A 130,693-nucleotide genomic window follows, 5' to 3' on the forward strand; every position below is an offset into this window, starting at 1 on the left:
TGGGACGAGGGCAGGAGGCGAAGCGGGAGGCAGCGGCAGCCCCGCGGGGCGAGGCGAGGTGCGAGGCGGCGGGCAGCGGGGTGCCCTGGCGCGGGGCTGCTGCTGCCGACAGCCAGGCGAAGGCAGGGCGCCAGGGGAGGCCGGTGGGGACCCCCGAGCCCCCCACGCCCCAATGCAGCCGAGGGGCCGCTGGGGCAGGGCAGGGGGGCGCCAGGAGGGGGATGGATGCGCGGGGTCGGGCTGCGGGGACCCTTCCCTGCCCTGCCCGATGCGCCCCCCCGGGGATGCTCCGTTGCCGTGCCCCCTCGCACCACGAGCGGCCACCGGGGCTCGGTACCGGGGGCTGGGGGCGGGCTGAGCCCTCGGCGGCCCCAGCCCCGCCCCGCTCCGCCCCCCGGGCCGAGCCGAGCCGCGCCGAGCCGCGCCGAGCCGCGCACAGGCGGCGGGCAGCGGGCACCATGCGCCCACGGTGAGCGCCGGGGGCCGGGAGGGTGCCGTGGGGGGGGGGGGGGGGGGTCCTGCGGAGGGTCCGTGGGTAACGCCTGGGTCTCTGCTTCCCCCGCAGGTGTCCCTCGCGGCGGCTGCCGCTGCTCGGGCTCTTTGTCCTGCTGCTCCCCGCCGCTTCCCAGGAGCCCGGTAACGTGCGGGGAGCGCGCCGGGGGGGGGAGCTGGGGAGGGACCCGGAGCCCTCCCCGTGGGGCGCGCTCCGCGATCGCAGCCGCGCTCCCCGCGCCGAAACGCTCGCCCGTGCCCGGCGGCGCCCGGAGGGATGGGGAAAGGGGGAGCAGCCCCCCCACGGCCCCCTCACCCGGGGGGAGCCCGGGGGGGCCACGCGGGGCCGCGCATCCCGCGGGGCTGCGCGCCCGGAGCGCGGCGGGCCGGGGACGTGGGAAAGTCGGGACGGTGCCGGCCGTGGTCCCTGCCCCTTCCACGGGCGTCCTCCGCCGTGGCTGCGCGTCCTTGGAAGTGTTGCGAGCCGGAGGAAGCCGCCGAGATGCTGCACCTTCCCCCCGGGCACTGCGGGCTTTCCCCTGCCTGCGGGGCTCGGGGGCTCTCGGGCAGCTCACGCCGTCGGAGATGGAGAAGGGAATTCGGCGCTGAGTCAGCTCTCCAGCCCCGCTTTCCCCACGGGGCACCAGCCGGTTCCGGGCTGCCCCGAACAGCCCGTGGCCACGGTGAACTTTCCCTCCCCAGCGGGGAAGCTTCCCTTCTGGCTGCCCCCTCCTCCCGTTGCAGCCGGTCTCTGGACGCATGCCGAGCGTGCGGCGGGTGGAGAGAGCCACGGCTGACAAAGGGAGCCCCTGACCCTGCCTGTGGCCCGGGGACCTCCCCGATGCGGTGCAGGTGGCCTGGGTGGCCCCCCAGAACTCCCTGCTGCTGGGGACATGCGAGCATCCCGACCCAGGGCTGCTGTGCAGTTTTGCCTCCCCGCAGGGCTTTGTCCTGGGGGCAAAGCTGGCTCATCCAGGTGAAGGTAGAGAGCTGGTGTGTTTCCTGGTTTGTTGGTGCTCAGCTGGGCTCCTGGATCTGGTAAAATGCACCTGGGGGCGCTGGGCTTGCCCGCACGCTGTTTGCAGAAGCAGCTGAACGGCTGTGAGCAGTGATCCAAAACTGGGCAAAGGTGGCTCTTTGGGAAGGTTTGTGCCCCCTGTTGAGCGTTACCACCCCTCCAGCAGGCTAAGAAGCATTGCTGATGCCCCTCTCTTTCATCTCCCCGCCAGGCTGGGCAAGGCGCGTTGGTAAGAGGCTGCCCAGGTACAAGCGAGCTGGAAGTCAGACAGGCGCTGGGCTGTGAAATCGGTGGATTATTTGCTGGAGCACGGCCGTATGCCATCCAGGAACGGCCGCCTCTGCTTTCAGCTGCGGCGTGCTCTGCCCTGCTCAGGTCGTGCTGCAGGAGCGCCGAGAGAGCCGGGGAGCCTGGCCAGGGCAGTGGGGATGCCCGGCGCTCCCGGAGCCCGTCTGGGAGCACTCGGAGAAGTTCTCAAAGTGCCCTGGGCTGGATTTCTGGTGTCGCTTTCTGGGGCGTGGCGCCTGCCGTAGGCTCACTGGGGACCACGGGAACAAAAAGCTCCTCTTGGAGGTCTCCAGAGAGGCAAAATTATTCCGACGTGAAATCAACTATTTTAAGTCCCTGGAGAATGTCCAAGTGCGGCCGAGCTGAGCCGGAGGGCCGAGGACTGTTTTAACAGTGGTTATTCAGAGCAGAAATGGCTATTTGTGCCCTGCCCACCCCTCGCCGGCGCCCCGGCTCCTGGCGCGGGGCTGGCCGGGGCTGCGAGCGATCCAAGGCCACGTCCCTCTCCCCGGGTCCCCCCCGCTGCTGCTGCGGCTCGGCGGGTGCACGGTGGGGTTGGGCGCTCCCAGGCCTGGGTCATGGCGCTGGCCGGGAAGTGCCCGTTTCACCCAGATGACTTGGCCACCTCCCAAAGAGGCTGTGGATTGGGTTTTAAAGAATTTGAAAGCAGCTTGGTGGTTGTTTTTTTTAACTTTTTTTGTTCCCTTTGGTTCAATGTCCAAGGACTGCAGGGCCTGTTCTGCCAGCCCTCCTTTGTGATGGGCTCCTCGGGAATGTTTGCTCCGAAGGCCGTCCTGGCACGGAGATAACCTTTCTGTTTATCTGCCTTCCTTGCAAATTTCGGGGCTTAGCTGCCTGGAGCTTGTCTTGGCTTTTATCACCGGATCTACGGCATCCCCCAGTGTGGCACGTAGCCGTGCAGGGGGCTGGGGTGGGGATGCCGTGGGGATGCCACCACGGGTCCAGTCCTGAGAACGTGGCGGGGTTGGGGCAGCTGCAGGGGGCTGCACGTGGCGAGAGCTGGCACTGGGTCAGACGCTGGGACAGGTCGCCAGGGATTCACTCGCGTTGGGTTTCTCTGCCTCAGTTTCACAGCTGGGATGAGCCAGGACATCCAGGTCTCGGGGCCGGTGGCAGTGAGAAGCCCTCGCTGCGACAGGCGACCGCAGACAGCACCTGGGAGGCTGAGCTGCCTCCTCCGCTGTCAACGCAGCAGGTGTCGGAGCTGCGCTGCCAGCGCGGGGGCTCGGTCTTGGTTTTATTTCCATTCTTCAGTGCCTTGTTGGTCTCCACGGCTCGGATGCCTTGCAAGCACGAGCCTTCAAAGATAAAGCAGGTGCTGCGCAAAGAGATTTATGGCCTGTGACATAACTGCTTTGGCATCAGCTCGTGGGGATTTTTGACAGGTGGATCTGAGCTTTCGCAAACATTATTTTAAGAATTCCTTCCCCTGGGGGAGCGTGCCACGGGCAGCGCCCGCAGGCGCTGGTTTACCTTGGGGAGAACTTTTCTCCTTGAGCACCTGAGGCGAGGCGCTGCAGGAAGCGGGGCTGCCTCCCTTTTTGGAGCTGACGGGGAGGGCCGGGAGTCTTGGACCTGCCGGTGCTGCGTGTGTGCAGCACCTCTCAGCTTCGGCAGCACCAAGGCCACCGGGATGGGGTTGATCAGCGGGGGAGGATGCTGCTGTGCTCGGGGGATGCTGTGGGCTCTTCTCTCTGTATCAGCTGGCAGGGTTTTTGTTTGCGAAACCTTATCTCTCCGCCGTGGGAGCCGGCGGGGAGGGAGAGAGAGCCTCCGTGCTGCGGGCCCCGGGCAGCAGCCGAGCCTGGGGACGTCTCTCCTGCGGGCTGTGTGTCTGTCCGGCCGGTGGACAGAGCCTCCTGCCCGTCCAGAGAGAGGGAGCGGCGTGACGCCGAGGCTAAGAATAGCTGCCTCCTGCCTCCGTCTGGAGGTCAGGCGGAGTGGCGAGTTCCCGGCGGCAGGGTGGGGTGGCCGTGGGCACTGCCAGGAGCTGGGGACAAGGGACGGTGCCGGCGTCCTGGACGAGGTGATGGGACCACCATCGCGCCCGCTCGCTGCCTCTTTTGGGGTGATGTGAGCAAGCAGACGGGCGCTCGCGGTCAGTGATGCCTCGGTGTCCTGCTCGCCCAGCCGAGGGGTGGCTCCTGGTTAGCCCAAGGACAGCGACCTGGTGTCCCCGTGCTGTCACCACCCAATTTCTCGCCCCTCTCTGCCCAGGCTGCTGGCAGGGTTGCAGAGAGCGGCTGCCAGACTGGATGGCCCCAGTGTCGTGGTTCATTTTTTTGGGGGTGGAAACTCAGTTTAAAAAGAGATGAGCATTTCCAAAGAGTGGCTGCACTCCCAGGCAGTTTTCTTTGCTTCCGTTGATGCAACTGACCTTTTCAAGCCCTGATCCTAACTTTCTCTGTGGTTTTGCAGCTCCGTGTCTGGACTTGGTCCACCCGCAGCATCCTTTGCACAGTGCTCCAGCTGGGTTTCAGGTTTCTGCGGGGGGGGGGAAAGGAGCTGAGCCCTCGTGGCCCCGTCGGGCCATGGGTGCACATCCCTGGTGTGACGGAGAGCTGGGCTGACGTGCCCCACGGCTCCTGGAAGGCTCTGGAGAAGTGGTGTTTGTGCCCTGAATAGCAGCCTCTTTGGCATCGCTTATTATTTATTTTGGTCTCGGCTGCAGTAACCTCTTCTTGCGCTGTTTATTTCGATACAATTTGGGCGTTGTTTAAACAGTGAGTCCGAGCACTTAGAGAAGACAGGCGTGGAGGAGGAGTGACCCAAAGCTGCGTGATCCGTGAGCGCAGAGCCCTGGGAGGATGCTGAGGACTGCGAAGACGTCTGCCAACCAGCCTGATTCGGGACAGCCAGGGAGGCAAGGAGCCGTGCAGGGCTCTTCCTTGCTTGCACAGCATGGGGCTGGTGGCAAAGGCTCCCGTGGTGCAAGCTCCTCTCCTGCATTGGTCTGCGCTGCCGCGACTGTTCGGGAGGACGGTCTGAGCCCTGACATAGCAATCCTAGCGAGTGTGCTGCATCTCGTCCAAAAGCTCCATAGTTTACCAAGAAAAGAATTAATTCTGGCATTTCAGTGCAGAGTTCAAAGCGCTGAAGGAGACATCTGGGATTAAGTATCGGATGTGTATCAGCAGCCCAGAGGTATGGGATTAATAAAGCATTTTAATGATCTTCTACCGTATCTGATGACATTTGAGGAAGCACTGGGAACGAACCGCTTCCAAGAGCATCCCGTGCATCTCTTGGCTGCGCGCACAGCCTGGGGTCTGCCTGGAGGCAGCACCTTCTGCAGCGGGTGCCAGGCTGGGTTTCAGCCCAGTTTCACCCTGCAGATCTGTTCGGCCCGTGGGGTGCTCTCCCCACGTTTCCTCGGGCACCCCCGTGCACAGCGCGCCGGGAAGATGCACATGGTCTTGCCAAGAGCTGGTGCTCCAGGGAGGCGCTGCAGGCTGGAAGGTGGCGCAGAGAAAACCTGGCACAGTCCCTGGATGTCGGGGCACAGGAGAAAATCCCAGCTCCTGGCGTTGTGGATGGAGGAAGGTGTGTGGTAGCAGCGCGCGTGTGTTTTTGGCTTTCAATGTAGGGCTTGATTGACCCAGAGAGTCCGTTGCCAAAGATGTAATTGAAGCAAGGAGCTGAGTGGGATTAGAAACTGGTTTGGACGTCTGTGCAGTTACTGTGGGCTTCCAGAGCTTCCAGGGACGGGGGGCAGCAGGGACACGGGGGCCGTCCCCAGGGACTCGCGGTGCTCCCGGCCCTGAGCAGCGCGGCCGCTTGGCAGCAGCATCCCCAGCGCCGGGGCTGCCTCAGCGAGCAACATCTGGTCCGCAACATCCCGTGTCTGCCGGTCTTCAGCTAAAAAGGTTGCTCTTGTGGAATTTTTATTGCTTTTTTTGGCATTGCATCCCGGCCCTTTTTAGGCGGAAATTTGTCATTAGCGAGTTTTATTGTATTTCTGTTTTATTCCCAAGCTCGGCCGGCTGGTTTCTTCCTCCCAGGCCCAGGGGACTGAAGGATGTGGCTGTTCCCCTGACCCCGTCCCCAGGCTGTGGGAGGCTGCTCACACGCAGGAGCAGGCTGGAGTGGGAACAGCAGCCAGGGCACCTGGAAGCGCAGTCTTTGCACCATTGCTGCTGGCATAAATCCCCAATTATTGCTTGCTCTGTGAGCCCAAACGCCCTTGAAGCCATCTCCGATTTTATAATTCACAAGTAAGCCACATGCCTCCCCTCTGGTAAACACCGTAGTTAAACAGATTTTATTCCCACCTTCCTCGCGTTAGGCTGCAAGTTAATTGAGTCGGGGCTTGTTGACTTTGGGATAAACGGCACCTTTTTGATAACCCCAGATAAGCAGGCGAGGTACGGCTGACGGTGCCGTGTTCGGGGCTCTGTACCTGCTCTGCTTGGTGAGAGGCTGTAGCTGTTAAGCCGGGAGCCCTGGGAGCTCGGTGGCAAGGGAGGAAAGTCCTCAGCATCGCCAGCTGCTTCCAAGCTCGCTCCAGCCAAGTTGGCAGTGTCGTAGGTGTCCTTCCCACGGGGGGGGCGTGCCAGCCGAAGTGCTCCCAGTCTCTTGGAATAAGCACCGAGTGCCACGTTTCTGCCGTGCCTGGCACCACTAGCTGTGGGGCAGCCCCGTGCCCCTCAGTCAGCGAGCCGAGAAGCTGCCCCAAAGCTCTCTGGTTTTCCTCTCTGATGCCCAGCTGGTCTCACAGGAGGGTGGTGGGCCCGGTTCCTGCCGGCTTGCTATTGCTCGCTGGGTCTGGGCCAGCGCTGGGGCTTGGGGACAGTGTCACCGCTCGCTGCTCAAATGACCCAGCGGTGCCCAAGGGGACGGGTCTGTTGGTGGCATCCTCCGAGACGGTGATGCCACCTGGGGTCTGGCGCTGGATCTTCAGGCTTTGGTGGGGACTTCTTTTGGCATGGGCACACGGCTGATGTTCACAGCTCTGTCCCCTCTGAGGGCGCGGCCGAAAGAGTTAATGCAAACGTTTGAAGAGGGGCCCCCAAAGGCAGCGCTGGAGGTAATAATCTTCTTTCAGCTCTTTTTCCCTCTTCCCCTGCTAATTGTGGCGCGGACATGTCCCCTCTCATGAAAGGCTCTTTTGTCGGCGCGTTGCTGGGCAAACCCCGGGCTTGGCAGCAGCCTGCGGGGCCGCGTCTGACCCTGCCGCAGGTAGCTCCCGGCGCGCTGGGCACAGCACCATCCGTCCTGCCCTGCCCATCCGACCTGCCTCCAGAAGCACCGACCGCAAGCCTCCTTTCCCCAGGGCAGCGCCGGGGCCCCAGTCCTTGCCCCGGTGCTGCCTAGGGAGCGGAGGGGAAGGTCAGCCGCCGGTCTAGACGCTAATCCCTTCGGTGCGGTATTTCGCCGCCCGCGGGTGTCCTGGCAACAGGATTAGTGCAGCCGTGGAGGAAGGATGCCGGCTGGGTCCTGCTCCATCGCAGGGCGGTGGACGGGCTCTGGATGTGTCTCAGTGGCGTTGTCGTGCCGATGAGCCTCTGGCTGTGCCCTGCAGACCCCCACACACCCCGCGCCGTGCCCGGGGTTCAGCCCCTGCTGCTTGTCGGGGGGCACCGGGGACCGCAGGGCCCCTCGGCTGTCCCCTGCGGGGGTGCTCTGACATTGTCCCCTCGTAATCTGCTACGCCCTCCCTTTCCTTTCCTGCGGCCCCTTCCGGGCTTTCTCCTGCCGTCCCTCCCTTTTTATTTTTTTTTTCCTCCTTATTTTTCCCCCTGCTTTTCCTTTCCAGCTCTGGCAGCATCGTGCTCCCGCCGGGGGATGCTGATTCACCCGGCCCTGCCGTGCAAACCTTGGTGCCCATCATCTGCCACCCGACAGCAGCCCAGAGGGGAGGTTTGGGCTGTGCTGGCTCCGTGCAGGGCATGGCCCCAAGCCACCCCGAGCTGCAGCGCCAGGGTCTCACCCTGCCCACCGGCAGCAGCCACGTGGCTATGGCTATAAGGGATGCTGCCGTGCATGCCTGCTGGGGTTTCAGAGTGTTTTATCTATTCGCTCTGGCCATGGACACCTGTTTGTGTTTTTTTTTTAAGGCAAAAAGCAATAGAAAAAAACGTTGAAATGAGGAAAAAACAGTGAAATATCATGGTGACGCTGCAAGGGGGGAAAAAATGTCGCTGTGCTGATTTATGGCTTTTTTTTTTTCACAGGTCACTGCTAGCATTTGTGGAATTGGCCTTGCTGCAGGAAAAACTGGTTTTCAGCATTCCCGTTAGGAAGAAACTTGAGTGGTTGTATAATTAAAATGCAGGAGAAAAATCCCACAGCAGCTGCTCGTGGTGCTCAGGGCTTGTAGCCGCCTCTCATGTTTGTCCTCTGCTTGCTCCGTCCTTGGCTGTAGTGCCCGGAGTTCAGGGTAGGGAAAAGCGCCATGATCCCTCCTTTTGCCCTTTTCCTGCACTCTCTGGCTCGCGCCACTCCCTCCAAAACCAACCGAACCAAAAAAAAAATCCATTTTTCAACCGGGGCAATGTTAATGCCGGTTCCGAGGCATTTTCCAGTGGTTTTTATCACCTTACCTGAGCTGGGTGGGAAGGGGCAGGTCCCGTCCCGAGGGCTGGCCCCGTTGTGGCATGAGGCGCGAGGGGGCAGCTCCCCCAGACCCTAACTGGGGAGCGTGGTGCGGAGCAGGACCACGCTGCTCCCCGCGGCCACCGCGGCACCTCCGGCCCTCCTGGGGCACCCCTGGCCCAAAACGGGGGGTTTTGGGGGGCTGAGCAGGAGGCGGACCCCGAGAACCCGCGGTATGCAGAGCCCGCAGGGGGATAATTGCCAGTTGTCAGCCGGACAATGGTGGCATTGTGGGGCAGGAGCGGGGCGAAAGGGCCCCGTCTCCAGCGTAATGTTACTTTTCTATTTACGTTGCCATAGTCTGCGCTGAGAAATGGCCCTATTCTCTCTAATCCTCCTCTTCAGGCATGCCTGCTGGTTTGTGCTGTAGGGTTTTTTTTTTGTTTTTGTTTTAACCCTTGCTGTCCTGGGAAGGCTCGCCATGTCCGCCAGTAGGCTGCAGGAAGGCTCTGCCTCTGCCCCAGTCCCTCCTCCAAGGCCAAGCCAGAACAGCGAAGCGGCCACCAGCAAAACCAGGCTGCCTGGGGACCCCTTCTGTCCCTGTTCGGGGGTTCGGCTTTGGCTGGCATCAATTTGTCATCGGACAAATTAATTCCAAGGCGTCCAGCCCTGAGATGCACGTAGGCAGCAGGGTAGGTTCAAGGGCTGGGTGATGCTTTCCCTGTCCCCCTCAGGGGCTGCTGCGAAGGCTGCTCCCAGCACCTGACCCCTTGTAGCCACCCGAATCCTGGCTCGCCAGTGGGGCTGGTGCCGAGGCCGTGCCAAGGTCCGGCGTGAAGCGCGGTGACCTTGCTCGGCAGGCAGCCCTGGACGGGACGGGGACACGCCGCCAAGGCGGGACGTCAGAGCTCGGCCGGCTCACGCAGCGGAAACTTTTGAAAGATCAGGAGAAAGATGCCAAAGTCAGCAGCACAGACTGGGTATTGTCTGAGGAGCGCGGAGAGGTGGAAGGACCGCAGAGCAGACAGGGAGCCTTGTTCTTGTCCTGGGCTTCGTGAGGCTCCAAGACAAACAAAGCCCCGGCGCTGCAGGGGGTCAGCGCAGATACAAGAGGGCAGCCGGGCGATTGGAAGATGGTTGCTGAGGTGCAGAAAAGCCCTCCCCACTCCTTCTTTTTCCTCCCATTGCTTAGCAAAGCAGTGCTTCTCACCACCTGGCCCATCAGCGGAAAGGGGAGGCTTGCCGGCTGCCTGACGGGCTGGCCAGCTTGGGTTTCCTTCCTGCGGGACGAGCGGGGAAGCCAGCCCTGGGAAGTGTGGTTAGTTAGCTCTCGGGCAGGTTTTCCTCTCCGTGCGGCTGCATCTTCCCCCGGCTGCAGCAGTTATTTCTTGCAGCAGCGTGGTCCAGCTGGCACCCGGCATCCCGGCTTGTGTCGGAGGCAGGAGGATGCTGGCGTGGCCCCGCGCCGTACCGCTCGGTCGTCGCTCTGGGCACGGCGTCGTTTGGCAGCTCTCCTGGTTTTTGCGTGTCAAACCTGCTTGTGTGCAAAGCGGAGGGGTCTTGGCTGTGCCGCTATGCTCCTCTGCACCGAAGTCCTGAAAACAGCTGGGGACGGGGAGCGTGCGGCTTTCATCGGGCACCCTTCGGCACTGCTCCTGCTGCTGCTCTGCGTCATCGGAGACGGCATCCCGGCACGGTGCCCGGGGTGCCCTTGTGGGTGCACGGGAGGTGCGCTCCCGGGAGCCGCGTCCTGACATCTCAGGCTTCGTTTCCTTCACGTCTGTGCAATGCTGGAAGGCTTTGTCTGAGCTCTGCGCACACACGGGCGTGCAGCTCCCACCTGCGTGGCTCTTCCTCGGCATCTCAGCTTTGCTTTCTGCAAATGAGCACGCTGCAGCGGCATCGAGTCAGCTTGCAAGCCCCTGCCCTCCTCTCCCCTCTGCAGAGGTCTCCCTGCTCTGTATTTCCAGGTAAACAGGTGCCTGGGAGCAGTGCTGGGTGGGAAATGATACCCCCATCACCGAGACGCTTTTATAGGGGGGGATCGTGAGTGCTGCCGACCACTGGAGCCCCCCAGCTGCTGGTGCTGGGGCAGGAATGCCAGGAACGCGATCATGATTTGAGGCTTCCCGGGAGGTCGGGCGGAGGAGCTGTGACCTCCTGGCCGTGCCGTGGGGAGGGGGATGATGTGTGCCCTCCGCCGGGGCACGGCGGAGTTGATGCCGGCCGCTGGTGGTAAAGTGGGTGAAGGCAGTGCCGGGTTCGGGGCGGTTTGGGGCCCGGGTGGCTCTGCAGCTCCCCTCCTCCAGGGAGCAATTTGTCTGCAAGGTGATGTATTGCCACGGGGGAGCGGGGCACATTCCTTCCCTCGCCTCCCCTGCCTTATCTCCCTGCTGTCGGGCGGCCTGGAGTGATGGGAAGCAGAGCTGGTGCCCCTCCGTCCTGCGCCCCGCTGGCTGTCGGACAAACCGAGATGTGGGGGGGGGGGGAAGGGAGCTGCCCCCACATCGCTGCCCTCCCCTCGGACCGGGGCTCCTGGTCTTTGCTGGAGGGTAACAAGTTACGAGGCAAATGCGCGGTGGCTTTGGTGAGACCTGACCCGTCCCGTGCTCTCCCCGGGGGCTCGGGCCCGCTGGTATTTTATTTTTAGCCTCGCCGGGAGGACGGCGGATGGATTGTTTGCTTTGCGGCGGCCCCGCCGTCGGAGCTCGCAGTGCCCGCTGCCACAGCCCGCATATTTCCCACGAGGGCCGACAAATTAAAAATACTCCTTTGATGAGTGTCCCCGGTGCCCCCATGAGCTGGCTGGGGTCACAGCGGGAGGCGCAGGACGCCAGGGCCAGGCTCGGGGCACTTCGGGTCCGCCGCGCGTTGGAGGTGTGCGGGTGCCGTGCTCGGGGTGAGTCCCCGTGCCGCAGTGTGCCTGGGCTGCCGGCCTGCTGACACCGAGGAGTTTGTTATCCCCTGGATGATTTGATTGCTCCCTCAGGCAGTTGTGACATTTTAATGGTTTATCTTATCGAGGAATTCGCTGGGAGGAAGTTTCTGTCTCTCCATGAGTAAATGTTTAGGAACGCTGCGGTCCCGGGGGCTCGACGGTGCGGCGTGGCTGGGGGAGGCCGGTCCCAGCAGAAATGTCCTCCCGAAGCCACCACCTGCGTCACCGCCGCGGTGGCCTGGTGGCTGCTGTCACGCACGCTGGCTTGGGGGCTGCACTTGCAACCATGCAGCACCCCCTTCCGCCACAAAAATCACTGCTGCACCGAGTTTGTCAGGACTTGGGGGGGGGAGGGGGAAGGATTCTGCCTGTGCACATCTCGGGAGGACTTGGGCATCACGGGGAGCCGCGCGCTGATTTTGTGGGTTGCGGTTGGTCATTGAGTCGCTTTGTGCTTGGTTTCATCCCAAAGTCAGCCTCAGGTCCCCGGTGAGGGGCAGTGTGCTGCGCTGGGGGTGTGTGCGTCCCGGCCCCTGGCACAGCTGTGTCCTGCCGTCCTGCCGTCCGTCCGTCCGTCCCTCCGCATGGGAGGTCAGCGGGATGTGGCAATATCCTCGGGCCTCTTGCGCGTGTGTGCCGATGAGTGCCTTTTAACTGCTGTTTGTGTTTTCGGATGAGGAAGAGATTAAAATCCCAAACATCGATAGGTTTTAAAGATACCATCTGCCTCTGACAGTTGCCGAATTTTTTCTGCTTGGTGCGTAAGTGCTCCCGCCTCCAGCGTTCCTGCTGGGCCGGCGCTGAGGTTTCGTCCCTTCCCCAGCAGCCCTCACGTGGAGGAGGTGAGCGGACGGGGCAGCACCGCCGTGTGCCCTTATTTCCACGCCGGGGTGCCGGGTATCCAGGCCGGCAGCGCCGTGCGTGGCGCTTTGTCAGAGGTTAGCTGGCCCAACTGTTTGGCAGCCGCGGTTTTCCCAGCCAACTCCCCCGGCTCACGGCTCACTCCGCCGCGTTTTGTGCCCTTTGGAGCTGGGTGCTTTCTCATGCCTTGCGTTAGGAGCACGCAACGGTGCTGCTGTCGCCTCCCCGTGTTAACTGGGTGAGCTTTCTGCAGGCTAACAAAGGAGCCTGCTGTGAAGCGAGGGCAGGCTTTGGAAAGGTTTCAGGGCTGCGGCGTGCCGGCATGAGACAGCTTTGGCATCCCGGGTCTGAGCTGTGCATGGGGTTGGTGGAGGAGACGGGGCAGCCTCACGGCCCCATGGGTGCCCCAGCAGCAGGGTGCGCACCCTGAAACCATCAAAACATTTTGTCACTGCAGAAAGGGGCCTGGCGGGGGCTGTTATCCTAAGCCCCTCCACTTATGCATCCCTAGCGCAAGCTTGGTGCGTGTGGCAGGGAGGAAGGTAATTCCTCATTCTCCACGAGAAGCAACCCCAGGTGTCCTCCCTGCTGGTCCTGGTGGGGCACGGAGCCGTGCTGCTGCGGGGACAGCTGCCAGAGCATCCCACAGCACTTCTCTGAGGGGGCTGGGGGCATTTTTAGCAGGAGTCAAAAGCAAGAGAAAGGCCCGGGGAGGGGAGGAAGGAAGCTGCGGGTGAGGGGGGATCAGATTGCCCCACCAGCTCTGCCCGGGCTTGCTCTGCTAAAAATGCCGATGGCCTTCTGTCCTGGTGGGCGAGGTGCTCGCTGGGGCAGCGGCACCTGGAGGGGGCTCGTCCTGCCCCAGCTGCGGGGTCGGGTCTGCAGCTAGAGGGCTGGGGGGAGCCGGGACAGGCGCACCCCTCGGGGTCCCTCTCTGCGGTGTTGCCTCCGCGCTCTGCTCGGACCTGGGGCTCCCTCTGCTGTCTGTCCATCCGCCGGCCTGTCCGTCTGCCCGTCTGTCCATCTGTCTGTCCGTCCGTCTGCACCGCTCGCTGCGCTCAGCTTGTGGTGGGGAGCCCCCGGGGAGGAGCGGCCGGTGCGACACGACGGGGACCTGCTGGGTGTCCTCGTGTCCCCAGCAGCCACCCGGACCCGCAGGATGGGGGCTGCTGAGCTCCCAGTCCCATCCCATCCCGAAACCCTCCAGGGCGAGAGCTGGAAGCGCGGTGGCAGGAGGCACCAACAAGCCCCACGCGCTGCAGCACTGGCGCAGCAAAAGCAAATATTTTCCTGGCCGGGTCCCCTGCCACAGCCCCGGGCTCTCCCGGTGCCCCGGGGTTGCTGGAAACCCGCTGGCTCAGCCCCGTGCCCCAGCGCCCCGCTCCAAACGCGGTTATTGGTTAACCACGGGTGTGGAGCTGCAGGTTGGAAACCAGGGGGACGTGCTCTCCGGCTTTTCTTCCCCTGACGCCCTGTGCACGCTGCCTCCCTGCTCCCAGCCCGAGGATCCGCGCTGCAGCTGCGCGCTTGGTGCGCCCCGGCACGGTGCCGCCCCCCGCCAGCCCCGAAATGCCCCCCGGCGGAGGCGAGGCGGCTTGCCGGGGCTTGTGGTGCTCCTGCCTGGCGTTCTGCCTGCTGCGCATCTCCAGAGCGTTGCTTCTGCCCTCCGCTCCTGCCCCCTGCTTTGGGGGAGAGGCCGTGGGAAATGGAGCCCGCATCCCCCCTGCGCGGGGCGGCGTGCGCGGTGCATTCCTCGGCTGCGCCCGCGGCCCGTCAACAACCCCTTTGTGGCAAAACTGAATCCCTCCATTGTCGAGGAGCCTAAAAGGGCTGTTTCTCTGCATAGCCCAGCACGGATTCCGGGGCTTTTCCTCGCCGACCGCCTCTGCGTTGGGCCCCTGCGAGGCCGGGGCAGAAAGGCTGCTGAGCCTGGCATTTCCACACGTCCTTCCCGCAGGGGTGGGAGGAGGGCGGCAGCACCCGGCATCCCCCGGCCCTGACTCACCAGCGTGAGAAAGGGATTTGGGCTCCGTCCAGGGAACAGCTTTGCTGTCCGTCTGTCCAGCTGGGCGGCCAGGAATGAGCCCGTCACGGCTGTCCCCCACCGCAGTGCCCTCTCCTCCTGGATCCCCGGGTATGTTGGGCAACGCTGGAAAGGAAAAGGCTTTGTGTCCAGGACCTGGACCCAGGTCTGGCCTTCCCTGACCTGGACCAGCCTTGCTTGGCTGCGATGCAAAGCCCTGTTTGCTGCGGTACTTTTGCACAGGTTTCGTCCGAGTGCTTGTCATCGCTGGGCGGAGGGGGACCCCCTGGCCTAGCAGCACGCCTGCAAAATCCCCTCCACGCCGCTCCCGAAGCGATGCACTTGCTGCAGGGAGGCAGCGCCTGGGATTTGTCCCCCTGCAAAGCGTCCCCAGCAGACGGGCAAACGTGCTGCTCCCGCGGGGGGGCACGGGTGCACGGGTTCGTCCCGGGGTGGAGCGGCCTCGGGAGGCGCAGCGGGGCCCTGTCCTGTTGGGACACGACGAGGCAGGCGGTGCTGGCGGGAGCTGCAGGGAGCTGCCCCCTCGCAGGGGGGGGACGCGGAAACCTGGGCGTAAAGGCAAAAAATGCAGGCAAAAAATGCGTGACATTGGTTGCAGGCTGCTCCGCGGCGGGGGAGAGCTGTTCCACAAAGCGCTCGTGTAACAACATCAGTTTTGGGGCAAGCGTCTTAGCGCGGCATGGTTCCCGTGCCAGCTAGCACTTTAATGGGAAAACTCGCCCATATCGCCGCAAAACGTAGCGTGGGAAGCGTTGCGTGAAGCTAACAGACATCTGAGCTATAGTCTGCATGCTTTTCCAGCACCTCCTGGTCGTGGAGGGCTTGGGGACGCGCGGAGCGGCCGTGTCCCCAGCTGGCTCCGAGGCCGAGCTGCTCAGCAGATGCTTTCGCAACTGGCTTCGGCAAAACCCCAGCACTGGAGGCTACGATTGCTCACATGTCCTGGCTTCGAGACGGGGCTGGCGCATGATGCTTGGGGGGGGCCCGGCTGCTCTCCCCCAGAGCCCTGCTCGCTCGCTGTCCCGCCGTAGCACCTGGGGGGTCCTGGCAGCGAAACTGATCGGGAAAAGCATCTCGAAAGCACTTGCTGCTCCGGGGACTTGTTGCATTTCCATCCAGGGGAAATCTGGATTTTTTTCTCCTCCTCCTTTTGGGTGGGAAGGAGTTAATGGCGGGGAGCAGCAGCAGCTGGCTGATGCGGGGCAGGGAGCGCAAGGAGCTCGCATCCACCACTGGCTCGGCTCCCAGACGTGTCTGGGGGCTCAGGTGGGTCCCCGGCCCGGCCTCGTGCCCCCAGGGGGACGTGCCCACTGCGAGGGAGGCTGGCGCTCGGCAGAGGAGGGCTTGGCGTGGCCAGCAGCACGGCCACTCCTCCTTCTGCTCCGGTTTGAAGGCTCGGCGCTGGGGAGGAGAGACCGATGTGAGCACTGCGGGCGCCTCACCGGGGCTGAACTCCTGCCTCTGCCCTCCTCTCCTTCCCCCAGCCCCTCTGTTTCTCTTCACGAAGCAACTGGGCTCGATTTCCCTTCCCCATGGCTCCGCACCGCCTGGGGCTTTTGCTGCTGCTGGCTTCCTGCTGCTTCTCCTCCTCCGAGGCACAGCTCCTGGACTGGATTTGGGGCAGCTCGAAAACCACAGGAACCCCTGTGGCACCCAGCACTGGGGCCACCGCGTCCCAGCTGGCAGAGGCATCGCCCACCCCGAGCACGCCCCCAGGGACGGCAGCACAGCAGCGTGACCCTGCGGCGGGGGACCCGACCACCACGCAGCAGCACCAGGAGCAGGACCCCAGCACGGCAGTGCCCACGGGCCAGGAGAGAGCAGACGGCACCGAGCAGTGGGACAGGAGCTCTGCAGGCATCACGGCGCCGACGAGCGTCGCGTGGACGGCCGCTCCCCCCAGCAGCACGCCATCCGCCCACGTCCCCGCTGAGGCCCCGCATCCTGCAGGGACGGGGCACCCCGATGCGACGGAGCCGCCCCGGCGGCCGGAGGGGACACGGGTGTCCCTGCAGAAGCCGGCGGCTGCCCGCCCAGGTAGTGCTCCTTTCCCTTTCTCACCAGGTGACGGTGCCCGCGAGCAGGCGGCGCCAGCCCCGGACCCCACGAGAGACGGAGCATCGCCCACGCCACGTGCTGCAGACCGCGCCGGCACGCGGGGCGGGGGACCCTCGGTGGCCCCCGGGCCGTCCCCTGCCGCTCCAAGCGCCGCCCCGCTGGGTGGCAGGGACCCAGAGTACGGCAGCAGCCAAGGCACCGGTGGCGGGGGGCTGGCGCTGGCCGGTGCAGACGGGAGCCGGAGCCCTTCTGCGCCCCAACAGAGGGCAGCTGGCGGTGTGGATTCTCGTCCTGCTGACACCGCCGGTGCTCCCCACTTTGATTTACTAACCTCCACCCTGCGGCTCGCTGGCGGTGGCGGCGAGGGTCTCGCTTCCTCCTTTCCCGGACTGATGCCAGCGGCCGGGCGCTGCCTGCCCCTCCCGGCCAACCTGCCCTTCTGCACCGTGCTGGGCACCGACCATGTCAGATTGCCGAATTATCTCAGCCACGGCAGCGAGGCGGAAATTCGGGCTGCTTTGCATGAGTGGGAGGGGCTGCTTGAGTCTCGGTGCCACCGCTACTTGGAGTGGTTCCTCTGCTTGCTCCTGGTCCCTGGGTGTAGCGCCTCTGTCCCCGTAACCCCCCCGCCGTGCCAGGGCTTCTGCGAGGCCGTCAGAGACCTGTGCTGGATGCACTCTGCCGGCGGGCGCCTGCCTCTGCCTTGTGACTCTCTCCCCGAGGAGGACGGAGGGTATTCTTGTGTCTTTATTAATGTGTCTGCAGGTAATGTGGCTGGGCGGTCTCTGTCTGTGTGTCTGTCCTCCCCACGCCCCACCGGGCCAGCCAGGCCTGGCTTTCCTGTGCGCCAAGGGTTGCAACTGCCTCGTCTCTGCGGGAGGCTGCGGAGACCCCTGGCCAAAGCCTCCTTCCACCCAGCCTCAGCTTTTCCAGCTCTTGGGTGTTGGCTTCTCTTGCAAAGCTGAGCATCCCTGCCCTGTCCTCGGGCTGGTCCTCCATGCAGGGTGGCTGCGGAGCTCACCACGGGGGCTTCAAGGTGACCTGGGGAAGGGAACACCAGGGCATCGCTCCCGGCGGGGGCTGGGGCTGTGACCCCGCGTACACACCTTGGCATGCTTGCCCCGCTCTCCTGCAGCTGCCCCAGCACCTTCGCTTTGGGGTTAATGATTTACCCACGGCTAATGTTTGATCCCCCCTGCTCAGAAGGCACGAGAGGTGCTTTGTGTCCTATTTTCACTACAAAGTGGTTTCGAGCTGTGTGTAACTTGGCCAGAAGCTCAGGCCTCCTTCTGCAGGGGGAGAAGCCAAGGGTGGCAGCGTGGGGCTGCTCACGGGGGGAGGTCAGAAGCACCCCTCGGAGCGGGGAGCGGTTGGAGATGAAAGCCCCCCTACCACCCCTCACAGCTCTGCTGAATGGGGCTGTGTTCCCAGCCAGACCCCTGTGCCCCCGGGTGCCGTCCAGGGGCGGCCAAGGCAGAGGGGTCTGAGCACAAGGGACGCACACATGGCCTTGGTGGCTCCCCGGGCTGTCAAAGCGGCTCTGTCTGTGGGATGCCGCACGATGGGGGAGCGGGGATGGAGGCGGCGCAGGCGAAGAGCGGCTTGGAGCATCCCTGGGGCCCTTCCAAGGGCAACGGGAGCCAAAGCTCGGTCACTGTAGCCCGACGCATCCCTGTATGATCCCGTGCCAGCGCCACCAGCAACTGCAGTGGCGTCCGGCAGCCTTTGGCACCCAGCCGGGCCATGGGAGAGACGTGTGGCTGGCTCCGCAGCCCGCCGCGGGTGCTGGCAGTCCTCCACAGGACGGAGGGTGCAGTGTTCGGGCTCTCCAGGAATCGCTTTGGAAAAGGCACGCAGGTTTGGGGTTGATATGGAGCTGCGTCTGGGGGATTTCCCTGCCTCCCCGCTGTTGGGAATTTGGGGCAACCAGCGGGCACCCGACGGCACCAGCCCGCAGGCAGGGTCACGGTGCCGTGTCTGGCTTCTGGCTGCAGCGCTTCCCGTGGCCAGGGCGAGCACAATGTCTCATTGTAGGCGGCGGTGCTGGGGAGCCCCACGCTCAGGCTGGGGGGTGAGCGCTGTCCTGCTGGCCGAGGGACTGTCCCCGTGCCACGCGCGCAGTGGGACGGGACCTGGGCGCGTGCTCCCTGGCCGTGGGCTTGCTCGCATGTTGCACGTGGGCAAGGCGCGATCCTGTTTTCTTTGGGAAGCTTCCTCGTGTCGTCTCCCAGCCAGGGCACAAGTGGCACCTTTAGAGAGGAGGGGGGATCCCAGAGATGGCTGAAATACCAAGGGAAACATGCTTGAAAGTTGCCTTGCTAACAAAAGCCTCTTTCAGCCTTTCCCCCCCCCCCCCACCCCTCGAGCCCCAAGGCAGAGGATGGGCTGTCTGCATGGGGAAATTGCAGCAACGGCTCCTACACCCCTGCGAGCCCATGCGGACCCCCGGGAGGAAGCTCTGATTTCCTCTTAGCTTAAAGCTCTTCCGAATTTGGCTTCCTCCAACCCAAGATAAGCGCAGTCCCTGCATCCTGGCGGCGTCTCTCGGCGCCGGGGCTGCTCCGTGCGCACGCAGGGGTGGCCAGCGCCACGGGAGCGGCTTTCCTCGTGCTTGCGTGGAGCAACTCGAGGGTGGCTGCCATCCACAGGACTCATGTTTTTTGGGGTTGGCAGAGAGAAAACATCCCCCTGCCTCGAAAACAGGGCGTTTCTAATCTCCCTCCAGCAGGGCCAGTCAGCCCTGGCGTCCTGGCTTGGCAGCCACGGGAGGCTGGGGATGCTCCGCTTGCACAGGTGCCCGCAGGCTTTGGAAGAGAAACCCAGGTATTCATCTCCTCCCACCATCCCAAAGGACATGTTTCCCTTCCAGGCTGGGCAGGGCTGGGCTGATTTCTTTCCTTTCCTTTTTTTTTTTTTTTTTTTTTAACATCTTTTTATTTTTCAAAGAGCTCTGGAGGAAAATACTTGGCTCCAGAGCAGGGTGGAGGTTCCCGGCCTCCTGTGCACACCTCTGCCCTGATATCCCCTGCCTGTGCTCAACACAGGGAAGTAGGAACGCTGAATTGCCTCAGCTTCTTGCAGAGGCCCCTTGTGTCCCTGGCTCGAGAAGGGGACAAAATCCCCGTCCTGGCTGGCAGCTTGGAGCAGGTCCCATGCCGCAGCCCTCGGCCATTTTGGAGTGCGGGTGGCCGCCGTGGTAGTGGCAAGCCCGAAATGGGGACGTGCACCTGGGAGCAGCTGTCAGATTTTTCTCACTCCTGGGAAATCTGGAGTTAAACATCACCGGCGTGCAGCATGCTCGCTCGCATCAAGTTGGCACCGGCCCGAGAGGTTGACATAGGAAGGGAGGAATCCAGCGCCCGTTGTGTGGGCGATGAGGATGTGCGTGCTGCCAAAACAACAGGAGTTTGCATCCAGAGGGCTGGCTCGCGCAGCCAGATGTTCAGCTGCGCCTGGTAGGAGAGACCGTCCTGACCAGAACTCCCCAAAGTGCCTTGAGAAAACGAGCCGGGGCAGGAGGCGAGCTGGAAATTGAGATCAGCTGGGAAGCCGGCGGGGTGCACGTCGGCCCGGCCGCTTTCCCAGGCGGTGCAAGGGGAGGGCTGGGATTGTTCCCAGCCGCGGTGACCCTGCAGGGACAGGGCCATGTGGGGGTGGCCGTGACCCTGGAGCAGGCACGGGCATGCGTGGGCACGGGCGTGTGGCCGCACGTGCACGATCGCTTTGATTTTATCAGACCTGAGGGATACTGTGCAGCCGGAGAGCCAGCAGCAGGAACTGGGACATGTTTTGGGAGCTGCACCCTGATGGTGCTGGGGGAGCAGCTTGAGGAGCACTGCTGCTGCGTCCAGTTTGCAGCTCCGGGGTGCACGGGAAGATGCCGGCTCCCTCCCTGCTCCCCAGAACCCCCCCTGCTCCGTTATGATGCACATCCCGGTCCGTGGGTTGGTCCGTACGGATGTGCTGCCCATGCCCTGGCACCACCCCATCCAGGGACAAGGTTGTCCATCTGGACAGCAATTCCTCTCCCTCCCTCGGGAAGATCCCCGCTTGCTTTGGGAAGCTGAATCCGTCCAGGGAATGGGGCCAGGAGCAGGGTTAGCTGCTGGGGAAAGCATCAAAATGTTCCTCTGGAGACAATGAGTGTTGGGGTCATCTCTGCAAGACAAGAAAAGTGAAGTAGCCATTAATTGGAAAGGGCACGAAATATCCCGAAAGTTCACCAGCGAGTTTCCTTTTGGCTGGATGGGACTTTTAGGCTCAGCAGCTGGGATGCAAAGCAGAGCCTGCGTGTCCCTTTCCTCCCTCATTTCCAGCGGGCTGTGGAGCAGCAGCCCCGTGAGAGCGCGCTGCCTTCCCAGGGAGGAGCGGGTGGCCCCGTGCGGTGTCCCCAAAGGCGCTGGGGAGGGGGGGGGGACCTGCCAAGGGTGCGTGTCCTCGCTGTACTGGTTGTCACCGTCCCCTCTCCCTCCTCTTGCAGAGAACCTGAGCACCGAGGTCAGCCTCCTGGAGCTGATCGGAGACCCCCCGCCAGAGGAGATCCTCAAAATCTACGGCCCCGACAACAACCCCGGCTATGTCTTTGGACCCAATGCCAACACGGGCCAGGTGGCTCGGTACCACCTGCCCAGCCCCTTCTACCGGGACTTCTCTCTCCTCTTCCACATCCAGCCCACCACCCCCCGAGCCGGCGTGCTCTTTGCCATCACGGACTCCTTGCAGAGCATCATCTACGTGGGCGTCAAGCTCTCGGACCTGCACGCGGGCAAGCAGCAGATCATCTTCTACTACACGGAGCCGGGCTCGCAGAGCTCCTACGTGGCGGCCACCTTCACCGTGCCCACGCTGCTCAACCAGTGGACGCGCTTCGCCATCAGCGTGGAGGAGGACGAAGTTGTCCTCTACCTGGACTGCGAGGAGTACGAGCGGGTCCGCTTCGAGCGCTCCCCGGATGAGATGGAGCTGGAAGAAGGCTCCGGGCTCTTCGTTGCTCAGGCCGGGGGGGCCGACCCAGATAAATACCAGGTAAGGCCTTGGGTCACCCCATCCTGCAGCTCCCAAGGAGAAGGGCAGCTGGACGTGACACCAGCCTCTTTGCCCACACCGTGAACCAGTCGACGTGTGTCGTGAGGAAGCCTGGCAAGAAGTGCTGGCTTAAGAAGCCACCAGCTTTATGTCCCTGGGCCTCCCCAGGGCAAAGCTCCCAAGGCAGAAGGCGATGGGGCTGCACCGTGGCATCCACCATGGCCCATGGCTTTTCCAGCAGCGCGCAGAGTCTCTCTGAGCCTCCACTTTGCTAAAAATACCCATCTGCTTCGGTGCCTGCTAGCTGGGCTGGCGAAATGGTCTCTCTTAGCTGGAAAAAATGTCTGGGCTGGAGCATATCTTTGCTGGCCGGCTTTGGGCGGTATCTGCAGGAAGAGGTTTAAGAGCCGGGAGGGAAGGTGATAGCTCGGACTGCGATTTGAGCACAGCTTGCGTGTTAGATAAGATTTACGGAAAGTGTGGGGAAAATGCATCTGACATGGAAATCCCCCACAGCTCTTGGGGGGAGGAAAGCTGAGGACTGCACTCCTGAGCTTAACCATTGCCTTGGCTCACGACTGGCACCGCCGGGGCCTCGGAGCCATTAAACCGTGTCGGGCAGGGAGGCTGTGGAAAGGTCCCCGAGCAGGGGTTAATAATTGATGGGCTGGGGACCAGTGGCTCGAATCGGCCCCCGAGGGGTCTCTAGAGCAACCTCCTGCTCTTGAACCTGCTGGGAGGGCCAAGCTGTGGCCGTGGAGGAAATCACCTCCAAGCCGGAGGAGGTTTGGAGGATCTGGGAGGCGGGCGTGGAAGAAAAATCCAGAGCAGAGCGCACTCGTGCCTTCCTAGCAGGTGATGTTTCTGCCTCGGGGAGGAGGCAGCCTGCAGAGCGGCCCCCCTGCCAGCCACAAGGAAGGGGAGGCTGAGGCTGAGGCCTCGCCGGCCCCCGGGGTGTCTGCGGGGCATCTGACTGCCTCATGACGCCCAGCCCGCGCTCCTGCCACCGACAGGGCCGAATAAATCCTGCAGATGGAGGGCTTGGCCACAGCGGGATGCCAGAGAAGAGGCCAGCGCCTGGAAGGGCCAGCCTGGAGCGGTGCATTTAGCGTAGTGCAGGCTTGGCGCTGGTGCTTGGTGGGGAGGAAACTTGGGACAGAGCCGGGCAGCCCCAGGAGGAGCTCAGAGCCCAAACGGGGGCAGTTTGCTTGGGGGCTGGTTATAGTTCTCTGTATTTTTATTTATAGATGGATAGCAGGCAGCCTGGCTGCACCGCGACTGCCTACGGTTCTTGTTTTCTTAAACACCTCGTGCTTCCTGAGCGTGTCTCTTTCCCGGACACGGCACGCTGTGCTTGCCAGCAAGCCCCGGTGTTATTTTAGGTGTCTCGCCCAGAGACGAGGCACCGCTCCTCTCCGACCTCTCCTCCCAGCACGGCCCCTGGTGGGGTGGTTTTCTCCCTGCTGCCCTGCTGGGCTCAGAGCATCCCCACATCCCGTCCCAGCAGCAAGGACCTGGGCTTTGCCTCGTGGCCCTGCAGAGCTGCAGGGTCCGGCCAGTGCCCACGCGCCCTCCTGGGTCAGAGTGGGGATGGTGCCCCCCTGGCGGCACGCGTAGCTCAGCTCTGGGGGCTTTTCTGGAGGTGACGTCCTTAGGGAGGAGTTTGTGGAGGTTTGTTTTATAAATAAGGGGTCTGAATGCTCACGACAATTCCAAAACCCAAATAAATGGTAAGGAAGTGGGGATTAGCCTAAGAAATACAAAATCAGACGGCGGCGGCCCGGGGCTGGCTGTCATCCCTGGCTGGGGAGAGGCAAGGCAGCAAGGCCGGCTGGGGTGGGGAGTGCTCCGGCGATGTGGAAGCGAGGAGCACATCCAAAAAGCTCCCCGTAAAAGCCTTGCTGTCCAGCTGCCCGGGGCCCGGCTGTGACCTCCCAGTGATGGAGGGCTTTTTCCCATGGATCGGAGTCCGCAGCGGGGAGCTGAGCCCTGCCGGCAGCACGGGGCTGGGGTGCGAGGGGCTGGGGGCGAGGTTGTGCACAGAGGTGCTGGATCCCGCGGCATGGGGGGATGGCCAGCCGCAGCCGGCATGTCCCACCTCTGCTTTGGGGACATGATGGCTCTGTAGGGTGGTGGCAGGGCAGCAGGACCCCATGTTGGTCCACGACGGTGTCTTGCAGGGTGTGATTGCTGACCTGAAGCTCCGAGGGGACCCGCGGGCAGCCGAGCACCAGTGCGAGGAGGAGGAGGACGACGCCGAGGTGAGCGTTGGGTGGCCGCAGCCTCGGGGGGTCCTACCCCGTCCGGCAGGCTGACCCGCTCTGTCTCTCCCCGGGCAAACGCAGGCATCTGGAGATTTTGGCAGCGGGGCAGAGGACAGGCGCCAGCTCTCGGGGAAGGACAGGGTGAGTTGGCATTGCACTCGGCGGCGACGTGCCGGTTGGCAAGGCTCAAAGCTGGTGTCCCCTTGTCGCCGGCACAGGGTGTCCCGGGGCTGGTGGATGCTGTCCCCGTCACCTCCCCGCCCGTGGCAGCGGACAGCGGGTCGAGGAGTGGTGCAGGCTCCCCACAGCAGGCGGAGAGGACCAGAGCGGAGGAGAGGCTGCGGGTCCCTGCGGGAGGTAATGCTGGGGCACCGCAGCGGCAGTGGGGACACAGGAGGGTGGCCGTCCCCAGCGGTGTCAGCACCCAGAGCATCCAGGTCCCTCTCCTGTGTCCACAGGCGCTGGCCCCAAAGGAGAAAAAGGGGAGAAAGGCGAACGTGGCCTGAAAGGGGACTCGGGGACCGGTGGCGTCTTGGGGATGGGCAGCACCAAGGGCGAGAAGGTGGGTGACAGAGGTGCTGCTGGGGGCTGCCTCTCCCACTGGTTTGCAGCCACATGTCCACGTTTGACACCCGTCCGTCTCTGTTTCTGTCCCGCAGGGGCAAAAAGGTGAACTGGGCATCAAGGTGAGCATCGCTGGGGGAGCTGGGCAGTGCTGCAGGGTGAAGCTATGCCTGTGCCAGCTGTGAGCCCCAGGGGGCAGAGGGGCCATGCTGCTGGGCACGGGCGGACGCCTTTCCCTCTGCTCCCCAGGGCAGTGCTGGCTTTGGCTATCCCGGCTCCAAGGGTCAGAAAGGCGAGCCCGGTGAGCCCGGCCCCCCCTCGCGGCACACCGACGGCGCAGTGCTGGAGCCAGTCACCGGCCCCCCTGGCCCCACCGGCCCCCCGGGGCTGCCGGGGAAGGAAGGGGCCCCCGGCAGGGACGGCGAGCCCGTGAGTTGAGCCCCTAGCTCAGGCAGCCCCTCTCCTGGGCGCAGGGATGGGGCTGCTCCCCCTTTTCCCCAGCGCACCTCACTGATCTCTCCTCTTGGCCATCCCTAGGGTGATCCCGGCGAGGACGGTAAACCCGTAAGTAGGGGGGGCAGAGGGGTGCTGCACGGGATGGCCGCCCCTGCACCTCGCCACCTGCTGACGCCCAACCTCTGCCCCCCTTTGCAGGGTGTGATGGGGCCCCAGGGGTTCCCCGGGACACCAGGAGAGCCCGGGCTGAAGGGGGAGAAGGTGAGTGACCGTGCGGGTGCTGTGACTGTGCCTGTGCTGTAGCGGGTGGCCAGGCTGTGCCTGCAAACCACGCTCTCTCCTCCATCCCAGGGTGACCCCGGTGTGGGGCCAAGGGGCCCCCCAGGACTGCCAGGCCCCCCCGGACCACCGGGACCCTCCTCCAAGCAGGACAGGCTGGTAGGTGCCCCCGGGACATGGGGCGGCTGTGGGGCATGGCGTGGGGATGCCCTGGGGCAGCACCCCTGCTCCGCTGGGCACCCTGGTCCCAGTGTTTCCCTTGCACTTCTCCCCCAGACGTTCATCGACATGGAGGGCTCCGGGTTTGGCGGTGACCTGGAGACCGTGCGGGTGAGTGTGGGACCCCTCCTCCGGGCAGGGAGCAAGGGACGCCTCTGGCCATCATCCCCTTCTTCTCTTACAGGGCCCGCGAGGGCCACCCGGTCCTCCGGGGCCCCCTGGCGTGCCCGGCTTGCCAGGGGAGCCGGGACGGTTTGGAATGAACAGCACAGACCTGCCAGGACCACCGGGGCTGCCCGGCAGAGATGGGGTCCCCGGGTCCCCGGGGCCGGAGGTAGGAGTGGGGTGGCCAAGGGGGAGCCATCCCAGGGCCACCCTGCGGTGGCAATAGCTCCGTGCCTGCCAGCACCACAGCGTTCCCCCGCGCTGAAGCCACCTCCTGGGCATCTTGCAGGGTCCTCAAGGTCCTCCTGGAAAAGACGGGATGCCTGGGCCACCAGGGCCCAAAGGAGAGCGGGTGAGTGTCCCCCATCCTGTGCACCCAGGATGTCTCTGCTCCCTCCTGGGGCAGCCAGCACCCTGGGGACCTGTAGCAGCTGCTGCTCCGTCCCCTGGTGCATCTCCGGAGGCCCCGGCTCCCTCCAGACCCAGCAAGCCCCGGGCTGGGGATCACCAACTTGCTCCCCTTCACACCCTCTCCTCCTCCCCAGGGTGACGTGGGTGACCTCGGCCTCCCCGGAGCACCAGGACCCAAGGTACCATGCCCAGGGCTGGCTCCTCTCGGGGGGGGGGGTCGCTTTGCAGGGATGCTGTGCTGGGGGCAGCCCTTGCACAGACGTGGGGGCCGCGGGCACGTGTGCTCTTCTCAGAGCAGAACGGTGCCGGGGCTTGGGGGCGCAGGGTGCTGCTGCCCACGTGGTGCCGTGGGCCAGGGGGATGCCTGTGAGCCTGGCACACGGGGACAGGCAGAGTGCCCACACGGGCAGAATGCAACAGGGATGTTTTGCTGCCTTCAAACACGAGGGTGGCCCTGAAAGGAGCCAGTGGGTGCCTGCACCCTGTTCGGAAACACCCCGTCTTCTGCACATCTCTCTTCTCTCTGTACCCACTCCTCTTCTCACCTCTAACCAGAGCAAACCACCTCCTCTCCCCTCCTGCCTGCTCCAGCTTCTTTCTTTCCACTCCACATCCCCACCTCTGGGAGAGGCGAGGGTCGAGGTAGCAGCAGGCAGGTGGCACAGCGGGGACACACACGCTTGCCATCCCCTCCCTGCAGGGCCAGGCTGCCCCTTGTCCACCACAGCCCTGCAGCCAAACTGTTAATTACACGTGCTGTTAATTACACACGGATTAACGTGCCTCGGTGCTGCGAGCTCACTGGCGTTGAGAGCGTAGACGGGGTGGGAGATAGGGGCGAGGGCTGACCAGACTGCTTAGAGACCCGTAACACAATGCAGGGGTGCGTGCGAGTGTCCTAGCTCGGTGCTGAGCTCACCCTGCTGTTGGGGCAGCGTGGAGGGAAGAAAAAAAAAAAAAGTAAAAAAGCATTTATGAATTTAGACGAGCCTCTGGTGGCCACCGTGCACATTGCACAGGGACCTGGGGTGTTGGCTGGGCTGCCAGGCTGAGGGATGGCTGCGTGGGGATGGCTCCGCGGGCTCCCATCCACACCCTCCTCTTCTTTCCCCTTTGCAGGGCAGCAAGGGAGACACGGGGCCAGCAGGCGCCCCAGGAGAGATGGGGTTAGCTGGTCTTCCCGGGCCCATCGGACCCCGAGGGCAGCCGGGCCCCCCTGGCCCACCGGGGCCACCGGGGCCGGCGTACGAGGCTGGATTTGTAAGTGCCAGGAGCGTTCAGGGGAAAGGCGCAGGGTGGGAGGAGGGGGACAGGCACGGCTCAGCCCCTTCTCCTGCCCCAGGCCGACATGGAGGGCTCGGGGCTGCCGCTCGCCGCCGGCTCCCCTGGACCGCGCGGGCCCGACGGACCTCAGGTAACTTGGGGCCGTCGCGCCCCTTCCCTCCCCTCCGACCCCGCTGGGCGCTGCGCGCTCACGTCCCCTTGTCCGTGTGTCCTGCAGGGCGTGCCAGGACTGCCGGGGATCAAGGGGGAGGTCGGCAGCCCCGGGCAGCCTGGTTTGCCGGGACCGAAGGTAGGAGCGGGATGCTGGGGGGGACGTTTGGGGATGCCATGGGGGTGCTGTGCCTGCATCTCGCCCTGTCCCGATGCTTGTTCCAGGGGGACGCTGGCATGCCCGGCGTGGATGGCCGCCCTGGCCTGGAGGGCTTCCCCGGACCGCAGGTAGGAGCATGCCCCCGGCCCCATCTCCGTGTAGATCTCCGCTCCCAGCAGCCAAAACCCCCCCGTGCCTTCAGCTGCTGCTCTGCTCGGTGCCCACCACACGCGGGGGATGCTCGTGCTGCTCCCAGCCCCGTCCCCATCAGCTGGCGGGCATTGCCCCAGCGCACCCCGTCCCCCGAAGGCGCCGCCTCTCGGGAAGCTCACCCACGCTCCCTTCTCCTTGCAGGGACCCAAAGGCGACAGAGGCAGCCCCGGTGAGAAGGTAGGTGCGGGCTTGGTGCCGCGCTGCCGATGGGGCCGGTCGGTGGCAGCCGGCGCGCTGACCCTTGCGTCTTCCAGGGCGAGCGAGGCCAAGATGGAGTGGGGCTGCCCGGCCCCCCCGGCCTGCCTGGCCCCCCCGGACAGGTCGTCTACGTCTCGGGTGAAGACGTAAGTCATTCCCACGCCTGGGGGGAGCTAACGCTGGGGAGAAGGGGCTTACCCAGCACCCGCTGTGCAGAAATAAAACTAGGGGGACCTGTCCTGCAGCTCTGCCCGTGCTGCAGGCTGGGCTCCAGAGCAAAGGTCTCATTAAAAAAACATTTTGACTGTTTTTCCAGAGGTCTTTGGCGGCTCAGCCGGGCCCAGAGGTAGGTACCTCACCTCCCTGCTGCCCGCGGTGCTGGGAGGGCTCCGCGGCTGGAAAGCTGCCGCCTGTTCTCACCTGTGTCTGTTCCCCCCGCAGGGCAGACCGGGCCATGCCGGCTTCCCGGTGAGTTGGGGGGACACCACAGCCAGCAGTGGGGCAGCCCCCGGGGGCCAGCTGGGGCTGGGGGCAAGCGTCCAGAGGAGCGGTCGGGAAAGCATCCGCCCAACTCGCCCCTCGGGGAATAGGGCAGATGAATGAAAACAGGCCATGCCAGAGGGAAACTGTCAGCGAGCAGAGAAGCTGAGAGCCAAAATTCTTGCGAGCTTGAGGGCACTGTGGGGGACTGATGGCTGGCAGCCTGCTGGCACGAGCCTGGCCAGCCCTCCTTGCCAGGGAGAGACGCTCCAGGCGTTTGTTCCAAACCTCTGGTTACCAATCCTGTCACACTTTTTGGTGTGGCGGTCCCAGAGCAAAGCCGAGCCCCACCGTGCGCCCCGGGCTGAGCTCCAGCGTTAGGGGGGAGGCAGGTGTGCAGGTGGCAGGGCAGAAACAGCCATCGCTGTGTCAGGTCTGCTTCTGGTGGCTGATGCCCCGTCCTTCTCCGTGCAGGGCCCAGTGGGACCAAAAGGGGACCAGGGCTCGCCTGGCTTGCAGGGCTCCCCAGGGCTGAAGGTAATGGTTTGCATTCCCCCATCCCTCTTGAGCCCTGGCATTGGTGCCGGTCCACCCGTCTCCCCGTGTGCCTCCTGCTTTCTTGCAGGGAGAGAAGGGAGAGCCCGGCGTCATCATTAGCCCAGACGGGACCGTCGTTGCCGCTAATGTGAAAGGAGAGAAGGTGGGTGTGCTGCTGAGGGGCCAGGCGCATCCCTGTGCCGCAGCGCGGTGCCGGGTGCTCCTGGTGCAATAATTCCCCGTCTGCTGTCCACAGGGGGAGCCAGGGCTGCGGGGACCGATGGGCCCGTCTGTAAGTCAGCGCCACCGTCCTCCTCGTGTCCCGTGGGGGGGAAGGGGCTCCTCCCGCAGCTCTGAATGCTCCTGTCCTCTCTCCTCTCTCTCCAGGGCCCCCACGGACGAGCAGGGCTGAAGGGAGAAATTGGCTTTCCGGGCAGACCTGTAAGACCCCCTCCTGGTTTGTTTGTCCCTGCCTCTGGGCCACCACCTCCTCTACCTCAGTCACCCCCAAAACACCTCCAGCCCGCTCCCCGGCATGTCTGCAGGGGGTGGTGGGCTCGGAAGGAAGCACCTCGAGGGCAGGGGCACCAGTGACCCCAGGACAGGGACAAGGCTGATGTTTCGCTGCTCGTCCGCAGGGGCGTCCCGGCATGAACGGGCTGAAGGGCGAGAAGGGCGACCCGGCGGACATCGGCGGCATGCTGGGCCTGCGGGTGAGCGCGGCTGGCCTGGCACAGGGCGGTGTGGTGGGGGGAGAGGGGACCGAGAGGCTGGCTGGGGGCCTGTGTCCCTCCAGCAATGGGCGCACGCATGCCTGAGCCGCTGTCCCTGCCCCTGCTGGGCTGCTGGGTGCCCCAGGGCACAGCCGCAGCCCTGTGCGGGGACCTGTCGCACTGCCTGCTTTGCAGGACCCTGATGTGTCTTCTTCCCCCCCCCCAGGGTCCCCCTGGTCCCCCAGGTCCCCCTGGCCCTCCTGGGCCTCCTGGCAGCATAGTCTATGACAGCAACAATGTGAGTAGTGCCACCGTAACCTCACGGCGGGGACCGGCTCACCGTGCCGTGGGCTCGGTGCTCGCCACCTCCATCCCGTTGTCACACGGAGGGGACACGCTGGCAGGGAGGTGGCTGTCCCCGCAGCTGCTTTCTCTGCATCCCTGCAGGCTTTCAGCGATGCCAGCCGTCCTGCACTGCCGGCCTTCCCGGGTAAGGGGGTGTCTGCGCCCCAGCACCTCCCAGCGGCCCGGGGACCCCAGCAAAGGGTCCCTCTGTCAGGGCAGTGGCCTTGACGCTGCGCCTCTGAGACGGCATCGCCCTTGTGCTCTTGGCAGGTTTCCACCAGTTTCCAGGGCAAAAGGGAGAGAAAGGAGACGTGGGTGCCCCGGGGCCCCCAGGTGAGTGACACATCCCCCTGGGCAGAGGCGGGCGGCAGGCGGCTCGTGCCCACACCGCCGCTGCTCTCTGTCTCCCCAGGCCAGTTCCCCTACGACCTGAGCCGCTTCGGCGCCAGCCTGCGGGTAAGGCCTTCTCCCCGTGCCTGCTGCTGGGGTCCCCAGCCATTCGGGGCTCCCTGGCCACTCCTCCTAAGGACACTCTGTCCCACAGGGTGACAAGGGGGAGGCAGGTCCCAAGGGCGAGAAGGGCGAGCCGGGCAGCACCGCACTGTATGGCCCCAGTGCCATGGGGCCACCAGGGCCCCAGGGCTACCCGGGCCTGCCGGTGAGTACCCCACATCCTGCCGGTGAGTGCCCCATGGCACAGGGAGCAGCGAGGCTCTGGGTACTGCGCTGCGGGGGCGGCACCCCCGGCTGCTTTGCTTCAGGGATGCTCTCTCGCACCACCTAGGGTCCCAAGGGGGACAGCATCGTTGGGCCACCGGGGCCTCCCGGACCGCAGGGACCCCCCGGCATCGGATACGAGGGGCGGCAGGGCCCTCCTGGCCCTCCCGGCCCCCCCGGGCCACCCTCCTTCCCAGGCCCCCACAGACCAGGTGAGTGCCTTCCCCGCGCCCCTGCCCACGGCCCAGGCTGGGGCAGCCCATCCCCATCTCACCTCTCTTCCCCCCAGCTATCAGCATCCCTGGCCCCCCCGGACCGCCGGGGCCCCCCGGACCCCCGGGCACCAGCGGGACGTCCCTGGGGGTGAGTGGGGGCTCTGGTTGGGGCGGGTGGCACCACGCAGGGGCTGGCCATCCGAGCCATCTGAGCGCCCGGCGCGCTGTGCCCGCAGCTGCGTGCCCTGCCCACGTACCAGGCTATGCTGAGCGCCGCGCACGAGCTGCCCGAGGGGGGGCTCGTCTTCCTGGCCGACCGGCAGGAGCTCTACGTCCGCCTGCGCGGGGGCTTCCGCAGGGTCCTGGTGAGTCGGGGGACGGGTGGCACCGTGCTCGGGGGGATGCTTGGGCGCTTGCGTGGCGGCTGTGCGCTCATGTGCCGTGTCCTTGCAGCTGGAGGAGCACACCCTGGTCCCCAGCTCGGCACTGGTGAGTCCCCCATCCCTGTCCCCGCCACATCCCCCGTGCTGGGGTCTGGGGGCAGCACAGCCCCTGAATGCTCCCTCCCTCCCTCCCTCCTTCCATCCCACCCCAGGACAATGAGGTGTACGACAAGCCGCCCAGCGTCCACTATGGGGGGTCCCAACACCCCCTCCAGCCCCGCGGGCCCCTGCACCCGCTGCGCAACCACAGCCCCCCGCCCACCGCCCGGTCGTGGCGCGGGGACGAAGTGTTGGCCAACCAGCACCGCCTGCCCCAGCCGCCCCTGCTGCAGCAGCACGAGCTCCTCAACAGCTACTACGTCCAGCGCCAGCCGGATCCGGCCCCCGTGGCCGCCCACGTGCACCAGGATTTCCAGCCTGCTGTGAGTGCTGCCGGTCCCACGCCCCGGGCTGGGAGGTGATGGGACTGGACGTGGTGTCCCTCACGCCTGCTTGTCCCCTTTGCAGCTGCACCTGGTGGCCCTGAACGCGCCGCTGAGCGGCGGCATGCGCGGCATCCGGGGCGCCGACTTCCAGTGCTTCCAGCAAGCCCGGCAGGTCGGGCTGGCCGGCACCTTCCGCGCCTTCCTCTCCTCCCGCCTGCAGGACCTGTACAGCATCGTGCGCAGGGCCGACCGTGCCACCGTGCCCATCGTTAACCTCCGGGTACAGCCCCGACCCCTTCCCGAAGCCCCTCGCCACATCCCCTGTGGAGGGGCTTTGGAGGTCCCGGGATGGGCTGACCCCCATTTCTGCCCCCCAGGACGAGGTGCTCTTCAGTAACTGGGAGGCTCTCTTCACCGGCAGCGAGGCCCCGCTGCGGGCTGATGCCCGCATCCTCTCCTTCGATGGCCGGGACGTCCTGCGGGATTCGGCGTGGTGAGTGCAGGGATGGGGCTCCTGACAGGGCGCGGGATGTGGCCATGACCTGCTGCAGGCAGGCAGGCAGGGAGGCAGAGGGGACGGGTTCGGAGCAGGCACCGGGTACCGCATGCTGCATCCCACTGCGGCCATCTCCACGGGGACCGGCTGGGGTCCCGGCTCTGAGGCTCGGGACCAGCTCCTGCTGCGGCAGCCTCACCCCCCTCTGCCTTCCAGGCCGCAGAAGAGCGTCTGGCATGGCTCGGACGCCAAGGGCCGGCGCCTGCCCGAGAGCTACTGCGAGGCGTGGCGGACGGAGGAGCGCAGCACCAGCGGGCAGGCCTCCTCGCTGAGCTCGGGCAAGCTCCTGGAGCAGGCGGCCAGCAGCTGCCAGCACGCCTTCATCGTCCTCTGCATCGAGAACAGCTTCATGACCGCTGCCAAAAAATGACCCCGCTCGCCGAGCGCTGCACGCCTCCCCGGGGAGGGTCTGCTCCCCGCCACGCTCCTGCCTTCGCCCCACTGGGTTTCTTCTCCCCCCAGACCTAAAGCCAAAGAGTATCGCCATCGCCGCTGCCCCGGCCCGGCAGGCGCTCGCCTCCACCCCTGCTGATCAGGGCAGCCGTGGGCTGGCTGCCTTCCTCCTCTTCCTCCTCTCGTACACCACTTCTCTTCTAACCCCTTGTGTTTAACCACTGCAGCTGTATCCTTGTGTCAACCGCCCACTGCTCCTCCCTGCTCAGATGCTCTTTTCGGGGAGGCTGGGTGGGGAGGATACGCTGCAGGGAGGTTTCGGAGATGCCATGCTGTGTGCCTTGCTGGGAAGCCTGGGGCGGGGGGGCTGAGCCCCCCAGCCCCACACCGTCCTCACCAGGAGCTGCATTGCCGGAGCTGTGGCATCTCCTGCCAGCCCAAGGAGGACCCCAGACGTCCCCTCCCCAGGTGAGGGGCTGTCCCCTGGCAGTGGTGCGGCTCCCCAGCGGCTCTTCTTCTGCAGTCTCCGTCCTCCCCTGGTAAGGTCCTTCCCAGGCAGCCCTGCGCCTCATCATCCTCACCTCTATCGCCCATTCCTCACCGGGCACGAGGTGAACCCTGGGGGTCTGGTCCCCAGTATCTATCCCAAAGCTCCCCTCCGGGCCCCCTCCCTTACTGCCACCCCTGCACAGGGCCAGGGTCCCATCCCCTCCGTGCGCCCTTGGGACCCCTGGCTGTGCCCGTGCCCCTGCCCTGGGTGCCTCCGGCTTTCGGCACAGGTCAGCAGGGACCGGGGGGTGCACGGGGCAATGGGGCAGCCCCCCAGCTGGGGCAGGAGCGGGGCAGCCCGGCGTGCCCTTGGCATGTGTTTACATGCGTTTGCGTGTGTGTGCGTGTTGACCACATGTGGTACCGAGGCCAAACACCGCGATCACCCGCCAGGCCACCGGTGTTGCACCCGGGGTGGCTGAGGCGGAGCAAAGCCAGTTTGCATTGGTGTGGGCAAATCCAAGGTGCTAAAAAAAAAAAAAGAAAGAAAGGAAAAAAAAAGATAAATCTGTAACTAGCTTTTTATTATTGTATGGAAATTATTACCATAAAAGCTGTGCGAGTCACACGGCCTCTATTTCTTACAGTCTACTGTATTTTGTGTAATTAATGCAATTTAAAGCCTGTGGATCTTTATATTTTTGTCCGTTGTGTCCCATAAACCATTTTCTAAAGGCACTGAATAAAGAAACGTTATCCTCTTGTAGCCTGGCTCCACACAGCTCTGCAGGACGATGGGGAGCCGGTGGCCGGGACCCCCTGGACCCCCACCACTCCCCTCGCGTGGTACCTGGTGGTGCTGCCGTGGGCACCCTGCCTCTGCTCTGGTCGTGTTTGGGGCCGTGTCAGCCTCAAAAAGGGGTGGGAAGAGCAAGCCTCGGGGCTGGTTGCTGGCTCTGAGCCACACCAGCATCCTCCTCTGCACCCAGTTCAGGGCAGGAGCACAGCCCCCGGCCCCAAGGAGCAGCTGGGGCAGAAGGTGGGTCCCTGCATCCTCAGGACCACCAGCGCGGTGGGAGGCAAAGCACACGCTGGTGGTGGTGACACACATTTACTGAGCCACGACCCGCCGCCACGGCCAGGCGCCATGCCAAGGGAGCCCGTCCATCCGTCTGTCCATCCATCTCTCCGTCTGTCCTGCCCGGCTGGGTGCTGACACTCAGGCTTCCGTGGCGTCTGCCTCTGGGCTCTTCTCCTGCACCGGAGCTGTGGCGGGGACCGGCTCCGGTGGCTGCGCGCGGCGGCTGTGCTGGACGCCCACACCGATGGCCACTATCAGGTAGGCTGCTGCCAGCAGCGTGAAGTAGCCGAAGTACACGTAGAACTGCAAGAGAGCGGTGCCTGCAGCGAGCCCCGCGCCTCCTGCACCCCTCCTCCCGTGCCATGGGACCCCTGCCCTCCTCGGTGCCCTACCTGGGGATGCACGGAGAGGCCCAGGCCCCTCTTGTCGGCCACGATGATGGTGATGATGGTCTTCAGCACAGTGCCAAAGAAGGTGTTGACCCCAAAGACGAGCGCGCAGAGCTCTTTGGAAAGGGAGGTAGCAATCTGGAAACTGGGAGATGGGGAGGGCGGTGAGCACTGGCCCAGCCACCAGTGGGGGATGGCAGCAATAACCGGCCCCCCCACACACCCCAAAACCCTCCCAGGAGGGGTCAGGGTACCACGCACATGGCGATGGGCACCAGGAACTGGTAGGAGCCGCGGAAGAGGACGTAGGCAGCGTAGCACAGCCAGATGTTGCTGGTGGTGTTCATGAGCATCAGCAGCCCCGCCTGGACGGCCGTCACCAACCCGATCACCAGCGCCGACCACAGCGCCCAGCGGATCTTTATGTGGCCGGCCACAAAGGAGGCGATGGCCCCTGGGGGATGGGGGGGGGGGGAACACACGCACAGGGGACACCGTGAACTCCCACCCCCACAGGATGCTGCTCCTGCATCATGCCCTCAAGCCTACCGCTGCCACCTCCCCGATACTGCACTGCGTAACGCAGTGTTACGACCGCCCTCCCCAGGGCATGCAGCAGGATGGGGGTGCTCCCACCCCACGTCCCCCCCGGCCCCAAGAGGACAGCGTACCCAGCAGCGTGGAGGCGGCGTCCACCCCGCCGTTGTACACCCGGCGGTTGTCCCTGGCCGGGTAGATCTCGTTCCAGAGGATCTGCACGTAGTACAGCACCAGGTAGTAGCCGGCCGAGTTGAAGACCCACCAGCAGGACCAGAGCTGGAGCTGGGACTGCTTGGCCAGGGCGCACACCTCCCGCAGCATGCGGCACAGCACCATCTCCCGCCAGCCCCCCGCCGCCCCGCCAGCGTCCCCCCCGGCCATCTTGTCCAGCTCGGTGGGCGCAGCCCCGTCGCAGGCCGCCTCGGGCCGGTTGAAGAAGAGGCTGCGCTTGGGCCGCTCCAGGAAGAGGGTGAGGAGGAGGCCGAAGGTGACGAAGCCCAGGGAGACATAGTTGAGGGTGAGGAAGGGGACGCCGCCCAGCGTGACGCAGAGCTGCCCCAGCACCGAGCTGGTGAAGACGCCCAGGAGGACGGCGGAGCGGGAGTAGCTGGCCATGCGCTGGTAGCGGGACGGGGCGACGAGGGAGAAGATGTAGGAGGAGTAGGCAATGCGGGCGGCCATGGTGACGCCGTAGAAGAACTCCATCAGCTGCATGGCCAGGACGGAGGTGCCCAGCACCAGCAGCAGCCAGATGGAGATGTGGCTCAGGCTCTGCAGCACCAGCACTGGCTTGTAGCGCAGGTAGTCCGTCAGCAGGAAGATGGGCACCAGCACCGCCATGTAGGAGTAGCTCAGCACCGGCGTGATCACGTTGGTCACCTGCGGCGCGCGGAGGGAGGATGAGTGCGGGGCGCAGCGCCACCGGGCAGGAGACGTGGCCCCGGTGGGTGCCGCCAGCCCCGAGGAGGAGTGCGGGGCTGGGACCCCTCCTCGGGAGGAATTTGGCCCCTGTGCACTCGGCCAGGGGCCGGGCTGAGCCCCGGCCCCCTGCTGCGCCAGGAACACGGCGTTCCCACGGCGGCTGGGAGTGGGGCCAGCACCGCTTGGCAGGGGGGATCCTCGCCTAACCCCCTCGCTGCCAGAGGCCCCGACGCTGCCCCCTCCCTGGCCATGCATCTTGGGGTCCCCCCCACCCCCAGCTGGCACGGTGGGGGGACAACCAGCCCAGCAGTGCCCTGGCTCCTGCCCTGCCAAGCTCCTTGCACCCCAAAAGCACCTTCCAGGCGTGCAGGGGGGAGAGCAGCTACCCAACCCTGTACCACTGGGCATTCAGCCACCCTGCTCTCCACCAGCACGGCTCGATCACGGGGCTGAGGGCTGCCGTGGGATGTCCTCGGCACCCCACTCAGGTGGGGGGATGCTCTGGCTGGCCCCTGGGTGCCCATGGCCAAAACGGGGTGCGCTGGGGGGAGAAGCACAACTCACCTCCTCCTGTGTGAAGTTCTTGTTGGGCCCCAGCAGGTAGGGGGTGATGAAGCTCTCCCCGGGCCGGATCTGCGTCATGAACCCGTAGAAGCACAGGTAGAAGACCTGCAGCTTCCAGCGCTGGTCCGGCGCCGTCTCCGAGGGCAGCTTCTTGCCGTCATCCTGCTTGGGCATGGCGGCGGTGGCCTGGGCAGCGCTGCGGTGGGACGGCAGCTCTCGCCCCGGCACTGTCATCTACGCGGGCGCTGCCGCGCCAGGCTGCTCCTCTCCGGCCGCAGGCACTCCTCGGCACATCGAAGGACACGCTGCTGCAGCTTCTGGGGAGAGAGCAGCGTTTGGCACAGGATCAAACTCCTCCGTAATAGTAACGCAAATAAATACCACTACCTTCTCGCCCCGGGAGATGTTCTTGCAACATCGGGAGCCCGCAGAGATCAAAAAAACCCTTTATTTTTGCAGAAGGAGGCCCTCCAGTTCGGGCGGTGTTTTCAAAGCACACATAAAGATCTGACGGATGCACGCGTCGCGCTGCTCTGCAGTGGGGCTGCCCATCCTCCCCCACCCACGCCACCTCCCTTCTCTCCTGTTTTAAAGCCAGGGGAGTTTTGCGCCCTCCCCAGAGCAAAGCTCCCCTTCGGGCCGAGCTGCTCAGCACGTTTTCCCAGGGGCTGGGGAGGGCAAGACGGCCGAGCACCAGGCTCAGAGGCACAGAATGGGCAGTGCCAGCCCCAGCCGAGCACAAAATAACTGAGTTAACATGTGCCCAGCACGCGGCTGCCCGTGCTGTATGTTAGCTGGGGCTTTAGAGGCACCGGAGGCAGGCGGCTTCCCCTGCCGCACGCGGTGCCTGCAGGCATGCCAGGGGCGATGCTCGCCATGCTCAGGCCATCCATCGGCAGCGGCCAGGGAGAAGCGAGAAATGCCCTGGGGCTGTCACGAGGTTCACAGTCTGATGGAGGATTAAATGCTCAAATCCCTGAATCTGGCAGTGGGAAAGCAGGAGGCCCGATTAGCAGTCACGGGATGGGGCTGGGGGAGGCAGGGCCCTGGATGAGCGTCCGAGCTTTTGGAAAGCACGTCCAGGAGCTGCTTTCCCAGCCATGCTGTCCCCAAAGAGCCCACTCGTTCCATCCCATGCGGCCCCACAGCTCCCCAACTCCCCTCCTGTAACATCCCTGACCCCAAAATGCCCTTTCCCTGCCTGCTTTTGTCTTCCTAGAGGCGGGATTTTGCTACTTATTCATCTTCACCACGAACACCCGTGGTTCCCCTTCCTTCCGGCCTTTCAAACCCAAACAAGGGAGGGGATGTGCAAAACCGAAAAAGAAGAGGGGCCTGCAGCTACCCGGGCTGGGGGTGAGGTTCCTTTCCCCTCCTCGCCCCCGCAGCAGACGCCGTGCTCGGCCGGAGCCAGCCCCACGCCCCGGTGCCCTCGCAGCACCTCTCCCTCTCTCCCACGCCTCACCGGCAGCACTCGTCGAGCGATAAAAACCCACATGCCACCGGACCAAGGTCTACGAACCCGATGACCCATGAATTGTGGAACGACCGATCGCAGTTGCTCAAACACCCTGGCCCCAAATACCCGCGGGTCCGCAGCCCGTCCCAGCCCGTGCCGCCCTGCACGGCGAGGCCGGGGCTTGCCCCGCTGGAGAGGTCCCGACGTCGGCACCAGGACTCGCCCGTCGGCCGCGTTCCTGTGGGTTTTCGGCGCTGGTGACTCAGCACCGTGCCCAGACCCCACAGCTGTGCAAACAGCCCCTACCTACCTCTTACACAGGCACACGCGCAGCCCGGGGTACGCCGTTAATCTCAAGCAGACGCAGAATTAGGAAAACTAAGCCGGCGGCACGGCAAGCCCTCGCTTGCTCCGGCACGCCTGACGTTCCTCGAGGGATCAGCGTGTTTCCTGAGGCCCACCCGGTACCCGGAGCCCAGGGAGCGGGGCTGGGGCTCGCAGCGCGGCGCTCCAACACCCACAGCCCGCCAGCGCCCGCGCCACGCCGCGCACGGCGGGACGGAGACGCGGAGGGCAAGGGGCGAGTGGCAAAACCCCCCGCAGCGCCCGCCCCGCGTCCCCAGCGCCCGGGCAGCCTGGACTCTGCCCCGGCTCGCGCTCGTCACGGCGCTGGGCTGCCGATGTGGCCGGCCACCGCCTCCAGCACCCGCTGCCCACCCCAGGGGGCCGCTTCCCGCAGGGAGCAGGTGCTGGCCGTGCGCCTTGCAGGGGCTGAGCTCCGTCCGGGAGGATGCTGGTCCCCTTGCGCTGACTGCCCGCACCCGTGCCACCGTCCCCGCGGGGACGGCAGGGCGCACGGACACCGCTCCGCGCAGCCCCCAGCCCCGGCTCCATCCCCCCAGCGCCACGCACCAGGGGGCCCCGCGGGATGCTCCCGGCTCGGGGGACCCCCAGCAGCCCCCCCCCCCCCCCGAGCCAAGCGGCTCTGCCCGCAGGTGCAGGGCCGGCAGGAGCCATCGCCCGGTGACCTTGGCCGGGGGACACGGGGGGTACGGGGGGCACGGTCCGGGGGAACCTGCGCAAGGGGAGAGGGGAAAGCTCCCCCCAAAGCCCCCGCCGAGGGAACCCCTCTGGGGCGCTCCGTCGGGGCAGGGGGGGCTCCTTCGGGTGACGGGGGGGATTTGGGGTGCGCGAGGGAGAAGAGGACGATGGGGGTGCCCGGCCGTACCTGCGGGGCGGCGGGCATGGGGGCGGCGGGGCCGGCCCGCTGCCGCCGGAGCGCGACAGGAGAGAGGAGGAGGAGGAGGAGGAGGAGGAGGAGGAGGAGGATTTGGGGGTCCCTCGGGAAATGTAGTCGCGCCCCATGTGCGCGGCGGCGAGCGGACTACAAGCCCCAGAGTGCAGAAGGCAGGAGGAAGGGGAGGAGGAGACGAGAGGAAGAGGAGGAGGAAGCGGGAGGGCAGGGCTGCCCTGTCCCCTCCCCACCGACCGCTGCCCCCGGGCCGTGCCGCCCACCCGCCGCGGCCTCCGGGCTGCGCGTGGCACACCGGTAACCCTATAAACGGGGCTATGTGCGAAGCCCCATCCCTGGCAGCGTCACCCGGAGGAAGCCAGAAACGGGCATTTCCCAAGCGTTGCCCCCCGCGTTGCCAGCCTGCGGGACAGCCCTGCCCGCGCTGCTGCCCCCAGCAGCCCCCAGGGGCATCAGGGGGGTGAGACCCGGGTGTCAGCACAGCAGGAACCGAACCATGGCCCTGCACCGGGCCCGGAGGAAAGAGCACGCTTAGAGGCGAACGAGGAGGAGGTGGAGACCCCCCCCAGGAGCAGGACCCGGGGCTGGTGCCCCCCTGTGCCCCCTCTCCCGGGACGTGACGCAGGAGCGAGCCGGAGAGCATCCTCCCGCCCCCTTCCCTCGCAGTTACTCTGCCAGAAGCAAATGCGACCTGACAGGCCTCGGCTACTCCGCTGAAATATTTATACCCCTGCACCCGCCTGGCAGCACGGAACTGGGGGCCCAGGCTGGGCATTGCTGCAGCCCCCCTGCCCTGCAGCACCCAGCCTGGGGGGGCAGACCCCCTTGCACCCAGGGGCCTCCCGTGGGGATGTCCCAGTAACCCCTGCTAAATTTAGTTGCCTAGCTTTTTTCCCCTCCTTTTCTCAGCCAAGCAGACAGAGCCGGGATGTGTTGTTTGGGTGTGGGACGTGCCGGGTGGGTGCATCCCCTGCCGGGCAGCCCCCGTCCCCTGCCCTTCCTGCAGCCAGGGCTCTGGCTTTGCCACGGTGCTGCGTGATGGCTTGAACAGCAGCCCGGGAGAAACTGAGGTTTGCACAGAGGCTTCCCCGGGGAGTTCTTGTTTTACCTCATCCCTTTGAAAGAGATGAGAGAGGCCTGTTGGGGCTGTTGGTTATCTGTAAGGGCCAGGTCCCTCCCTTGGGTGGCACCCCTGCCCGTGGCAGGGGGTTGGAGTTAGATGACCTTTAAGGCCCCTTCCGACCCGAGCCGTTCCATGATTCTTCCGTGCTGCAGGACCTGGGATCAGGAGCCCCCGGGTGCGTGCCCCCTGCACCAGCCGGGGACACAGCAGCACCCTGGGGACGCTGGTGGGACCCCCTGCAGCACCGCCCGTGCCCCCCACCCACTCAGCCCAGCGGCCGGCTCTCAGCAGCATCGCCCCACCACCGCCAGCTCCCAGGGGAGCGGGGGCACCCCCGGCTCCATCAGCACGGGTCAGCACCCCCTGGGAGCGAAGGGCCGGCGTCCCCCGCCGCCCTGCCGGGCTGCCGGTGGCGGTCCCCGGGAGGCAGGGAGGGGAGGGCCGGGCATGCAGCGGGCAGGCAGAGCGGCAGGACGGGGGGGCTCAGCTCGCCGGGGTGGGCAGGGCCTGCGGGGCCGGGCAGGGCGCACCCAGCTCCCGCTGCCGCCGCGCTCGGAGCCAGCCCCGCCGCGCCCGGCCGCCCCCCCCCCGGCCCCTTCCCCAGCCTCCCCCCCCCCGCTCCCCTGCCCCTCTCCTCCCTTCCCGGCCCCTCCTGCAGCCCCCAGCCCTCCCCGCCTCTCCAGAGCCCGCCCGGCCGTCGCTCCGTCCGTCCGTCCGTCCGTCCGTGCGTCCGTCCGGGGGGCAGGTAGGAATTCCCCCCTTCCCCGGGACTTTGCTCCCCCGGGGGTGCCGGGTCTGGGGGTGGCGGGTCCCCCGTGGGCAAGGTGCGGGGGCAGCCCCCTGCTTTCCGCCGGGACGAGGATGCCCTCCCCGGGCAGCACCGCTCCGGGAAGGTGTCCCCGACCCCCGGCCCCGCCGTGTCCCCGCCGGGGCCGTGCCACCTCCCGCTCGCTCGGAGTTTGCTGGCCCCGGATCCCATCCCGGCACGCTGCTTGGCTCGGCGAGGGCAGCTCCAAACAAGCCCCAAAGCGCTGTCCCCACGCCGCTGCAGGGGGAAGCACGCGTGGGCCCTGCGACGGGTGGTGGCAGGGATGCTGTGCTGCTGCTTTTCGGGTGGGCAACGAAGGCACGTCGAGCCCCCCGCTCTGCATCTCCAAGTGCCCGCCGAGCAAACTCCTCGCCGCACCCACAGCTGGGGCCAATGCTGCCCAGGCCTTGGCGCAGGGGGGAGGAAGAGGGCCTGGACCCCTGTTTTTTGGAGCACACATCTCCGAGCACCCTAGGTGGTCGGGCATCCCGCCTCCTCCGCCAGCCGCAGCGCTGCAGAGCGTCCCCACCCCGGTGCGGATGCTGCATGGCCCCCCGGGAATGGCGCAGAGCCCCGCGTCCCGGGGTCGCAGCCCTGGGGATGGAGAGCCCCGTGGGAGGTGAGGAAGGCACCCCAAATCCCTGTGAGCTAACCCGCGCGTTCTAGGAGGATTTATTTCCATCTGGGAGGATGTGATGGGGAAAGCCCTGCCCGAACTTGTGTTTAAACTGTGGAGGTGCAGCTCTGCCACGCAGTTCCAGGCAGGTGCCAAAACCAGTGCCAGCGCCCTCGGGGTGGGTCAGAAGATGCTCAGCCCTTACGCTCCGGGTGCAGCCAGGACCCCGTCTTGTTTCCCTGGGCTGTGCGGAGGCCCCAGGAGAGCATGGGCTCATTTCGGGGCTGAAGCCCACTCCCGCCCACCCGTGGGTGTGCCAGCCCCCGTGTGCTGCAGCGGGGCACTGCAGGCGCTGCTGCCTGCGTGGGGTCCCCAAGCTGGCCCTGCAGAGAGCCTCGGGAGGGGAACACGTAGCGCTTCCCCCTCCCTTCCCAGTCCCTCACAGGCAGGCTCTCACCCCGCCATGGCCCCTCTTTTCTAACTCCTTCTTACCACAGAAACTCCGAGTGTCCCCAAAGGAGCTGGGTTTTCCCTCCAGGAGTGACCGCATTGCTGTGGGACAGCATTTCCAGGAGGAGGCAGGTCCCCCCGCTTTGGGGAAAGCCCGTCGAGGCTGTGCCCTCTGATGGGGAGCCGTGGCCAGGGGGAGATACTTGGAAGTGACAGAATCAAATGTTTCCCTTAGAAAACAGCAAAACGAAGCACTGTGAAGTGTCTGCCTTATTTCTGGGGTTGCTTCTGCCTGTTTGTCCAGCACGTCCTCGCCCCTACCCTGAAGCCCCCAGCCAGCCAGACCAGGCTGGGGTTCCCCGCACTGCTCTGCTGGGGTTGGGATGCTCAACGCCTCTCTGTGGCTCTGCCCTCTAATTTACCCATCTCTGGCAGTTTCTGGGGGTTTGTCCCTGTTCTGCCAGGGCTCCCTGCCGCCCATCACTGGGGCCCTGCGTGCGTCCCCTCCGCAGGAGGGCGGCCTTGTCCCTGGGGTGCGGACAGCCCTCGTGGCGGTGACGGAGGGCCCCGGAGCCGGCGTCTCACCAGAAGGGGTTAACCCCGGAGCTTGTCTCGGGTGTCCTGCTGCTGGCTGCTTTGCATCAGGGTGCGGTAAAAGCTTTTACGCCTTGGCTGGCTTTCAAGGGCAGAGGCAGGAGGATGACTCACGCTCCCCTGCCGCCGCCGCCGCCGCCGCCGAGGAGCAGCAAACCTGTTGTGCTGACTTCCCCAAGCCAGCGGCGGGCAGGCGCAAGGTGACGGCTTCCTGAAAATGCAGACGCCTGGAGGGCCCCCCGGGGTGCAAGCAGGGGGCTGTCCCCGGGGGGTCGGGGTGCAGCACCCACCCGTCCTGCAGAGAGGCAGCGCTGGGTGCTGCCCAGCATCCCTCCCTTCGGGCTGGCGGGGTTTTCACACCCGCTACCTGCATCACTTCTGCCCGCTCGGGCCGCAGCCCCCGGACTGGAGGCCGGTGAAGGGGGGATGCTTCCTCCAAGCCTGAACTCCCCTCCCTGTCGTCCGCAGGGCACGAGGCGCCGCAGACCTAACGCCGCCAGATGTGTCTCCGCGCCGCGCCGTGCTGGGGACCGTCCCCGGGGGTAAGCGGGGAGCAGAGGCACGGGGGAGGCTGGAGGGGAGGCCAGGGCCTGGCCGCTCCGTGCCACGAGGCCGGCAGGCGTGCCCCTGCCCCGGTGGGGTGATTTATGGTGAGGTCCCTGCTGCAGCACGGCTGGGTTTCGAGCCCAGGCAGAGCCAGCTCAGCCCATCGTGCTCCCAAAACCATCGAGGCGAGGGCTTTGGGAAGTGGCCGTGCACGGGCTGAGATCCTAGGCAGGAGGGAAGGACCGAGCTGTTGCCGTCTCCCTGAATACTGGAAAAGGGATGAATAAGCTTCGGCCTAGGCGCAGCAGGGCTGCTCGACGGTGCTGGGTTGCCATCTAGTGCTGCCGCTGAGCCCTTCCTGGCTGCGGGACGGAGCAGGGCTGATGTCTGCCTTGGGGATGGTGTCAGACGAAAGGCGGCAGGTCCACGTCGGGGCTGCGCCCTCCGCGTCTCTCTGGCTTGGAAGGGACGTGTCCCAAACCGAAACTCACCTCCTTTTTATGCGTTCTGGGAGAACTGCTCTTGCTCAGCTTTGTGCCAGCATCTGTGCTCAGGAATTCACACAAATTTTTGAGCTTTCAGGGTAAAATAATTCCAGCTGGACACAGCTTCAATCAGCTTGATGTTATCCTGCTCAGGGCGTGAGCTGGACCAGAGGCCTCCGGAGATACTCACAGCCCAAATCACCCCATGACTCTGTCCTTTGTTCAAACACCAAAATAATTCACTGTTTAAAGGCTTTTACGTGACAGACAACATAAAGGCAATATTTTGGGGAGCTGTAGAAAGCAGACCCTGGGGTATCCCTGAAAAAAGACCCTTCCCTGGAAAGGTGCCGCTGGCTGCTCCGTGGGGCCGTGGTGGCCTTGGCTGCTGCATGCAATGCACCTGGAGGCAGGCAGGCAGCTTGGGCAACTGCAGTGCCAAAAAACAGCAGGCACAACCCTGACATTTATGACATCTGTCAGCTTTGGGGAAGATACTCCTGATGCAGCTGCTCGGCATGCTCTGTGACTCCGGGGGCTGGCTGCCCCTCCAGGGCAGGGCAGCGGGAGGAGGAGGACGCCTCGGGGACGCCCAGCATTAGGAGAGAGATCTTGCAGGACGTGCGGGGCTGTGTTGGGAAGGATGGTGAGTGCATGGCGAGGTGCAGAGAAACAGCCCCAGAATCCCTATTAGCTCTGAGGAGACCACGCACCTGCACCACTGCCTTTCCTTGGGAGAAAAGAGCCAAATCTCCATGCTGGAGATGCCACCTTCTCTCATAGTACCCCTCCCCTGGCACTGCCACCCTCTCCTCCCCTTCCCTGGCTCTATCCCCCTGTGCTCTCCACTCCTACACCTGCAGACAGCTCCGTGACTCAGTTTCCCCATCTGTAAACGTGTTACCCCTCCGGGGGGGGCAGATTTTGGTGGGGGACAGGCGAGTGAGGGACATGAAGCTTCCCATCTGTGCTGCACGGCTTCGATGGCCGTGGTGCCTGTGGGGTGACCCGTAGCTCAGCCTCAGTCCCCATCTCTCCCAGGACATTTTATTGCAGGTGGGCTCTGCGCTGGGGGTCCCCAAATAGCCCTGTGGATGACCCCAAATAGCCCTGTTTAATGGACCTAACCCCCACCCTCCCACAAAAGAAAGGAAGGAGTCTGGATTCCTCTGCACAGTGCAAGGCTTGTCCCAAGGCTGTTTCTGGGCTGGTGCTGGGATAAAGCGAGAGAAACGGCAAGGAAATAGCGGCACAAATCCCACCTGGAGGAGGGAGGCAGAGCTGAGGGTCCTCTCCCAGCTACCTGCAGAGACACCTTTTGCTCTGCTGCTTCCTTACCCTGCCAGGTAAAACAAGACTGATAATGGTGGCTGATGTCTGCGGGTGTCAGGGACGCAGCACGTCCCCGGGCAAGGTGCTGACAGCGACCGCAAGGCTTTGGGGACTGCACGGGGCAAATGTCCCAGCTGGGCATTGCCGGCACTGTTCTGGTTCGCCTTGCTCTGAAAACACCGCTGGCTTTGGCCTGAGGAGGGAGGGAAAGGCAAAAAGCTGAGCCTCCCCCTCGCCAACCCATTTGTCCTCTAAAAGATTAGTCCCCTGCCCTGGCTTATGGGGATTTGCAGCCGCTCCATCTGCTCAGCCCGGCGGGGCCGCGGGTGCCGGGGAGGAGCCCGGTGGCTGTCCCCACACTGGGGTTTGCTCCTGGGGTTTTGCGGCGCCGCTGCCAACGCACGGGCTGCAAGCAGCTGCCCTACAAGTGGGGCGGGATGTGGGGCAAATGTCCAGGCGCCAGGTCACGCCAGGGACAGCACGGCTGCTGGGACGTGGCTGCCGGCCTGACCTCCGCACAGCCCTCTGCGATGGGTTCCTGCAGTTTGCGGGTGCCCCGCGGCTTTTTTTGCTGGTTAGCAGAGAGCGATGGGAGGCAAAGCCTGGGAGTGAGCCCCCGGAGCTGTTCTGGTGTGGCTTGGCCAGTGAAAACTGGAGCGGCAGCAGGGATGGCTCTGTATTCTAAGCTTTTGTGAGCATGTAGAAGGCCACGGGGGTGCTCAAGGGGTGGGGGGCAGTTTCAGGGAGGTGGGTGCCCGTTAAAACCCCCTTGGCCAAGGGGGAAGCAGGTAGGTGGGGGGCAGGCTGCGGGGGGGAAAGCATCGTCTGCAGAGGGAGAGAAATGGGCTTTGCAGGCAGACCTGCGGTGCCTGACGGGGCTTTGGGGATAAACTGGGGGGGTTCTGGCTCACGAGTATTTTAGAGACGTGTTTTCTGGAGGTGAAGAGCGAGAGGAGCGACGAGGGGCTCTCCTCTCTCCCGCTCCATCACTCCCATCTCGTCACCAGGCACCGTGGAAGGTGGCGGGTAGCAAAGAGGCTGGAGGTAAGCTAGAGGAGAGCTCGTGACAAGTGGGCTCGCTGGATTTATAGGGACTGACTGAACTGGGTTTGTGGAAGCGCCGGGGGGCTGGCAGGTGATGCTGGGGCTTCGCCGAGCGCTGTCCCGCACCCGTGCTGCTGCAGCACCGATGCAGTGTGGAGAGCACGGGGGGTGCAGGACACTGGAGCCTTTGCCCATGCCCAGACCCTGGCTGGGAGCAGGGTGTCACAGCACCGCCCTGGGCACCTCTTCTCCCCACGCCAGTGCATTTTCAGCAGGTGTGGGGCCGCATCCACCCCCCATGAAGATGCTCCCGGTTGGGCCATGCTCAGAAAGTGCTCGTTTCTCTTTCCACTCAGTAACGAGGCAGAAAATTGCAAAGAGGGGAGCTCCGGGCAGGGGACACGGTGATGAGACGCTGAGACAGCAGTGCCGTCCCCATCCCACTTGCCGGGTGCTGGCCCCCACCTCCGCTCCCCTTCCAGGGCCCTCTCACCAGCAGCACCGATGGAGACTGCGAGGTGTCAGCCGGGAAGTCTTTTACCTTCACCTCGCCTCCCCAAATGGACAATGTCTCCGCTCATTAGGCACCCACCCAGGGGGCAGATGTCAGCTCAGCTCATGTAGCTCACGGCTTTTCTCAGCTCATCGCTGCCGCAGCTCTGACGGCTTCAGAGCGCTCAGCTCCCATCACGTCAGGTGGCGGCTGCATCCTGCATCCCCTGCCCGCCCCGCCTGCCCCCGGCGGCTCCTCCGCAGGAGGTGCTCACCTTCCTTCCCTCCCGACGAACGTGGCTTCCGAGGATGCTTCATTAAAAGGCTGGGAAATAATGGGCACCGGTGGCACGCATGCGTGCGCGGCGCTCGCTTCGTTTTTCCTTGCCGGGCAGTGCCTGGGAGGAGAAGCCATCACTGCAGCCTGCCTGCTGAGGCTGATGCGTCCCGACAGCTTGTTCACTGGGACATTAAAATCATTGCCTCTGTCTGTGTAAAACACACAGCGAGCCGGGTGATGGGAACACAGGTCAGGGGAGGATTGTTCTCTCCCCTTCGCGCTCAGCAGTGCCACTGGGAGCCCAAGCAGCAGGACCAAGCAGGTCCTTGCTGCGTCCCACCCGGACAGGAGCATGGCACCGGTCCCCTCCAACACAAAGTGGGATGTACCCTTTCTGGGGTGTGTTACAGCTCAGGTGCTGGGGAGAGCACCCCAACCCCACCAGTGCATCCCCCCAGTCTTTTACCCAGGGGCTTTGGTTTCCCTGGGGGGCTTCAGCACAGCAAGGGGAAGCCTGCGAGCCCCTCTCTGAACCCGTGCTCCCAAAGGCAAGCCAAGCAAGTGGCACTACAGGCGCAGAGTGCTCACAGGTGAGGACATCAGGCTTGGCTGGCTGATTTTATTCGAGGCATCTGTGCAGACAGCTTGCACTAGTCATTAAATAGTGGTGCACCCCCCTGCTCTTGGGGGCTTGCAGTCTGCAGAAGAGGCAGGCTGGGTGCTGGAGCAGGCATCATGGTCAGAGTCATGGTCAGCACAAAAATGTGCCCTGGGCTGGGCAAGGCAGGCGTCAGCACACACCAGTGCTTCCTCTCTGCCTCCTTTCCATGCCACAAGGTCAAACCATCTTCGGAGAACATTTGGCCACGTTTCTGTGATTTCACCGTTCAGGCCTAAGTCTTGCAGAATTCTTGAGCACAGGAATGCGATGGCCAAGGCCTTCAGCACACACAGGTGGCATCAAGCAAGGAAACAGTGCTGCCAAGCTGGTATTGATGGTATCCTGTATCCTGAGGTACTTTTTTTTTTTTTTTCTGGGAGCAATAGGTGTGATTTTGCTGGGATCTGGACAGCTCTGCTGCTCACAAATATGCTTCAGCATCCTGGGTGACCCCCCTTGAGCACTGCTGATCTCTAGCTGGGCAGCAGAGGCCAAATTTGCTAATGGTACCTGGTCCGTGAGAGCTGGTGGATAAGAAAACATTTGGCATTGTAGGCTTGCTGGTGTCTTTCTCGTGGCACCAATGAGTGTTTCAGTGGAGAGGAATGATCAGGAAAAAAATTGACTCCTTTGCTTGTATTGCCAGACTTGGTACAAGGTGCAGGGGCTTTAGCCATCCTGGAGAGAGGCTTTGGGAGATGATGGTGAGGATGGTAGTCAGCAGGCAGCACAAAATGTCACTTGTCTGTAAGCTTGTGATGCTGCCTTTTAATACAACCACTGACTTGCATTGGTCACATCCTGCCATGGTTAGGGGCTTGCCTTGCCTGGCAGTTTGTGAGTGTTTGGGCAGAAGGGCTGTGATGCACGTAACAAGAAGCAGAGCTGCTGGAAGATGGACTGATATTTGATTAAGAAAACTGCTGACAAGCTCCTTAATGAAGCGTTTCCTGGATGCTCAGACTTATCTTGGGCTAAACTGGAAACCGGGGCCTGGAAGACGAATAAACCATTCTTTCCTCATGAATTCTTAATAGACTTTCTCCCCAAAATACCTAAAAGAGATTTCAAGCTTAGGCCATAAGTTCTCACTGGGGAAACACCCAACTAAGACCCAAGCAGCAATGTTTTTGGAAACAGCCCCCTCTCCATACACCTGAGCACATGGTGCTACGGCTGTGGTGTGGGGCTGATAAAAGGGAACGGACTTGTAACCTAGAGCGAGCGTATGAGAGCTGGGGATTTGACCTACATGGCAATTCAACCTACAGCAGCAGCTGAGCTTCATTTTTTTTTCTTCCTTTTCTCAACAGAGGAGCTGGTGACCAGCAAAAAAAAAAATAAAAATTGCTGAGGATTCCCCTTCTCGGGGCTGTTTTCCTTCCCCGTGTCGGTGGGGTGCCCTCAGGGGTGCGCGGGGTCCTGAGGTGTCACGCTCTCTTCCAGGTGCTCCCCTGCTGCCCGCGCTGCTGACCCCCAGCCCTCTGCCCCACAGCCCCCCTGCCGGCTGCTGCTGCTCCTCCAACGGTGAGTCGCACCCCGACACTGCTGCTGGGAGGGCTTTGCTGGTGGCTTCCATCCGCCGGGAACGCTCAGGCACTGGAGCAGTTTCCATCCGCAAAGCTGTCGGTGCCCTGGTGCGTTCAGAGCAGCCCCAAGCTCCAGAAACAAATGGGGGCTGCAGCTCGCCTGTCCCGCTGCTCAAAGAGCATTTTGGGCAGTGGAGAGGTTTTTCTGCCCTCTGGCACTCAGCTTATTAACTGCTCAGGCCGCTCGATTGATTGTATTGACGGGTAGTGCATGCCCCAGTTAACTTATTGGGAGCAGCAGCGAAAATGAAGCAATAAAAATAACCCTGTGCCCACGTCGCCGAAACGTGTGGGACAGCTTCCCTTGCCTTTGTGGTTTGATTTCTGGAGGAAGCAGAGCCCTGACCCCCGTGGGGGCACCTGCTGGGGTCCTGCTCCTCCACCCAGCTCTTCTGATGCCTTCAGGTTGGTGGCTGCTGGGGCAGGACCTGCCCAAGCGGGCTCTGAGTACATGTAGGCCGGGCTTTGCTGCCTGCCCCACAAACCACCTGAAGGTGGTGCTCCCAGTCTGGGTGGCGAGAGAAGCCCCCAGCTCACCCCGTGGGGCCGGGTGCTGTGTTTTAGCCCGATCCCCATCCCCCTGCTCGTTGGGCTGGGGCTGCGCGCCCCCCTCGCACCATGCCTGACCTCTCCCATGCCTGGCCCCACAGGCTCCCGCCGCGGCCCCTGGCTCCTGCTCCGTGCTCAGCATGCCCCTGTCTGGCGGACCCGGACCCGCTGAGGAATCGCTCTGGAGCTCGAGGCTAGCCTGCAGGGTAAGGTAAGGCACGCTCGGCCCCTTTCCAAGTCTTCGCATCTGTACCGTCAGCGCATGGAGCCCCTGACCGGCCCTGTGGCCACAGAGGTCTCCCGTCCTGCTGCCTCTACCCCTGTTGCACTTGGCTGCTCGCTTTCTGACATGTTGGTCATACAGCTAAAGGGCTAAGCTGGGAAGAGCAGAGATGGAGTCATGTTCATCAACCACTCTGCTTTTGTTACTAAAATAGATCTGCTTTGGCCTGAGGCCGTCATGTTGTCCCAGGCATTGACTATTGCAAATGGATGGCAGGGCAACATTTTCCATTAGTAAAGAGGAGGTCGTGCATCTCTTGGTGAGAAGACAGCCCCATAAAGCAGAAATGCTGTAGCATCTGACAAACCCACCTCTCTCCTCTCCTTTTCCTGATAAAAAGTGCCCAGGTCACTAACGGGGATTAGCGCACACGCTGTTTTCTGCACACAAAACCCCAGGAGACATCTGCCAGAGCAGTGCTTCGTATCTGCAAAAAGATGTCAGGTTTGGAATAAGTGGACAAAATGTTAGGAGGATTTCTCAGGGGAGCTGTAGGCGACCCACTAAGACGCAGCTGGGGCAGAATTTGCCCGAAAAGGGCTCTGTCTCTTCCCCACTTGGGGGCATCCCCCGAGCACAGGGAAGGGCTCCCCACAGCCAACGCCAAGGAAAACCAGGGCACATCCTCGCTGGACTGCGTGTCCAGCCTGGGACCAAGCCCCCAGACTGTTCTCCCACAAGCTTTCATGGCCCCAGTCTGTCTGGCATGTGCAGTTTATCCTCTGGCCTTAGTGAAGACATTTTTCTGCAATAAGTGGCTGTTAAGGCATCATTTGGATGAACATCATGGCATCCCGCAGCTCCCACCTCCTCCAGGAAGGTCTCCAGCCTTGCTTTTCTGCCTTCCCACCCTCCCTGCCAGAAATCCCATCCCCTCTGCCAGGACTGTGCCACAGCCCCAGTGTGGCATCCCCGAGCAGGAGAGGAGCCTGGTGCAAGACAAACCGTGGCTTTTGTTTTTTTTAAAGAATGTAGCTGCTGAAAAGCAGGAAAAGGTGGAACACTTTCATCCTTTAAATTTGGAGGTGCTACCTCTTTTTTGGCAACACTGTAGGTACTGGGGAAACCTGAAAGAGGGCTCCTTCCTGGGGGGACCAGTTGGCACTGAGAATTGGCTGCTGTTCTACCTTGCATTTGGGCAGTGTTGGTACTGGGGCAGAGCTGCCCAGGGGCTGGCAAGGTGCTCCCATAGAGGTGTCCGTGCTGGCAAAGGGAAGAGCTGGCCACGGCGTGGCATGAGGCTGGCTGACGGCAAACGATTTCCCAGTTTGACCCTTCTGCTTAATCTAAAGTTGAAGGTGAACCGGCAGAGCTGACGGCATTGATCCGGGCCGCAGGCGACCAGCGCCGTGCCCCGCGGAGGGCTCGGCCGCCGTCGCGTGGTCCCTCTCGCACTGCTTTTTCCCTGCCCTCCCCTTCACGCCTTTCCAAAGCCATCCATCAGAGCTCGGCACCACGCCGCTGACCTTGCTGGGAGCCAGGGGCACGGTGTCCGCCAGCCGCTCCAGCCGTGGCAGGAAAGGCTTCAGTGGGGGCCATGCCCACGTCCTGCCTAGCTGCCACGGATGCAGGAGCCGAGTGGCCACTCCGGGTGCCAGGGAGCAGGTTTCTTGTAGGTGGGGGAATTTTCTGTTGGGCTGGTGGCCATGTGACACCTGAGGGTCTGGGTGTCGTAACAGGCAAGCAAGGAATTCGTGGTGTTTGGTTTGGTTGCGGAGCATAACGTGGCTGGAAGCATCTTCACGCTGCTCTTGGAGGAGCCTTCAGGTAAAATGCCATATGAAACAGAAAAGTGCGTGCCTTTGACACACTGGGAAATAAAACATGAGCATAGCTTGGAAACCTAGAGCTTGCCTTAGCTAATACATAGAAAGTGCTTTTCTGGGGGAAAGAAAGATGATGCATCTTCCCTCAGCATCTTCCTTGCTTTAGCCGTGGATTTCCTGCAGCTGAAAACAACAAACCATTTTAATCTAAGTATTGCTTGTTCTGATCTTTTAATCCAGCTTGCTTTCTATCAGCAGAGCAGCCTAAAATCATTTCTCTGCCTGCCTGCCTATTATATAATTATTCAGCAGATTACCCGGGGCCAGATGTGGCTGGGCACTGCCGAGGAGGGTGAGGGGGCCGTGAAGGAGCACTGTGGGGCTAGTGGGAGGCGAGCTGGCTGCTTTGGGCCGAGTAGTCTGCATCTGAGTACACAATAGCAAGGAAGGTTATCCCTCAGCTCATGTTGGGGTAAGAGGTCCTGTTGTCTGGCTGGGAAGTGTGACCCTCCGAGCCAGGCAGGATTTCAGTCAAAACCCTACTGAACTGATGCCTCTGTCCTCGTGCACAGCATCATTCTGGGGAACAGCCACGGCCAAGAACCAGCGGCTGGGTGGGACGTGGTGGTGACACCAGGATGGGTTGGAGGTGGTCAGAGCTGTGCTTCCTCACCAGAGTCTGATTTCAGATGGCTCCTCGAGGAGCCTTAGGTCTCACCTGCAGACAATAAGGTCTCAAGCCCTTGAGCAGGAGGGTGGTTGGGGTCAGCTACTTTGCAGAAGCAACATCGCTAAAATTCAAGTGTTGATGCCAGAGGTGGGTTCACTCGGGGCCTTCCATTTGCAGTGGTGGTGGACAGTTGTATCATTGGCATAAGACAGCATAGTTGAAGGATTTGTCAGGTGGGACTCAGATTGCAATCAAATGCAGCTTCTGACTGGCCCAAACTATGGGCTTGAGCCAATAGGAGAAACAACAGTATGTCTTGGGCTCCAGAAATTCCTTTTCTCCTCCTCAAAATGAGCGTCCTGACTCCAGTGGGCTGGTGCAGAAGAACAGCACCTAATTTAAATGTGTGAACCAGAAAACCTAGAAGCAAAAGGAACTCAACATTTCATTTTCTCCAGTCAGGCAGAAGAAAGAAGCTCCAGTGCTGCTCAATCAGCTCCTGGACCTCACATTCCCTTGGAGCTCACATTCCCTTGGAGCCTGGCTGCATGAGGCCAGGGGGACCAGTGGTCACGGAGGGAAGGCCAGGAGATCCTTAGCCCGTGAACCACAGCTGTCTTGTCCAGGGTGGCTCAGAGCTGCTTTCCCCAGGGAAGCACTTAGCTGGGGCAAGGCAGCGTGTCTTGTGTTGCTCTGTGGGGCCTCGGGGATCCCTCTGGGGTACCTGAGGATTGGGATGGTTTTTAGGTTTGGAGGCATTTGTGGGGGAGACTTTGAAGTGTTCTTTGAGCCTGGTGTGGCCATGTGGTGGTGGGAGCAGATGGAGCCCCACCTGGAGTGTGCAGTACTCCATCTAGCAGGCACCGAGCCTCTTGGTCCTTCTTCCAACGCAGCTGTTAGAGCTGACCCTCTGCCTCCAAGGCAGGAGGTGCGTTGGCTCTCGGCCTAGGAGGGGTCCGGAGCAGTGCAGGGACACGAGGTGGTATTTTTTTTGGCTATGAAATGGTTATCACGCATCCCTTTCGTCGGAGGCTCGGGGAGTGGATGTGCCAGCTGAGATCCGGGGTCCGCAGTCAGGGTTTCAACCTGGTCCTACCATCACTGCTTCCTGCCACGAGCTGGCTGTTTTAATTGCCAGCCACCAAACGTGTGCTGCTGAACATGCTCCTCCCTCCCACAGGCACCATCCCTGGCCCATACCCTGCCCAAACGGCTCCAAATTTCCCCATGTACACAAGCAGAGCCCCAGCACCCATCTCGTACCGGAGCTCCTTTCCCCTTCATGTTGAAAGCGCTGTCTGGCTTGTTCTCATCGCCTCGAGGCAACCTGATTTGCTCAGTGGCCTTTAAAAAAATAATAAAAAAAAAAAAAAATCAAAGCCCACTGAAATGACAAAAGCATCGGTGGTGGGTGCATCCCCCTCTCCGGCAATCCAAGGGATTTGGGAGAAAATAGGTCACGTGCTCCCCATCCCGTGCCACGTGGCTGCCATCCCAGGGCCAATGAGGTTCGGAGCCCTCTGCGCTGTACAGCAAAAGATCACCGGGATTTTTTTCCCCGTAGCATTTTTCATCCTTTCCAAACGTGAAAAGAGCGGCCATCTGTGCGGACCCGTCACGCAAAATCAGCGCTAAAGCGGCTCTTTGGAGAAGGTAAGAAGATTTAAGAGATTGTGTTGGTGGAAGTCCACCTGCCGTGTGCAACTTTTCCCACAGATGAAAATTAGTGAAGAATCATGAAATGAGTGAGGTATGGAGCTCCAGTGTGGCTTAAAAGAGCCTTGAACCCTTAAGAAGGCTCTTAAGCGAATCTCGTAAGCAAATCTCTTGAGTAGAGAAAATTAAACTCCGTGTTGGACGGAGGTGAGACTATGGGAGAAAGAGGTGTGCGAGCAAGGTAGTTAGCTTAAGTTAATGGCTGCTCCTCAAGTCTCCTATAAAATACTTGTTTTTGCAGAATTGTCATTCTTTGTAATAGAGTGCTCTTTATTTTTGTGAAATTCAATTTCACCTTCATCTTGCGGCTAATGCTAAAAGATCGTATCGCAGGGTAGGGAAGCGCCTATCTCTGCATTAACTGGAATATCCAGCCATCCCTCATCTGTGTGATTAACAGTGCGCGCTTTGGACAGCGTTGTTTATGTATGTGCGCGGGGTGGGAAAAGCAGAAATCAAATTGGCTTAAAGAAATTGATGCTAGAGTAACATAGATGTTGATCACGTCTTGCTTTGGCAATGTAATAACACCTCCAAATCTATTTGATTAAAATTTTACATTTTGGTTCTATTTCCATGATTTTTTTTCTCCTGAACTGAGGAAATGCACTGAAATTTGATTTGGGAATAGGAACGCCTTTTATCGAGAGGCTCGCTCTTTTCCTTTAAATTTTTGTCTTCAGATAACCATTTTACTTATGGTAGCTACATTTTTGATACCATTGCATTTTTCCTGTTACGTTTTATTTGGTTAAAATATTTCTTTATAAATATTAAAGTGAGCTATTAGTTTCAAAGGTTATGGAGGACTTAAATGCTGTTGAAATCAATCCCCAAATATCATATCCTTATTATAAAGGGAAAATGTTCTCAAGATGTATTTGTCTTGTAATCTGAGTTTTCTGGGATAATGTGGTTTTAATGTGAACCATATTAGAAAATCTCATTTTATTACTCGGAAGTCACGTCCAGCTTAAAAATAAACCAGAAACAGTGGATGAAGGACATTGTGCTTAAGTTTCCATACAGTGATTGACCTTTGTTTTGACAGATGCAAAGGCAGATGCTAGCCTGAGTTTTGATACAGAAACCCAACCCTGGAAAACTGCAGTTTTACATAATATTTGGGGTTTCATTTTTAAGTCCAAAATAATTCAGTGACATTTTTGGAGCTCTTAATCTCAGACTTTTTCCCTCTCTTATGGATTAATTTGTATAAACATTTTTATTATTCCCAGATATAAAGGCAAATTTTAAGGTCTTTCTTCCTGAGTAACAAATCTCAGAGATGTTCCTTTAATCCAGCTGAATTAAAGGACGTTTCTTTCTGAAGAAAACAGATCACTTTGGGGGGAAAAACTTTGCTGATCAAGAACAAGATATTTTTTTTTAAGTTGATTTAGGATTATTTTAATGTCTGTATCTGCCTTCAATACGCCTTAAAGAGTCCGTGGGATTTTGGTGAGGAGGACCAGAAAATGTGAACACTGCCGCAATCAGCGGTGCGCTTTGTGCGGATCAGACCTAGCAGACCCTGTCCTCTGCTGCGTGCAGAGATTTGGGGTGGAAGTGGAGGGCTCCTGGGCGCCTGCACGGACAGACGGCGCTGACACCTTGCAGGAAGCTCCACCAGGTGGTCACCACCGATGCTTCACGTCCTGGTGGTCCTCATCTGTCCCGTGGTGGAGTTGCGGGACAACTGTTCTGAGGCGACAAGATAATTACTTTTTTCCTCCCTGCCTGGCACCTGCCTGGGGAGCAGCGTTTGCTGCGTGGGAAGGGGAGCAGGCATGGTGCCCTTGGGGCTCATGGTGCCACGGGTTTGAGCCCCAGCCCAGTCCCACCACTGGTGGGGCATTCGTATCCCCGCTCCCCTGGTGGCTCAAACGCTTCCCCATGGGGCGAGGGCTGTCCCCATCCCCGCAGCTTGCTTTTCTGCCTCTCACTGAATGCACCCGTCCTAGTGCTTGTGATCGTGCATGCGCTCGCATCTGTCTTAATTTATGTTATTCAGGCTTTGCTAAATGAGTAAATGGTAAGGCGCAGGGCACCAGACCGGCCATGCCAGGGCCAGGGAGGGACACTTTGGGGATGGGGTGGTCATGGCCCCCTCCCCAGCAGCCCTGCTCCCCAGCCCAGCCAGTGTACCGGTTTCCTCAATGTTTGGACCCGAGGTTACAGAGGACCTAGCGCGGGGAGAAGGAGAGAGGAAAACACGGCTCTCCTTGATCGTAATCGAGGCTGAGGTTTAGCTGAAGTGAAAACAGATCGGGAGTGACAGTTTTGGAGCCTGCTGTCAGGGTCTGAGCATGGCGCGGCAGCGATCCACCCCCGGCTGCCCAGGGCCACCCTCCTCCCTTTTCCTCCTCCTCCTCCTCCTCCTCACCGGCGAGCGCAGGACGGAGCCGTGCAGCCGGGCTGCATCCACCGCAGGCACGGCACATCTCACGCCCGGGGCTGGTGGCACGGCTGCCGGCTTTGTCACATGCCAGGGCAGTGCTGGGTGGGCCACAGCTCTGTCACGCACTGAGCACGGCCACATTCTCCAGCCCCGTGCAAATCGGTGCGGGAGAAGAAAGGATGTGTTCAGTGCTGCATCCTGACAGGTCGGCTCTGTCCTGGCTGAGCGGTGCTGGGCTGCTTCACCGAGGACAGGGAGAGACTCTGAGGGCTCTCTCCTCTCTGCCCACTCCCAAAGAGCATCTCCTTCGGCCACATGTCCAGTTCCTTGCCCAGAAGCCAGAGCATCTCTGGCCACAGTGGAGGACATGGGTTTGGGTTTGCTGAGAGCCAGCACCATGGAGGTATTGAAGCTCTGGATCCAGCCCTGAACCTGGTCAGTGTGGTCAACACAGCAAGCTCCCCGCCTGTGTTGACCTGCTGCCTCCTGCCACCCTGTGTGTTCCAGGTCAGTCTGACTGTCCGTCCGTCAGCGCCTGGACAGACAGACCCCTCCAGGGCAGCCCTCACGCTGCAAGCCTTGTCCCTATTTCCAGGGATTAGAGAGAGAAATGGAGCTGGGATGAGATGAGGCAGTAGATTGCTGTGCTAGCAGGATGAAGAGATTTGTGGGCTGCCCCCAGATCAGTAGATTGAAAACGGAGAGAAATTATTGGGATGCTGCTGCCTGTGGGATTAAAGCCAGCATGGCCAGCAGGCTCTGGCAGAGGGGAGTGAGGGGGGGCACGGATCAGGGGTGCAGGATGCCTGCTGCTCTGCGTGCAGCTGGGAGCTGCGGGGAGGTGCTGCATCATCATCTGTCTCAGAGGATGCACTGGAAGCAGATGCACCCCATCCCCAGTTTTCTGGGATTTTCAGCGCAGCATGGTGGGCTGAGATGGAGAGAGGGGGACGGGGATGGGAGGTCACCTTCTTGGTGGCTAGATCCAGTGAAACGCATGATGGGCTTTACTGCGGCTCTGCAGCAGTGGTGTAGAAAAGGTTTTGTGCTGGTTGAGTCCGTTCATCCCTTCCAGCTTTGGACTCAGCTATCCCCTCAAGGCTACACGCGGTCCCCGGCACAGCAGTGGGATGAATGTGCCTCTTGCTTTCTGCCGGTGGCTCCGGAGGTGTTCTCCTGGCTGCTGGAGGACAAGCTGTGTGTCCTCGAGCTCTGCACAGCACCACGTGGCCTCTCCTCCTTTGCAATCACCCATCATGGGCCTACGGCCATGAGTGTCCTCTTTTGAGTGTCCTTTGGCCTTCTCCCGAAAAAAAGGCATGTAAAAGATGGCACATAGGGGACTGCAATTTGATAACCTCACCCTGCGGTCTCTGGACGGTTGTGTTTCCAATGTTGGCTGCTGTGGCATCCTTTGTTGAGGAAGGGGCCCTCCAGAGCTGGTGCACGTCCCCAGCGGAGCATCGCTGTGGTGCCTGCGCTGGGCAGCTCTCTTGCATGGCAGGACTGCAGGAGAAGGAGTGTGCTGGACCAAAGCGGTGTGTGTGCAAAAGCATTGCCATGAATGCCTGCTTCCTAGCATCGCACTGAATATAACCATTAAAAAAATGCTGTTCTGGGCTGATTTCTGCTTGACGGAGCATAGGCATGAGACAAGTCATTCTCCTTGATCATGAACGTTGACTATATCATCTATGGGGCAGTGGGGCCTGGTGCCAGGCCCAAGGCAGTGCAAGGCCCCTGTGGGGTGTGTGTGTTGGAGGGACCCTCCAGGATGGGTCAGGTGGATCAAATCGTGTGGCTGCTCTCTGCAGACCACTACGTAGCCTGGTCATAGCATCTCCCAGCGTGAGGCGGCATCTCCTCGCTCCCTTTCCTTACCTGGGGCAAAAAAAAAGCTAAATAAGATGCATCCCTGCAGCGTGACTGCCCTTGGGCACAGCACATGGCTGTCCTGTCTGTAAGGAAGCTCTTTTCTAGCACTTGGCCTGAATCTCCCTGGCTGCACGTAATCCCCTCAGTCATGACCATTGGCCTGCCTCCCCCAACTTCTTCCCCTGTTTCCTGGCCCGAGGGGGCTGGAGTTGCTCTCTGTGGCTGGATCTCCCATGAAGACCCACCTCATCGTTCCTGGTTTTCTTCTGCTGGTCCTGAACTTGCCTCCAGCTGGGGCTTTGCCCCTCTGCACAGGCTCACCTCGGGGCTGCGTGTGGCAGATGCCTGCAGAGATGCAGGTGACCACCCTGGCTCCTGCCATGCCATGTGAGTTTCTCCCTTCCCTGGTGGCTCTGGCCAGGCACCAGTGCAGACGGTCACCTTCCTTATCACAGGAGATGTTATTTTCTCAGCATGTGGGGTCTCGAGTCCACCCAGCACCCGAAGTCTCACAGGATGCTCTTGGTCACTGGGCAGTAATAAAGCCAACTGGGTAGTGCAAAGAGCACTGGCTTATCTCCTCACGGGCTGAAATCTCTGGTGTACTTAACGGTTTAACCTTCACCAAAAGTACTTTTTTTTTCCTGGCAAATCATTCCAAAAGCAACTAACAGGGGGAATTAGAAGCGACAGAACTAAAGCGCGTTGTTCCCACCTACCCACTCCCCCCAGCCTGACAGAAGGCTTTCGTTCGGTACAAATGAAACAAATTAATTGAAGACCCATTATCATACCATCTCTCAGCTTGTTGAGATGGTGGTTTCACAGGTTCAAGTCTCTCATTTTGCTCAGGGCCCCACTATCAATGAGCTCTGAAACCAGCCAGAGGACTGGGGGGTTCTGTGCTGCACAGGGACCTCTGGTAGCCTGCTCCCACTATATTGAATTTCCCTCACTGGTGTGTGTCTAGCCTCTGCTTGCAACACAGGAGCAGCTCGCATGAGTGAATGGAACTTCTTTCTCTAACAGATGTCTCTGGATAGATGTAAGTGGCAGTACCTATTTCCCCTAAAACTGGTGATTTACTTAAACCTGTAAGTTTTATGTGTTCTGTGGTTGCATCCAGGCAAAAGACAGGTGCTGCAGTCCTTCTGGCCTGTTGCATGGGATGAAATTATTGTTGTCTCCTCATTTCATGCAAGATTTTCATCCTGGGGTGACCGGTAGGAAAAAGCTGATGCTTCCTTCGCTGTCCTTCGCACCAAAGGTTACTGTAATGGCATAGGCATTGCAACCAAACCAGTACTTCTGTTTGGATCAGGCTTGCATCAGAGACCATGGATATTAACTCTGACTAGTGTGAGGGGGTCCAATTCTGATTTTGTGTGTGACTTCACATCCATGCACCACCCGTGCCAGGGTTCCACTTCTGTGGGAAGCTGCTGCTGGTGTGCGTTAACTGCTGAGGTTTGGTGTGGTAGGATGAAGCAGATGGTGCCCAGCAGATAAGCAAGGAGTCCTCCTGGATGTCCCTGCCCAGGTTTCCAGTGCCCACTGGCAGGAGCCAGGGCTCAGTGCTTCTCTTAGTGGTAGAGACTCACCAGCTTTCCTCGCCTGGGACAAGTCTCTGCTGGGGATATGTGATGCTGCATTTCTCTTCCTCTTGGTTTACCAATCAGGTCAGAAATCACTCTGAAATGCATGAAATTTAGAGTAAGAATCATTTCAAAAGAGAGGTGATGTGAAAATCACTAGGGAGGGTTTGCACGTTGTACAGACCGCCTCTTCTATTTCCTGCTCAAAAAATGGAAGAGGTGGTGTTCAAGAGTCCAGCTCTGCCACGGGAGCTGGCTCAGCAGCACCACCAAAAACATACAGTTTTACGTGGGTTCAGCAGAAGGGGACACTCACGCAGGATAAACAACCTTTGGGCTGGTCTGAGAGCAGGGAAGTGTATTTGGTTGGGATGCAGCTGAGCCCACAGCGGGACGGCGGGGCTGGGGCCATGGCCATCACCCAGGGGTGTCTGCACCAGATGGTTCTGGGCTTTGGCTAACACCAATGTCTAGAGGCAATATCTATCTCTGGAGGGTCACCCAGTGTGAACAGCCAGCCCTGCTCTCTGGAGGGTGAAGGATATGGGGAGCAAGTTGTGCTGGCTTGAAAGGAGGTAAGAAGTGGTTAGGAAATGGAGAGGAGCTCCCCAGAGTTACAGCTAGCAAAGAATTTGGCGGCAGGAGCAGGAGTTAGAAAACAACCAGAGGCACTGAGGCTGCAGGAGAAGCTGTTTGCGGTGATGGCGCTGACACCGAATTCACGGGCAGAGGAGCCAGAAGAGGGGAGGGAGGGAGGGAGCAGCGGGACCAGAGGAAGGAACATTTGCATCCCTGCAGTAGCAATTGAGGTAATTGACGTAGAGGTGAGTAAGGCTGGAAGAGCCCCATGGTGCACGTGTGCAGGGAGGGGAAGGCAGGTTGTAATTGCTCATCAGCAGCCAAGGAGTAACATCGTGGGCCATGAGCAGACACACATCGCCTGGAGCAGAGTGAGGGAATGGGAGCAGGTGACCAAGAATGCAGTGTCCAGAAATGCCTGCTGTGAGGGCAAGAGCAGGGAGATTCATCTCCTGAAATGCTTGGTAAGACCAAGGGCAGGTGAGAAGCTGGGAAACTATGGCTGATGTACCAAGCCACAGTGGCAGCATCTTTTTTTTTTTTTTTTTTTTTTTTTGGTTAGAGTTTTCTAACATATTTTCACTGGAGCTGGTGAGTGGAAGAAACATTAATCAAAATGACTCCTGTTTGTGGAAACTGTTAGCAGCTGTGAATGCAGCTTTATTCCAAAACAATGCCAGTAGCTGATGCATTTCCGTTTGGAGCCTGGGTTCAACTGAGTACTAGACTTTGGTTTTCTCCCACATCAATTTTTATCCTTGCTCCTTCCATCCCCAGTCTGATCCGGCCAGACTGTATTGTCGTCATAATCCCAAGTTTGCTGCATCGCGCTGCCCCCAGCTGCTAAAACGCAATGCTGAAAATCACCGGATTAGGTCTTAATGGGAGGATCAAGCTGCAGGGAGATGAGTGGGGAGAAAGCTCCTGCTTAAGCAAGTGGACGAAGTGGACAAGCAGATCTCAGGAAAGCAAGCTAAAAAGCATAAAAAAGTCAGAAAAACAGTGTCTTTCTTGAGCTCACTTCTGCCTGCTTTTCTCTACATGTACGGCTTGACTTTCAGTTCCCAAGTGTCAGAAAATGCTGGTCTGAGTTTTAGGAAACAGGTATTGAGAGGTCAGAGGTTTTTAAACATTTAAACATCCTCCCTCATGCTGGAAAATGTATTCAAGTTATGGACTTTCTGGTCAAGATGTTAATTCCCAACACGAAACTTGGCCAATGCATTAGAAATATGGGCCTTGATGTAGATTACTGTGGTGTGCTGAAGGGCCCTGGGTCTTTAATGCTTGGCGTCCAGCTGGTGGGACTCTTGAAGCACCAAGAGACCATGAAACACGTTGTATGTTCTTCAGGTTGGCGTTGCCTTTGAGCAACCACCAAGGTGCTCCAGAGCAGGATCTCCATGTGGTCCCTGGGCAGGTGGCATCTCCTCCACGTGCAGACCAGTGCCGTGGCCACCCTGTGCTTTGCCTGCATGCATCTGCAAAGGCTCTTGGTCAATGGGGCTCCAAGGCTTTGGAGTTTGGGTGGCAGCCTGGACTGAACAAACCCATCAGGAAGGGGTGGTTTTCTGGAAGCCATGCAATGGGTGACGGGGATGATAGGGATTTTTTGAGTTTTACTTGGCAGTGCCTGTGAATTTTCCATCTAGACCTTTCATGGAGGGGGCGGGTTGTGAGTGTGGGATGTTTTTGCACCGAATTGTCCTCTCTGTTTGTTTTCAGACAGCTTGAGCAAAACATTGCTGTCCGTCAGAATAAAGACCTAGATAAAGCTGTGAAATTTGATCTCCGTAACACTGATGAGAATATTCCATGATGGAATCTGGAAAAGAAACTTTACCTTATGCATCTGACTTCTGGCAGGACCTGGTCCCAGAGGCACAAAAGTGACTTCAGTGCAGATTACCCAAGCGTATTTTCTGTTTGTTCTGTGGTTTTCTCGTCTAGCTTGGAAGATGGGTTTGAGAACAGACTTGAAAAAAAGGTGTCCGCTTAGGGCAAGGGTAGTTTTACTCACCTGTGGCCTTCATAGATCCCTGGAAATAAGCAAGAAACACTGTACCATTGCAAAGAAGGAGCAGGGGAAGGAAAACACCTGCAAACCCCCTGACGCAAAGAGAAGAAGAGTTAGTGCTGAGGAGCATGGGCCCTAGCCAGAGCAGGGACCCCTTGACCTGAAAGGCTGGGAGGAGAGCCCCGCACCCCAGCTCTGGCCCTGGGGTCTGCAGGCAGCAGCAGTGCCTGTGGCGGTCCTCTGCGATGGGCCCCGTTTGTGAGAGCCAAAGCCACCCCCTCCGACAGGCCGGCTGCTGCTCCTGCGCCTCGGGGACAGGGGGCTGCCAGGGGGAGCTGCCCCAGCGCCGGCAGCAGGGGCCAGCTCCCACTTGGAAGCAGGCTGGAGAATAAAGCCCAGCCCAGGGCTCAGCCGCCCCCCGTCTGCTGCTTCACATGCTGTGTCTGTCCTGCAAGGGGGCTGGGACGTGAAGCAACCATGAACAAGGTCATGGTCTTTCATTAATTAAATTAAATTAAATAATTACATTAATACACAGTGTTCAGACTTTTCATAATAATTAGATTTTACTCGATCTTGAAGGACATCTCAATATTTGCGAGGTGTATCAGCAAGCATAAAGGCAAGAGCACTAAATTAGGCAATTGATCCGACCTCCAAAAAAACTAGCACAGAGAAAGGTCAGATTGTGTCTGGGGGGGGGCAGGAGGCCTCCTGCTGCTCTAGGTTTCAATTTTCCTCCTTTTCTTGCTTGGTCACTGGTGCATGAGCTGTTTTTTAGCCAATGAGAATTCCTGATAGGTTAAGAAAAATGCCTGGAATTTAATAGATTTATTTATTAAAACCAAAGGAGGAGGGAAGAATGAGGTTGTTCTGAGTGTTGATGATGCCTTCTCTAAGCACTCTTCCAAAACGCAGATGGATTTAAAAACCCTTATTTCATTCTGCAGTGGGGTCATCCTTTAGAATAATGTTCAGGGACAGATCAGCGTTGGGTGTGCCTTCCATTTTGGGGCCAAACCCAGCTCTTCCATCTCATGGTGCCACATCCTTGACCTCTGCAGGACTGCACCTACTCTGCGCAGGGCTGGGCTCTTTGTCTGCTTTATCCGTCAGACTGCACGTAATGGTGTCCTCAGGGCTTTCGGGTGGAAGGACAAAGAAGCAATTTTGAGGATGCCATGAGCTAGGCAGAGCTTGTTGGCCCTGTGAAGAGGAAGGGTCCTAGGAGATGAGTCTCTTTGGGCTGAGAATACTCTGAAATGCTCAAAATGGCGTTAGGGGGAGATTTTTTTCTCAGCACTTTGTCCGTGAAGAATGAACAACGTTGCGGGGGAGGGAAGGGGGGACACATGTACAGAATAAATGCCCCTGCTCTATTGTTCCCATCATTTCTACTGCGTTTATGAACTCACATATAAAAGACTTACCTTTCACTAGTATGATTAAGAAAAGGCCAATGTAGCTTTCCCGCTCACTGGAGCATGAAGCGTGTTTAATTTAATAATGCTGATAAATCTTAAAGCCAGGAGCATTTGGCTAACACATGACCCACTTTTTCAATCAATTGGAAACATTTACATAACAGCCAGCTTCGGGGTCCCTCATGTGAGGGATGGGGAGCAAGGGGCGGCAGACGCAGCAGTAGTTAGTGGCTACGCTACAGGGCGTTTGGTGAAGGCAAAGCAGCAAATTTGGTGCGCCCTTGGTGGAAGTTGTCACCCACCTTTCCTGGGACTGCCAGCCCCTGCGCTGAGCAGCAGGGCCAGCACGGCAGTTCTCCCGGTCCCGACGGGTTTGTAACAAAACCATTTCCAGCGAGCTGCTTTCTTGTGGGACAGCATTGTCTCTCTGATCACCACAGTGTCTTTTTATCCATTTTGGGTTTTATAAGAACCTCTTAGAAGAGAGCACTTGCTGTCAAACCCATCTCCCGGCCATTTATGCACTGCTGCATATTTATACATCCCTACTGCCTCTTTGCATTAAAGTAATACTTGAGCACTGGTTTACCTCCCATTTTTTGGCCACATAAGTCCCCGTATGAGCAAAGGAAAATGCCAGATGCTTGTGACAGGGATGAAAAATCTCCCATCTGACGTGTACTAAGGGATTAAATAACATGGAGGAGAATTGCTACAAATCTCGCAGCATTGCATGTAGGCGGATGCTGGCACTTTCCTCTGAGACAGAACCAGTCTCCCCACGCGGTAGGCTGTGGAGACATTTCATGTGCCTGGTCCTTGCTCAGGGATGCCACTAAGGAGCTGTCAGGAAAGGAGAGGGAGGATTTGTTGCCATGCTCTGATTTATTGTCCCCTGCCTCCAAAATTCCAGTGGCATTTTTCCCTCTAGAGGGCAGAGGAGGAAAAGGAGAGAATGTAAAGGGAAAGGAACATGTCAGCGCCTGGAAAACTGGCAGAGGTTTTGTTAGATAAATGCAAGGCGTGTGTGGCTGGAAATGACACGTATTCCTCAGACACAGTGCCACCTCACAGACCTGGATGTTAAAAAAGAAGTTTGGTAATCAAGACACCATCTTGGTCCTTCCCTCTCCGTGCTCTTGGGATCTGATGGGTATTTCCCAGTAACTGAAGAGCTGGCTTTTACAAAACCCACTGGTCCAGATTTTCTGAGTGTCCATTCATGCTTGGAATGGTGCATTTTGTTTTGCTGGGTTGGTGTCCTGGGTCTTTTAAAGTCCCAACTCTGCAGTCGATCTTTGGCCAGGCTACTCCATCATGGGCTGGGCTGTAGGAGCTCCCTGCTCCTGCATCCACAGGCTCAGCTGGGCACAGCTTTGTTTTAGGCATCTGGCAATGCCACTTCAGGCACTTGAGTCTTTGATCCTGCCATGGCTTTTGTGTGAAGGCGGTGGCCGAGCTGCAGCAGAGCTGCGGGTTGGTGCAGTGAGCACCGAGCCCACCTGCAGCCGTGCCCCTGCCCATCAGGGCCTGTCCCATGCCACAGAAACATCCTGAGAAAACCTCTTGTGCTTGTGCTGATGGTTTCACTGCAGTCTGGGTCGGTGGAGAACGGGGTGGCGAAGCTGTGAGGAAGGACAGGCCTGTCCGAGCCATACCCATCCTTCCCCCTCTGCCCCCAGGTGATACGGCTGTGCTGCTGCCTCCTCCTGTGCTGGGGCTCCCCTCCCGCTAACGCCGTCTCCTGTCCCCGGTAGGAAATGGAGTCAAAGGTCTCCGAAGGCGGCCTGAACGTCACCCTCACCATCCGGCTGCTGATGCATGGCAAGGTAACGGCTCCCGGGAGGGGTGGCATCCTGGCTTCCTCTCCTGCCCGGGTTATCTTCACATCTTGCAGTGTCATTTATGCTGTGTTTGTTTTTTTTGTAGGAAGTCGGAAGCATCATTGGAAAGGTAAGGACATGTTTTAAATGTGTGTTTAGACACTGCCTGAATTGCCTGCAGCATTTACTGCCTCTGATAGGGTATATGCCAGTTACCTCATCCTCTAATGTCCCTTAAACGTTGGGTCGGTATGAACTGCATTTGTGTGACAGCAATGGCGAGATACCCACAGAGAGGTCAAAGACCGTTCCCCTAAAAAAGCAGCTTGTCTAGTACAACTTCTGGCTGCTTCACTGTGGTGATGAATAGGTGCTTGTCGTCGTGTTGCTTGGAAATGTAAATGAAATAGATTCATTAAGGAAAGTTAAGAAATGTGATGCAATACGGTTTATTTTTTTTCCTCTGAGGCTTCCAGGCACAATTTAGCTTGTGCAGAAAGCTTCATGAGGTGCTCTGCTTCGTGGTGCTTGACATGGTGGTTTGTAAAGTCCTGTCTATGTGGGATGGCTTTCTGGCCAGTTCCTGAGCTTTTCTGTGCAGTTTTCCTACTAAAAGGAAATTCAGAAAGGAAGGTGGAAGTTGCAGTTGTGCTGTTTTGTCTGATTCATGCCTTACAGACATGGGAGCAGGGCTATGAAGGGGTGGATGTGCCTGGAGCATCAGCTCTTCAGCCCACCCATCACATGGGGATGGAGGGCCCGGCACCATAGAGCTGCCCAAATATTTGGCTATGTGCTGCTGTGTATTATATGCATGTTTGAAAAGGTTTTGAAGGTGAAAGTCTTGAGTTGCTAAGATGGCCTGTGTCTCTGCTTCTTGTTTCAGAAAGGAGAGACTGTGAAGAAGATGCGTGAGGAGGTGAGCAGCACAGATCCATAAAATAATTTGTAATAGAGGGGTGAGGAGTGGGAAGGACCAGCAGCACGCAGAAGAATGGCCAGAGCTGTCCCGAAGGCTCGTTGCCCTGTGAGAGACGTGTGGCTATGACACCACATTCAGCCTTCCTGCAAGGAGACCCAAGCGAGCTGTCCCCTGAGCTCTTTTGTCCAGCTTTATCCTTCCATACTCAAACTCCCATCACATTTAATGGGAATTTTCCAGAGCCTAGAGCTTGCTGCCAATGAAACAGTGAAATCTGGTCTCTTGTGAGATGCAGTTTGTCCAAGGTCTTTGTGCCTTTAGCTGCCGAAGAGTTACCAGATCTGTAAGCAGCACTCCTCTTTTTACAAGCAGTGATGCCACGAGCCAGGCTTGCCTTGATGGTACGGGTTTGCGTTGCAGTAAAAGACCCAAGGTGGGCGCTCGGAAGCCCTTTCTGAGGGTCAGGGTGAGGCAGGGCTGGAAGCACTGTGGCAGGGCGGGGGGAGGACTTTCTAAGGTTAGATGGGATGTCTTCAGGTGGTGACCAGAAACCAAGTGAGTAATGTGCTCCTGGGGATCTCTGAGTTTCTACGGTTGCGTGCTGGGCCTTTCCAGGGCAGGCAGGATACAACCCAAAGAAAGGGCTGTGCCTCTAGCGCATCCCCCCCAGTTTCCTGGCTGTGGCTGCTCCAGGGCTGCCCTTCTTTTTCCAGAGCGGGGCAAGAATCAACATCTCGGAGGGAAACTGCCCTGAGCGAATTGTGACCATCACTGGCCCCACCGACGCCATCTTCAAGGCTTTCGCCATGATCGCCTACAAATTTGAGGAGGTGAGAAATGTGAGCCCTTTGTCCCAGGAGGGCAGAGTACAAGGTTCTGCATCCAGCCGTGGTGACCCACCGGGCAAGCAGAGCTCAGGCGTGCCCACTGCTGGGGCCAGCAGTGCAGCTGGGTACCTCCAACACACACATGCCTGGTTGGACTTGCTCAGCTGGTGCACAGCCTGGTCCCAAAGCCTTTTGGCTGGTCCAGGCATCTCTAAATGGGCAAGAACTGAGACCAGCCTGGGTCTGGAGGACATGACCCCTCTTTACTAGCTCAGAGCATTTGGGTTGGGCTGGATGGCAGACATCTGGTTGGGGAACAAGGGCTGACGCATTGTGCTCTTCCTTCCCAAGGACATAACCAACTCAATGAGCAACAGCACTGCTACCAGTAAACCTCCAGTGACGCTGCGACTGGTCGTGCCAGCTAGTCAGTGCGGCTCGCTGATTGGCAAAGGAGGCTCCAAGATCAAGGAAATCAGGGAGGTAAATCAGACCTGCCTTAGTTACTGCATGTAACTGCAGCTCCTCGGCGCTGATCTGCAGCCAAGGGGGGATGGGAGCAGCCTTGGAAAGAGGGATCCTCATATGCTGGCATCATGTGCCAGGCACTTCCCAGGATGGTCCAGCTGACACAGGAGCAGCAGCATGGCTTTTGTCCCTCGGGACTTGCCGCATCCCCACTTGCACAGGGCTGCTGCAGCTGTCTGGGGGCACGTGGCATCGGAGCTGGAGCTGGCTGCAGGGAGAGGGGTTCAGCATCGGGATTGCTCCTTCTCTCTCTTTCTGTCTCCAGTCCACAGGTGCTCAGGTTCAAGTGGCGGGGGACATGCTGCCCAACTCCACGGAGCGGGCAGTGACAATCTCGGGGACACCCGACGCAATTATCCAGTGTGTCAAACAGATCTGTGTGGTGATGCTGGAGGTACAGTCTGTAACAAAGGGGGTAAAGTATATAGGATAAAACCCGACCAGCACCACAACAGCGCTGCGAGCTGTGGAGCGTGTCCTTGTCACTGTTCACCACGCATTAGCAGACCACTCTCATTTCCTGGTACCTTCGTCTGAAACCCACCCAGTGTGTTTTCCCCACTGTGTTCACATGTTATTTCTAGAGTGCCAAACCAGAAAGCTGTTGGGTGCCCGAAGGAGATGGTTTGTGTCACAGCACCAGGTGGTTTCAGGAGAGAGGGCTGCTGGAGGATACCAGGCAGGCTGGGAGGAGGTGGCCAGTGCATCTCCCGCATTGGGCAGCTGAGAGAGTGCAGAGGGAAGGGAGCTGTGGGCATGCCTGCCAGCTCGAGCTCCTGTGAGGCAGAGGGGAGGAGGTAGTGAGGAAGGCTGGTGGAGAGCAGGGACCACAGAGCGCGTGGACATGTGGTCAGGGTGCAGTTTTCTGGGAGAAATTCTCCCCAGATACTTTCTGCTGTGGAGCTATGCTGCCGTACAGGTGGCTTACTGGTGGGGCTGACTGCAGCCATGTGCCCCACATCCACGCCCGCAGCCTTGGAGAAGCTCCAGGAGGAGCCCACCGCAGCCACGGCACAGTGACAGCCCCGCTCCTGGTGCCTCCCAGCAGCGGACAGGCATGGGCCCTCAGCTTTGCTGGGCAGCTCACACACCGCTGCCCCGTTGTGGCAAGGAGGAGCCTGTTTCACAGAATGACAGACTGGTCGAGATGAGGAGGGGCCTGCTCCAGCGGGGACACCCCGAGCAGGGTGCCCAGCCCCACGTCCCGGCGCCTCCCGAAGCTCCCCAAGGAGGAGACCCCACAGGCTCTGGGCAGCCTGTGCCAGGGCTGCGGCACCCGCCCAGCACAGAAGTGCTGCCTGGTGCTCAGAGGGAGCCTCCTGGGCTCCGGGCTGTGCCCAGGGCCTCTCGGCCTGGCGCTGGGTCGTGTTTGCTGCTGCAAGAGTTTCACACGAGGACACCAAGGTCTGGTGGAGACAAGGCAACACCAAACACAGGCAACTTCAGTTCAAGAGCAGCAATGTCCACGAACACATTACCAGCCGCTGCTGGTACTGATGCTCTCATGGACACGCTGTGCTGTTAGGGGAGTGTGGATTTAGCCATGCAGTGGCTACAGGTTATTGTGGCAGAGGTGGGCTTGAGGTGATGCTCGCAGTGTGTGTTGTATGGTCTTGGGAGGTTGCTGTTTCCACCAACCAAAACAAGGGTTGCAGCTCCTCTATCTGGCTCAGCAATGTGAAAGAGAAAAAAAGCATTATTTTTTCTTGCAGTCCTAAGTCTAGCAAGTCCCCCAGCTTTAACAGTTTGCAGATATGCTCCTTGTAACGTTTATGTCTTAAGTTGTCTTACCACAAGAAATTCTTGCTCATCCCCTCCAAGATTTGTAATGCAGTAAAAGAAGAAGCAGGTTTGTGATTATACACACTGTGCTTTGATCATGCAGCTTTCCTGCAGACTAGGACTAAGCGTGAAGATTTAAATATGACGCTTGGCTACAGATAGACAGAGAAGAACATAGAAGAAAATGATGAATTTTCTACAAGATAGTGTAATTTATATTGCCTATCCTTACATATTAGTAGCAACTGAGCCATTTCACATGTGGTAGAATCAGAAGGCTTTTATCTGAAATCTCTCATGATCCCCAGAAATCTCCCAAGATCTCCTCTGTGGACTGTTAGTTGTGTTAAGAGTAAACCAACGTTGAGAGAACCATGGTTAGGAGATTCCATGTGCCATGCCGAGGTCAGCGTGCGGGCTCCAGCTGCCGCCCATACCGATGGGGCACAGGAGGTCTCGATCGCAATGACAGCGCTTTGCAGTGCCTGCTGCGTGGCCAGCCCGGGCATTGAGAAACTAAAGCAAGCCCCAGGGTTGCCACCGTGCCCACAGCAAGGAACACAAGAGGGGGCGGACAGCATCATCTGGGTGGGACGCTCGGTCCTGGCGTGTGCATGAGCCGTGCTCACGATGCCATGCAGCAGCTCCAGGTGTTTGGTGGGGCTGGGACAGGCTGCTGATACACGAGTGGAGTTGGACTCGACGGCCCTTGTGGGTCTCTTCGACTTGAGATATTCTCATCTGTTCAGACTCAAAGAAAGCCCTTGCGTGGAGGAGGCTCGTGGCATCCGGAGACAGAAAGCCCAGCCCTTGTGCGCCTGGCATTGCAGTGACACACCGTGTCCCTCCCCATCTCCCTGCATCTTGAGGTGGGGGGATCTGAGGAGGATGTCGCAGACTGGCGTCAGCCTAGACCAGGAGGCATGGTCTGTGGAGAGCAGAGCAAAGGCAGGGGACACAGCAGAGGTCCAGGAAGTGTTTGAGAGTGCTGTGCGTTGGCAGGGAACTCCTCAGGGTGTCCTTCTTCTCCCATTTAAATGCCCATTTCCCCCATGTCTTCCTGTACAGAAATGCTGTTTGCCTGGTGCGGGTGTTGCTGGCCGTGGCCCTGGAGGCACGGGGTGGAGGCCCGTGCTCCGTCGGGTGCTTTCTAACTCTCTTTTTGCCGCTGTTTCAGGAAAAGCTGTTCTAATGTTCTCTCTCCCTCTCCTTGTCCCTTTTCCTAGTCCCCACCAAAAGGTGCCACCATTCCCTACCGCCCAAAGCCCGCCTCCACCCCTGTCATTTTTGCAGGTGGTCAGGTAAGAGCCGACCCGCTTGCAGCCTCCACTGCCAACCTCAGCCTTTTACTGCAGCACCAGCCGCTGCCCGTTAGTGCACTCAGGTTTCTTGCCTTCTGACTTGCATGGTGTCATCCCATCCGTGTCACGCCGCGGCAGCTGGACCAAAAGCTTTTTGCAGAACTGCAGGCATGCTGGGGGTGGGGATGGGCCAGCGTGTCCTGTTTTCTGGCCTCTCCAGTCAAATTAAAGTGACTTTGCACGTTGCAAATCGATCCCAGGTGGGCTGGGCTCCTCCCAGCCTCTCCAGGGCAGCCTCCAGGGGAGGGTCGTCCCCATTGCTGCCACGTGGCTGATCCGGTGCCACCAGCAGGGAACCCCCGCTGCAAGGACATGGCTCATCTGTGTCCACTGGAGAGCCTGTATCACGTTGCCTTTGGAGATGTCATGCCATGGTAAACCTGGCTAAATCAAGGCTTGTGGTGAAGATATGATATTTCTAGCAACCCTTGGAGGTGACAGCAGGTTACAGTTTGCTCAACGGCCATCAGCTCCCATGGCACATGCGTGCAATATGTGCCATAAATCTACATGCAGCGTGTGTGCCCGGTTGCTGATGCGTTTCTCAGTCAAGATAATGACCATTGAATTTCCTTAAAATGTGTCAGGAATGAGCTTAAATCCTGAAGAGTGCTGTCAGGTTGGTCCATTATCTGACCTGTGTCACCTGGTGCCAGCCATGGTCATCTCCTCCACCTGGACAGCCACCCTTAGTCCAGGAGAGGACTCAAGATGTGCTCAGTGTCCCCAGCCTGCACCCCCCAGCAAGAGAAGCGTGCAAACCATGTGTGCGTGACACACGTCGGTTTTCCAGAGGAAGCAGCACCGGCACGTTGTTCATTGATCTCCCTATCTCCTGGCACATCTGGCTCCAGCTCTTTCTGCCTGGATTGGGACCCCCTAAATTTGCTCCCTCTCCCCCACGCCCAAGTGCTGTGAGTGCAGACATTGCAGCATTTTTCTCTGCGTGAGCTACAGCTCGTGTGTTCTGAGCAGTGCCGTGCAAGCTATTTCATGTCCTCCCAGTCTGTAATAAGTAGCAGAAGGGCAAGCCCAAAGCGCAGGCTATTTCAAGCAGCGTGCTGAATTAGCATCTCATAGTCAGTGGGATGAGTGTCTCGTGTGGCCTGAGCAGCCACCCTGGGAAAGAGCTTTGGGTCCAGCTGTCTGTGAGCGGTATCCTCTGAAAAGGGAGAGTAAGGGGGCAGCGCCTCTCCTACTGCTGGGGCTTGGTGTCTCACACAGAGGCGATGCCGCAGGAGGCGGCGAGTGCCTCGGGAAGCAGAGCTCTTCCCTGCCCATCCTGGGCGAGCCCCACGCATCCTCTGAGCCCTGGCAGCCCCTCACGGTTGGGGCTGGAGTGAGAGGCTTGAGATGCGTCTACCCAACATACCTCCCTGCCTTTTAATTCACTGCTTCTAATCAAGTTTTCTAATCAAAACGCAAAGGCCTAATCAAACTGCCAGGAAACGCTGAGCTTCCCAGAGCCCCTCTGCCCATCACCATGGGAGCGCCGGTGCCGTCCCACTGGGACGCTGGCTCTGCGCACAGAGCTCTGCCTCCCTCCCCCTGTGGGCTTTTGGGGCTGTTCCTGGCACTAAACACTTCGTTGTTTGCAAATGATGCAGAAAATTTTCATGAGGTGCAGGGATTTTTTTTTTCTTTTTGACTTTTTCCTGTCTGTCTTTACTCTCCCTTTATAAAGTGCTGTCCATCTCTTACACCATTTCTTTCAGAATTATATGAATAATGGGTCGACTAGTGGGATGCACCTTGCTAGCTGGTTAAGTCCCAAACATTGGGCACTCTCGTGGCTCTTACCCACAGCGGTGCTTACTTTCAGGTTACTTACAAAAGAGGAGGGATTGCTACAAGCAGTGGTAAAACCAGTAAGCTATCAGCCTAGCCAGCACCCGCGTGGATCTGTGCATTGCCTTCAGCAGGGTGCTGGAGGAGGTGGGGAGATGGAGAACCCGCTAGGAGCAGTGCACCTTGAAATAGGGCGAGGCTCCCTTCACCGGCTTGCTTTTTAGGATGCCAAAGTCACGTTTAGGTGCAAAGGGCGGTGGTGATACTATTGTGCACCCCTTGCACAGACAGCTCCGACTGATGAACAGCTTTTGCACAGCGAAGCACGCCACAGCCTTGGCTTCCTCCTTGACACAGACCTGGGACCTTTGAAGAGTTGTTTTCTTCTTTTGGAAGAGCCAGACCTCTTCCTCTGGGCTGGCCAGGGGCAGGGGGAGCGCTCTTCCCTCCTCCCCTCCAGCCCCAGATCCAGCCTGCGTTGCTGGTGGCTGCTGACAGCAGCATGTGCTCTGCGTGCAGAGCGCTAGCAGCATTTGCCCCCCATCAGACAAGGAGCAAAGCCCAGGGCTGGCAGGGCTTCGCCACCACCTCCTTCCACCTCTAATAATATCTTGTTTTTCTTTTGCAGGCCTACACAATTCAGGGACAATACGCTATTCCACACCCGGATGTGAGTTTTACCCTAATTTTTCTTACACCCTTTTATGTCACCTGCATGCTACCGTTAATTCACATAATATTAATATTAGACAATAATATTAATAGCAGATTCTCAAAGTAACTGGCAGTGTGTAATATCTGTAATACCTTCAGGAGCCTTTTAACCTGTTAGCGCTAAACTTTATTAATTCTGAGGACTTGGCCTGATGCTAAATTGTTTGCAATGTTCAGTGCTATCCCTTTGTTATGAGACAAAAACCACTCTATGCATTTTGTGCCTCAAAATGATCAAAACAAGCAAAGAAAGGAAAAAAAAAAACACATTAAGAGCTTCCCTTCCATTCCCTCCTTGTCCTTAAAACACTGGTCATCCAATGGCTTACGGAGGTGTCTCGGTGGGATGGGGAAAAAGTGAGAGCTCCGTCAGCGCACGGTGGGCAGGGACGTGTGCTTTTTGGGGGGGGGTCTTCACTCGGGTGACTCAGTGCCAGGGTTGGGTTTCACTCGTGCCGAAACCCCCTGCTTATGGCCTGCTCTGGTGCCCTGTGTTTGCTGGGGCACACGCAGGGAAGGGATGCTGGCACCTCCGCGCGTACAAGTAAAAGGTGCAGATCGGCTGGGCTGGGCCTGACGTGGCTCGGTGTTCCTCCGGCCGGCGGGCGAGTTGGGTCTCGAGTCGCTGCGTTACTTCTGGCACAGCTGAGCAGCAGGCGAGGCAGGCGGGCTCTGTGCACGTGCGCTCCCCTTGGTGTCAGGGGAGTGACTCGGCGCTGCTTTTGCTCTGCAGGCTGGGTTTTGTTCGCAGGAGCGAGGGTTGCACCTGCTTCTAGCGGAGGAGCGTGGATCTTGCCTGGTTTTGATGGAGGACAATTTGGCTTTCCACGTGATGCCAGAATACGTATACTTTGAATAGCCCGCTGTAATTGTTGATCAGAAATACTCTTAATTGTGTGCATTTCAATTTAGCTTCCAAACACAGAAGATAAATACGGATGCATATTGCAAGGGTAGATCACTATATTCTTTGTCCCAGTTTTCCTTTGCAAACAGCAAGCATTTTCCTTGTTATTATACTCCTCTGTTTGACAAGATTAGAACACGTATTAGTGCACACAGTGCTTTGAAAATATTTAGGCTTTAATCAGCACTGGAAAAACAGTGTCTGTGCCTTGCTGACTGTTCTCTGCCCTGCTCCTGGCAGATTTGCTGAGACTTGGAGAAAGTTGTGTGTGCAAGGGCCATGCTCCCCATCCTTCCTCTTGTAGCCCTCTTGTGAGGATCTGTCATTTTAAATACTTGCTCTGCAAAGAAACTCGTCTTGACCATGGTTCCAGGGCATTGCCTTTGCTCTCACAGGTCTCTGTGTTTAGTGGCCCCCTTTTGCAGACCCATGACAGCATTTCAAATGCCAAAGGTAAAATGTGAGCTCCTGCCTCAATCTTCTCCCTCTGGCAAAACCCACCTGGGTCAGTGGGAGTTTTGCCTCCTGAAGGGCTTCAGCACTGCCCAGGGTACTCACTTGCTAAGCACCACTATCAGCACTATTTCTTAGAAACGTGCTGCTTCAATGATAGGAAGGATTTGGGTGTCTCTGTCCCAGTAAGGGGAGACGTGACAGGCTCTCCCAGAGCTCCCCAGCACACTCTTCCTCGGGGAGCTGCAGGGCAGCAGTGCCCAGCCAGTTTCAGGAGGGTGGCAAAGATGCAGGAGGTTCCCTGTGGTGTCCTGTCAGTTGGACTCGTTGCAATGAGGAGCTCCATCTGGGTTTAATTTTGCAGAGAACATGATATTTCTTTAATTAAACAGTAACGAGTGTGGAAGTGAAACCAGCAAGCGGGAGGTGATGAAGGCTGCTCCCCGCTAAAACTGACCTGTTCACCTCCACCCCCTTAGTTTTATTTTGTTTTACGTTTGGAGCAGTGAAGCAGAGCACAAAATGTATTCCAGACAAAATCCTCTATGCAGCCGCTTCCTGATGGGGCTCAAAAAAGATACCCAGCACAACAAGGGATGCAAGGATCTGAAATACCTACTGGCCATGGCTGAAGCCCTCAATTACCCGTGCTGCTAAGGGCTCGTGCTTGCAGTGCACGTCTCCAAGCCAGCATGGAGCCAGATGGTTCATCCATCTCCCACAGATGTTCCCCATCAGTAGGGCAGCACCAGAGCAGTGGCTGCTGGGGAGGCGTTCACGGTGCGGCACGGCCAGCGGGGCTCCGTGCAGCCGGCACACAGGCAGTGCCTCCAAGGTGCCTCCTCTGCTCCAAAACCACACAGCAGTGAGCAGCAGCTTGCAAAAGCCAGCACGGGAAGGTGGAGGCTGGAAATGCTGTGCACAAAAGCCCCGCTGCTGCTTTAGCAGCTCATCGTGTGGCAAAGGAACCAAAACGTCTGATGAGCTAAGAATGGGCTTCTCGCTGGTATTGTACTTCAGACCCTGACCAAGCACTTCTGCTAAAGATTTGGGCTCTACTGCATTTTACCCAGGCCAAGTCCTTCTGTTAGTGTTGTTTTTGCCATGTCTGAACATGGCTTCCTGGTTTCTTTTTTTTTTTTTTTCCCGTTATAATTTTGTTCTTGATTTTTGGTGTGACTTGTTGTACTCTATGACAATAACCTTCTTAGCTCTAATGTCCCTCCTACCCCTCAGCAGTTGACCAAGCTCCACCAGTTGGCTATGCAGCAAACCCCCTTTACTCCCCTTGGACAGACCACCCCCGCTTTCCCTGGTACGTACCCACACGCCCTTTCTAGATATCCTTCTCTTCTTACCTGTAGAGTTTCTCTCTCTTTCTGAACTCATTGTATCTAATGGAAACTAATAGGACCAGTAAAACTGAAGTTGCAATGTCCACAGGGATAGGTTAGCAGGGAGACTAGGTGGAAGTGCAGGGGTTGCGGTCCTCACGGGCACGCTCAGCGCGTAACTGTGCACGCCTGCTCTGCTTCCAGCCTTGCTGGCTTTCTGAGCAGCAGGATGAGCGCCAGCACCACCCTTCCCCACCCGGAGGAGGCAGCATCCCTCGCCGTGTGCCCGTCCGGACCTCTGGGACATCCCCGCAGCACCGGCGGGGGATGCTGCCCTCGTGCCTGCGGGATGGAGCAGGGCAGGACGGCACTGGGGAGAGCAGTGGGAAGGTGACGCGGTGGCAGGAGGACAGCCAGAGCTGGCGTGGCTCACCAGCCTGGCCCGCAAATCCTGCACTGTGTTTCATGGTCAGCTAGGAAACAGATAGAGCGCAGGGGATGGCAATGCTGAAAGCACCTTTGTTTGCTCAGTGGTCAAGGTGCCGAATGGAAATGCCTTTTCTGACAGTATATGTTCATCATATTTTGAGCTTCCTAGATGAAGTGACATTGCTTATCTCCTCGAAGGCAAAAGCATTAAATCTGTTTCTTCTTTGCTCTTCAGGAGAAAAGCTGCCCTTACATTCCTCCGAAGAAGCTCAAAATCTGATGGGCCAATCATCAGGTAAAGCACAAAGCTACAGGGAAATCAGTAGGCGGCTGTTGAAAAGTACTTCTGAAGTAGGACTGTGCCATTGTTGTGCTCCTGGATAAATCGTCTTGTTTGTGGAGAAGTGAGAATGTTTTCTGGTGGGCAGGTAGAGACCAGGCAGCACCATGCCTGCCATCTCCCTCTGCGCAGCATGTCCGAAGAAAAGCACCTCTAGTTCGTTACCTGGTTTTTGATGTTTGTCTATAGCTGCCATCTCCGTAATGGAAAGACATCAGGGTCACCGCCCTTATTCTTCCACTTAATTTTGCATAAACCTCATGGAAAACATGAAAACAGTAAACAGTAGAAAACAGGAAACAGTAGAAAAAATGCTTGTGGGAATGGAAATAACACACAATTTTAGCTGTCTCTCAGCCATTGAAGGAGAGCTGCATTTTTAGTGGAACAGGACCCCAAGGAGACGAAGCATGGCCGTAATCTTGGAAAAATTTCCATTTCAAATGTCCCTGGCAGCTGCACATTCATCCGTATGTGCTGAACATGCTTTTATACCCCGCTGTTGCTCAGGGGGATGATCCAGAGACCTGCAGGCTCGTGAGCGAGGGGAGCCAGACCTCCCGAACATGCCGGGGTGCGCTTCCTGCCTGCCTCGAAAGCATCTGGGGGCATCGCCCAACCGTGAAAGCAAGCATAGACCATGGAAATAGACCCCACCAGGTGGTAGCAAAAATAGATTTCTTGTTGTCTCTGCGCAGCCTTGTTCTCTGTGTGCCCTACTTTACCCCTTGCAATCACCCATGACATTAATCCTGACCTGGCCGAACACAGTGATTCCCCGTGTTGCATCCAGAGGGATTACATCTGCATGTCAGGGGGAGGACCCAGTATCCCAAAATGAGCAATCCCCCAGTAATGGAGAAGGATGTTACGGCTGTGGTGACGCAGGGGGTGATGCAATGCCCCAAAATGCAGCTGGGAGAGGCAATGGGGGGCTGGGGTGGGAAATAGGTGTGGAGGTGACAGCACATGCATGGAGGACACTGAACATCCGTGGAGGGCACCAGGGAGCAGGGGGAAGGAGTTTGTCCAGGCTGTAGCTTGGGAACTGGCTCTGCAGGAGCACGTGGAAAGGCTTAGCCCTTTTTGCTCGCTCTGTGCATGAGCACTGCAGAGGGAGGATGAGGCGCTGGTGAAATGCCCCTTCCTGTGCCCTGTGCTCTACAGCCAGCGCTGAGCACTGCCTGCTGCACCAAATGCAGGCAGGAGCTATTTTGTGCAGGCTTTGGCACCAGTATAGCAGGTAGGGCTGGGCTTGTGTCCCCATCCCCTGCTTTTCCTTGTGCTCCCAACAAAAAATGGGTCCAGGAGACCTCCCGCAAGGGGTCCGGCGTGCTGCCTGCAAGGGGCGGCCGAGGCGTGGTGCTCGGGAACACGCAGGGACCGTGAGTTGGTGGCTCAGAGACCGGGCATCCTCCCTTCCAGGGGTGGTGCTGAGCGAGGATTTCAGCATACAGCCTCCTTTTCTTGTTGGAGCTTGCCCACCTCAGCCAGGGCAGGGATGTGGACTGGGGGAGCTCCTGACCTTGGGGTTTTTTTTAGGGCCCGTCCACCCCCCTCCTGCTCCCAGGGGGTCCAAGGGACGTGGCCGCGGCTGCCAGCAGACACCTTACTGGGGCAGTTCCAGTACCCAGACAGGAGTTGGTTCGCAACCCGTTGGGTTTTAAACCCAAGGCTGTTTGCTCTCAGAACTGATTGGAGCCCCTCTTCCGTAGTGCAGAGGGAAGCACAGACCGCGAAACCCAGCGGTGGCTTGCAGTAGGTGCTCGGTGCTCTCAAAGGATCACACATGGCCACGCAGCACAAGGACGCCCCTTGGGCTTTTGTGACCAGGGGCTCAGTGCTGCTGCTGTGTTGTTCCACAGCAGCACAGCAGTTCCAGTCTCCTGCTGCTTTTTTTTTTCCTCTGCATCCCCTTTATTCCTCTCTTTGCTCGGACACACACATTGCAGTCTTTTGGACTGTAGCGCAAACTGCTCTTAAAAGTTTATGTTATACAGATAAGGTTTTCCTTCGTAGTTTATGTTATACAGATAGGTTTTTTCTGCTGATGCTGCAAATTCCTTATAAGCTACCAGACAGCTTCTGTCCTACAGATTTGGAATAGGATGTCCCTACTCCAGCAATGAGGTGATTTAATATGGAAACCAGTGGGAAAAGCAGGCTTAAACCTGGCTAGGAGTGCTGTGCCAGGCTCTCACGTGGAGCTGCATGTGCGTGGTGGTCTGCTGGCTCCAGCCTTTCCCACCATGAAGGAGAGTGTCCTCCCTGTCCCAGGAGAAGCTGGGAAGAAACACACTGCTGCATTCACTCCTTGCTGCTGGCAGTGTGCTTCCACGTGGTTTTGTAGGGAAGCAGGCTCTCCACCGGCATGTTGTTTGCCTTGCCCTAAGAGGGACCATAGGTCCCAAGTCCAGCCAGCATGCGTGTCTTAGCAAGCTCTGGCTTAAGGTCAGCATTTCGGCTGCTGAGCTGCTTTCCTAAGGATGATGTGCCCAGGGAGGGCTGGAGGGCACGTGGAAACCCTGCCTCCAGGGTTTCTTCCTTCTGCCACCCCTGCCAGCCCTCCGGGGGAGGCTGCAGCCTTGTGCTGCGCAAACCTTCCCAGAGCCAGTCTCACCTGGGGACCGAGGGCCGAGGGGCACAATGGAAGGTGGCACCCCACTCCAGATGAGGCAGGTAGCAACCGTCTTCCTCCTCCTTGTACCAGAGTGTGTGATCCCCTTCCCCTCCCAGCCCTGGAGCAGGATGCAGCCTTTGCAATGTCGACTGCTGGGGGGAAGTGCCAGCAACCCGCTGCGCTGCTGCTGCAAGCTGTAACCATTTTCCCTTGCATATGCCCAGGTCTGGATGCCAGTCCCCCGGCCAGTACTCATGAACTCACCATTCCCAATGATGTAAGTACAGTGGCGATTCCTCTGCCTGTGTGTGTATGTGTATACACATATATATATATGTATATATATGTACGCTGCAAATGTATGAGCTCGTTAAATACATTTAGAGATACCCCTTCACCGGGTTCACTCATGCCTTTTGTGCAGCTCCTCAGTCTGGTTGTCTGGGGTCATGAAGCACCTGCTGGTCTCTACCCTGTTGGTAGCTTGCCTAGGGAGAATCCTCCTCAGTGCTCCGTTTTCCTTCCCAAGTGAACTTAGTGCTCACGAAAGATGCCCACTTGACAGCGTTCAGCAGCAGAGGGAGCTCCCAAGCCAGCCCCAGTATAATTGCCTAATATACCACTGGCAGGTCTGAGATGTTTCAGATCTGTCCTTTTGAAAGGCAGTGCATCGCGTTTTGGTACTGGTGGCAGTCACCAGTTGGGTCTTATAAGTGGAGGCGTTGTGTTGAGGTGGATATCGGACTCAGACTTTTGTCAGAAGGAGGCTGGAACTGTCATGGTCACAGAGAGGGGCAAGGAGGCTGCTCGGGGTGCTTAGATAGGAGGAGGTGGGATGCAGAGCCCTGGCAGACAGCACCTGGACCCAAGGTCTCGCTTCTGGAGTGGCCTTGTAGTCTCCATGGGTTAATAACCAGCCCGTGCCCAAACCAGGAGCAGGCCGAGTGGAGAAATGGCTCCCAGGCACCATCCCCACTACTGGCACCCTCAGCCCACCCTTCTCGGGGGTTCTGGATTGGGTCTGGTGCCTGTTTCCTCTTCTTCCTCCTGTTTACCCAGCTTTTGTTGGCCCAGTGAGGAAGCCCCCATGGGAGACCACCGGGAGCCCTACAGGTGCTTCTCAGCTTGCAATGGCCACGGCTGGCCAGCCTGGGGGACCGCGGCCCTGGCAGCAATGAGGGCATCTTTGGGAGTGTTGGGGAACCCCTCGCAAAAGGGTCTCTCCTGCCTTTTAGCGTGTTGAATGACCTGCCACAGGACACAGGAGTACGGGGAGTGTTCGCTCGTCAAAAACCTGGCTCACATCAGACCCGCGCTGTATTAAACGTCACTGCCTGCGTCTTTTTTTCTGCCTGCTGAAAATACCTCCTGTTGTTTTGAAGGCTCTGAAATTCCCACTGTCACCTTCCCTGGGAAGAGAGCACAGGCTTGGGTGTCTTAAAGTGAATCACCTACAGGAGGTTTTAGCAGTGCAGATCAGACCATGGTTGCACTGCAGAGAAAGGAGAGTTCAAGGAAATCCGGTGATGAAATCCAGCTTGTCACTTCTGTGACTGTCAGGAGAAACTTGAATGCTGTGCAGAGACACTCAGAAGCCTCTGAATAGGTTTGGCTCCTCTTCTCCCCCGAGCAGGCTCCCAACGTACGTTTGCTGAAGCACCTCCAGCCTCTATGAGCTATTTCTGCTCTGCGAGAACCAGGATGGGTGGCTGTTGGGCTGCACGTCGTGCTGCAGCCCCAGAGATAGTTGATACCTTTCCAGTGCTGCAGTGGATGCGCATTCGGGTCCTTCAGCCTGCATTCCAGGCAGGTGAAGGATAAGGTGAAGAGATGGACATGGCTGGGACTGGCTCTGGCTTTGTGGAACTAAGAAACCTTCACCAGGGGCTGTCAGTGAAGCTTTCCTTAAGGCTTACAGAGGCACAGCATCGTACACAACAGCACCGTTAGGACAGCAGCAGTCAGGACAACTGCAGGTCATTTCTCTGCTCTTCCTAACCCTCTGCTTTGTTGGGAGCTCTGGTGGCCTAGCAGAGAGAGTTGCAATGAAGAAGTCTACCCAGAAACACGTTGCCGTCTGACGTCAAGATCTAGGCACTACATGGGACAAACCGCTAAGGCAGCCATGATGTTACAGCAGAACCAGTGGACGTTGGGAGCAATCTCCACCTCTATGGGTAGCGGCAGAAGCCCAGCAGCTGATGGGAGGGATGAATATCCTGTGTACAAAATTCTGTTGTAACCTTGGAAAGGCGCTCAAATGCTGATGGCCAAGCAGGACATGCAGAAACACCTCGTACCTGTGCTGCAAATGTCGCTCACCTTCCTGTGCCTTACCCAGCTGCAGTGGTGCGTGAGGGAACTCTAGTCTGATGTACGAACGAGTGAGAGCAAAGATCGAGACTCCCTCAGGGACCACTGAGGAAATTCATGCCTCTATGTGCCCCTAAGGAAAACTAATTATTTTTTCAAGAGGGCAAAAGGCGTTTTTCAGTAAAATTCTCCTTTCCTGCCACAGCCTGGACCCTCCTCCCAGGGCAGTGAGGGAGATGCTGGGGGGCAGAAGTGCGGGATGGGGTGAGCGGTGTGAAGCTGTTAACGGCGAGTGTTGGCAGCTGCTGGGGGGCACCTGGGGCCAGGCTGACCCCAGGGAGCCCTGTGCCGTGTTCAGGCGGGATCTCCCGGTTTCGTGAGCACTGAGGTCACGGTCACTCCAGGGCAGGGTGAGGAAGGCTCCGGCCTCGCGGTCGTGCTCGTGTCCCTGAGCCGCGCTTTATGCCGTCCCCCGTCCCCCCTCCCGCGCTTTCTTTCTAGCTAATAGGCTGCATAATCGGACGCCAAGGGACCAAAATCAATGAAATTCGGCAGATGTCTGGAGCACAGATCAAAATCGCCAACGCCACGGAAGGGTCATCAGAGCGCCAAATCACCATCACGGGAACCCCTGCCAACATCAGCCTCGCTCAGTACCTCATCAACGCCAGGTGAGACCCGGCGGCGGGGCCGCCCGCCGCCCACCACCCTCGCTTCAGGAGGGTTTTGCTTGTAGCCGGGCAAAATCGCTGTCTTCCCCCGCCGAGGAGGTTGCACTGGGGCAGGGCACGGAGATGGATCTGGTCTGGTGGCAGGAAGGCGTAATTTGGGACCTCGCTGCGAAACCGGCCCTCTCTCGCTGCCTCCTCAGAGCCTCTCCCACGCGCTTCCAGGCCTCCAAAAATCCTTCCCTCCACCGAATGAAGTCAATCAAGCAGTCCAATAAACAGCAGACATGGGAACGGCCTGATCGCGTCCTTTTCATCTCCCGGCAGCGCGACGCAGCAGGGCTCTGCCGGCACGTGCCGGGGTCGGGGACGCTGCAGGCCGGGCCGCGCAGGGCCGGCGCCACCGGCAGCAGGGCCGGGGCCATCGGTGCAGGTGGGTGGGCAAGCGGGCAGGCAGCCCAGGAGGAGGGGGGTCGTCTCGCTGGCTTCACGCTGCAAGGCCGTCCGTCTGTCCATCCATCCGTCCGTCCGTCCGTCTGTCCATCCGTGCCGGCGCCGGCAAGAGGAAGGGGTGAGGGAGCAGCGGCAAGGTGTGCGCGGTCTCTCCTCCCCCCCTTGCACCCAACCCCCTTCTGCCCCAACCTGCAGCCGTCTCTGCCACCCTGCCCTCCCCACTGCCTGGCCCCGCGGCACCTCCCCACCACCTCCCGAGGAAGGAGAGAAAAGAAAACTGAGCGGCTCTGTTACCGGGAAGGGCTGGCCGAGCCACAGCTCGTGCCGTAGCGAAGGCAGAGATGGAGGGCGGCCTGGCAGGGGGGTGGATGGGGCACGGCTCAGCCTCTCCCTCACTTTGGAAAGGCAGAGCAAAACAGGGGAGCTGGGGCAGCTTGCAGGTGACAGGACAACGGGGCTGGTGGCAAGGATGCTGGGAATGCTGCTTGCCCCCCGTAGGAGAGATGCTGGTAGAGGTGAGGCCGTGTGCTGGGACATCTCCTGCCAGCACCCCTTGTGCGTGGCACCTCTGCCAGGAGCGGGCACTAGCTGGTGTCAACGAGGGTCTTCAGGTCCACCCTTGAGCCCCCTGCACCCTCTATGGGGACCCCCAAGCCCCATGTGCTCAGGCCACCAGGCATCGGGCAGGTGACCCTCTGCCATAAGCTGTGACATTGCCCCCAGCCCTACCCGAACCTCCTGAGCACCCCTAGTGGGCCAAACACAGGTGCTGGAGGAACCCGGTGAGACATCCAGATCTGGAAAAAAATGAGCACGTTCCCCCAGTTCAGGATAGGTCACGATAGGGACGGGACACTGGGAGAGGGGGGATCCATCTGCACAACGCCGAGCCCAAGGGTGCCTTGCCGGGCATCCCATGGGACGTAGGCAGGAGGAGCAGCGCTGCCATGGAGGATCTGCGTTTTCTTTTCTACTCCGTTTATTAAGCGCTTGTTTTTGTCTTCCCCACCCTCTCTCTGCCCCTGTCTATTCTAGGCTGACGTCTGAGGTCACTGGAATGGGCGCACTCTAATTTCCACCCACCATCCTCCACTCCGCACCACCCGACCCTCTCCAGCCAAGGGCACTCCACCCAGCCTGTACAACCTGTACATTTACCGTCTTCCCCTTACCTCCACAGATACTCTTTTCTTTACTAACAGATATATATATATATATAAATACACACACATATGCACCCACCGGAACGTTTCTTTATGACCTCCTTACTGTGCTCCTGAGACCGCTCCCGAACTCTTTGGTTATGGTCCTTGTTTTCAGCGTACGGTGTTATTACTTCTTCTACTTTCGGGGGGGGGGGGGGGGGCTTTCCACTTGTGAGACTCGAGAAGATGACGACGGGTCTCTAGTGTCAGCCTAGTGTAGCTACCTAGAGGTTTGCATTGAGCCTGGCGGCTCTCGCTGTAACCTATGGCATGGTGACGCCACCCAGAGCTGTGCTCACTTTCCTCTCCCCGGTCCCCCCGGTGCTCCCACTCTGCTCGCTTCGCCCCTCCTGGCTCCCCTCTGCCACCTCTTACCCCTGCCCTGAGGATAAGGCGTAGTTTTTTAACCCCTGTGTTATTTTGGAAGCAGAAAGTGCAGGAGCCAAGCCTACATGCATGCATGGGTTCACGCACAGACGTCTCTCTTTGCAGCATGGCAGGGTCCAGACAAGCCATTTTTAATACTCAAGGAAGGGAATCTCCCTCTCTCTCTCAAACACACACACACTTACACACACAATCCCCCTTTTTTTTTAACTAACAAGCAACTGGAAGCGGGAAGAATTCAGCTGTATGGGATTCACACCCCCAGGGGCCCATGAAAGCACTCTGACAATCCCCACGAGCAACCTTTGGACAATAGCTCAGGAAGCTCTGCGAGCCGGCTGTGTTCGTCAGTGTTTGTGTTCAATAAATGTCTGTGCAGCTCTGCTACCATCGGGCTCCGACTGTTCTTCTTCTGGGCCACCCCACTGTCTCCTCCACATCCTTCTCCATCCTAGCAGCTCGGAGGGAAGGTGGGGTGTGTGTACCAAACCTTTCCTTTATTATAATTTTATTTTAGGAAAGGTACCAGTTGGCGACAATGCACTTCCTGAGTGATTCTAGGCTTTCTTTTTTACCAGGGAGTGTACTTGGCTTGCACAATGTTTGGTTTTCCCAAAGATTAGTATACAACTTATGGCAGGACAACAAATAGCTCTCGCAATCCCCTTGTCTGGACAGATCTGCCATGTCTGTGCCCCAAGCCCTTCCCCTGCCTTCTGCTTCCAGGCTTTGCATCTCTCTCCTGCCTCTCAAGAGAGGAAACAAATATATTTTCCATCAGCTAATCTATGCCGTACAAAATGTCTGGCACACATTTTCCCCGTACTGCAACCATTGCAAGACATTTCTGCACCATAAAACATGGGAAATATATTGCTTTTCCCAGCGAGCCCCAGGAGTGGATGCCCTTTCCCTCTGTCCTTCCTGCAGAGCTTCCCCCAGCGCAGGCGCTCAGCACCGGCAGGGGCGGTCGTGGCAGGGGGCTCTTGCTGGAGCCAGGCTCACGATCGCATTCAGCTGTTCCTGCTGCCTGGCCCGGCGTCCAGGTGTGCTGTGCAGCACCCCGTATTCCCAGCCGGGGGTGCGCAGGTGCTTCAGGCAGGGCTCAGAGGGAGCCATGTCTCCCCGCTGCCTTGGTGCTGCTGCCGGAGGTGCGGGCAGCGAGTCGAGCGTGGGGTAAGTGCTGCTGAGCACCGAAGGGCCTCGCAGCGGGGTCTCCGTCACCGTTTTTCCCAGCTGTAGGGGTGTGGGTGTGTGCCCCAGTCCCAGCAGCGGCCTTGGGGTAGAGGCAGAAGGAGATGTCCTTGGAGAGGGATGCTTTCCCCTGCCCAGGCCTTCCCCGTCAGGAGCCCTGATCCACCAAACCGATCAGAAGTCTGCTTTTTGCTCTGCTACAGGCTGCTTTTTTGTTTTAGCTATCGAGAGAGCACTTACAATGGAAAAAGCCACCTGAGCAACTCCAGCTGGGAAATGCCAGCCATCCTGCAAATGAAGCCAGGGGGGTGTTCTCAAGCCGGGCGTGCAGAAACTGATAAACCCAGGCTGGGGCTCTGCAAAGCAAAGGCTTGTCTGCCAGCCACTGCCAGGGACCCGTCCGTGCCGGAGAGGGGTGCAGCCACATCCACTGCCCCCTGCACACACAGGCAAGAGAGAGAGTGGGAAGGGGGCTGAGCACTTCCAAGGTTAGTGTGCAAAGAAAAACAAACAAACAAAAAAGCAAAAAAAAAAAAAAAAAAACCCACCACCACAACAGCAAAAACATCAAGAAAAAAATCAAACCAAAAATCCAGTGGTATGTGGGAATCTATCAACTTATCCATCACTGTCTGGGATTGAACGAGGCCTGGAGAGAGAGCTGATTAAGCAACCACTGCAGTACCTGCTGGGGACATGCTGATGACAGCAACGATAGCAACAAAATCACAAGGGATGTGTCAAATTCGGCTTTGAATTCCTTGGTACAACTCAGAAGGAGATGGCATGAAGATTGGCTGCTTTCTTTGGAAGAAGCCACAATGTTTTGCTTTTACTTGTGGTATGTCCTAGCTTTGCACTTAATGTGAGCTAAAAATGCTACAGCAATGCATCCACAGCCATGTCCGTGGGAGAAATATATGCACAACTTTAACACTGCGGAGAATATTCAAGACAACATGGATGTCACAGTTAATCAACAGAAGAGCTTTAATACATTGCTTTTCTCTATCAAAGCAATGAATTTTATCCAGAGTGATTCAACATTTTTGGAAGTCGCTGACTGAGTATTACTGAAACTCTTTGGGAATGGGTTATTTTGTGGGAAAATGGGATTTTGGCAGGAATTAATTGGTGCAAAGCCTCAGTCTGCCCCTGTTTGTGGAGTGTGGTGGGGCTGAGGACCACTCTTTGCCCCTTGGGCCTCCACTGAAGGTCTCCACTCCCCCTCATATCTGTCCCAGGTCACGCTCCCGAAAGTGCGAAAGTGAGTGAGGGGCTTGTTAGTACGTGCATTTTTTCCTAGGCTGTATAGGCTGTATTTGGAAGAAAAAAAAAAAAAAGAAAAAAAAAAAAAAGGTTGTTTCCCCTACGGGAAAGTGACTTTCACCGGAGAGATTTTAAATTTAAACGCTCTCATTTAGTTGTAACTCAGGGTGGGTTTTTTTGTTGTTGCTGCTTTTGCTTTTCTTGTTTGTTTGTTTGTTTTAAATATATAATGTATTCATGCCAGTCACTTTCAATTATGCTAATTTCAGGCTGACGGCCCGTCAGAAAGGGTGACTCCCCGCTCGGTGCCGCAGAGGCAGGGTCCCCGGGGCAGGGCGAGCCCCCGGCCCCTGTCGCTCCCGCCGCGGTCACTAGATGTCCCCATCGCCCCGCGCACCCCGCTCCCGTCCCCGGCTCCCCGCGAACCCCGCGTCCCGTCCCGCCCTGTGCTGGCCCCGTCCGTCCGTCCGTCCGTCCGTCCTGCCATCCATGCACTCGATGGGCTGTGCTCTGCGAGTTTTGGGGTACCCTAAATCGGCAAGGAGAGGGTACCCCAAAACTCGAGGCACGGGCAATATTTGGGTGTTTCGAGGGGTAATGGTTTTAGACTAAAAAGGGGAGATTTAGGTTACAAATAAGGAAGAAATCGTACATTATGTGGGCAGTGAGGCCCTGTCCCAGGCTGCCCCGAGGAGCTGTGGGTGCCCCATCCCTGGCAGTGCCCAAGGCCAGGCTGGATGGGACCTGCTCTGTTTGAGGGGTCCCTGCCCACGGCAGGGGCGGCACTGGGTGGGCTTTGAGGTCCCTTCCACCCCAAACCTTCCTGTGATTCTGTGACTCCGTCTGCCCCGGTGCCAATCCATGCGGATGCCTAGCAGGAGCCCAACGCCACGTCCCACTGCGGGGTTGTCCCACCGGCATCGGGACCTTCTTGAAGACACCCTGGCCCATTTGGGCACTCGTGCATGGCCAGGCTGGCTACTAGCCCTCTGGACCCCTGCCCTCGGTCCCACCACACGCTCTGGTTATGCTGCTTGCACCCGGGGAGGAGGGTCCCAGCACAGCCGAGGCTCAGGCTACAGCTGGCCTGACCCAGCACATTTGATCTTGCTGGGCTGGCGTTTCGCAACAGGAGGATGTTTTCCAGGGAAATTCCCCGGCGGCCCCAGACCTCTCCAGTGGCAGCTGGCGCCGGTGCAGAGCTTGGGGTGGAAGGATTTGCAGGAAGGTCAGGGTCTGGGTGCAATTCCCCTGCTCCCTTGTTCAACAGCAGAGCTCTGCTGAGAGGGTTATTTTTGCTTCCACTTCAAAAAAAAAAAAAAAAAAAAAAGGAAAGGAAAGGAAAGAAAAAAAAAAGGCAGCTGTGGATCTTAATTCACTGTGCTATGCATCAAGCCTGAGGCCTCCATCTGAAGGGTAACGTGGCAGTGACTTTTAGGAAGTACTGAATGTACCAGATGTGCAACTCCTCCAGATCCAGATGTGCGCCCTCCCCCCCCCGCCTCAGCCCCGCGAAGAGGAACAAGCGGCACCGAATCACTCCGAAAGCATCCCGCAGACTAAACCTAGCCAAGCGCGAAACCCGGACGGCTCAGGATTCCCACACCAGTGTTTACGCAGCACAGCCACAGGGATGTCTCTTCCCAGAAAAAGCACTGGCGTCGGCTCCCCGCGCGGGGAGCGGACCCAGCTGGGTGAAGCGGGACGGGCCTGGTGCTGGCTCCATGGCTGCACCAAGAGCTGAGCCCCATGCCGAACCTCGGCCTGTTGCTGATTTAAAACCCACATGCTGTTTCTATAAGGAGCTGCTTTGATCCCGAAAGGGAAAGCCGGGCTGCGCATGAGGGCTGGAGCACTTGAAACTCTCCCCGCGTGCTGTGCTCTGTCTCCCTGCAGGCAGCGTCTCAGCGGCGTTGTTTGTTCCTGGAGGAAAGCCTGTGTCTGAGAGCATTTGTGTCTGCACCAACAAGCGAGCTAACTGCGGGGGGAGGGATTCGTGCCGCTCAGCTCTGAAGCCCCTGTGGGTTTTGGCCCTCCGGATGAGACCTGGGGTGCAGGATGCGCCAGGGGAGTGCAGACAAAGGAGTGGGCTGGAGGGCTGGAGCAGCCGTCCCTTGCAGGGGTACCCAAATTCAGGGCTGCGCCAACTGCTGAGGGTCAAAGTGAGATGGAAATCCAACAGGATTTCCAGGGCGAAGGGGAGCAGGGCAGCTTTCATGAGGCGGTCACCCGAAATTTTTCATTCAGTGGGCTGTTGTTTTTTTGGGGGGTGTGGGGTGTGGGGGTCCTTCTTGGAAGAGCTCGCAGCCAGATGCTGCTGTGCTCTTGGAGGCTGCCCTGAGCTGACAGTGCCCTGACACAGCCCAGGGCTGCTGCGGCAGGAGTTGCTGTGTCCGCCTGGGGATATCTGCGTGTGCTACTCAGCACGCAGCCGTGCTCCTGAGTCCCCCATGGGAGTGCTGCAGGGGAGCACTGCGCTGTCAAAAGCCAGTTAAAAATGCAAACCTTACACTGCTGAGAAACTGCAATCTCTGTTTAAAAAAAAAGATTTAGTTGCATGCAAATGCTGCTACTTCTCTTGTTTTAAATAGCTCTATATTTCAGTCTGGAATGCTTTCAAGACACACAGGACAGCACAGAGCATCTTTAAAAGCAGCAATGCACCAGGGCAGCTGGAGACCATATGCACGTGGCTCCTTGCAGTGGGGTGTGCGACACTGAGCACAAAACTGATTCCCCTGTGCCCCTGCTCGAGCTCACCATTTGGCAACCCCAGCAACGAGCATCAAATGATGCGAAAGATGCAATTACTGCCTCTTGGGCCGTGGAGAGAGGGGAGATGCTCTGCACGGCGCGTGGCCGGGGAGTGGGGATTTGTGGCAGCGGGGAGAGGTGCGTGTTGGTGGTGCAGCCCCTTGGTGCTGAGCACAGCCCTTGGGGTGCGGGTGTTTTGGTACGGAGCTGGAGCTGCTCAGGGCATTGTGTGGAGCTGTGTGTCCATGTAGTGTGGCTGGGGGGGGTCCGGGAGGAGGAAATGCCAGCTTGGGACCTTAGCTGAGCTCTGACCATCTCCCTTGGTTGACCCCCAGCTCTCCAGACCCAGAGACCCACGGGAGGAGCACCTTCCCTGCATGACCGGACACAGCAGCTCGCAGCCAGCGCCCACGGCACCCCAGTGGTACCTGCTTCTGCAGACCAGCCTTCCTTCTCCACCCTTCAGGCTCCTGCTGCTTTACAATGCATTTCGTGGCTTTTCTGTGTAAACGCAATAAAGCTCTTGCTGTCAGACCACAGCGAGCGGGTCCCTCCTGGCTGCCTGGCACGGCCGTGGCTTTGGCAGGGGGATGCCATGGGGTGGCGGGGTGCTGCTGAGGACCTGTGACCCCCGGAAGGGTTAAGGTGGAAAGTCATCCCACGCAGCCCGCCAGTCAGCCTCAGCCTGCTGGAAAAAGCAGCTCAGCGCCCTGGCTGCGCTCAGCATCAGGAAACAATCACGCGCAGGAGCCGGGCTGCCAGGAGGGGAAGGGGAGCGGGATGGGGGGAGTGCTGCGAAGAAAATCCAGAGCCCTCCCAAAAGGCAGCAAAGGCCTGGATTCATTACCCGCTGGGAGATGTGTTTATAGCAAATGTGAGTCACTGCCTGGGGACGGGTGATTCGGACGGGCGCGTGCTGCCCATCCGGCCCCGCACAATGGCAGCTCTCAAACCGGCCGCCCCGTGCCACGCGCCAGCCCCGGACCTTGGAGCAGACCCAGCGCTATTTCGGGGAATGCCTTTTCTCCAGGGCGTTTCATTTCTCGATGGAGGGGCGATGCCAGAGTGCTGCCGCTCCCTGCCGTGCTGGCTGCTGGGCCCAGCGGCCAACTGTGCCCCTTTGAGAAGAGGACACTGCCCATGGGGAGCAGAAATGGGGCTGCCAGCCCGGTCCCCCATGCATTACCCCAATGCAGTTGGGGTCTCAGCCCCAGCAGGTCCTTGAAACGTGGCCAGCAGAGCCAGCACTGGGGATGAGGAAATGAGGACAAAATGCCTATTTTGATCTTTTCTTGTGCTTGCGGGTGGGAAGCATTCCCCCTTTGTCTATGCCAGCCCAGGCTGCATTCACCCCTTTTGCTGGGGTCCAGCCCCACAGCACATCCCACCAGCCCCAGAGATTGCTGCCAGCCTGCAGGTCAGCCCAGAGGTCTCAGTCACTTGTAGCCAGCACCATGGGGTGCCCGTTCCCAACCCTCCTGGCATCTGAACCCCACAGCATCCCCCTGCCCAGGCCGCCCACCACCAGTGCGGCACCATGCACCTCCCCAGCCCCCCAGCCCAAAATGGGTGATCCAGCTGTGGCAAAGCTCCTGGCCCCTGGCCACCCTGGGAGGGAAGGCCACCCGTGCCAGCTTGCAGAAAACCAGGGAACTTCCGTGGTAAAGAGTCAGCTGGTGCCATCCTTAAAAACACATTTATCTGGCCCAAGGTGGGAATTTGCCTAGAAAAACATCACTCTGCACCTGCTGTCCTCCACAGCCCTCTTTATTTTGGATGAGGTGAGATGGGAAAGCCAACACTCGCCAGGGGCTGGTGATGCACGCCACTTGCTGTGCCCGGGGCATCTCTGTGCTTCCTGCCTGCAAGCCAGGTTTTGGGGCTCCTGTGTATGGGGGGGGGGGGGCAGCAGGAGGGCAGCAGCTGAAGCAAGAGGCCCCCAGAAGCACCCCCAGCCCCATGCTGAGGGCTTGCTCCCTCCAGAGCAGGCTGACAGGAGGGTGAGTGTTTGGGGATTGGAAACAGCCTGCTTAACTTTTGCTGTTCCTCTTAATAATAATAAAAAAGGCAGTGAAGATGCTTATCTTTATGACCCGCTGGGATTTCCCTGGCTGCGGCGTGTGCTGGTGGCCTCTGGTCTGCTGTCTGCTCTGTAACCCCCTCCGCTCTGGGCTGGAGCTGCTCAGCCTCCCCGCCTGCGTCCCAGCCCAGGGCAGCTGGGTGGCATTTTGGAGCCTGCCGCGGCCGTCCCCGTGCAGCAGGGCTGTGCTCAGCGATCCCTGTGCAGGGAGCGGGTGCTCTTTTCCCCCAGGACTGAGCGCTGGTCCCTGGGCACGCTGCTGCTGCCCCGTGCCAGAGGCTGCTGCCTTCTTGCCTCCCATTCAGCGTTATTGCAGCCACGGCTGAACAGGGAGCAGGGGAAACAGGTGTGAGGACGGCAAAATGGTTGGATGTTGTACATTCGCTCTTCGTTGTCCACATGAGAGCCAAGGACGACGCTTGGCACCTCTCTGGGAAGCATTCCCTGCCAGGAAGGGTAGCTGGCTTGTTTCGCACTTCTAGGAAAAGGCTGCAGGCTGGATCTGGCTCAGCGGTAAGGAGAGCTCAGCTGCAAACCCTGCTGCAAGTAAAGCTCGCTCCCAAAGGGCCCAGCCACCCAGTGGGCTGGGATGGCTGCTGGGGTGAATAAAAATAGTGAGTTTAAATGGTGCGTGCTGGAAAAAATGGGAGCAGGAACAGCCTGGGAATGGGCGTGCAGGGACCTCTGGAGTCGGACAAGGATCCCTGCAGCAGCACGGCACGGGTCAGGCCGGCTCCAAGCGGCGCTGCAATGCGAACCCGGCTCAGGGAGATCACCAGGGGGGTCTGTGTGTGCAAGCAAGAGAGAGCTCCATGCCTCTCAGGGCTGGCTGCCCACGCAGAGGGAAAATGAAACCGTGCTTGGGAGAGTGGGGGCACTCAGCAGCAGGCAGCAAGGAAAGCAGGGGTGAGCTTCTGGCTCCCTGGGAGAGGTGAGACGTGAGGCAGGGGGCTCGCACAGCCTCGGTGAGGGCAGGCTCGGCAGCTCTGTGCCACAGAGAATGGATCCAGCCCTGCAGAAGTGCCCTTCAGGGAAAGCAGTCCTTGGGATGGCCCCTGGGGGGACTGCGTGCGGCTGTGCCCGGGACACATGGGTGGCTGAGGGGGCCGGAGGCGCGATCCCCTCTCCTCCAGCTCCCACGCCGCGTCCAACGCCTCCCCTCTTGCTCTTCTCTCTTAAGAAACCCAGCCAAGCTTTCCCGCAGGCTCAGACAGCTATGAGAGAAATATGATTACCAGATGGTTTGTTTTTCCATAGGACCAGAGGCCAGCGTGAGGTAACAGGGAAAAAGTTAACCCGCCCCAAGCCAGCTCGGACGCGGGGCCGTGGCTTTGCTGATAGGGCCATGCCGTGTGGGCACGAGGGGTCTGCACAGCGTGGCGATGGGCGGCACTCACACCCCATGCTGGAAGTCCCCCCACTGCCAGCCCCCAGCCCCGTGGGATGGCTTGGAAAGCCTGTGGTGGGGATGCTCGCCAACAGGCGTGGGCAGCTGAGGACCCCAGAGAACTCGGGGAAGGGGGAAGGATTCTCAGGGCTGTGTGCCCAAAAGTTGCTGTGCGTGCTGGGTGCCACTGTCCCTGCTGGAAGGGGAGGTCCCAATCCCTGCCAGTGCTGGAGAGGAGGGCATGGTCCCCCAGGCTGGCTCCAGCCCATGCTGCGAGGAGCAAAGCCCAGCTGGCAAACGGCTCATGGAGGAGTTCGCCTCAGGTCAGGAGAGGCAGTGGCTCAGGCAGAGACGGAGCACTGTGCTTGGGCTGTCCCGTCCCATACAGCAAGGAGAAGTTGTAAGGGGTGCTCCGGAGATGCCACACGGCAAGGGCTGGCTCTTCCCCTGACCCTTTCTGCACGGCAGGTGAAGGAGTGCGAGACCCTTCCCGGTGTCACCGCGTGTCTCTGTGCCTGCCGGGAGACGTTGGCAGGGTGGCTTTGCCCTCCAAGGGCTCTGTCACTGCTGGAGCCACCACTGCCACCCTGCTCCCAGGGCTCGTCCTCCTGCAGAGATCCTCTGTGGGAAGTTTAATCACCACGTGTGGAAACACCACAGACCACACGCTTTTCGTCGGGGTTTGTGGTTGGCACCGTGCTCAGCTTGGACAGCAGCTGAGCATAGAGGTGGGACGTGAAAACGGGCACAGCTGACCCCTGGGCACACTGGCTCCTGCAGCCGTGCACCTCCAGGGGCTGGGGTCTTACAGCCACCCTGGGGAGATGCAGCCTGCGACCACCCCGTGGTGACCAGAGCAGAGGAAAACCTCTCCCAGCAAACACCATCACCCAAACCCTTAGCACGTCCTTCAGGAGTTTATGTCCCCAGGAGCCAGGGGAAGGCGATGCAGCCGGCTGGGAGCTGGGTATCAGTGTGCTTCGTGTGGTTGCAGGGGGGGCAATTTCAGTTAATTCTGGCCTCTCCCAGGACTGTGCAAACAGGCAAAACAGCCCCAGCTGAGGGACATGGAGCTGGTACTCAGCTGTTCCCCACTTTCCAAATGAACCCTTTGGCTATGAGAGTGCTGGCAGGTTTGCTGCTAGCTTTTCCCAGGGGAATTCAAGTCAGCTCATTTTCGTATCTCCTTTGGGCATTTTCCCAAAAGGCCCTCCAAAGGGCATTTTCCATTTGTTAGTGGGCTTGATTAACGGGAAGAAAAGGTTGCATGAAAGAAGTAATAACAGAAAAAAATGGAGCAACCTTATTCTTTTCTCAACAGAAAAAAAAAGTCCCAATTACATTCATTTTTTGCACCCTATTTTGGCCTGGAATTGGACCGAAAGTTTATGACTTGCTCGCTGTGCTCTCACTGGGCTGTGGCAGCCCGAAACCCAGTCGGATGACTTGTTCTATGGACAGGAGCGCAGCTCCACGTTGAGGGGGCATTTTGGATGGGGGGCTGCACCATGGGGGTGGGTGAGAAGGGTCCCTTTCCTGGGTGGAGAGAGCTGGAGGGCACAGCTCCCTGGCCTCATCTGGAGTAGGGAGCAAAGAGAAACTGGATGTCTTTTGCTGGCACGTGTCTGTAGTTTTGGGACGTGACAGCATACTCTTAGGCTCAATGATTGCAACACGCCTTGAGTCAGCTTGCAAGCTGCTGCCCAGCCATCAGCTGGATTCCTGAAAAATTAGCCCGAAGTTTTCCAAGGAAACAGCCACTTGATACCCCAGGGACCCCCCTGGCCATTATCCCTGCTTTAGCACTGCGGACCTAGAAAAGAGGGGATGCATTTGGGACGTTGGGCAGGGCCCCCCCCGCGTCCCCCAGCGGGGGCCAGGGTGTGATGGGCTGCAGCTGCACGGAGCCTTGCGCAGTCAGCCCGTGGGGGGAGAGGGAAGGGGCTGGATGATGCTTGAGGAGGATGGATGAGGTGACGCTCAGGGGAAGGCCAGGGTCCCAGAGTGGATCTCCACGTGGTGGAGCAGAAGGAAGAGGGCTGTCCTGAACACACTGGCAGAGGATCCTGGGGAGTTACCTCCAGCGTGCGCAGGAGCTCCTCTGGAAAGGCTGCACAGGGGAAGAAGCACAACCCAGACGTGTAAGCAGGAGCGCAAACAGTGCCTTCTGAAAGTCCTTTGTGCACAGATCAGTGGTGCAGGCTGGGTTTGTGCTGATGACCCTTTCGTGGAGCCTTCCTGTTCCTGAGCACTTCCACAAGGTGCTCTGGCCCAAATTATGCCCCTCTCTCTGGGTTTCTGTCCACCTTCCAAAGGCAAGGAGCCCCCTTAGCCTGGATAACCTCTTAATTTGCTATTTAATGACAGCCCTTGGTCCCCTGCCGTACCATGGAGGGGTGCAAGTGCCCTGTGGGAGCAGGTTACAGCCATAGCAAGATAAGCCCCGCAGCGCTTCACCTGTCTCTCTCCCCTGTGGCAATTAACACCTCTGTGACGAGGGTTTGGCAGCAGCAGCTCCTGCAGCAGTGGTGAGAGCACCGAGGCAGGGCTGGGCTGAGCAGCGTGGGGCTCAACCCCATGCCGGGCATGGAGAGAGGGGGGTCTGTGAGGGCCAGGGGTCCTACTGCTGCTGTGGGTCCCCAGCCCCCCCCACCAGGCACCCAAATCCGTCATCCAGGGGAGCAGTGTGCCCAGAGGATGTCCACCACCAGGCACCCCTAAGGGCTTCAGCCCCCATCAGCAGAGTACACCAGGGGGTGGGGGGGGGTGTCATTCCCAGTCCATGCACGGGGCTCTCATCTCACCCCTTGGGGTACTGACCGGGATGACCTGAAAGCCCTGACAGCCACAGAAGAAAGTGTTTTTCCAAAACCAAGCCTGGTGCCCCTGCTGTGCCCACCTCCCCAGGCATGCCCCACAGTGGGTTCCCTCCTTAGCAGGGGGTTGCTGGTGGGCACCGAGGACCCCCAGCTTTGGCAGCTGGGGAGCGCTCTGAGGTGCAGCAAGCCCAAAGAGGGACAAGGAGAAATGTCTGCTCGCTTCTGAGTCACTGCTGGCAGCCGCTGGTCCCTCCTCCGGCTGCCGGAGTCTCCTCCTCGCACTTGCCCTCCCTCTTGCTCTTCCTTCGCCGGGACCCAAGCGCTGAAACCACCTCTGGAGCCCGGCCTCTCCTGGCTGCTGGCGGCTCCTTCCCTTTCTTTGCCTCCCCCTCGCCCCAGCTCGATGGGAATCTGAATCCAGCAAGATGAGGCTGCACGACTTCGTCCTCGCCCTGCTGCTGCTGCACGCCTGCCTCCTCCGGGGGGGCTCCTGGGCTCAAGACATCTCCTCCCGGCTCCACAGGGCTCAAGGTAAGGGGGGGCCAAAGTCCCGGGTGCTCCCCCTGGGGCAGCGGAGACGTGTGGGGGCCACCAGCTTCCCCACGGCCGGCAGTTTTTGGGAAGAGTCACGCTCACAGCGCAGGGCAGCATGTGCCAGGAGAGCATCCGCCAGGCGTGCCCGCTTGTAGCCTTCATTTTGGGCTGGTTCTCCTCAGCCGGGTGCTGTCGGGGAGGGGGGCTCGGGGCAGACGGAGGCGGTTCAGCTTCGTGCAGGACGTGGGGCCGGGCACCAGCTGCTGAGGCTCGTTTTTAGCTTTGCTCTCCTCTGCAATGATATTTGTGCCGGGACGTGTTGGAAAAGCATTAATTTCTCGTTGTGGTAGTTGCTGTGAGGTCTTGCTTGTTTGCGTGTTTGTTTGTTTATAAATACTTGTTACTGCCGCTTGTTACTTTACAACTAATCCTGGTATTGCAAGTTTGAATGCAAATGGGGAGAAAAGAATGCACAAACTGACGTTTTCCGGATACGTGCTCAGATGCAATCCAGCTCACCATTAATGCCAAAGCAGAAATGCTGAGAAAGAATGATCCTACCCATACATGCATGCTCATGTGTCTCGCGTGGGGTTAGCACGGCTACGCTGTCCTCCCAGAGCACGTCCTGCGGGTGTGCCGGGGGGCAGCTGGGGCATGGGGGTGGGGGGGGGGGGCAATGCAAGCCACACCGCTCTGCCTGCCCCCAGACTGCCCTGTGGACCTGTTCTTCGTCCTGGACACCTCTGAGAGCGTTGCCCTAAGGGTGAAGCCCTTCGGGGACCTCGTGGCACAAGTGAAAGACTTCACCAACCGGTTCATCGACAAGCTGACGGAGAGGTACCCAGCAGCTCCTGCCGCTGCTTCCGAGTGGGCTCTCAGGGCTGTGCCAAGCGGAGGGGGATGGGGATGCTGCAAGTGCTGCAGAGGGAGCAGGAAGAGAGCAGGGCTGCGGAAGGAAGGGACACCCCAGGGCAGCGGGCTCGGCTCCAGCCCCAGCCCCACCATCGGGTTATTTTGCAGGCCCAGAGCGATGCTCAGAGCCAGGACAATGTGGGAGCTTGTGTGGTCATAGGGCACCCACCGTGCTAAACCTGGCACCTGCAGAGCAAGCCCCCTTGCAACCTCTTTGCATCCCCCAGGCGCTGAACACAGTTTTGGGGGCTCCCTGTGGGGTTCCCTGTCTCCACCCCTCTGCCCAGCCCTTTCTCTGAGTCCTCACCTACCAGGCTGCTCCCAGCCCACACCCTCACAGCCACCAACCCTCAATCTAACCCTGGTTTCCCCAGGGTGAGGGCACCTGGGGGTGCACCAACCCCAGAGCAGCAGGGTGTCAGGATGGGCCGCCCCATGTCAGCACCACGTGAACAGGAGCCTCATGCTTGTGGACATCCCACCAGGCCCCCATCGATGCAGCCTGGCTCCTAAACAAGGAGCTTGGCTTTGTCCTGAGCCCCCTTGTGAGCACACAGACTGATGGATGGGGCTTCCCACGACCCCCAACATCTCTGTGCCCACCTCGCTGCTCCCCGCTCACTGCAGGGGCATCTCCCTGCGAGCCACCAACCTGCTCACGGTGACACCAGGCATCCGCCACCTGCGCAGTGTGGTGGGCTTGGGGTGCAGTGTGGTGGGCTGGGATGGAGGGGACAGCGATGCTCAGGAGGTTTGGGGACAGGTCCTCATGGGCAGGGAGAAGATGGCTGAAGACGCGTGTCCCGGTGTCCCCATGTCCCCATGTCCCCATGCAGGTACTTTCGCTGCGACCGCTTCCTGGTGTGGAACGCCGGGGCGCTGCACTACAGCGACTCCGTGGTGCTCATCAAGGACCTCACGGCCATGCCCAGTGGCAGGGCCGAGCTGAAGGACAGCGTGTCGGCCATCAGCTACATCGGGAAGGGCACCCACACCGACTGCGCCATAAAGCAGGGCATCGAGCGGCTGCTCATCGGGTACGGCGGTGGGGCCGGGGCCAAGGGTGGGGTGGTCCCAGCGGTGGCACCGTGGTGGGTGGTGGCTGGGACGTCCCCGTGCATCGTGTGGAGCTGTCCCCAGCACGGGGAGGAGGTTACCTGGGCACAAAGCAGGTGCTGGGGTGGCAGGTTGCTATCGAGCTGGCTGCGCTGGGACAAGGCATGCCTGGCCTCAAGCTGGGGCACTGGCCAGGGCACTCCAGCCAAATCTGTTAAACCTTTGCAGCACTGAACCCAGTGTTTAAACCTTTGCAGAGGCTCCCATCTCAAGGAGAATAAATACCTGATTGTGGTGACGGATGGACACCCCTTGGAGGGGTACAAGGAGCCCTGTGGCGGCCTGGATGATGCTGCCAATGAAGCCAAACATTTGGGGATCAAAGTGTTCTCCGTCGCCATCTCTCCCAACCACCTGGTAGGGACCACATAGCAGGGATGCTCCCCACAGCTGTCCTGGGAATGGGGTCTGGAGCTTCCCAGGCTGGGGACAGACAGAGGGCTGGAGGGCTGATGCAGATCCCCAGGGTGGCCAGTGGACACCTGTCCCCAGCATGTCCCCTGGGTACATCCTACAGGAGTGCCCACAGGTCTTGCTCTGCCCCCCACCTCTAGGACCAGCGGCTCAACATCATCGCCACGGACCATGCCTACCGCCGCAACTTCACCGCCACCAGCCTGAAACCAACCCGGGATCTCGACGTGGAGGAGACCATCAACAACATCATCGACATGATTGTGAGTACCGCCTGTCCCCCTGCCCAGCCTGCCCCCAGCTTGGGCCCTCTCCTCCTTCACAACCCCCCTCTCTTCACTTTTTGCCTTGCAGAAAGCCAACATGGAGCAGTCGGTGAGTGTTCCCCAGTGTCCTGTGCCCATCCCCTACAGCCACCCCCAGGCACATGGGGGCTTGGTGGCACCGCTCTGCCCAGCCTCGGGGCTCCCCCCGAGCTGAGCACAGCGCTGGCGCTGCCACTGACTCTGTTTTCTCCTTCCCTTGGGCAGTGCTGTTCCTTCGAGTGCCAGGTGAGTCAGGCTTTTGAGGCCTCCATCCCTTCCCCCGTGCCCCCACGCTGTGCCTCAGTGGCTTGGTCTAACCCGTGAATCTCTCCCGCAGCCTCCCCGAGGGCCCCCCGGACTTCCCGGCGATCCAGGCTATGAGGTGAGGGATCAGCCCCCAGCTGCAGAGGGACGGGCTCCGTGGGGATGCTCGGGGACCGGCGGGACACGCGCCAGCCCTGCCCTCGGCCCCTCTGGGCAAGGCGGTGGAAACCGCTGTCCCACGTGGCCTCGGTCCTCTGCTCCCCGCATCCACGGGGAATTGCTGCTACTGCCCCCCTGCTCTCCTTGCAGTCCTGTTTCATTCCTGGGGAGGATCAGCTCGCTTTGATCAGCTAACTTTATTTCTGTCCTGTATTTCAGGGAGAAAGAGGCAAGCCAGGTCTTCCCGGTCCGAAAGGAGAGGCTGGAGAGCCCGTAAGTAAAGGACCGGACTTGGTGGCTCTGCTCAGGGGCTTTTTATTGACTTTCAGACAGAGCTCTCAGGCACATCCTCACTGGCAGGGTGATGGGGACCTGCACCCGATGCCAGCCCCCAGCTTTGCACTCCCTATCCCCACACCATCCCCACAGGTCACTGGCCCATACTCTGGCACCACCCCGTTGCCACAGTGGGGTCCCAGCCAGCTGTCCCCGGGGAGATGGCGACACAGAGCCATCCCCTTGCATCGGCCAGGGCTCCCAGTGGGCAGTGTTGTGGACAGCACGGGGCAGCCTCTTCTCCTCTGGTACTACAAGGCTTCCTTGTTCCTCACCCAAAGCAGCTGCCCCTCCTGCAGGACACCTCTCTGACTCACGGGGTGTACCCCGGGCTCCCTCCTGTGTCCTCTGACAACACAAGCACCGCAGTGTTACGGGGAAACCTCCAGTAAATAAGAAGCTAATAGCATAAGGAAACTATTTTCCTCCTCCTCCCTTTTTTACTAGGTACGTTTATTTTGGGAGATGTGTTTCTCCCACACACATGAGTGTGCAGTTACTCAGCATGTGCATGCCTGGTTTGGAAACCTCATGGCTTGCACACATTTTTTCCTTTCCCAAGGATTTTCTGCCCTTCACCTTCATCCCAAATGACATGGCCCCAAGCACCCTGTTTTCACCTCGGTAAGGGCTGGGGATGCTGGAGGTGCCAGCAGGTCCCCTTCACCCCTGTAGGCATCCCATGCCACCAGAACAGACAAAGGAGGAGGAGTTCAGGGGAGAGGGCTGGAGGAGGGGGCAGCATGGCCTCTGGGGCCGAGAAGCACGTCCCATAAGGGGGGTCTTGCCAAGAGGTGTTACAAAACCTTGTTTTAAATGTTGGCAAGTGTGTGTGGGACAAGGTGGATCTGGCAGTGGATGGAGAGCCCAGGGGGACCGGCCCCCTTGCTGATGGCTCATGCCAGCCTCTGCCTCCGTAACGCCGTGCTTCTGTCCTCCAGGGCAGGCCAGGGGACATGGGACCTGTTGGCTACCAAGGAATGAAGGTACGTGGAACTGCAGGGTGGCAGGCATGGCTTCTGGATGGGCCACGTGCTGCCGGTGTCTTCATCCTCTCTTTTTCCTCCCTTCTTTCATCACTAGGGTGACAAAGGAAGTCGAGGAGAAAAGGTGAGTGCAGCAAGGACATGGGGGGGGCTTGGTGCCCCCCTCCTTGTCTGGCTGCGCACTGGGGCTGCCTGGCATCGGGGCTGGGTACGCGCCCAGGTCTGTGCATCCATCCTCCCTGGAAGCACCAGCATCCAGCCAAGACAACCAGTTTGAGGCTGATGTGACTGCGGGGAGCAGGCAAGCACCATGCCTTGTGCACTGTCGGGCACAACGGGGGCACCGGTGGTGTGCAGGGGTGTAGGAACACCCACACCTGGGACTGAGCCGGCATGGGGATGGCAGCGTGGTGAGGGGACGGGTCTGCTCCACGTGGGGCCTGACCTCTCTCCTTCCTTTTGCAGGGATCAAGAGGAGCCAAAGGAGCCAAGGTCAGATTTTGCACCGCTTATTCTTCCCCGTTAATGCTTGGGGTGGGGTGGAGGAAGGGTCTTTGCAAATCATTTCTTCATGGTTTCTTGTCTGCATTTTAGGGTGAGAAGGGCAAGCGTGGGATCGACGGCATCGACGGCATGAAGGTAAACCTCCCCTCGGGGCCCCTTGCTCATCCTGAGGACCCTGGGTTTTGCCCAGACACCTCCCAAAACCACTGTGGGGGCCAGGAATGAAGGCAGTTCCCCATCTGGGGCTCATCCCCTGCAGGGGTGTCCCTGCCCGGGATGCTCAGGGGCATTCTGCAGGCACCACTCACAACAGCACTTGCTTTGTCTGTCCCACAGGGAGAAGCTGGATACCCCGGGCTACCTGGCTGCAAAGGCTCGCCCGGATTTGATGTATGTACCCCGTGGGTGCCCCTTGCTTGGAAATACTTGGAAGTGCACCTCCGCGTGTGCGGCCATCCCTGTGCTCTGCTGGACGCTGCCCTCGTTCCCTGTGCTGCCCGGGGAGCTGCGCACCGCGCGCTGGAGGCTGCCAGGCGTGAAGAGCTGGGTGCCAAAGCAGCAAGCAACTTTAGGCTGCTGTGCCCAGACAAGCAGAAAATCGCGGATGTTTTGGAGGGTGCTGGACACCATTGCTCTGCAGTTGTGTTCTTTCACATCTGCCTGCTCATTTCCACGCTCTCTCTGCTCCCAGGATGGCACATCCACAGTGGCATCAGTATCGTGGTCCAGCAACTACCTTTTCTGCCATTTCCTCAGAAACGCCCTCAGTTCTGCAGCATTTCCCCAAAGCAGCCACTGTCTGATGCACGCAGCACCGCAGTGTCGGAGTGCTGTGCCACCCCCATGTCATGGCAAGCACCCGTCCATCCCACCCTCCCCACTGAGGGACTGGGGGCCAAGCAGCCAGGATGCTCTCTCCATGCCATTTCCTGCAGGTAGTGCTGCTGGATTAGTTTTCAGTGACGCTGCTCTTTGTTTTCAACAGGGAACTCAAGGCCCACCCGGACCAAAGGGTGATCCCGGTGCTTACGGACCCAAGGGAGGAAAGGTGAGCCCGTGGTACCCAGCCAGGAGGGCCATGGGGCTGCCCTTGGTGTGCCCAGCCAGGCGCGGGAGGAGCGGTGCTGGGCAGACTCCCACCTTCAAGAAGAAGAAGAAGTCCCTGTCTCTTTCTGGAGACGGGGAAAAACCCATGGGGTTGTCCAGGAGAGGCAGATGCCCAGGTTTAGCCAAGAGAGTCGGTGACGGACCCATCACTGGCCTCCTCGTGCTGCTTGGGGGTGAGGCCCTGCTGGAGGATGCTGCCCCTCGCCCTCAGTGAGGCCAGGCTGGCAAGACATGAGCTGTGCATGGCACACTCCAGGCTGCTCCTGCAGGTGCCTGCGAGCCTGCCACAAGCAGCCTGAAAATGCTGGGGGGCTGCTCTGAAATGGTGGCTCACACCTGGAGGGGGGGCACGGAGGGACCTGCTGGGGTTGGGGCCCTCCGTGAGCTGTGGAGGAAAGGGGGGCTCAAGCCTCCTCAGCATGGGGCCGAAACCCACCCGCTGGTACTGATGTGTCCTTGTCCACCCTGTCTTGTTGTGTCCTTGTGAAGGGGGAGCCCGGGGAAGACGGAAAGCCTGGCCGGCAGGGGATCCCCGGCAGCCCTGGAGAGAAGGTCGGTGCGAGGTCCCCACTCCACAATCAGCCCCAGAGCTGAGCTTGCCCAAGGCTCTGCTGGCACGCAGGGCTTTGCTCCAAAACCTACTGATTTGTCTTACTTGCTCGTGCAGGGTGCTCCTGGCAACAGGGGTGAGCCTGGACCCACAGGGGAGACGGGGGACGAAGGCTCCCTGGGCGTGGATGGTCCTCCTGGAGAGCGGGTGAGCACGGGCAGGGGCTGGGACCCACAGAGGAGGAGGAGGGCTGGGGCGGGCGATGAAGGTGGGGTTTGCAGGACCAGGAGTGGGTCCTGAACCTGTGTTCCCACCATCTCCTTGCAGGGCAGCAATGGAGAAAGAGGCCCCCCAGGCTCGCCGGGAGACCGTGGTCCACGAGGAGAGCCGGTAACTGCTCTCGGGGGATAGCTGTGGGCATCTGCATGCAGACGGGGGCACGTTGGGCAGCCAGGGCTGAAATAGGTGGCCAGTGGCTGCCTTGGCCAGCCTGTGGGCCAGTGGACAAGCTTGGTGCATGCACCTGCCAGACTGGTGGGGACCTGATGCCATCCCCAGCAATTGTCCCTTCATGCTGGTGGCTGAGCAGCAAGCAGCCAAAACCCAGAGCGTGACCAGAGAGCCAAGAGCAGGCATGGAGCAGCTGGTGGAGAGCAAAGCAGCAAGTGTCCTCCTCGGGGTGTGGTGGGGCTGTGCAGGCACCGGGGACTCAGCAAGGGGGGCACAGTGGCAGGCAGGGTACCAAGGTGAGGACAGGACACCCCTGCCAGGGGTGAGTGCTGTGCCAGCCGGGGGGGAGTCACTAGGAAAGTATTTGTTGTGCCTGCTGGGGCTGAGTCACCCAACATGAGTGTGGGAAGGATGAGCAGGAGCCCTCAGTGGGGCAGGACAGATGAAAAAACACGTGGCAAATGTCGGAGGTGCCAGCATGCCACCACTGCGTGGGGCAGCAGGGCCGGGACATCCAGGAGCAGCATCTAGGCAGGCGGCCAGCCCTGCCCCAGCACTGCTGGGGAGAAAGGGGATGGGGCTGGGTGGGGTGGGGCTGCATGAAGCCAAAGAAACCAGGAGCTGGAAGCCTCCCCTTCCCTGCTTCTGCTTAGGGAACCACGGCAGCATCACCGTGCGGGGCAGATGTGCGTGGGAGATGAAGGCACGCCAGTGTCCTGGAGTTAAATGGTTCAGCAGACGGTGGGCTGCTGTATTCCAAGTCTTAGTTCAAGCACGAGGTTCAGGAACCTTGCCAGAAACTTCTCCACCAGCATCCAGGGCCCTTTGGAAGTTATTTTGTATTTACTGTTTGGCTTAGGCATATGGGAGCTTCTAGCCTGCAAACGAGAGCTTTGGGTTGCCAAGCGTCCAGCCACTTTCCTCAATGTTTTAAGTCAGGTGTGACCTTCACGGGAAGTTTCTGAACACCTCCCTTCCCAGCAGGGCTGCAGGCAGAGCAGTGCCTTGCACAAAGATGCTTGTCTTGCAGCACATGCTGCAAAAACACCCACGGTCAGGTTTTGCACTGCTGCCCACTGTGTGCAGGACCCGTCACACCCTACGCATGCCCCTCTCCGTTTCTCATGCCCTCCCTGTGTGTTTTCAGGGAGAGTCTGGGCCACCCGGTGACCAAGGTCGGGAAGGACCCCTCGGACCACCCGGTGACCAGGTAAGGCTCTGGATTAGCCTTCTGGATCCCCTGTGGGAGTGCATGGGGGAGCAAGGAGGCTGCAGACTGGGCTTAACTGGTGCCACAGCATCTTGGGGCAAGGTCTCGGCACCTTCCAGGCCAGGCAGCAAAGCCAGTGCAGAGGGGCCAGAATCTCTTAAGAGAACCCAGGACATGAACAGAGCTAGAAAATGGAGACTTGGCTGCTAGGCTCCGGACAGAGAAACCTCTAGGTCATTTCCCAGTTCTGTGGAAACAGATGTCAACACATCTGACAGACAGATTTGGAAACTGGCAAGTGTGAGCTGCAGCAGCGCACCAAATATTCAGGCCTGGGGCCAGACGCTGTTTGCCTTGGTCATGCGAGTTGATAAGGCATCGCATGTGAGCAAGGACAGCCTGGCGGGGCCTTCGCAGTGTCACTGGCACCCTTCACATCTGCAGGCGGTCTGTTCCAAAGCCAGTTGCTCCTCAAGTCTGCTCACTGTGATGTCCAACCCTCCTGCTCTGGGGTCCACTTGTCCTTGTGCACCCCAAGAACCCACTGGCTTTCTGCAGAGCAGAGCTGGCTACCTCCAGCCTAAGAAGGGCTTCTGCCCGTTGCACAGTTAAAGGCTCCTTCCTCCCAGAGTCCTACTCAGCTCCCAGTCAACTCCTTTGGCTAACTCTCCTCGGAGATAGCACCGTTTGCAATACCTAGCATGGTCTTCCCACCTGAGCAAGCATGCTTTGATAAAACCCTTGGATTGGGCTTCATGGGACAACTTCCCTCCTACATCATTACAGTTTCAATGGAGCTCAAGAGATAGGGAAGTATTGAGATAAATGTTCCCACTCTGTTGGAGCCCCAAGCGAAGCACGAAGACCAGCGTGTGGACAAAGGTGGTTGACCAACTGTTGAAGAGCCCTGAAGGAGATCTGTAGCATGGGACTGCTGCCAAGGAGCTGCTGTTGGGTTCATGCTGTCCCCAGCATGGACCACCCCACAGCAGAGCTGCCCTCAAGCCTGCCTTGTGCTCGTGAAGAGCACTGAACTCACCCAGAATTGCCCAGATCCTTCTGTCCTCAGCTGAGCTAAGTTCTTCCACAACCAAGGAGTGTCTGGCAGCACCCAGCTCACTGGATGCTGAGGTGGGAGGTGCTGCTGGCTGGAAGGCAGCTGCTGGGTGTGTGCGTGCAATGGGCTGGTGCTGCAGGTTGGCACCAGCGGAGGAGGAAGGGCCAGAGCTGCTTGCCTTGAGGAGGGAGGCTCACTCCCAGTTTGAGGCAGAAGAAAACAGAGTTCAGGCAGAGATGTGATACAAGCCCGGGGGTCGAAGCGATGAGAGCATGCTGGGGCACCAGGCTGGGCAAGATCCTGCCTCCAGCCCACCGTCACTGGCAGGGAAGAGAGGAAGGAGGCTGTCACCCGGCCTCCTCTCCCCAGAGCACCGAACTCCAGCCGCACGCCTCTCAGAGCCACAGCAGCAGATCGGGTGCCTTCCCCAGAACTGCGGCCGCCCCAGCACCCCTCTCACTCCAGGGAGATTTCAAGATTTCAAAAACAGTTGCAAAGCAAAGATGTTTTTTTCCATAAACCAAGGAAAAAATGTTTTTGCTTGGCCAAATTAAAAATGAATGTGTAATTGGGCTTGGGCAAGGGAAGGACTTTGGCAAACGCGAGTGTTTTTCAAGCCATGTTATCTGCAAGCTCTGGCTCTCTCTAAGGAGAGCATTTCGCTTGGCAAGGAGAAAGGGTTCCCACTAACCTGTGGGCCCTGTTTCACCCCCCTTCTGTCTGAGAGATGCTAAAGGTCCGTGCTCTCGTCCCTGACCTTCTGGGCAGGTTTGGTGGTCCACCTCCTCCTGGTTGTGGTGCCCATTCCTCCTGCAGTTCTTGTTGCACCCACAAGGAAAGCGATCAGGGAGCTGTTAACGACTTCCCAACCCCAAATCCTATGTCTTCACAAAGCCCTACAGGGCTGCAAGGGGTTTGGACTTGTTTGCTACACAGGCCACCTACAGCCAATGTGAGCCAAGTTTGTCCGGGATCCAGCTTTGGCTGATGTGAATGGTCATGAGCTCCCACCCCTCCCTCCCAGCTTTCCCCTTTTGGGGCTTTTGTGCAGATAAAAGGGTCACATGCCTTTAGGCAGCCTTGTGCTCTGCACTGCACTACGTAATTTTGAAGTCCTCTGCGTGCTGTTCCTTGGAAGAATGGTGTGTGAAGAGGAGCAGGAGGGGCAGCTGGACGGGACTTGTGCTTCTTCAGCTTCTGGGTGGTGAGAGACAGCGGCTGCAAAGCTGGGCTGCACTGAGCAACATGCAAAGATAGCGTCCTGCTCCCCAAAAACCTTAGCAGTAGAGATCATCTCTTCTGCCTCCACCAGCCATGGACTGGCCACACACCAGCTCCGCACGGGGCTGCCTTGCTCGGGCACTCGGAGCTGCATTGTTACCCAGCCGTGACCTGCCATCGTCGCCAATCTCCTGGCAAGCAAACCATGCAAAGCGCTGCTGGCACTGAGCAGAAAGTGAGGGGCCTCCCTGGACATCTTTTGGAGATCTTAAAGGCAAAAAAAAAAATTATCTCCCTGCCTTCTTTCCTCATGCCTCTTGTCTCTGGATGTCTCTGGCCAGCCCTGCAGCCGGTGGACAGAGGGGCCAGCGCCTGTATGGGTGTGGCAGAGTGACAGCTTTGCTCTGCTCCAGCAGATGCTGCCACGGCTCTGCAGCCTGCTGAGGACAGAAGCTCCCCACAGCCATGAAAGGGCCTCCGTCAGCCTGGCCGCCATCAGGCAAGTCCAAGGCATAGGCAGGGCCCCCACAGAGGAATGTCCGTGACACCTTCAGGGTGATGTGACCCACCAAGGGTCGTTCTCTGCCCAAGGGACACCAACGCGATGCCACCGAGCAGCCCACTGCTGGGAAGTACCAGCCTGCCTCCCCCAGCCTCCTCCCCGCCAGGCCTCCCTCCTGCAGTACCTCCGCACCATGCTGACCCCCACCAACAGAGCCTTTCTCCTCCGCGGAGGGGACCCCCGAGGAGTGCGAGGCAGGGGGTGGCAGCTCTCACCCACCACACTTCGAAATGAGAAGACCAGCCCTTCCCAGCATGGGCAATGCCAAGGGCAAAGCCTTGTGGTGAGAGCTCTTTGTGTTCTCCTAGGGTGAACCTGGACCACCAGGACCCAAGGGCTACAGGGGAGACGACGGCCCCCGCGGCAATGAGGTCAGTGTTGCTTCATCGTGGCATCTTCTCGGGAGGAGGGAATTAAGGGAAAAGCAGGAGATGCTGCCCGTTAGGGCTGTCCCCAGCTCCCACCGGTCTTAGGAACCCTTTGTGGGTAAAAAGCTAGGTGCTAGCTTCCTGTCAGACACCTCAAGGCATTTTTTGGTGGGTCTATAAGGCTGTGACCACTTTTTTCCTCACCTGCCAGAGGACATTCCAGGGGGATGGTATGGCTGCAATACAAGTGTCGTGGCTTCACCTTACAGTTTGCCCTTCCTCTGGCAGAAGCTAGGGGTGCAAAACATCTCCTGTGATGGGCTTGGGCAGCCCATGCCTGCTGTGCTTGAATGAAGAGGGCTCCTTCCCACCTCCCAGCTGTGTTCCCAGAGCTGGTCTCAGGTGGGAAGCAAGGGACCATAGCACCACAGGAAGACAGTGGTAGCAGGTTGCCTCAGAAAGCATCATCTTCCCAGCCCAAGGGATGGTGAACAGCGCTTGACTGATCCTTTTGCTCCTTCCAGGGCCCAAAGGGATTGCCTGGAGCACCTGGGCTGCCTGGAGATCCTGGCCTGATGGGAGAAAGGGTGAGTGGTGTTTGTTTGTGGTGACTGCATGCAACATGGAAAAGGTCTAGAACTGGCTGGTTGCACACAGCATGGTCCGGGTCAGAGAGGAAAGAAATAGCACTCATACACAGCTAAGATGTGTTGGGAAAAGTTGCAAGCAACTTCCTTTGAACACATGTGATGCACATCTACAAGCTCAAGGAGCTGTGACTCGGGATGTACTTTCCAGCAGTGGCCCTCGTACTGCCCAGTGTTCCCAGCCTGTGATCGTATCCCTGATCTCTGAGAGGCACAGTGTCACCCCCAGAGCTTCTGGGGCCTCCCTTTCTCCCTGACCCAGCTCGCTCTTCTCCTTTTTCCTTTAAATTAAAGAACTAGATTTAGTCTTCAAGAGATGTACTGGCAGTTCGTGTCCCAGTTCCTCCTACCCCTGCTGAAGTGCTCTCTGGGTGTGTAGATGGGAAGTGGAACCGCAGCAAAACTGGTTTCTGCCCCAGAGAAAGAGGTAGGAAGAACAGTATTGGGCTGGATTTAACATGAAACAAATTGGTATTTCTAGATACAACTCTGCAAGAAGAGCAAAGAGGGACACCGCTTCCCCTCAGTGGCTTGCAGGTCACACAGGCAGGATGTCCTGCCTACCTGCCTGCACCAGCATCCAACCCACCCATCACATATTTTTTGCACAAACACTTTGCAGTGGTGACTGGCTGCCCAAAGAGGGCAGGATCCTTCTGCTGTGCTATCCAAGGGGTCTGCTTGTGTGGTGGTTTTGCCATTTTACATTGTCTCACCTATTCCTCTCTTCCTTCGCAGGGAGAGGATGGCCCTCCTGGTAACGGCACGATCGGATTCCCAGGCGCCCCTGTGAGTTTTATGTGCTGCTTTGAAACCACAATACCATTATTTCTGCTTGCCTGACCTAACATACTTCCTTTTATTCATTCCCAGGGGCAGCAAGGAGACAGAGGGGACCCTGGCATTAATGTAAGTGTTGCTTCCTCCTGCACCTAACAGAGATCACCCTGGCCAGTGTCTTCTGGTGATAGTTTGGCTTGTAGAGCCTCTACGCCTGCTGCATGGTGAAATGGGCCCCCTGAAGCAGCCTGCTCACCCAGAACCCTGTTTATCTTATGCCCATCTATCCCTGCAGTGGATGCTTCCTGTGGAAGTGTCCTGCCTTGGTGCACTGGTCATAACACCCAAGGACAGCAGCCGGGGTAGAGTGCTCTCAGACGTAGCCCCAAAGGCAGCATCTGGGGTTGGAAGTAGCTATGACAGCAGCTATGACAGTGAAAGCCACCTAAGGAGGTCTCTCATTTAATAACACTGAAATTTGATGCTAGGGAGCCTACAGATAGCTCTCTGCCTCCTCCCCAAGCCAGCTCTCACAAGGTCCCTGCACCAATCTCACTAACTGCTTTCCATACAGGAGCTTCTTCTCTGTTATTTTTCAGGGAACAAAAGGCTATGTCGGTCCTAAAGGTGATGAAGGGGAAGCTGGAGACCCCGGCAACGATGTGAGTAACCTTTATAAAGCTGTATGATTTTTCTATGTGAGCACGGTGTAGGAGTTTGAGGCTGGGTCTAGAGCTACCTTGCCTGTAGGCAAGAGCCCATCACGTTTTGTAAGACTGCATGCGCCCTTTGCTGCTGCGCAGTATCTGATGGCAAGTGGAGCTCTCCTAGATGTTCACTCTGCATCCTACAGCCTATTGCTACCAAACCTCCAGGTCTGTTAGGCTGAGGCAGCTGTCAGCTGCACTGGTGTTGTATGCTTCCAGATAGCACTGATGTTTGCTTTCTGCTGCACCGTTGTCCCCCATGGAGAGAGATTTTCCTAGTGCCTGTCCCAGCCCTCCCTTGTCCCAGCAAGTCCTAACTTGCTTGCTTGGTTGGGCACAGCATTCTCAGTTAACCTTTTCATGGTAATATTACTAAGTAGGGTTCAGCAGGCATCTGGAAGGGGAAGGTGCTGGACCTCACTGTGACACATGGATTTGTGATTTTTTTTTCTGTTTTAAATCCAGAACCTAACCCCTGGCCCCAGGGGCAGCAAAGGAGCGAAAGGCCACAGGGGTCCTGAAGGCCCCCCGGTAAGTAAGGATCCTGGAAGGGCTTGCACTGACCAGCACAGCATATATATGTGACCGTAGGAGACTTGCTGTGCCTGGCCCTGCTCACAACAGGGCAAAGCATCTGGAAAACCTGTGCATGGGTCTCTGAAATCAGCAGAAGGTGATTGCTCCACTGAATGGAGCAGAGTCCCTTCTGCAGGCTTTCATGCTTATCCCAAACAGGGGCAAAAAGCATAGCTGTTTGTGCTTATCGTGAACAAAGCATTCTCAGGCAGCCAAGATCGGTGAGGGCGAGGCACCAGACTGCGAAGTTTCAGAGTGGCCACCCTGAACGCGAGAGCATTTCAGGCCGTGTTAAGTCGCTGCTTGCTTGTGTTGGCCTGAAGGCTACAGGAGAGGCAGCTCCAAAGCAAAAGGCACCCATCAGCTGGGTGCTGTGGGGGCAATGCAGAGCTCAGCAGACACACAGTGTGTGTGCTCACTGCCTGCAGCACACTTGGAGGCAGGTCGCCTTCTCTGTGAGCAAGCAGATGTACCTGCTCAAAGTCCAGGATCTGGGAAGCCAAGCAACTTTTCCAGCCCCTGCATTGCTTGTCAAGATATTGTGAGCTCTTGATGAAGATAGGACTGCCTGCTCTTGTAAATGCTCTAACTCAGCTCTTCTGTTTGACAGGGACCGCCCGGACCTGTGGGACCTCCAGGACCAGATGTAAGTGGGACAGAATCAGGGCACTGCTTGCTTGCTGGGTCTGTGCTTCTGGAGACCGCTGCTGGGGAGCCTTGTGCTCCCAGGCAAGGTGGTGTCTGCCCCTGTCACTGTCCTAGTGAGGCTCACTGGCCAGATTTCCTCCTTTCCATCACCAGTGAGTCCCCTCTGCAGTGTGAAAACTTCAGCTCTCACAGAAGTGGGAAGACTGGTATTATTCCCAGTTTGGCCATTCCTCTTTGCTTTGATGAGTGCCATGACGTTTGCCCACCGAGCAAGGACATGCTCTGACCATGGTGTCACCAGGACTCAGGTCTCCCCACCTTGTGGTAAGCTCATAACAAGAGCAACCACCACAGATGGAGGAAAGGTCCAGCAAGCTGGGTGGTGAGCTGGGACTTTCCATGCAACTTCTTCTGCAAGGGCAGTGTAATGGGTGCACTTCACTGCTGGCAAAGCCTAGCCCTTGTCTGCTCCAAGGGGAGCAGCCCCACTTGCACATCACTAGTTCCCAGATCAGGATCTGCTTTGAAGGCACACAGCAACAGCAGGGGCAGTGGGCAGCAGCACTTGGGGGCCAGGCAGCTGCCTCTGCCGATACACAAAGAGTTTCTTCATCTCTGTTTTCAGGAATGTGAAATCTTGGACATCATCATGAAGATGTGCTGTGAGTATCCCTGTGCTGCTTCCCCTGTCCTGCTTGGCTCCTCGCTGGGTGAGGGGTGGCACCCAAGCACCCCAAGGCCCCCATGTCCTGCCATGGGGGAGCTGCAGCAGGGACTTGCCGCAGGGGGGTCCCAGCCCTCGGCCAGTAACAAAGTGCTGGAAGAGCACAGGGTGCTTAGGGGACTGGATGTGAGCTCTACACTCTAACAATTTACTCAGTCCCTCCAGGATTTCTTTATTTAAGTAAGAATACAGTTGTGTGTGCAGAAACAGCTCTGCCTTGTGCAGTGTTTTGGGTCAGGCATCATGACCTGGAACAGGAGACAGATCTGGGCATGCCAAACAGGAGGGAAACCTCTGTGAACGAGCAGGAGCCTGGATAATCTGTGTTGCAGAAACACAGACCTGCAGTCTGCATTAGCGTATGAAAAATCTTCATCTGCAACATTTTAATGGTCTCTCTTTCTCTCCCTTCTCCTCTAGCTTGCTGTGGTGAGTGTTACTTGGCAAAGTTGTTCCGCAAATGTTTGCTAGCGCTTCTCCTTGCTTCCTCCTCTCCCTTTCCCTTGCCTTTTCCCCTTTCTTTTCCCCTTGTGCTGTGGAGGGATGGTGGGAGCCCAGGAGGACTGAGAGGGAGGGAGGCAGGGGAAGGCAGTAAGCCCCCCTCCAAAGGCTGCTGTGGCTGGTCCTACAGCCGTGGAAAACGGTTGTGGAGGTGCCCTGTGCCAGCAAGGCTGTAGGCAGATGTTCTCCACCCTTTCTGCAGTGGGGAGGGAAGTCAGTTCAGGGCATGGTGTGGATCCAGCTCTGTTGCTTTCTCCCAAATCCCACACTGGTCTGCAGAGAAATGTGCCTTTTTTTTTTTTTTTTTTTTTCCATGATACTGTCTGGATGGGTAGGGTTTGCAAGCCAAAAGCTTGAAGCAAGGTTCCAGGGTGCGTGATGTCCTTCAGCCACAGGCAAGAGGGGAAAGCAAGCTGAGTCAGCCTCCTCCAGCTCACCACTGTCACCTCTGTCCTCCTGGGCTGGGCAAGTGGAAGGAGTGAGGAGGCTTCTGAGGAAACGGGTTTTGGAAATAGTTACTGGGCCTTTTATGGGTACTCACAGCTTGGCAATGTTACGTGTCTTACAACCGGTGCTGAGAAAAAGTAGATGGAAAAACTAGTGAACTGACTCTCAAAGCTCCTATGCAGCTATTTTGCCACTTAATTTTGCACTGGGCTTTGGTGGGTCCACTCAGGACTAACAGCAGACATCAGCTTCTTGCTTGGGCATGCCCCCTTGCAAAGCATGCTGCTCTGAGAGCAGCTCAGAGAGGAACCACAAGCCTTTCCATGCCTGTGCTTTGCTGCAGAGTGCACGTGCGGTCCCGTCGACCTCCTCTTTGTGTTGGATAGCTCAGAGAGCATTGGCCTGCAGAATTTCCAGATTGCCAAGGATTTCATCATCAAAGTCATTGACCGCCTAAGCAAGGATGAGCGCGTGAAGGTGAGATTTCCTCCGAGTGCTAGGATACATTTATTTTTCACTGTACTTGGAAAAACAGGGAGATGCCTCCACTCCACAAGAGCCTCCACAAGGCTCAGCTTCAAGCGCATAACCAGGGTGGGTCTCGATTCCTCCCAGATTTGTAGGAAGAGTTCGCAGAATTTGTTGTCCCAAAATACATGTGTTTCACCCTCTCTGGGCAGCAAGACTCTGTGGTAACTATCAATTATTCCTCTGTGCCCTGGAACAGACAGCTCACTGTTTGCCCAATCAATCAGTTTCTTGGTCTCTTCCTTGTTCTGATGAGCATTTCAGGTGGCTGGAGTAGATCACACACGAGGTGTTGTAGCCCCCAGGCAGCCTTGCCTGCCCCCAGGTTTCAATTAAGGTTGCCAGTTAAGTACATTAGTAAAAGGTATCTTTGCAGCCCAAAAGAGTGATCCATAGCACATGGGCTGTAAATACATGATGACCTGCTCTCGGACATGTCTTTGGGTGCACACGGGTCTCTGGCTGGTAAAGAACCAGTAAAAAGCCTGAAACATTAGCACTGGGCAGAAAAAACTACTATTTAAGAAAAAAAGCATGTCTGCTTGTTTTTGTTTGTTTGTTTGTTTGTTTGTTTTTGTTACAAAAAAAAAAAAAATCTATTCCTAGCCAGCCAGCATAGCCAGTGGCTTGTGTTGAGACCACTGAGATGGGAAACTTGGTTTTGGGTCTTGTTTCACTGGGCCCCACCTGCATCTGCTTCTGTAGGGGCTCCTGTCTGGAATAAGTAGTGCACCTGAGGAGCAGCAGCAGTGCCCACCGTGAGGACATTGAGCATGAAACTATCAGCAGGTTTCTGAGCCCTCCAGGGCCCCTGGAGGTACCTGGCCCTAAGTAGCTTCTGTTTCTCTCCAACAGTTTGAGCCCGGGGAGTCCCGAGTGGGCGTTGTGCAGTACAGCCACAACAACACGCAGGAGCTGGTGGCCATGGGGGATGCCAACATAGACAACATCGGGGCACTCAAACAGTGAGTCTGTAGGGTCTTGGCACACTGTGCTCATGTCCCATCCTCCATCTCCAGGCCAGCACCACCTGCAAATGCAAGGATGCTGCATGTTGTAGTGGATGGTGGCTTTGTAGGTTGTGCTGAGGCCAAGGAGCTTGCCAGTTACCTGCCCAAAGCCCCATGCAGGCAGGATTTTGCCCTGCCTTGCAAGCATGCCGGTGTGTCAGCGATATGCGTGTTCCCAGCTGTCCCTGTGATATCCATGGGGTGCGATGGCAGGCTCACTGGTGTCTGTGCTTGCAGGGCAGTTAAGAACCTGAAATGGATAGCTGGGGGCACCCACACGGGAGAAGCCCTGCAGTTCAGCAAGGAGAACCTGCTGCGGAGGTTCACCTCCAACAACAACGTGGCCATCGTCATCACGGATGGACGCTCGGACACGCTACGGGACCGTACCCCACTGACCTCTCTGTGCGAGGTCACCCCGGTAAGGGCACAGTGGCATGGCGGGGCTGGCGGGGAACACCCACACAGTGGCTGTGCATCAGAGTAGCGGAGGCTCCCTGGGGGTCTTCACGCCTTTGCTACCCAAGACAGGGCAGGGAGGACACGTGTCACTACAAGCTGTCTCATGCAGTGATGGGCATTCAGGATTATGGATGCATTAGGCGCCAGTGATAGACTCTAACTTTCCCGCAGGTGGTTTCCCTTGGGATAGGCGACATTTTCCGGAACAACCCGAACCCAGATCAACTGAACGACATCGCTTGTTTAGGCATGCCTAGAAGACAAGGACTGTCCATTCAGAGGGACAACTACGCCGAGCTCCTAGATGACTCCTTCTTGCAGAACATCACCTCGTATGTCTGTCGAGGTGGGTGAAAACCCCTTGTGGGGGCAGCTGGGTGTGCGGGATGCCATGGCCCCAGGCTGTTGTCTTGCTCCTCAGCTCCTAGAAAGCTGCAGAAGCAGTAGGCCTCTGGCTGGAGACAATAATGACCATAGTGAGGGTTGTGGAAGCCAAAGAGTGAGGGATGAAAGCTGACCTCCCTGCTGTCCCCTGGTCATGCTCTCAAGTTGTGCTCAGGCATTGAGGGAAGAGAATGATATTCAAGGTTTAGTTAATGAGCAGCAAGGATGTCTCATGTCTCAGAACACTTCGCAGCCATATCCAAGTCCTCACCCGCTGCGGGACATCTCTGTCCACAGCATTTTTCAAGCACACACCTCTGCACTCTCTGGTGCACACATAAGCTTTGCACAACTCCTTGCACAATGTGGCTGCAACTGAGGTGAGCATTTTTCCTTACTCGTGCTCTGTGGGAAGCTGAGCTACAGAAGAAGCAATTTTCCTAGGTGAGCTGCTAACATTACTCTTTTTAATTTTCTTAACAGAGAAGAAATGTCCGGACTACACCTGCCCAAGTGAGTACCTGCTCTTCATGCCATAAAGCACACAAAGGGCTCGTGGGTGCTGTGGTGTGGGAATTGGCAGCTGGTGTGCATAGGGACGCAGAGTCTGGGCTCTGCTGCAGGAGCAGACATTGCCAGGCACGCAGAGCGTCCCTCGTGGACACCCCGGCCCAAACACCTGGGGCACAGGGGTGAGAAAAGCCTGGACAATGGTTTCTCTGGTGCCTCAGGCCTGGACAGGAGCCCGTGCCAGATTTAGACCTTGCAAGCTTTAGATGAGGGAAGTAATGAGATCTATTGTGATACGGCGGGAGGAGCACACAGGAAAATCAGCACCGTGGCAGGATATTTGGGAAAGGTGGTTGAAAAGGGAGGAATGTAGACAGATACATCTCAAAGTCAGAAGCATATACAATCATTAGACTCATCATGGAAACAGGCCAGCCTCAGTAGATGACATGGTTCTCCAAGAAGGGACAGTGTAAGTCAAGGAAAACATCCGCTGAATTAAATAACAAGAGTCACTAGATTATCTAAGCCAGATAAGTACCTGGGAATGCAGCCTGCCATAAACCAAATAAAAGAAAGAATGAAGGGGTAAAAGGCCAAGTGTAGGACAGCATTGGGGTAGGGGAAACCAAGGCAGCAAATCCCCACAGGCTGGGGATTTCCTAAGTCTAGCAAAGCAGGAAGCGTGTGAGACAGCTGGTGACTACACCGGCTTCCCACGGGAAGAGGTGGGAGGAGAAGAGCAGCGTAACAAACCCTGGGTCTGTCCCCATGCAGTCACCTTCACCAACCTGGCGGACATCATGCTGCTGGTGGACAGCTCCACCAGCGTGGGGAGCAAGAACTTTGAGACCACCAAGAATTTCGTGAAGCGGCTGGCGGAGCGGTTCCTGGAGGCCAGCAAGCCGGCCGAAGACTCTGTGCGCGTCGCGGTGGTCCAGTACAGCGGGAAAAACCAGCAGAAGGTCGAAGTCCCGTTTCAGCGTAACTACACGGTCATTGCCAAAGCCATCGACAACATGGAGTTCATGAACGATGCCACAGACGTCAACGCTGCTCTGGAGTACATCATGGGGCTGTACCAGCGCTCCTCCCGTCCTGGGGCAAAGAAGAAGGTGCTGGTGTTTTCTGACGGCAACTCTCAGGGGATCACCGCAAGGGCCATCGAGAGGACTGTGCAGGAGGTTCAGCGGGCTGGTATCGAGATCTACGTGCTGGCCGTGGGCAGCCAAGTCAACGAGCCCAACATCCGCGTCCTGGTCACAGGGAAGAGCGCAGACTATGACGTTGCCTACGGGGAGCGCCACCTGTTCCGTGTGCCCGACTACACCTCCCTGCTGCGTGGCGTCTTCTACCAAACTGTCTCCAGGAAGATAGCTGTTAACTGAGCAGCTGCGCGCGAGTTTCTACCAGGACCGTGCCTGCTTCTCTCTCACCTAAATATGAAAAACAACAAGAGCAAAAAAATTAACAGTATTCTTGACCGACCTGAGGAACTCATGTCTATACAGATAGCTGTCGTGCCACAGCCTGTCTGTGCACAGTCCCCTTCCTTCTCCACCTGCTTCTTCATCTGCACTTCTTCCTCTTAGCCTCAAGCTGCCTCCCTGCCCTGTGACTGCCCATGCCTTGCTCCCTGCAGCCGGCAAACACCAGTACACCTAGCAATAAGCCCCACCAAAAGCAACCTCATCCCACTGTTTTTTGCCAAAAAAGAACCAGGATGAGGAATGTTGCACCACTAAGGACTTGCTTGGTCTTGCAAGGTTGATTATGCCCTTTTTAGATACAGGGTTTTTTCTTCATTTGCCTCTTTCATTCATATGTCAGCTGAGTGCTTGCCCAGCTCACAATGGTCCTAACCCAAGGCCGTGCTTCAGCACTTCAGCAGGCTTTGAGAGGGGATCGTTGTCCCAGCTGGCAAGCGTGATTCACATCTCCCCGGTGGGTGGGAAGGGCTGGACTTTGTTACCTGAGCCACCCGCGCACTAGGCGGTGTTGGAAGCATCTCCAAGCACCTCCTGTGCCACGGGATGGGACACAGACCCCCCAGGGATGGGCTGGAGATGAGTGGTGGAGCCCACCTCAGCGCTGACAGTCCCATCCAGAGCAGGGACCTGCGCACCGGCTGAGAGAAAGGTGCACAGCAGCCACTGGGGAGGGGGGACCCACGAAGAAGCTACAGAACCGCGCTCCTTCACTAACCAGTTTCATGGTCCTACAGCGAAACCAGGAACCTCATAAGTAACCTGATGACTTGCGTTATGGTCCAAACTCCATGCTGGAAAATCTCTCTGAGCCCAGTTAGTGGGATTTTTATTTTTATTTTTCAAAAGTGCCAAGCTGTCTAATTCCCAGCGAGCTCCCTGTGGGTATACTGTTTCTGTAGGACCATCTAGGAGTTAGACACTTAGGCCCTAGGGAAGCCCACTAGCTGTACTATATATTGAATTAGGGCCTACTCCACAGCCCAGCCAAGTCAAGGGAAAGGCTGCCGTTATCTGCCAGGGCTTTGAATCACACCCTACAGATATACTGACAAAGGTGCTATCACTACATGGGTGATGTGGGCCCTTGGTGTTTACACAGTTGTTTCCACGACCGCACTGAAGATGTGGTTTGGCTGGGTGAGATTTTGTTCAGTGCTTCTGTTGGTGCTCTTGCTATGAATTCATGCGCTTCTGAGAAAGCAACAGTGATTGCCAGGTATTGACATCCCAAACTCTTTATTTTGTATCCAGAAATCCATTGTACAAGTTACTTTTATTTTATGCCTGTGTTTTACTAAAATTGTCCACTTCAGAAATTTGTCAAATAAATTGTTTTCCACAGTCTTGTTGGAAGCTTGTCTGTCTTGAATTTCAGAAGCTCCTGAATGGTTTTAAAGCCACTCAGTGAAATAGGGGCTGCTGCGATCTGGGAGGACTTCAGCAGAACTTCTCAGATGAAATTATACAAGACAAAAGAGAAAATTGCTTTTACTTCGCAAATCTGGATATTATTGAGTGCTATGGATTTGGGAAATCCTGTGATTTATTTTAATCTATGGATTAGTACATTTGAAAATGGTATAGAAAAGTACTGAGCTCTGAAAAGAAGGGAAATGCTTATTCTTCTTCTGGTTGCAATGTGCTCTGTGACGTCTCACAGCCTGTTCCTAAACTGCACAGTTTGGTGCTGTTTTCCAGCAGACCATCCTTCACTGGTGCAGAGATGGAGACCATCAGGTGAAAAAGTAATCCGTGTTTACTTTCTCCTTATGTTTGAGGTCTATTCTTAGTGCCTCATTTTCCAGGCAGGTGGGGACTCTGCTCGACAGACAGGGCTTGTGGTGAAGGTATTGAACCTCTCATCCAGCTTTACCAGCCTTGGTGCTCCCTACACATTTGTTTTACAGCCAAAAACAGCTCTAAAATGTGCCTGTCTTGGGGACAGCTGTATGTCCGGGGGGCTCATTGTGACCTTTCATTTCACATGCACCCAAAGCCACTCACTCCCCAGGCACCGGGCTGCATTCATGTCATGTTTTTGCAGCAGAGAGGCTCTGCCTTGCTCCCTCCCTTGTCTCACGTTCTCCTCTCAGCCATGCCCTCTTTTGGCCAAGCACCTCGGCTGATGTGTGCAGGGTCCCTGGCAGCGCTGGGAACACCTTGGACACAGCTGGAAACTCTGAGGAGCACCTCTGGGAAGCCTCCAAGTGTGGCTGCATTTCGCGTGGTGCCCTCTCTCCGGAGGCGTTTGTATCAGATGTCCTGCCGTCCTCTCCCCAGAACACTAGGAAAAAAGCCTTCACGTCTGCACTAATAAAGGCTGCTATTGTAGCAGAAGTATTCCTTGAGGCCTGCCATCATCCTCCGCATGATTCACTGGCGAAGGAGGGGAGCAGGGTACAAAGACCGCATCACCTACCCACTGCTGCCCGTGGAGCTTGCTGGGGGGGCGGTCAGAGCAGAGGGTGGGCAGGAGCCAGCACCAGGGATGGCAAGGAGCAGGAGCAGAGCTGGGGGCTGGGAAAGGCCTAACACACACACACACACACACACACACACACACACACACACCGGGCTCCCTCCCTGCACTGATAGGAACCACATGCTCAGCCGCAGCCACGGCGGCAGGCTGCGGGCGGTGGGGAAGGGGACGAGGCTGCCCCTCATCCCGAGGGATGCTCAGCCTCTCTCCAGGGGCTCGAAGAGACTTTGGGCCACCCCTGTCCCTCAGGCCACATGAAATGCAGGAATGTAAGAGACACCTAGGAAAAGCTGGGGAAAACTCGCTCTTCTCTTGGGCTGGTTGCAACACTTTGTCTGCTTTAAGCTGAAAATATAAAGGGTGGCAGGAGGGATTTTTCCTGCTTCCATGAGCTTCTTTTCACCCTTAACCATGCCCTTGCTTCTTCACTTTTATGAAACGTGGAAGAAAATCCCAAACCAGCAAAAACTGTCGGTTTCCAAGTCTCGGTTTTGAAGTGTTTGTCAATTTTCCCATGAGAAAATCTGAGCATTTCCTTTAAGCTGCCATTTGCCCAGAAGAAGCTCCATTTCTGGGGAAGCTGGCTTCCCCAGAAAACAAGGACCAGCAAGGATTTTCCAGCAGCACCCGATGTGTGGCATTTATGTCCGTTGCCTTCTCTCTCCCCATGCTTGTGTGCTGTCCAGGCAGGATTGCAGGAGCCCTTGTCAAGTGTTTGAGCCAGAGTTGGCCCCTATATTGTGGGCCCATTTTGTCTTCCATTTCTGGTTATATTTACGCCCATTCTTTCATTCTCATTTTTTATGCTTCCATTACACGGAAAGCCAAAAATTCCTCTGCCTGCAGGCCTGCTTTGTTAAACTTCAGATGTTCTCCAGATGTTCAGCAAGGGGGTTTATGTAACAAAGACAGAATTTGGGCCATATTTCTGTGTTTTCCTCTGACTAAACACTCCTCATTTGAGGCAATGCTGATTCACAGCTCTTCGTGGGAAGGTGATGGCTTGAGGAGGAGGACATCTCCGAGGCTGCTGTATCAGTCTGATGGGACTCCTGAAACACATACCCTAAAAAAAACACAGGAAAAAAATCCCAGCAGCACAGCAGGCTGGGACAGCACAGGGCTGCAATCCTAAAAGACAAAGCAGAAAGTGGGGGGGGGGGGGGGGGGGGGGATTGCAAACAGGCCTTGAGGTTGGTGCAGCCAGCTGCAGAAGAGTTTTATCACTCCTGAGAACAGTCCTTGCAAAGGATTCCTCTTCTCCATGGGCTTGTCTGCTCCTTCCTTGCTGCTGGTGGTTTGAGACCATTTCACAAGCGTGTCAGGGCAACTCTTCCCACAGCCTGCAGCCCTGTAGCTCAGCCAAATTGCTGTTAATGATGCTGGTGCAAGACTTCAAGCTGTATGACAATAAATATCTGCTCTAGGATGATTTTGAACTGCTTATTCAAAATTATTTAATAGCTATTTCAGTGCCTACAATTTGTCTAGGGAGCAGAGGACCATTGTCTAGCCTCTAGCAAAATAACTGAATGTTCAAATGTTCAAATGCCTCTTGCTTATCCTACGTTTGGGGCTTGTTTTAACTATATTATTCTCAAATGCATTTTAGTTTGAGTTTTGTTTTGTGTTTGTCCAATTGCATGGCTCTCCACCATGTAAGCTTGTGGGCAAAGAGCAGAGGAAAGGCTGTAACCCATTCAGAAATATAGGATTGACACACAAAAGAGATTCTGAGTGAACTCAAGACCATGGAGGAAGACATGCCCCCAGCACACAGTACCATCACTGTCCTTCTCCAGGTAAAGGACTTGAGAAGCTGATGGCCTCCCCTAGCAATGCACGGGACGCAGGAACATCACGTGGCGTGGCTCTGGGAGACTTGCCTATCGCAGTTTCAGCTACTGCTAATTCCCATCGAGAATTAAGTCATTTGGATTATAAGTATCTGTAACTGGACTAAATTAGCTGCTTGTAGTGTTCTGGTTAGGCTGAGAAGATGTTAGTTAGGTAAACAATGAATCTTGGATTGGCTCTTCACAGTGTCTGCCTTGCTTGCCTGTAGCCAAGCTTACAGGCAAGAAGCAAGCAATAAGCATGCTCTGCCGGGGTCTTTCCCCTCAAATTACATCCTCACTGTCTGTCAGGAGACCAGGCTGGGTGCACAGTCTATGCTTTCCCTACTTTTTTGCAGAAATAATATGTAACATTGGCCTAATACCTGCATCACCCACAGCAAGCTGGAGAAGAGCTCTTGGGACTTGTGGCAATGAAAAGCTCTGGAGGGCATATGGCAGGAGGGAAGCCACAGCCAGCTGGCCCAGCAGTTGCCTCTCCAAGAAGCAAAGAGAGGACTCCAGAGGACTGTAGATATACCTCTGAAATGAGCAATTTTTGCTGTTTAATTTATTTTTTATTTTTTTATTTTTTGTCTTTCTGCTTCATTTAGTTTCTCACACTTGTGGATCTTTGGGGGTGAGGAAAATCAGATCACAAACAGAAGCTTGGCAAAAGGAGCTACTAAAACAGCTAATTCTGCAGAAACTTGAGCTGCTGATAGCAAACTTCTCATTCTGCTTAGTAATTGCATGCAACTTGGTATGCAAGTGCTCATTTTCAGCTACCTGCTAACCCTGCCATAAGGCAAACCCACTCGAAGTGCTCCACTCTGCTGAGAGATGCTGTGGACCCAGGGCGTTGCAGGCACACGGGAGCAGCTGAGAGAAGTCCTGGAGACCTGAGGGCCTTCAAACCTCCTGTGAAGCACGCTGAGACAGCCACACGGCCTTTCCAGTGGGGAAAAAATGCACGGCACAACTTATCCCATGAGACATGGCTGCAGCTACTCCATTGGCCTGTCTCAGCAGAGCGTCAGTCCCCATCCCACCCATTGCTTCAGGCACCCGCAGGAAACACTGCTTGTCTTTGTCATTTATCCCACTGGAAATGTTGGTGTTTAACATGCAAGCTGCTGAACCAAGCACAAAACACAGCTGGGGAATCTCTTCTTGATAGTAATATATGTATTAAAAGGGAAAAAGAATGAAATAACAGAAGCTGGAGGCAATGCAGACACATCCTACCCCTGCTATGCTTCTGGAGAGATTTCTTATTCTTTTCTGGTCAAGGACAATTTTTGGTTATAGTACTTTTTTCTGGGTGAAAAAAAAAACAAAAAAAAAAAAGGAGATTAACTATTTCTTGAAATAAGATGAGTTAGTGTTTCGTGTTACAGTCCTTCTTCGCCTGTAACACAGGCACAGACTGTGCTGCCCTCTGACTGTGTCCTGGGGCCAAGAAACCTGCTTTGGACACTCCTTTGGATTAGTGTCAAAATGGCAATGAAGCTGAGCCTCTGTTTGCTGTAGCAGAAATGGCGCCTGGCTGCTGTACTGTTTTACAGCTCCTCTGCCCTCACGGAGCACGACTTATTGGTCACCTCTGTTCACCCCACTGATCCCTTTTCTGCATTTCTTGAAAATCGCGACACCTGTAAGCTCGCGATTTCTCCATCTCTCTGAAACATGACATTAGCACTCACATGAGGCTGTCTCCTCATGTCAGACACCAGCCGCAGAGATTCCTTCCTGCTCAGCCAAGTTGCACAGCGTGTTTTCTGTCTGTCTTGCTGCTGGGATGCTGCACAGTGACAGTCAGGTTGGTGAGGTGATGCCAAGAAGAGCTGAAGGAGAAAAAAATCAGAATTTCCAACCCACGGGAAATTCCAATGCGTTGACGAGTATTTTTTGTCTTGGGCTGGCACAAAGAGTCAAAGTCCTAAACTGATCCGCTACAACAAAATGGTCAAAAAAAAAATAAGGTACAAAGATACTGATGCATTTTACATCAAGTCCTTTCATTATTAGGAGGCACCTCCTGCCAGGTGTTTTCACATCCCCCAGCAACAGATCTGCCGAGAGTGTGAACAACACAAATGTTAGCTCCTGTGAGAAGAGGTGGGACTGGCTGCGATGACTGTTTGAATGGAGTATTTGGAACAAGCAGCAAACGAAAGCCCTTCAGCTCTCCAGACAGACCGGGGGCACACAATGAAGAAGCCTCCCAGCAACTGCAAGAAACCAGAGTAAGTTTTCCATTGGGAAAAAAAAAAAAAAAAAAAAAAAAAAAAAAAGAAAGAAAAAAAGAAACTTGGGAAGCCATCTTCCTGATACCATCACCTGAACTGGCTTCATAAAGCACACATTTCAGCAGTCTTGGCATAGCCACAGGCTTAAGACCTTGTCTAAAATCTTTATTCTGTTTTTCACAGTCTGCAAGCCAAATAGCACCTAGTGCCTCACCAAACTTAGATTTCTTCAGTCACAGAAGCACCTAGAAATAAACCATGAAGAGACTTCAGGAGGTCATTTAGCTCATTTTCTAACTTAAAGGTATGTTTTGCCACACAGACTGCATATTTGTTCCCCTGTCAGATGGGTGGTTTGACCAATCTTAAAGAGCTCCAAACACGGAGATTTTACTGCATTTGTAGGCAATCTCTTCTGGAGCAAATCACTGCTGCTGTTTACAGCACCGCAAGTAGTGCAGCCATTCCTACTTCTGGCAAACATGTCCTAGTGTCCAACCCAAATACCTCTTGCTGCCGTTTCGTCTGTTACTTCTTGTCCTCTCCACTGAAGGAATGGGGGATCACCTTCCCCTTTCTATTTCAGAGTCATTTGCCAGCCGAATTCTCGTTTGTGTTTTCATTTTTCTCTCACAACCTGGGCACCCAGTTCTTGTTTGCAGAGCCAAAGCCTTTTTCACCTTCCTCCCTGCTCCTGGGTCTGTCCAGGGCAGTTTTCGTATGTTGTTGAGCAGTCTGCATGGCCAGCCTTTCATATGTGGCCAGCCCATGTGTTAGTTACATGGTGATTGTTTAATTTTGAGACCTCTACCCAAAAAGGTGAGCCCATGGTTGTCTGTCAGTCAGTTCCCCCGTGTCCCTGGCTGCCTCCATGGTCTTGCAGCGACAGGACAAAGCTTTTCCAAGCCCCTGTGTAATGACTTAATAACCCAAACTCGACTTCTGGCAAGGAAAAGTGAGATCCTTGAGACGTTTGTTTTGCACGGTTGTCCTAGAGACTGGAAAGGCATAAAGGCACAAGCTGTCTGTATACAGGCAGCTTTGAAACAATTAACTGGCCCAAGCAAGCTGTGGAAGGCAACCTCTGGTTTACATGTGGATCAATAGGCTATGCTCAGTTAGACATCTTCAATAACAAGCTTTTCACAACCAGCAACAAATCATTTTCTAAGCTGAAGGTTGAAATCTGAGCTGGTATCCCAGAAAATACATGCCTAATACTGCTCGCAGTCACAGAGGCAAGGCCAGGAGGTGCTTGACAAGAGCAAATAAATTGCATCCTTCCACAGAAGGGAGCTGAAGAGAGCTGGAGCTGCCAGACCATGCAGCTGCACGCACAGGAATGCACCCGCACCCCGCAGACATGCACGGCAAGGCGCAGCTGTGAAATGAAATACAGCGAGCAGGGAGCCCCAAAGCAGGCACACACCTGGGACAGGCACCAGCAGCCACTGCCTGCATGGGCCTCCCCCTGCAGGATGGCAAAGCCCCTGTCTTGCCGAAGCTCCCTCCCTGGGAGAGCCCGTCCTTTCTCTGGGTGATCTCAGCACCTTCCCTGCTGCCCGGCAGCTTTTCCTTTCCGTGAGGCTGCTCCCTGTTGGCTGGGAACTGCTGGAAGTCTTGTTATTAATCCCTCCTCGCTTTACGTGTGGAGGTGAAGGCTCCTCCGTGTCCTCCCAGCTTTTCAGAAGCGAGCTTTTCCTGTGGCAGGGCAGGGGGATTGACTCCTCCTGGCACCTCAAACCCCAGGCACTGCAGTAAACCACGAAGGGCTTTCTGCAACAGCACAAATGCATCTCTTGCAGTCAGATTGAGACCATTTTTCATGGTAAAGGACAAAGCAAACAGTGCAGGAATAAGTGTGCCAGGTTAGCACCTAGAACCCAGCTCCTCACTGCTCCATAAGCCTGGAGAAAAGGCGTCTCTGTCAGGTCCTGGCTGGGGTTTCTCTCCTGGCTCTGTTCTAGACAGCAGTTCAGACCTTCATACACATGGATATTAGCTCAAAGTGCTTGTCAATAGCTTCTGAAATCCCCACAAATCCCTCTCTTGCCCTAAAGAATCCAGGCCCTCAGAAGCCTCAAAGAATTTGCTGCTTCATGGGAGTCACGTGTATTTCTGCATAAATGGGAAATTAAGCCCAGAGTGCTCCTGGGGATTCTGGGTTTCTGATAGTACCTCTGGCAATAAAATGATCCCTGCATATAATATTATGTCTTGTTTAGTGTGAGAGTGAAACACAGCTACATATGGTGTTTTCCACGGGACCTGAAGTACATGAGATTGTTCAAAGGCAGCTTGTAAAAACAGCATGTTGCTTTTCTGATTTTCTAGGGCAAGCCAGTCCTGGATAAAGATCAGGCCGTCAGCTTTTCTGGCCGGCGTGGAAGCGCCGGGCACGCACGTAGCCGCGGGCGGCTGGACGCCTCCCATCTGGATCCCCGCAGCTCCTTTGAAAAGTGTGTCAAAAGGGGTCTGGGAGGGGGAACACGAGCACGTGGCGGGTTGCTGAGCCGAAACCCGCTAGCAGCGTGGTGAGCCAGCCCAGCACTGCCCCTGGGTCCCTCTGAATGTGTCATTTATGGTGCATAGCTGGCAAACCGCCCCATGGGCTTGACCGAACACTTTGTACCCAATGCGTGGCACATGTCCGAGGCCCCTTTTCCTTCCCCCTGCCCTGTTAATACAGCGTTGAATGTTACTTCCCGTAATGAAACAGCCAGCTCCTCCCTCGAGCCACCCAGCTGAGATTTAACACCAGGCTGGTTTGCGCAGGAAATTTGTGTTGGTTTTACTGGCCGTGGCAACAAGGAGGGAGACGACCCTGTGGAGCAAGGTGGGAGCAGGTTAAGCTGGCGTAATTTCCCTGTGCAACGCCCCTGGGTCTCACAGGCCCCTTCCTGCAGCTCCTCGCAGTGCAGGAGGAGGGCTGCATGCAGCGATAGCAATGCTGCTCTGAGGCCAAGTGTGCTCTGAGCTTGTGAGATCCGTGCAACCTCGCCTCGAGTCTCTGTGTCCCAGTGGTTTCCAGTTTCAGTTGGTGTCTCACGATTCAGCCCACACTGTCCCTTTCCTCTGCAGGCTGGCAGTCCGTCCAACTCATTTGCAAGCAGGCAGACCCTGGGAATGCGGTGCTGCCCAACCCAAATGGAGCTGCTCCTTTTGCATAGTCTCAAGGGATTCGGGATTTCCTGCACATTCGGATTCCCTGGGGCCCAAAACATTATGTATGTAGGGTCTGGGAAGCCCCTCATGCACATGGCAAGACATAGACAAAAAGAGCGCTGTGATGGTAAGCGCTGCACAAGCAAGCAGTCAGTTATGGCATTGCCACATCTCTAGAGCTGTGTCACCCAGCTGACGACAGCTGCTGTCTGGGTGCTCTGGCAGACGCCGTCTGGCTGACAAGCAGGTACCACTCAAGCACTGAAGGCAAAAACTGTGCTGGCTAGGAATCCTTTCTGTACCCTCTTTAGTGTAGGGAGGGGGGGGGAATTCACACGAGGAGACAATGTGCCACTATAACACAGAAGTACCTGGCCTGCATATTAAGGACAGAAATGACCGTGTCTGGATCCTCAAAATTCTTGGGGTGCTTATTGCCCGGGAGGTATTGCACAATTCAAACTCTTCTGTTTTGAAATCAGAGCAGTTTCTGATTGTCCTGTGCCTGGTCTCCAGGTAACGGCAGAAGATACCAAAACCAACGTAGTTAATAAATGTGTTTGTATAATATTTGTTGACTGTGATGTCTGATGACTTTATTAGGTAAAGAGAGATAAACACTTTATAGGAGCTATTTTGCTGGTGAGGAATTGCAAAACACAGACATTCCAAGTTTTCCCAAGACCATGACTTAAGGCTGTAGGAGAATTAGGAACTGAATGCCTCCCCCTTGATCCCCACATTTAAGAGACTGGGGAAAACAACCTGGGTACATGGGGGACCCAAGCCAAAGGCAGTGATGTGTCATGAAGTCAAGCTCCTGTTCAGACACACTTCTGGCTTAATGTTGTCTGTTCTTCCTTCATTGTGCAGGAGGAAAGGAGCACTCTGCTGGGTCACCTATACAGGCTGAATGCTGTGCATCACTGCCAGGATAGGTGCCTTTATTTATAAGTCATTTGGAGATTATTTCCTATAGCTTGAGCTATCTTCATTGAAGTCTCCTTCATCTAATCTAATCAGTCTGGATCTTTCCGTAAAAGGGACAATAAGCATGTCTGGAGTAAAATCAACTGGAACCCTAACAGACGTGCCAGAAGGTGACAAACTGGCCCATACAAGCTCCATTTCACGCCACTGGCTACGAAGGACATCACGGTGTCTGTTTCAGAAGTGCATGGATACCTGTGATCATAAGAGCAGATACTACCATTCAGCTCTGGTAAACTGTTATCATATATTTCTGTGAGCTCGAATAACTCAATCAAGCCTACATTGATCAGTTTTTTACACTCAACTGATTTTGAGAGCCAGATGTGAAGCACATGTTCGCTGTGCAGTTGTGAAATTGGAACTGAAGTGCTCACAGCTGAAGTTGACCCACAAACACTTTTCTTATTGCTCTTTAACTAGTGATTGCTTGTTATCCACAGGAAAGGACGTGTGTTGCATTAGTAAAAATAGATGTATTACTTTGGACATCTTTTCCAGAAAATTTGCATTAGAAGTGACAAAAAAAGTCTTTATTCTGTTAAAACATTTGAAATGTAAGTCCTATATGTAAAAAATTGTTTCAGTGAATAAAGGCCTGATAGTTTTCACTGCTGTGTTAGAAGAAATTTAGTAAGCAAGTGATTTTAGTACAATGTTGCAAGGAACTCTTTGCTGAATTAAAAAATAATTTTCTTATCTGAATATTTTTGTCCATTTTCTTTCCGAACCTGAATGGTCTCTGCCAGAGCTAGGCCTATGCCTATCACCACGCTCTGTCCGGGGGTGGAGAGAGGAGCAGGGCCGAGTTGCATGTTTCTTGTCTGTGTGAAAGAGCAGCAGCTTACAGAAAGTGCAGTATCTTGTGCTGATTTTGCTGCTTAGTCATACTGCAGTAACTAACTTGGCAGCTGATCTTACCCCGTTCCTCGCAAATGTTGCCATTTAAGGCAGGGGATTTTTATTTCCCTTTGCCTCCAGTCTCCGCACAAATGGAAAGTCTCCAAAGAGGGAGGCCATAGATTTACGTTAGAAGAAACCAGATCTGTGTGCTCATACTGCATGTGTCAAGCATCTCTTACGGGAGCGCACCACCCAGGAGGCTCAAGGGACTGATTAGGGATCATTTTGGCCAGAAGTGGGTGCTGTGCCCGCCTGGTGACAGGAGCACGGATGTCATTGCTGTTATCAATACTTTCCCTGCCTGGGGCTCGGAGATGCTGTGAAGGAGAAAGCTGCAGCCATTTGCCCTGCTGGTCCACGCTAGTCACCAGGAACAGCCGGGTGCTGTGCCCAGCCCTGCAGGCAGAGCTGGTGGCCTCCGAGGCTGTGCACACCAGCAGCCGAGAGGGGAATGGGAGGAAAGCCTGCGTGCTCCTTGCTGGCCTCTGGGAAGAGAGGCTGTGGTTGCTCATGTAGCAATGGGCTGAGAACAACTGAGAAAAAAAAAATATATATCTTTTCCTAACCCGGAGCACTGAGTTGGAAAAATCACTGATCTTTTGCTTAAGCGAAACTTCAGCTAGGCACTGAAATCCCCATGCTTTTTGCTCCCACTCCATGGACTTTTGTGGAAACGAAGTAAGTGAAACCTGGGCTGAGATGCCAGACCTGGCTTGGTGCATAGTGGGACTCCCTTCCCAACCCTGGCAAGGTAGAAAGGGTGCAAGGACTGGAGCACTAGACTGGCAGCTGCCTCCTCCCACTCTTCAGCAGGTTATGGATAACTTCTCCGCGTTTGAAATGTTTCCTTTCAAATGTTTGGCTCAGTTCTAGGTATTCTGTAGAAATATGTGATTTCTGGAGAAATCTTTTGAAAACAGAGCATTGATTTTTCCAGCCAAAGAGCCTAATCTTTGCCAGAGCCAATTCCTCTACAATCAAAGCATTCAGCTCCTCTGTCCAGAAGAGCCCTGGTTGTGATTAGAGCCACTGTGGGAAGAACAAATGTGTTATTACCGCCTGGACCTGTTGATGAACTCCTGTCTATAGCTCTTGGCTTTCTGGCCTGTGTTACAACAATGCTTGAAGAGAAGATGGCAGCCATTTAAAATCGTCATGCTGTAATGTAACATCCTTCACCC

At 57.8% G+C, this 130,693-nt stretch overlaps 4 protein-coding genes across 55 annotated transcripts; 3 read left to right on the top strand and 1 right to left on the bottom strand.

Moving 5' to 3' along the window:
• The first annotated feature begins 336 nt into the window (after positions 1-336).
• COL18A1 (collagen type XVIII alpha 1 chain) lies at positions 337-33,721 on the top strand. Of its 4 annotated transcripts, XM_066999987.1 has the most exons (42): positions 337-469; positions 566-636; positions 20,735-21,279; positions 23,460-23,540; positions 23,625-23,684; positions 23,762-23,900; positions 23,981-24,105; positions 24,203-24,229; positions 24,357-24,536; positions 24,645-24,671; positions 24,762-24,824; positions 24,915-25,001; positions 25,119-25,172; positions 25,246-25,395; positions 25,516-25,578; positions 25,772-25,816; positions 26,757-26,897; positions 26,980-27,051; positions 27,139-27,210; positions 27,297-27,359; positions 27,586-27,621; positions 27,699-27,788; positions 27,959-27,988; positions 28,084-28,110; positions 28,597-28,659; positions 28,748-28,822; positions 28,916-28,951; positions 29,047-29,100; positions 29,298-29,372; positions 29,599-29,670; positions 29,820-29,862; positions 29,988-30,050; positions 30,130-30,173; positions 30,262-30,375; positions 30,502-30,646; positions 30,724-30,797; positions 30,886-31,014; positions 31,103-31,138; positions 31,245-31,514; positions 31,600-31,797; positions 31,895-32,010; positions 32,230-33,721. In XM_066999987.1, exons 1-42 carry the CDS (start codon positions 459-461, stop codon positions 32,441-32,443), a joined length of 4,080 nt encoding a protein of 1,359 aa, XP_066856088.1. In that variant the 5' UTR covers positions 337-458; the 3' UTR covers positions 32,444-33,721. The 4 variants fall into 4 exon arrangements, with proteins under 4 accessions (XP_066856088.1, XP_066856087.1, XP_066856086.1 ...); XM_066999986.1 differs by lacking the exons at positions 337-469; positions 566-636 and adding an exon at positions 15,593-16,233; XM_066999985.1 differs by lacking the exons at positions 337-469; positions 566-636 and adding an exon at positions 15,641-16,233 and having other exon boundaries at positions 24,002-24,105.
• SLC19A1 (solute carrier family 19 member 1) lies at positions 33,519-39,240 on the bottom strand. 2 transcript variants are annotated; one of them, XM_048055553.2, is made up of 6 exons: positions 39,138-39,240; positions 36,451-36,767; positions 35,097-35,844; positions 34,687-34,879; positions 34,429-34,570; positions 33,519-34,339 (listed from the first exon to the last, which is right to left on the bottom strand). In XM_048055553.2, exons 2-6 carry the CDS (start codon positions 36,682-36,684, stop codon positions 34,175-34,177), a joined length of 1,482 nt encoding a protein of 493 aa, XP_047911510.2. In that variant the 5' UTR covers positions 36,685-36,767; positions 39,138-39,240; the 3' UTR covers positions 33,519-34,174. The 2 variants fall into 2 exon arrangements, with proteins under 2 accessions (XP_047911510.2, XP_047911511.2); XM_048055554.2 differs by lacking the exon at positions 39,138-39,240 and adding an exon at positions 38,220-38,501.
• A 144-nt stretch (positions 39,241-39,384) lies between these two features.
• Positions 39,385-90,666, top strand: PCBP3 (poly(rC) binding protein 3). Of its 48 annotated transcripts, none has more exons than XR_010832585.1 (20): positions 39,385-41,029; positions 43,221-43,294; positions 49,039-49,119; positions 49,832-49,941; positions 54,014-54,102; positions 65,739-65,885; positions 65,986-66,009; positions 66,766-66,798; positions 67,515-67,631; positions 67,980-68,111; positions 68,422-68,571; positions 71,165-71,308; positions 73,716-73,757; positions 76,398-76,476; positions 77,160-77,219; positions 80,109-80,161; positions 82,699-82,868; positions 82,968-83,436; positions 84,354-90,265; positions 90,463-90,666. XR_010832585.1 is itself a non-coding variant. In XM_048055535.2 (17 exons), exons 4-17 carry the CDS (start codon positions 49,871-49,873, stop codon positions 90,506-90,508), a joined length of 1,188 nt encoding a protein of 395 aa, XP_047911492.1. In that variant the 5' UTR covers positions 39,385-41,029; positions 43,221-43,294; positions 49,039-49,119; positions 49,832-49,870; the 3' UTR covers positions 90,509-90,666. The 48 variants fall into 48 exon arrangements, 8 of the variants coding, with proteins under 8 accessions (XP_047911492.1, XP_047911496.1, XP_047911500.1 ...); XR_010832588.1 differs by having other exon boundaries at positions 65,814-65,885; XR_010832584.1 differs by lacking the exon at positions 54,014-54,102.
• Positions 90,667-96,692: 6,026 nt separating this feature from the next.
• On the top strand, positions 96,693-119,226 carry COL6A1 (collagen type VI alpha 1 chain). The gene is made up of 34 exons (XM_013201974.3): positions 96,693-96,944; positions 97,658-97,787; positions 98,699-98,899; positions 99,176-99,335; positions 99,533-99,655; positions 99,747-99,767; positions 99,923-99,943; positions 100,035-100,079; positions 100,340-100,393; positions 101,398-101,442; positions 101,540-101,566; positions 101,908-101,934; positions 102,037-102,081; positions 102,283-102,336; positions 102,932-102,994; positions 103,543-103,605; positions 103,721-103,810; positions 103,931-103,993; positions 105,201-105,263; positions 108,412-108,474; positions 108,996-109,058; positions 109,857-109,907; positions 109,992-110,027; positions 110,498-110,560; positions 111,071-111,136; positions 111,792-111,827; positions 112,455-112,491; positions 112,974-112,982; positions 113,845-113,978; positions 114,885-114,994; positions 115,277-115,460; positions 115,673-115,847; positions 116,369-116,398; positions 117,173-119,226. Exons 1-34 carry the CDS (start codon positions 96,839-96,841, stop codon positions 117,781-117,783), a joined length of 3,069 nt encoding a protein of 1,022 aa, XP_013057428.2. The 5' UTR covers positions 96,693-96,838; the 3' UTR covers positions 117,784-119,226.
• The last annotated feature ends 11,467 nt before the right edge of the window (positions 119,227-130,693 follow it).

The sequence above is a fragment of the Anser cygnoides genome, chromosome 6 (assembly GCF_040182565.1).
Source record: "Anser cygnoides isolate HZ-2024a breed goose chromosome 6, Taihu_goose_T2T_genome, whole genome shotgun sequence".
NCBI lineage: Eukaryota > Metazoa > Chordata > Aves > Anseriformes > Anatidae > Anser > Anser cygnoides.

What these genes read in the sequence shown, in the direction of transcription:
- COL18A1 (XM_066999986.1), top strand. Translation starts at nt 15,729, where the DNA reads ATGGCTCCGCACCGCCTGGGGCTTTTGCTGCTGCTGGCTTCCTGCTGC. An exon ending in AAGGTGAACTGGGCATCAAG is followed by an intron (nt 24,230 to 24,356) that starts GTGAGCATCGCT and finishes TCTGCTCCCCAG; the next exon opens with GGCAGTGCTGGCTTTGGCTA. An exon ending in CCTCCAAGCAGGACAGGCTG is followed by an intron (nt 25,002 to 25,118) that starts GTAGGTGCCCCC and finishes CTTCTCCCCCAG; the next exon opens with ACGTTCATCGACATGGAGGG.
- SLC19A1 (XM_048055553.2), bottom strand. Translation starts at nt 36,684, where the DNA reads ATGACAGTGCCGGGGCGAGAGCTGCCGTCCCACCGCAGCGCTGCCCAG. An exon ending in CGCCGCCTCCACGCTGCTGG is followed by an intron (nt 34,880 to 35,096) that starts GTACGCTGTCCT and finishes CCCATCCCCCAG; the next exon opens with GGGCCATCGCCTCCTTTGTG. An exon ending in TTCCTGGTGCCCATCGCCAT is followed by an intron (nt 34,571 to 34,686) that starts GTGCGTGGTACC and finishes CCCATCTCCCAG; the next exon opens with TTTCCAGATTGCTACCTCCC.
- PCBP3 (XM_048055535.2), top strand. Translation starts at nt 49,871, where the DNA reads ATGCCCCTGTCTGGCGGACCCGGACCCGCTGAGGAATCGCTCTGGAGC. An exon ending in AGATCAAGGAAATCAGGGAG is followed by an intron (nt 68,112 to 68,421) that starts GTAAATCAGACC and finishes TTCTGTCTCCAG; the next exon opens with TCCACAGGTGCTCAGGTTCA. An exon ending in TGCAGCACCAGCCGCTGCCC is followed by an intron (nt 71,309 to 73,715) that starts GTTAGTGCACTC and finishes TTTCTTTTGCAG; the next exon opens with GCCTACACAATTCAGGGACA.
- COL6A1 (XM_013201974.3), top strand. Translation starts at nt 96,839, where the DNA reads ATGAGGCTGCACGACTTCGTCCTCGCCCTGCTGCTGCTGCACGCCTGC. An exon ending in GAGGAGCCAAAGGAGCCAAG is followed by an intron (nt 101,935 to 102,036) that starts GTCAGATTTTGC and finishes TCTGCATTTTAG; the next exon opens with GGTGAGAAGGGCAAGCGTGG. An exon ending in ACGGACCCAAGGGAGGAAAG is followed by an intron (nt 102,995 to 103,542) that starts GTGAGCCCGTGG and finishes GTCCTTGTGAAG; the next exon opens with GGGGAGCCCGGGGAAGACGG.